Below are 106,390 nucleotides of genomic sequence, written 5' to 3'. Positions count from 1 at the left end.
CCTGCTGCAGGCTGGAGAGAAAAAAAAGAATAAACCCAGGGTGTTGGGCATTTGTTTTGCTGCCCTGGGAGTCCCCAAAATGCAGACACACCCCCCCCCCCCAAGGTAAGCCTGCCCTAGCGATGCTGCCAGTTAAGCAAAGGGCAAACCCCACCAAAATCCATGTCTGGTATGAGCTGCAGAGGCTGAGCTGGCTCCAGAGCAAACTGCCATCTCTTGCATCGCTTTGTGACCGTGGGACAGCCATGGGGACGAGCCAGGTCCCTCTCCTTCCCCTCTCCTTTGGGTTTTCCCCGAATTGTGCTCTGCGAGGGACAGGCTCTGCGTGCAGACCTAAATCTTGCACAACCGCCCCAGCAGACACCAAGGTACCAGCCCCAGCCTGAATTAACCCACCTTTTGTCTGCCTCTCCAGCGGGAAATCCACTGATCCCCATTTTTTAACAGCAGTAAGGAATGCTGGAATGACTAGTAGCCCCCCTGGGTTTTGGGGGTATGCGTAGGCAGCATTTGCTGAGCTTCCCCTGCCCTCCTCCACTCTGCTGGAGCCCCCTCTGGAGTGCTGGCCCTGGGGAAGGGGGTCTTCATGTCAGCCTTTTGCTCTGGACCACTGCATCCATGTACACCATCTCTGCCCAGCTGTGCTCGGTGCGAGCACCCTGCAGACATCATCCGTGGGCTGGAAATCGAGGTGTTCCCTGGCCACAGGCATCCCCTCGCTGCAGCTGGGCGCCTCGCATCCATCTCCCTGCAGCCAGGGAAGGAGGGGAGCAAGGCTGGTCCTCCCGACACCCCCAGGAGAGGCTTTTCCTTCCTTTGGGAGGTTCCTGCAGCCTCTCAGCTCCACACCGGGCTCTGGCCACTTCCCCAGGACATCTTGCCTTGGTAGCCACAGTGCAACAGCACATTGCTTCAGCCCCCTGCCTCCTACTGCCCACCCCCCTTTTCTTTTTTGTTTTATAACCACCCTTCCATGCTTTAAACAAAGCAAAGCCATTGTGGAATGGCATCACCCTGCTGACTGGGGAAAGGCGGCAGGTACTCGGGGGTGAGGGTTGATTTGACACAGGGAGGCTGTACGAGTGGCACACGAGGGGGATGTACTGCTGCTTGGGCCCTGGGTGGTGGTCCCTGCCCGCACCCCAGGGGGGGTTTACAGGAGAGGACTCTATCCTTCTCAAGGTCCTGCTGCAGCCACTGAGACCTGCAAAGCATCCCAGAGCTGGAGAATATGAATTATGGATGTGCTTTCTATATAAGCCTCAGCTAAAAATGATGAGCAGGTGCTATTTATATACGTCGTGGGGCACATCAGGCACTTTAGAGACTGAGGCTCCTCACTGCAAGGGTACCACATCCTAATGAATGGCTCTTCGCCTCCCAAGCGGCTCAGATGCTGCGGAGTGATGCCACCGCTGGCTCAGCCCCTGCCAGCCACCCTCAGGGAAGGGCAAATAGTGATGGGGAGAGGAACAGAAGAAGAAAAAATTAGTGCTGGGAGGCATTTCCTGATGGATCAAAGGAAGCGAGTGATGGAGATGCGACAGCGTGCACAGGGGATGGAGCAGAGCGGGCTCAGGTAGGGGACAGAGCTGAGGGCAGGGAGAAATGGTGAAGAACAGAAAAGGGAAGGAAAGAAAAATCACATGGTACACTTAAATGAGGCCCCAGGTAAATGAAAGCACCAATGTTCCCTGCTATAAAGCAGCCTGGTTGGGTTTTTTTCCCAGTTATGTCTTTTGTAAATCTCTCCTGGCAACTGCTCTATTGCAGCTACAAGGGACAGTGACAGATTTAGGGGACAGAGATGTTGCAGGGCAAAAGGAGGGATTTGTGACCAGTGATCTGAAAATTGGTCGAGGGGCTGTTGTTACCCATGTGGGAGACGTGGCTGGGCACCATGCAGCAGATGAGCGGCCGGGGGGATGCTCACCTCACAGGGCAGCCCTGGCTCCTCGGCCTGCCTTCGGTTTGGGGGTGAGCTGCCTGTCAAACGCAAGCTTCTCCAGCAAACCAAACCTGAAACACATGGGTCCTGCATCTGGAGGGCAGTTTGGGATGCAGCCTGGGCTGGTGGCAGCTGCTAAAGGTACTTACAGCTCAAAGAGAGGTCAGATGCTGCAAGTACCTGCTGGGTGAGAACGAAAAATCCTCTGTTCCCCAGTGCTCTTGCTATTTACTGACTCCATCCGGCCTCCCTGTAGGAGATTCTCAGTGAATTTAATGAGAATTGGCTGTCCAGCCCCAGGGGGTCCAACCCTCCCTGGCCCCGCTGGTAGTACGTCTACCTCACTGTTGGATTGCTGCAGCTCAGAGCTACTTGCAAGATGTAACCCTAGCGCTCTCTGTAACTTGCAAAATATCCTGATCAGCCCATGACAATAACACACGGCTCCAACAGCAGCAATGGGGCATGCTGGGGATGTTGAAATCCTGCTTCAAGATGCTACTGTGCACCTCTCGAGTTAAAATGCATCTATTTAAAATGCATCATACAGGTGACTAAATAGCAACCGATACCACATGGACTGATGCTCCCCCCTCCAGATGCAGGACCTGTGCAAAGGGCTCAGGAGAAGCACTCACACCCCTGCCTGGTTGCAGCCTGTATTTGCAAATAAAAGCATCTGCTCTTCCCTGGCATTGTAACCTCTTTGGTCAAACCTTTGAACAACAAAGTGCTCCCAGTGTCCCCCCCGCAGCAGGGCTGGAGGTACGCCGAGATGGGGACTGCAAAGCTGCACACCCTCGAGATACAGCCGTGAAAAATTTCCATTCTCAGCTGAAATTTCTCACTTTTTATCCTAAATTACCTTCTCCTTAAAGACCACATCCCTATCACTCATGGTCACAGACCATCATGCCACCAGCACTCAGCGCACGCCTGCAGCCCGGCAGGTGGCATCCACAGCTGCGGAGCAAAGCAGGGCTTGTCCTCGTGCTTTCCAGTGCCTTACACTGGAATTCTTTCCTGCATTTTTTTTCCAGCTCCACCTTGCCTCCCTGACCCCACTGCACCTGCCTCACAGGGGCAGGGAGCAGGAAAACCTCCTTTCCTTGAGCTTTTATTATAGTGAGAATACATTCTTGCAGGGTATTCTATGTTTTTCTCACCATGTTCTCTGGCACCAGCGTAGACATATCATTGTGTTCCCAAAACACAAAAGCAGCACTGTATGAAACCTGGAGTCCAAGCTTTGAGTCAAGGCAAAGGAGCAGTAAATCACCTCCCTTGCCCAGCAGCATGCACTGGTCGTGCCTTGTGCCCGACAGACGTTATTCTTCGTCATTAATGAGAGGAAACCAAGTTTCTCAGAGTGGATCTCACTGGCACTGTAGGATCTCCCCCTTGGATGACCCCCTGCTAGAGCTGCTTTGAGGAACACCCTGTCTTTTTCCCATATTGTGGCAAGTTAATTTTCCTTCACCAGCTGCCCCCCCCCCCCCGCAGTATACCAACCACCTGCTCACTGCCAGCAAAGAGGTGGCTGCCCAGCGAACCAGAAAGTGCAAAACGAGTAAAGAAATAAGGCTGTAAGGATGGCACTGGCAAGCGTGGGTGAGGTTATCGTCAGCCGTGGGTGAATTTGCAGCACGTGAAGTGTCATGCAAGGTCCCCAGGTTTGGAAAGAGAGGGTTTCTCCGCAGGGAGGTTACGCACAGCATCATGGGGTATCACACGTGCACAAGGCTGCAGGTGAGGACAGGAGCGGTGGCAGGACAGCAGCTCACCGCACTGGCGAAGGAAATCCTCATGTCTCCATTTACACCTCCAGCATGTCTGCCACCTGCCTGTGCTTGTCCACTGCCACAGACTTCTGTAGGAGAAAATAAACTTGCTCTTTGCTCGGGAAGAAGGTGGTTATCAGTCTGCAGGCAGGTGCCGCACCAAACTTCCATCCTTAACAGAGCTTCACCGCAGGGTTTGTTTGATGGAAGAAGGCTTGAATGTCCTCTTTCTACCTGGACACTGTCAATTCCTGAATAGAAATTTAGCTGGATTTTGAAAACATATTTGTAATTTTATATATATATCTGTATTTTATAGATCGATATAAAATGTATATGCCCACACATCCTGGGAAACACTCCATTTCAGAGGGTTCCCACAGGGTGCCTGATAAACGTGGCTCAGCATGGCTGAAGCAGCTGGAAAGATGAATGTCTTGCTGATGACTTTGGGCAGGAGAAGCAACGTTTGCCTATAAAACGTAGTGAAAAGGACACGTTTATGAGCATGAAGCGCTCCTAGGAAACACCGTCTGGGCCAGTGTGGTGCAGCCCGAGGGGCTGCGGGAGCAGAGGCATCCCGCCTGCGAGCCTGGGCTCACACCCTCCCTGGGGATGCTCCTGCTCTCCTATAAAGCACAGACAGTTTAGCATTTGTTAAGCTCTCTATTACTTCCAAAACGAACACACCGAAACACACACACTGTCTCCACAAAAAAAGCCCAGTTCGTCTGTTTGATTACAAAATCTGCTATTTGCTCCTATCTGCACTGCTGCTCGATCTGTTACATCCCTGCCTGGCTGGAGAGGGAAACAAGCAGCATCCCCGACTCCTTTGAGGTGGGCAATTTAATGGGCAGGTTTTATTTTCTTTCAGCTTTTTGGTACCCTTCAAAAAGGGGGTCCCCACATCCCACAGACATCGCCATCTCCAGTGACCCATCCATGGAAACCCATCTCCTCTGCAGAGCTGCTGGAGGACAGCGCTGCCCAGGCTGGTGAGAGCCCATAAACCCACAAAGAACTTGGCAGGTACCTTTGAGGGCACTGGGAATTCCCCTGCTGAGGGAATGGATAACCCCAGCCTATAAAGGATGCTACCCTTATAATGAACAATATCACTCTATAAACAAGTTATACTATGTCCAGCTATGCAGCCATTGCAAACTGACTCGGATCCAACAGCCCTTGGCTCGCCATCAAAAGGTCCCCAGCTCCTGAGATGACTCATTGCTGTGCAGGTTGCCCAGGGTTGGGGCGTGGGCTGGGTTTGTGTTTGCGTTGCGAAAGATAAAGATTTCTCAACATTTCTAACCCAGCTGCACTCAGAACGTACCATAAAACGCAGGAAATTTCGTTTTGTCCTCAACGATCTATAAAACTCGCTTGGACTGTAACGGCTCATTGGCACGAGAAGGAAGGTGCAAGGATGGAGATGTACAGAGCAGGTTTAATTATTAAATCATCCTGTATTGAACACCTTAAGTCCTACGGAGACCTTCCACGGCTTTTTGGCTGGTGGGATCCTGACAGAAGGCACTGCAGGAGGTGTGGGTGTGCACAAAGCTGCGGGCTCAAAACAAAAAGGAGGGCACAGCACAGCTGCGAGAATGCATGTGAACCCTGACGCTTCTTTAAGAATTACCAAAAAATTTCCAATAGCTTTAGGGGTTGTTTTCATTAGTTGGGGTGAAGGATTTGTTGCCTTGGGGTTGGTTATTTTAGCCACGTCGCAAGCACCAAGCCATGGTACCGAGCCACATGCAGGCAGTGGATTCATGGAGTTTAAAAGCCTCCGAATGGTCCCGTGCTAATCTCGCTGCCATCAAGATTTTACAATTAATTTTCTGTAGGAGGAAACTGGTCAAACTATCATGAGTAACACTTTGCCGGGCTGTAAAACATGCACCTTTAACACCAACACACAGCGTGCAGGGCCTGGGAAAGGCTAAACCCTCCCAAGTGAAAAAATAACCATGTCGCATTTTATGGGGTACATGAACCTTTTGTTTTATGGCAGCTGGTTACAGAAACCCTATTGCATTTTCTGCTGTAAAATCCACTCAGCGTGACACCGGCCACCTCCAGGGGATGGCTTGGCAAGGAGACAGGACAGGAAAGGGGATTTTCCCAAAGGTTGCCACATGAAGGACAGCCAGCCCCGAAATACAGCCCAGAATCAGCCTCAGGCTTCTCCTCGGTGAACCCCAACACCAGCCGTCCCCCAAGCCAGGGAAGTGGCTCCGTCGCCTCGGAGCAGGTTTGAAGCATCTCCCTCCCCCAGGATTGCCCAGGGCTCGCAGCGGGCAATCGTGTCAGGGTTTTTCACTTCAGTGAGTGACAACTTACACTGAACAAACTTAACTCACATGCATGGGGATGCTGGGCTGCTTGAATCTCCCAATTTGGCTCAAGAGATGCTTTCAATAGCTTTTACAAATTTCTAACTTCTTGTCACTTCTTCAGAGGTTGATTTCACCCCCTGGAAGACATTACACGTTTCTCTGGAACGTGTAGTGCCAACCCTTGTGGTAGCTGTACAGGGCTAATAAGTCATGTAAGGCATTTTGTGAATTCATTTGGTATTGCAAGTGTCCCATGCATTTTATTACTGCTTCTGATTATGATTACCTAAAGATGCTGAGGTCCATTCCACTGAACAGACCTATGTAGTTTCTAAGGTAAGAAATATTATCTGCCATAATTCAGATTTCTCACGGGATGCAACACAGCCTTTACTCTTGAAATAGTGCTGCTTCAGTCAATGATTTACCCCCTGTTTTCAAAGCATACCCAGGGACAGACTTCTGCATTGAAGAACACCCCTGGTTTTGGGTGAATTGCCCTGTGGTACCCCAGGAATGGCCTGAGAAAGCCAGAGCTGCCAACTTCCTGTTCTCCCAGTGACCAAAATGAGGGTCCGCCCTGGGCTTTGGTCTATACAATACATGCAATGCATTGCACAGCTGTATTGGAGACCTCAAGCTTGTTAACCTATGTTTGCAGCGAGCACGTCTGCACCCCCTGGCAGGGCGCCCTCGTGGCCCTCAGGATGCAGAACATCTCCCAACGGGCAGGCGATAAAACAGATTTTTTAACAGAAAAGCCAACAACCAGAAGGTAGGGACCAAAACTAAAAGCCCGAGCAGAATTCTTTCTGTTTGCTTGTACTCCTTCCCATCGCCTTAAAGCAAATCCCTTAAAGAAGGGTGAGTCGGAGAGAAGAGCAAAGCAGAACCAAGTGTGAGAAGTTCCTTGATTCAGATCTTTGAACCACAGTTCATATCGCTTGCCACCTTTCTGTGCTTCAGAACTGAGGCCAGAAGCTTGGTCCTCATCCCTTTAGATAAAGTTCAAGCCCATCCTTCCCATGTAAATTCAAAAATTTTATGACTAGAAAAGCTTTTTGAACAGAAGCTGACCAATTGTCCTCTGGGTAAACAGCAAAAAGGCTTTGAAGAGATAAAGGAGACTTTAGAGGAGAGTCTCATCTTTTTAGGAACCAGACCTCACTACATCTTGGTCCTTTCATCCTGGGCCTGTAGTACTGGGGGAGGGGGAATAATCTAGTTAATTCACTAATCAAAGAGAAAGCAAAAGAGGAGAGCATGTCTCATCACTCCCTGAATACATTGCTCTAAAGGGCTGAACGTTATCTGCAAAGCTGTAATATTAATGGCCTGGAATAATCCCAAGAGTCAGAGGGCTGACAGCGGTCCAGCACTGTACAACACAGCAACAGCCATAGATCCTGGCTGACGGAGCTACTCGATAACCTCAGTCGCTCTTCACACCTAACAGTGCATCCTGCTCTTATATACACACGCTCCCAGCTAAGGGAAAAGCACTTCACTCCGCTGGAGGGTCACTCTGCAATTAGTAGACCAAACCTTAGCTTCCCCCCCAAAAAATAAAGTCTGGAAAAACGTGGTATTTAGTAAAAAACAAACCGAACAAAAGCGTTCACAAACATGGACCTGCTTTGGAAGCACGAGGGCATGGCCACTGCAGCTGCCAGGGCCATAAGCCCCACTGCTTCCCAGTCTTAAGGAGCAGTTAGTAGAGCTAATTAAAGCGATGAAGTGTGCTATGGAAATATTTCCCCTGGTTTGCTTATGTAGCACACACTAATCGCACCCTTCTGTGGCCTCACAGAGACCAGCCAGCAAAAATTAGAAATATTTATAATCAGAAGTATTCCACATCACCATCTCCTCTCTGTATATAATTATATACCTATCATATATAATTAGAAATTTAAAATTAGACATTCCAGGCTTTTAATACTTCTCTATTTCTTTAGATATTTATCACCGATACAACCACCCCCTTTTACTGACAGTCACTGTTGTGCTCCACGCTGCCGGTAATAGCATCCACCTGGGTGAAGGACCTGCATCTATCAAGCTCCGTTTGGAAGAGCAGCTTGCGGTCAAACGCAACACAGAATAAAAGCAGCACACCAAACCCGAGAGACATGAGAAAGAGAGACCAAACCTCTCCCACAGTGGGTCACGGATCAAACCCAGCCCCAGGAACCCCCAGCTGAGAACACTGGCTCAAACCAGGCACCGAAACATTTGGTAGGTGCCTACAAGCAACTTCCCACATGATGCCGTGGGACTGCAGGGGTCAGGGGGCCCAGGACAAGAGACATCGCAGCCATCAAGGTAAAAAACCGCAGCTTTCCACCTGCTATTGTGCCACAATATCTGTTATATTGCACAGCAAAGGAACAAGAGAGCTCCCCAGCTCCCCACTGAGCCCCTCCCCTACCTCTGGATGTGCCTCTGGATCCCTAAGGAGGGTCCTTAAACCTTCCTTTTCCCAGCTGCATCGTTTTAAAGCAGAGCCTGGAGCTGATTGAGCCCTGGCACCTGAGGCACCAACCTGTTTCTCTCCTACTGCCTGACAGCACGTAATAACCTAATGACAAGCCCCCGGGGTGCGGTGAGGCTTGGAGGGCTCCTCCAGCCCTGGTGCTGTCTGTGGGGCAGGGGTGGTGGTGACTCATGAGGACATGGCACAGCAGAAATACTGCTCAAACACCAGGCAGGTCCCTCTGGGATGGTGGTGTCTGACCTGGGTCCCTGTGTTGTTTCTGGCCTTTACAACTGCAGCTGGGCTGCAGGTTAATCACAGGGTGGTGCAATCTCTCCTCCTGGACACGCGCGTAGTATCTTTTCCCGAAGGCAATGCCAGGCTTTGGCCCACTGCGGTCCATGGTCTGGCTGTTCCCTGGTGACCAAGAGGCTTTGCACAACCCATGCATGAGGCGGCACGGGCGGCTGGGGCGGGTGTTTGCCGAGGGGGGTTGCACGGCGGCTCCCTCCGCTCTGCAAACAGCTGGGTGGGAAGGGGAGCGCGGCAGCACCTGCAAGTGGGGCACCCCAAGTAACCCAAACTGATAAAGCTGAAGAGGAAGATGACCTTCAGCCGGATTAAAAAGTAGCCAGGGGATTACTGAGAGCCTTGATAAGAAATGAAATGGACTCCCAACTGTGTGTTTCACTGAATCCTTGTTTGTTATGTGTTGATAATAAATCAATAAACCACTTTGATCCTGACTGGATTTAAACCTCATAAACTAAGCAAGTATTTCCTGAGGGAAAAACAAAAAAAAATAATGCCCAAACTCATAGGAAACAGAGAGAGAATTCCTTGCCTCCCCGTTGCAGCCATCCTGTTGGCTGTGATTAAATATTTACACAAGAAGGAATGGGAACCTGAGGGTTGAAAATGTGGCATAGGTGCCAGTCCAGGAAATCATCTCTGCTTCTCTTTGGCCCCTTTTTGGAGCTTATCTCTCCCCGCTTTTCACATGCGAAGAATGGTGCCTACACAGAGCTCATCTGCTACTGAGTCGACATCCTGCTGAGAATCTAGCCTCAATGATTTCTTTCAAAATCAGATAGCAGTTTGTTGGCAAAGTCAGGAAAAGGAGTTAATTGTCTTCAATTCCCGGCCCTACCGAGAGGAGTGCAGTTAGGGGAGGGAGAGCCATTATGAGCTGAATGTCTGACCAGCTCATTCCTGCCATCGCTGTTAGACGCAGGGATGTAACACCCCACCTGGTTTGGGGACAGAGCGAGCAGTGTGAACACGCTGTCTGCGCAGGGACACCGCCAGCTCAGAGCACTGCCCACGCCACAGAAAATCAACGTAACCTTCAGCAGCGTGGGGTAAGAGATATGGTGGGATAATGGGTGTTAAGTAGAGCAAAAGGCAATGGTCATGGTAAAAATGACTTTAATACATGATCTATCAAGTTACATTGTGCTATAAATAAAACCTGAAAAAATATAAAAAGAAAATAAGTTTTTATAATTAATAATCCCAAATTATTCTTCTTCTTTTTTTTTTTTTCTGAACATCTCCTCTGGATAAATATAAACAAGAACGGTACCAAAATGTATTGACAGAAACGTGGTGATGGTGAAAAAATTCTTGATGCCATTAACTGCTAAGAGAGTTTATTTGCCTGGTTTTTTGGCAGCCTTTGGGAACTTCTTAAATTCAGCCTGTTCCTTGAAAAAAAGCTGAGCAAGGATATGATCTGCTGTTGCATGGAAGTAGTCATTCATACGGAGAGTTTCCAGCTGTGAAGAAAAAGACAATATTAAAAAAGAATAGTTATAGCTACCTGATCTATTTCACAATATTGATACTATGCAATATGAAAGTGCACCTTAAGTCCCAGGTGAAAATGAACAAATATAAAAGTATATAAATAATGACAGGTTACATGGGGCTATCAAGATCACTGGAGATGCGTAATCTTAAAGACACCCTTGCTCTGGCTCCCAGGGTACAGATTTGTTCAAGGCCTCTGAAGACCTCTCCCTTTCAGGGGTGCTCAGCTTGTAAAGACCCTCAGCCTGCCCAGTCTGCCCAAGGGCACACTCCCTTTCTTAAACACCAGCAGTGCCTCACACACAAACACGATCCGAATTCCATCTCTCTTACGCACGCATATGCACCAGCATGTCACACCCTACCACAGACCTTTTCTTTGCCTCCCCTAACTCCTGTTTCCACGTACAGAGTTTTGATAGGTGTTGCATGCCAGCTGTTCACACCAGAAGGAAATCTGCACTGCCAGTGTGCTTGACACACTCTTAGAATTTGTTTTGAAAGGTGTGTGTGCCAAAGGACTAAGCTTACATGCATGAGAAAGGCGTAAGGTTATGTACAGCTGAACATTTTTTTGCTTCCCTTGCCCGTATGAATTCTCACCTGGTTTCCTGTACTGTAGGCTAGAATCAAAAACAAATCCTCATCACATAAGCTCTTGATATAATGTTGCGTTCCAACAGGGAAAAATATGACATCTCCAATGCCAATGTTGAAGTTGGTGGTGACTCCAGAGAGAATAACTCCAGCCTGGTGCAAGTAAAGCAGTAATATTCAGCAACAACAATTTTCAGTGTATTGTTAGGGGATAAATACACAGTGACGGTCCCAGCATGGCAATAAAATCACCTCACGTAGCATCAGTGCTTTCACTGAGACCCTAGTGAGAAGGTCCTAGGCAACACCCTGAGCAAGAACCTTCATGCCATCTCAATTATCTTTGCACTTCACATTTGCACTGAGGGAACCATGTATAATAAAATCCCTAAATCTTAATCCTCGCTAAATTTTATCTATTTATCTGTCCCTCATGGAGCTAAATCCAAAGTATTGCTTTTTTATTTTGTACTCCCAGAAATCAGGGGAGTGGCGATTCCTGTAATAAGCATTTTGCTGAACCACCTAACAAGGTGGACAAATTCTGCTCTTTGTACAACGCTACTTTGACTGGACAAGCTTCCACAAATGTAACTGAGATCAAAATTTTGTGTGGAGAAGGAAAATACGGGCCTTGAAAGTTTTATAATACTACTAATTGTAGAATCATTAATCAGGGCTGGGAACCAGTTATTAGGTCTGTAATTGTTTTACAGCCAAAACTCCACTGACTTGCCCCTCACTGCTGTAACAAATTACCTGTCCACAGCCGCTAATGACATAACCCATCTCATTAGCATTGAAGTGGAAATGAGGCTGCCCCAGTCCATTGCTGAATATCCGGAGAGTTGCCAAGGTAAGGGTATTTTCATGCTGAAAAGCAGAACAAAAATGCTCAGAAAACCATCCAAGTTTCTTATATCCCTGTTATACATGACAAAGCAGCGATGAACCCACAGAAACTGCACACTACGCCTTATGTTTAAATAGCTACAGTATCCAATTAAAAGCACATACCTTGTTCAGCGACTCACTAAAAATTTTTTCTGTTTCATTTAGTCCGGTGTTGTTTATGCGGTAGCGAGCCCACTGGAAGATTCCTCCTGGAAAAGGATATTCTGCTGACCCTAAAACAAAGACAGCTATTAAGCATTTCCAGCAAGGTTTGTTTAACATTGCTTGTTAGTGTATTGGCCAAGTTCAAGTCATTGCTATGTACTAAACTTGAGGCCTCGAACCTTATGAGCCTCTGGCACCGAAAAGAAAGTCCATTTTGCTGATCTATCCTTCAGGCACTAGACACTGCAGTCTCCTTGACTGTATTTGTCTGTAGCCAGATAACCACAATGAAAAACTCCAACTAGATTTTTCCATCCTGTATTGCTTAAGCCAACAGGCTTAAAAGAACATGCGAACTGCCAGTATATAAATTAGCCTTTAACCTTTATGGCACTGACCATGTGTCACAATATTTTGTAAAGTACTGCCAATGCAGAAGGACATTTTGCTCCAAGCACAAAGCTTTTTGTCACACACACATCTATTTCTCAGGACCTCCCTCAGCTGCATGTGGAGCTCTGGACCTGTATTTGCTTTTTATAGCTTCTCAAATAGACTATACTACTTGGAATTAAGTTTTATAATCTATCTTTATTAGGTGCTCACTGATGATTGATAGATCCAGGCTGTACAGAGGGTTTAATACAATTGCTGATAAACCGGTGAATATGGTTCAATACTGGTTATGAAGTTGTATTCGTAAAAGAAAAGGGAGGACATGATTAGGTATATGGTAAGGTATTTATTCCCTGACATTTCACGTGCAAATGCAAGATATTCTAAGCAGCTCAGTAGCAGTCACTCTCCAGCTAATCTGCTGCAGGACTTCCTGGCCTATTAGATTTTAATTTCTGAATGAAAACTTTAGGTTTAGGTTATTGCTTAAGTGTAGCAGGGAACAGACCAGTCCTGGTTACATACATCAGCAAAGAATCTTGAGCTGGGCAGTAGTTAGCTCATGCCCTGCTACTTACCTGGCATTCTGCTCTCATACCCACTGTTGCAGATAGAAACACTAAAACCAAAAGGGTAAACTACTCTGAGGTGAGAATCAGGTTATAAGTCTTCAAAGTGCAGTTAATTAGATGTATTATCAATATATTTTTCATCTCCTTAATTTCTTATCATTTCTCTGTATACTTTTTAACTCCTGTTTCAGTGAATCGCTTACAGATCCCCTCCTCTTCCCCTCTAGAGACACAGAGAGCTCTTACACACAGGATTCTCAGCTGTGTACCTTTGAGATTGTAGAAGTACTGCCATACCAGGTTGTCCGGAGACTGCACATAGCTGGCATTTTGCACAAGCTGATCTAAGTTTGATGGGAGGTTAATTGCTTGATCTTCTTTCTGTTTCTTGAAAGTTCTGATGAAGTTAACACCACCTTGTGGCTGTGGGACACACGGCGCATGTTAAATTGACAGATACACACAGCAAACTGCAGAATAAAAATTTTGCTTTGTTGAAGATCCCACCTTAGTACCTGGTGGTAGATAAACTCTGCCTTGTGGACATGCCTCATCTCTTTAATTGCCTTGCCCTGTCAATACTCTGTTTTGCTCCTTTGCTCTGCCCTTCCTCCTCGGTTACTACAGAGATTTGGAGCAGAAGGGAAACTCAATCTGTCTCCCATCAAACTGGTTCAGGGTGGGAAGGGGCCTATCACAATTCTGCGATTTGAACACGCAGATTCCTCAGACTCCACAGAAACTGTGGCCACATTCTTGCTCGTAGGACACTGCCAACTAGCCAGTTCAAATAAGATCCCTTTTAGCAAGGAGATGGACTTATCTATAGTTTCCTATGCAATCTTCTTATGCCACAGAATTCATCATGGGGCTATTGGGAAATTAGCTTTGGGCTTCACTATTTAATTTCCTTTTCCAACCTTGGAAATATGGAGGATCCTCCATGAACCAGAAATAAATATGAAGAGTGGAGGAGAAAAGGTTTCTTGGAGAGAGCATCATCATTTCTTTCTCCTTGCACATAAAGGAACACACAGCACATGGCACAGTGCTACACAAAGGACACGTGTACATCCTTCCACACTGCTGGGACTAAAGACAGCAGCTGAGGTAGGGAGGATCCTCTCTAAGAAACAGAGAACCTGGACTGCCATGTTAATGTATAGAAGACTAGATAAAGGCTGGCTGTTCCATCATACAGACCTTTAATGCTCTAGCTGCTATATCCTCTGGGGTAGAGAAAAAGGCATCATCTACATCCAGGGTCTGAAGCTCTTCATGTGTTGTAAAAAACAGCAAGAACACACAGTCTTCTGATCCTACATTCTTTATCCAATGCACAGTGTTTCTAGGGAAGAAGACCACTTGACCAGCCGTGACACTGTATGTGGTAACCACGCTGTCATCTGCACCAATTACTCCAATCCAGGCAGTACCCTGTCACATAATCACAGTTTAAGAACCGTAATGAAAGTTTCCTCATTTAATCCATATGCAGCAAATCAGTAATTCAAATAACTGGAAGGCTGTTAGGAAAAAAGAGATCCTGATGCACCCTCTAACAAGCCTTTGTGAACTTAAATCCAGAATAGAATTTTAAGTGACAAAATTTTAGAAGGTTTAAGGAATACATGACCAATACACATTACACATACTTAAACCATTTCTTATTAAAGAGGTTGAACACCTATAAAGGAGTCATCTTCTACCTAAAACTGCTGGACAGAGGCCCAGGTGTTTGTGGAATGCCCTAATCCAAGGAGGATTCTCCATCCAGCTGGAGCTATTCAGTTCTGATGCTGGTCAAAATATGAATAATTGTTCTTAGATAGAAATTAAAAATTGAGATCTAAGTACCTATGCTTCCAAAGAAACATAATTTTGTTTTCAAATTAATATGCTATCTTGAATTCCTCATGGTATATAATAAATAAATAAATAAATTCTATTTATTGGTTTTGTTTTCTTTATTTTTACAGATTGGAAATCTGACACTCAGGTGAGACAGAGCAAACCTTTCAAAGAGACTTATTTGGAGGGGAAAGGGGAGAGGTATTTCGTTCAGGAAAGAGAAGACTGTATGGGAATAAGAGTCTTCCACACAGAAGAAGTTGCGAGAAAGAAAGATGATCTGAAGCTCTCCAAAGCCAATACAAAGGGAGAAATTAGGATATGTTTTTTTTCAATTAAAACCCCCATGGTTTGTGTACCAGAACATTCTAATGTTTTGTGTACCAGAACGTTCTAATGGTTTGTGTGACAAAACATGGGAGACAGCTACTTTTTGATTTTGTAATCCTTTTGTTCCTTTGTTGAAAATTTTTAAAAACTGAAGAAAACTGTGAGATATGCTTTAGGTGTTCTTAACATGGATCAGTACAGGGGGTGGAGTCAGAGGCTTTCTTAAGAACCTTAACAGTCCTTCATCTCTCTGATTCTGCAATGGTTCTCTAAATTAATTACTTTAATCTTTGTAAGCACTCGGATAAGTAAAGAAAATTATGTAACTTTCAGGTGTCTAAAGTCTCCTCTGACTTCAGTTTTCATATTTCTTTGAAAGCTACAGGTGTTTGCTACTCAGGCAACAACATTAAACAGCCTATTTCAAGCATCTTCATTTGAAAATGTTATTTCAAGCAAGAAAACTGATGTCATGCATCAATCAATGGTAATTTTGCTTTTATTACCTGTTAACATTTGTTTATAATGTATATGTAATTATTTTTTACATATGTGCATCTTCTATATGTACATGATGCTTTAAACTGCAAAACCAATTGGGAAAGCTCAAATAATCAGATAATACCTGTAGCAGGTAGCCGTGTTCATTGGCATTAAAGTGCCAGTGGGGAGCCCGAAGCCCTTTGCTTTTGATCCGTAAGGTTCCAAAAGTCATTTTGGAGCGATGGTTATTGATACTTTTTCCAAATTCCATTTCTTCATCACTTTGATATTCATTTGCATCCTTCCTGAATCTCGCCCACTGAATTTCGCCACCTGGGTACACATGTACCTGTAAAGTCAGTGAGAGTGGAGAATTGGGTTAATTGTGGACAGTGGTGACCAAACAATCCAAAAATATTTCAGAAAATTATTGGTCCGCGCAATACTGAAAGTACCTATTCCTTTCCTCAGTGAAGATTCTCTCTGTATGTTCTTTAGTCACTTTTCACAATCATTTATATACTTTCTCATGTCATGATGTAATAGTATTGTTTCTACAAGCGAGAGCTAAAGAGTGACATCAAGAACAATATTATCTGCTCCTCCTCTTTTTACATGATTCTGGACATTGATTTGGGAAATCAGTGGCATATATGCTTAAACTTTTAGATTAAAATAGTTTAGAACACTTCCCAAGTAAGGCATTTTCCTGAATTTCCATGGTTGCAAACTATTTGCACCTGAAACTATTCCTTTCCCAGTATTTCTACCGCCTCCAGAACATGTTTTGTACTTGAAAGAATCACTGAGGAAGGTCATATTAAAAGGGTTGCTCTCCTCTTAAACACTTTTGTTTCCATACTTAAAAACATTTTCTGTTTGAAAATTAATGACATAGTTTGATTGAACATGAAAACATGCCAAAATGGCTGTTGTCAGTTTAAACTGCCCTACTACCTAATCGATCCTATTCCCTCTTTTGCTGAAAAGCAGAAATTAATCAGGATTTTTTTTACATATATAAAGACAGATTTAGAACATGGAGTATGTCTTCAGAGTTTGCTCAAAGGATAAGTTTCTGTGACTATCAATACACCTAAACAAAAACTACATAGTTCCTAGGGCTTCATTACATTGCCAATTAATTCAATTTAGCTCACCGAAACAAGATCATGCAATTAATTTTTTTCTTGCAACATCACAATTTGTTTAAATTCAGTCCTAAGAATGAAAAGGTTAGTGTGCTACTCAGCTTACATTAAAATTTGATCTTTCTGGGTTTGTTTCTCAGAATTTCATACTCTGTAATTTCAGAATCACACATAAAATGGTTGCCTTCTCTTGCCAGCCTAATTTGTTGGAGCAATTATTTAGCTCTCCAAGAGGTGCTCCAGAGATCTATAGCACTTCCAACATCTGCTATGAACTGGAGTGAAATGCTGTCAGGAAGTTTGTGTCTCTCTCCATGGATTATAAAAGAAGCCTGAACAACAGATTTAGAGTGATCACCTAATCTTAAAAAATAGTTAGGTGAAATGAATTCACTAAACTTCTATATACAATGCTAGAATATTATTGCACAAGATGAACAATTTACCTTTGATTTCCCCAGGTGATTCATGAACTGGAAACTGATATCCACATTTTTTTCATCTGGTTTGGGGGAAGATGCACCATCATCTTTAACATCTGTCTCTTTCATAAAGACCGGGTTGTTTACATAGACTAAGGACAGGACCAGCACTCCTATTGCAGTGGTGATAACACAGGCCAATAGACAAACTAGAAAGGTTTTCATCAGGGACCAGCTGCCCTTTCTTTCCTGAAATTAATAAAAAAAAAAAACAAACCCACCCCCCCCCCAAAAAAGAAAGCTTTAATGGATTTAACACACAGGAGAAATTTTGTGATAGTTCTTTTGTAATCAAAACTTCAGAAACACAGGTACAACCAAAGTACTAAGCCCAGCACAGGGAAAACTTACAGCGTATGCTATCAGATTGTTGCTGTCCTTTTGTTATTTCATCAAGTAAAAGCACATCTTCATCATCCTGGGGTCTTACAAACTCTTAAACATTTTTTTTCTGTTGCTGTTTCTAATTTATATCACAAAACACTGAAGACCTGCAGTGTCAACTCATGGCAAACTTTCATGTCTGGGGCAGAAATTCTGCCACTGCTTTATGGCACATCTCACATGGCCCCAGCTCCATGACAGTGGAGAAGATGCTCGGGGCATCATTTCTTCACCGAAAATTTCCTTTGTGGACATTCAGACTTCTGGAGGAGGGTGAAGGAGAAGCAGCTGGGCATGCAGAAGCACACAAGCTCTTTATAGAAGGCCAAGGCACTTCTGGCACCATGAACCATCACTTTGATGAGGATTTTCAGTGTTTCCTATCCCTTAACCTTTTTTGCTGCTGGAGTTGCAGCTTCAGATGAATAAAGACTGCATTATCTGCCCCAAAAATCTACTGATTCTGCATGCACAGCTTGATCCACCTTTAAAGGCCTGATTTTTCAGACACTGAGTGCTTGAAAATGAGCTATGAACGTTGATTTCTTAAGCTAGACAATCAGAAATGAAAAAAAAATAGATTACTTGCTAATTTTAACAAAATTACCTTTTTCATAAATCTATTTGGCAAAAGCTCTTTACAAATACATTTCACTTGCCAGCAGAGAAATGCTCAAAATATCACCCTATACTATTTGGTAATAATCTTTTCTTCTGTTTAAATGACTCCCTTTTTAAAGCTTGTGTTCAATCAAATATCACAACAGCAGCACTCAGACCACAGTCTCATCAGAGCTCAAGGCTTTATAGTTAAATGCATTTAAAATCCCCATTTTCCAGATGTGAAGGACCTTTAATTTATAGCATTTTCACAGTAGTGGCACCAATTGAATAATTATTTTTAAAGTCAAAAGAATGCTGTACATATTACATAATAATAACTCACATAGAACACTCAACCTCAGCACAACTGTGGGGAGTGAGTTATGTTGTAAGAAAATCACAAGCCTTGGATTATTTCCAGCCAAGAAGCGGCACTGTGTTGACTGCAAACAAATGTAACAGCTTATGAGCAATGTTCCAGCCCTTATTGCATGAAGTTAATTCAAATCCCAAGAAGAAAACTTTAATGGGAAAATTACAGAGAATTACTTTTCTCAAGGGCAAAAAAAAAAAAAAGAAAATATGAAACAGTACTCTAATGTGTAACTCAGTAGAGATATTAAACATTACCACAAGATGAGCTTTTAAGTAGGTCTTTCTGTTAAAATCAATGGGGAATTCTCCAAAGATAATTACTTTGCCCAGTAGTTAGAGGATAAAGAATTTAGCTATTAACTTAAGCGGGGCCAGGGAATTATGTCTCACAGTTCAGATCCTAGCTAGTGCACATGGAGCTGTGCACTTCAGGACCTCTGAAACTGAAGCCCTTTACAGCTGTTACTTTCTTCAGGACCTTCTGAATAGTATAGGATTAGGTCGTATTACAAAATAAGTGTTTAATCTTCAGACTGACTGCATTAACAATGTTTTGATAGCACTGTAAAAGAAAACTACTGGTACCTCTTTGTTTGGCCACTCTTTTCCTTTTGAAGAACTTTGTATGTTCTCTCCATGCATTTCAAATGCCTGGTTATCCATTTAGTAAAACTGAAATAGATTGGTCCACAGAAGACAAGAAGAACATTAAAACAAAAGGATGTTAATTCCGATATGTGCTCAGTTATGTTACAGAGTCCAGGGAAGTGACTCATCTTCTTCTGCATAGTAACATGAATGGCATTTAGTTCAGTTCATTGTGCAGAAATATGGTGCAATACAAATAACTCTTCTTCACTAAACTAAAACAGAAAGGTCAGACAAGTTCCACATTCAGATTTAACGTTATTCATGTATCACATGAACCCTAAGACACGACATGACAATGAGACAGTCTGAATCATCAAATATTTGGAGGGGAATTAAAAAAAAAGTGAGGCTCATCTACTTCCTTTACCTATGCTAAGGACCTAATACATTTACATTACAGTTTTGCCTGGTTGTGTAATCTACTTTTACAACCACAAAAACGGTTGAGGTTCCAGAACTTCTTTGGCAACCCATTTCCCTGCTTACATATTATTATTTTTAAAAAGGTCTTCCTAAGCCTAAATCACTCCTGCTGCAACAGAACTGTTAAGACTTTACCCACCCACAATGGAACTAAACTACACAGAAAATGTCCCACTAAGTGAGACCGATAGTACATCCAGGCTGGTATTTTCTGTCTGGCAGGACTTTAGAAAATGACAAGGGAGAGCATAGCCTGGCCACTATGTCCAGGTTACACCTTTCATACCTCACACATCCACATAACTGTTGGATGAGAGCTGCTAGAGGGAACAGCTCCTTCCCTTTAGATTTCATTTTATGGAAAATTCCATGATTTTGTCTTTTCTGAACCTGCTGATACTCCCTGACCTCCTAAGTTTACTGCTTGCAGGTCAAACCAAAGAGAACTTTTCAGTCCTAAATAGATCTCCTGCTAGCTCCTTTAAGGCCCCCTATGTTTCTATACCGTAGGATTTGAGCAACATCAAACACACGCTCCCCCCTCCAAGCTGAAGGTCCAAGGCCTTTTAGTCCATCCCTATTAGGCAGCTCTTCTATGTCCACAACTGTTTCAATGTTCTCTAACTCCACAGCCTTAGGAAAATAAACAGCAATAGACTTCATTGTTAACAGCTCTCCAAGCACTGATGTCTACCCATCTTTACAATTCCCTAAAAATAATTTAATATAGACTATTATTCCTCGTTTTGAGGCACACAAGTGTTAAATGTTGCTACCCAGTTGTAAAAAAGAAACTCGGTTTGTGTAATACACAGCATATGTAATGACCTTTCTCTCTCCTGCTTCGCCCACCCTCCATTTCCTTGATATATTTCATGTTTGATATGTGCTACTGAACTTCTAGGAAACTGAGGTGAAGCCGATTCCCCTATAATTCTTTGGTACCATTTGGCTGACTTGTCGTTAAAAAGTAAGACCATTATAGGACTGCACTGAATTCTAAACGTTACTGAAAATGTGAAGATGGCTTCAGTCATTTCTCCAAGAGTTTAGTGTTAATGATGGTAGGTGTAGTCCACTGAACGCGGGTAGCTTGTGTAAGACCTATCAGTCACATGTTCCCTGCCATAATCTGAGCTTTCTCTACCACCCATTGCTGCTGATGTGTGTTTTAAGTAAACACCTTTCCTGACATCATGTATTACCTTGTAGGGAGGTCATGGGCCAAATTTTCCTTGGTCCTCCCTTATATCAATAAGGTTCCTATCATTTACTAGCATTAAACAATAAGGAACTTCAGGGTTATTTTACTGTCTTTGAAAGCTCTTTCTCCTTATTTCTCATTTTTGTGCTTTGGACTTTCCAAAAAGCACAAAAGCCCAAGATGACTCATCTTCAGGGACAAATCTAGCTATTTCCATTATGCTTCCTGGAAGACCATTGAGGGCTGCAAGACTTATTACATTTATTTTCACTGTTCCATATTAGGATATCCTGCAACTATGTCTTCAATATATGTATTTTTATGAACTGCTAAACTCCTGAGCACCTTTTTCCTAGACTTTTTTCATAGGATTTTGCAAACAGATCTTTGAATTTCTTGTAGTTGCTTTTTTTCTGTTCTTCCTCTTTTCTGTCTAAAAATCTTGAAAACCTTTTAAGAAAATTCTTGTATTAATCTTCACCTTCTGTATCAAAACCTGACGTCACCCTAGTCTAAAAATACCCTGGATACTGTGTATTCAGTTGATTTTCCCCAATATATATTTGGTTAACTAATATCTATGCCCTCAAGGCAAATTATTCTGTCACTTGTTTACAAAAATGTTCTTTCCATCTTTATCCTCCTTGGTTTGGTGATCTTGGTGGTAGGTCCTCAACATAACAGTACCCTGGCTTTTTTCTCCTCTATTATCAAAAAGATACTTCTAACAGATTATGTCCCTCTAGATTCTAAGTTTCACTACAAAGGTAACTATTCATAGAGAAACGTGTCTTCCTTCCCTTTTTCTTCAGAAGCCACCTCCACTTTTTTTCTGTATTAATTCATTAACAAATGAAACACTCCACCATGTAAACTTTTACATTGCCTAAATCACAACTTTATATAGAACCTTGTACATTCCTCCATTTAGTTTCCATACAGTCTGAACTAATATAGACATCTTAAAATTAAGCAGACATTCACTATCATGTTTTCTGTATTGCTTCAATCCTTTTTATAAAAAGTCTACACCCATGGTTACTATCCCTCTGGTCATCCTTCCACTGATAACACTTACACTCTTCTGTCATCAGTCCCCATAATTCTAGTTTAAAGCCTTCCTTCCCAAGTTAGCAAGTCTAAACTTAAAGCAGCACTTATTTTTCCTTATGAGATAAAGCCATTTCTACTCAGCAGTCGTTTCTTTTCTGTTCTGGAAAAGCTGTGAAAGCTCAGCCATTTAAATTGGCAACAGCAGGATCAGGTCAATTAAAATTAATGAAAAGTTTTTCTTGTTTCCCTTTCAGCAGCAATTGTCTCTGCACATTAAGAGACCCATCAACTATAAAGTTGAGCAAATATTTTGAGTAACAACACATAAATTAAAAACCATGGTAGATCACAGAATCCATGATCAAGAAAGAAAATACACATCATGATTTTCAAGGGTTTAACAAGTCCACATATTTATATATATGTGAGAATCCATAAGCAGCTCTTGGAAAACAAATACAACTGCTCTGGCAGCATCAGAGTTACATAGGAAAAGAATTGATTGGTTGACAATGAGCAACTGCAGGGTTTGTAGGTTTTCAGATCCTCCTTTTGAGAATAAAACAGGTATAAACTCCAGCCAAATTAACCCTCTGTTGGCAGAGCTGTTAGCCTTCATGCTATCCAGAGCATGAAATTAAGTTTTCTTACATCAGCACTTTTTTGTATCAGTGTGAATACAGTGATGCAGAGAGATTTCCTAATACAAAAGAAATGTTACAAAGGAAAAGATAACTGCAGCATATAGTGATTACATTTCAAGATCAGTATCACAAGGGACTCTGTCATTAAGCCTTTAAAGGGCTAAAATTCCCAAGATAAAAATCCCATCTAATTTCCTCCCACCATGCTAAGTCACAGTCTTACCCCGGACAGGATCTTCACAGGATTCAAGAGCACAATACTCGTCTTCATCAAAGCCTTTACTTCCCTCAACTCCGTTTTACTGATATATATACACTGTAATTCAGGAAGTGCCCTCCTCATAAAAATTTCCTGTATATGCAAATACATAGGATCACAAATACTTGTGTACATCCTTAGCAAACAGCTCTTTCCTATATAGTCTTGCTACTTTATTTATTTCCTCTAAATCCTGGCCTCTCTGGCTGCCCTTTTGTTTTTCCCACTATCACTACAGAAGATTAGATCAATAAAATTCCTTTTCTCTGACCTAGTCTCAAGAGCAAGAACACCACTGACATCTTAAATATGGCAATTACTTTTGTTTAGTACTTGATTTCCATATTCTGTTGTTTTTCCTGAGTGGCAACTTCTTTATCCTAGCTTATAAGCAAACTAAATTCCAGCTATAATTGTAAGAACTGATCGGTGTAGACAACAAAAAAGTTACTTTTTTCTATTGATAAGGATCAAATCCCTCTTTAAAATACTCTTTAATGGCCATAAAAATCTTGATCTCATTAAAAAAAATATTTTTATGTGAAAACAGGTGTCTCCCTTACTGAATAATGGTGGGTTTTTTTAATCATTTGATTCTATTCTTACTGGGATTTCTGTTGTTTACAGTAAGAAATTGTGCCACTTACTTGCATGGTTTCACACACTTAAGGTACTTTTATCTTGTGTAGTACAGCACCTCACACAGTGGACCTTATTCATGATCAAAGCCCTTCATACCTGGCCCACAAAAGTTAGTAAATAGGAATATTTAATATCAACAATACTTTTCATTGTACCTAGGTCTGTGTGCTATGAAAAAAAAAAAAAAAAGTTGATCCTGTGCCAAATTCTCCAAAGTGCATTAAACTGATAAAGCAGAAATATCTGGAGGCTAATAACAACAACAACTCCAAAGAATGAGGAATCTCACAAGTAGGGATAGGTATGAGGATTCTCCAAGCAAGAATTAATAAAAAAGACTTTCTAAATAGCAAACAAACCCTGCCCTACCATCAAGAGAAGCTCTAAGGGAGAAGGGGGTGCTTGACATTTGTCCTATGCACCCTTGCAAGCAGGATACAAAGGGAGTGTGGTATAACCTCTAAGTACTCTCACAGGGCACCAAGCCTTAGCTTTGAGTCCACCTCGCTTGCGCTCCCAGCGCCCCAAGGAGTACCTATACACCTAGATGCATAAATCTGCTTTTCTACTGTGAGCTATAAAGGCACAAACTGCCTTCAGGAACAGGAGAGCTATGATGGCTTTAAGCAGTGTCACACTACTTGTGCTGAGCGTTTGAGGTATGCTCAAAATGATGCAGCTTACATACTACGTGTAAGCACCTACACATAGCATCCAGAGTAGCACAAAAGTAGAGTAAATTCATGATCCATACACAAACATGTATGACATCAGGAAAACCACCTCATCTTTCTTTGCACATCTGAATTCTTTTAATAAAATGACCTTTGGCAAACAGATAGTGGCTTAATGCAGACAACAGTTATACCCACAGTATCAGTGGATTTGTACATTCATGTCTCAGCAATGAAATGTGTTATAAAAAGTTTCTACAAGGAAGTTTTCTAGGAGTGATTTTAATTTCTATACTCTGATCTAACGCAGCATTTAAGAAAGGCCAATAACATCTGCCTGAAATAACACTATTATGTATCACTTATGACCTACGTATATTCTCATGATATCATGACAGCCATAAAATGAAGTCATCTATTACTCTAGCTCTACTTACTAATTCTTAATAGGAAGATGAGAGAAATACATAGGTAATCTTTCTACTTTTTCTTCTGGTTTCATTTCTCAGAATCAGTACATGCTCAGGTACCTGCTTTCTCATGTGTACATACATAAACACGCAGATTAAAAGGAAAGAGTTCACTAGAAAGGCATGTCGCCATATATTTTGTTTACTGACAGCACAAAATGCTAGGCTACATTATGTAAGCCTCAGAAGAGGTGCAAAAGGCTCCTTTCAAAATGTTTGTCAATATATTTCAATTCACAACTCAAGTTACTACTTACAGCTTTTCTCTTTGCCTCTTAATTTGCTGTTGGCAAATGGCATAAGTCCTAGTCCTCTCTCCCATGCACAAGTTCCAGTGCTTATCAGTGGCCTTCATGAGCTAATTCTATTCAATTATGCTGGGGGGCAAAAAAAAATGAAATCTATTACCTCTCTGCCTATTTAGGCCCACTGAAGGATTTGATATGCTCTAAAGCCAAGAACAAAACAAGGAAAATGGAAGGGTGATTAGGACTTCCCAGTAACAGTGACAACTAGCTCTGAATCAGCTCAGCTGAAACTTTCCGTGCCCCTAAACAAGGGCCTTCTCTCCCCAAAGAACCAAGCTTCACTGGGGTGTGAAAGGAGGACAATTCAAAAAGACTTCAGATGCTTTTTGATACAATATATTTGGTAAGTTTGTGGTCATGGAACCAGGAGCATACAATTACATCAACTCCAGTCCTGTTAGAAAGAACAGCACTGAAAATATTATGTAATTATTTTATTGCTAAACCTCACTGCTTAACTTTACACATGATGTTGAGCTTCCCCTGTTTCTAACAGGCCATGTAATAAGTGATGAGTAGAATTGGCCAAATAATTTTTTATAAATTCTTATAAACACACAGATTCTTCCATTAAAATGTTGGCATTATTAATTAAATTGTCCTTAAAAAGTGGTATATCTTGTCACATTGTTAGATCCTGTTGGCAGCACTAATACTCAATTATGCTTTGTAGTAATTACTAAAAAGAACAAATATGTACAGAAATAGTGAATACAACATTTCTGAGAACATGCACTGGTTCAGCCTTCAAAAAAATTCTGACTAGTGGTCAGGCTGACAAGTTATTTAAATTATACAATATTAAAACACTTCTAGGTATCAGCTTCACAGATTTTTATTTTTTTGTTCATCTTCATGATCATCAGTCTTCTCTCAGTGGTTACTGTTATCTTCAACAAGACTTTTCCGATGTGACAAATGGTGTAAAACCCTAGATTAGGAAAAATGAAGACTTCAAGAACAGTGTATACGTTACTATATATGTTTAAGACAAAAGGATAATGATTTCTCATAGTTTAACAGTTTGAATGGTAATATAGACAGTTTACATCTCTAACTGTCCCACTTAATTGGTTGTAGAGATTATAAAATACATCAAAATGTTTTTTAAAAAAGAAAATACTTTTTGCAACTGAAATTTTAAATGTGTCTTCTCAAATACAGGTGCTCAAACACACAGCTACTATTAAATTATTACAAAATGGGTATTTAACACAGGATATGAAACTGCAAAACTTAACGTCATAAAATAGCAGATCAATACTGAAAGTCACTGTATTTTTTTCAATTCAAAAATCCTTTAAAATGTTTTACTTTTACATTATAGAACTATACTCCACAGTTTTGTTGAAACATATGTCCTACATAATAAACTCATTTTCCATTCTGCCTTTTCTCAAACTTATTTCTTTAGTTATTTATAACTGTTTAGTAGGACTCTGCTGATTCCATTAATAAAATCTGTTTTACAGCAATTATTTTCTCACTGTAGTGAAAAACACAATATTTTGTCCCGCATTACATACTACTCCAAGTCTGATTATTTTAAAGTCTATGTGTAGGAATAATTAATCTATTGAGTAGTAGTAATTAATCTATTGATACAAATGAAATACAAATGCTTACTTACAGAGTATGTCTCTGCAACTATCCACTAGCTATTTCTCTGCTCCATGAACTACCATGTTTTTAATTAGTCACTACTGTCTTATTCTTAATAAACTTTTCAGATCACATGACAGCTTTTAGCTAATTGATCATTCCTTTTCTGCACTTTCTGAAAACATTGAAAAGCCAGAAAAAACAATGGTCACTTACTTCTGAATAGAATTAGTAAGAGGGATTATTTCACTGTCACACAGTTTTAATTCAGCCTCTGCTGTTTCAGAAAGCTTAAAAACACACAAAAAAATTGTTAATGGAGGGAAGGAAGAATAGCTGAATATGCCAGAAAACAGGAATCTTTTATAGCACATTCCACTGGAAAGGATTGCCAACAACTTTATAGCATCATAAAGGAAATAAGCTTGGGAGAAATCTCAGGAGGTGGGCTCCTGCTCAAAGCAGGGGAAGCTACGAGGTTACAGCAGGTTGCTCAGGGCTTTTATCCAGTCACATCTCGAAAATCTGCAAGGTCATAGACTGCACAACCTCTCTCTAACAACTTGCTCCACTGCTTGGCTATCTGCAGGGTGAAAAAGTTTCTCCCAATATCCAGTGTGAACCTCCTGTTTCAATTCATCCCCATTCCTCATCCTTCTACTGTGCCCCACTATGAAGACCTGGCTCCATTTTCTTGATACCTTCCTCAAAGGTGCAGGAAGACGCCAATTAGATCCCCCCAAACTTCCTCTCCGCCAGCCTGAACAAGGCCAGCTCCCTCAGCCCCCCACCCCAGACAAGTGTTGTAGCCCCCAACCATCTAGGTACCCCTCTACCAGCTTCCTGACATCTCTCCTAAGAGAGGGGCCTAAACCTGGATGCAGCGTTAGAGATGTGGTTTAGGAAGTGCTGGGGGATACAGAGGGACAGACAAGCATTTCTCTTGATGTGTTGCCTGTGCTCCTTCCTGTCCATATAGCCCGGGCCCTGCTATTCCTCTTCGCTGCCAGGGCACATAGATGGCTCATATTCAGCTTGTACCTACCAAGACCCATTTCATTTCATGAAAATGCCTATTTTATGGGCATTTTCAACAGAACAGTTAGGCAGTGCCCAGCCTGCATTACTGCCATGGTTTCTTTCTTCCCAGGTATGAGTTCTTGCATTTGCCCCTGTGGAATTTTGTAAGGTTCCTGTTGGCCCATTCCCCGAGCCTGCCTGATCCAGGTATATATGGAGCAATTTCATTCACTACCAAGCCTAGGACACAGGGTTTAAGAACCGTATGCAAGCAACACTCCGAAAAAGGTAAACAGTGAGGGTAAAAGTCTATGAAATAATTTTGAAACAAAAGTGCCACAAAAATACCAACTCACTGATGCCAAAGGAGACAAGGATTTTGATGCATTGCCTCTGAAATAATTGACGGGGATACTACCAGAAGGTAACTTTTTCCAAGCACAGCTGTTGCTAGAGCAGCGGAGAGCAAGCCTGCTCTCTCCGGGCAGGACTGCCTGAGATGTCGCCATCTCCTGGTGCTGCTTTCTGCAGCAGGGCCCAGGCCACTGGAGTTACCGCCCTGCCAGGCAGTGCCCCAAAAAAAGCAGCCGCCGCAGCGAGTGGGAGCGCTGAGCCTCCAGCAAGGCCGAGGGGATGCAGGGCACTGCAGTCACGAACATATTCTGATGCAAACTGGATTGAATCTGCTGCCAGTATTCTATGAAGACTGGAAACCAAAGTCTATAAAAGAACTAACAGTTTTTCCCAGAAATTTACACAACCATTGTGACAAGATATGACATAAGGAAACTGACTACTCACTTTCTCAGACTCTTTCTTTTGTTCAGCAGTTTCAATCCGGCTTAAACTTCCCTGAATTGCTTGAAGTTTAAACAACATTAGCTTCAAAGCTTCAAGGGGCCTGTGATGATGATCTCCAGAAAAAGTATTTTCCTAAACCAAAATGCAAAGAGTTTGTTGATCTTGCAGTGCACATAAAATAATAAAGTGTTTCCTTCTACCTGTTCTTCAAAGGTCTATTTATAAATTGTATATGTATGAAGTCTATTTATAAATTGTACATGTATGATGCTACACTGGTCGTCTTAATTTATGCCACAGTACAGTCAGTGAAGTCCCTGTAAATACACAAATGGTTAGGAAGGCCTGAAGCAACACAGAACGGCTTCAGCCCAGGCTTGTGTGAAATAATTCAAGAATATTGACTGTCAGTCCCTGTAATGCTATGACAGCAGTACTGGAACATGTTTCAACATTTCATGACTGACAGAGCAAGTAAGCTTCCTTAATGATAAGCATAGATTTATGCATAAGATTAGCATCTATATGGTATCTGCTCATTCTATAATCAAAAAAGCAAATTAACTCAAGGTGACAAAAATTTGTGGGTAATTTAGAGATGCTTGTGTCCAGAAACGTCTGATGATCTAGCAAAACCAAGAGAACGGGAAGCATGAAGAATGAAATACAGTGAAGTACCATGCATCAGACAGAATAATTTGAATTACTCATGCACAACCTTGGGCTCTGTATCAATGAACTCCTTCGGGAAACAGAAGGATGTACCACAGTGGAAGAACTTAAAGGGTGCTGCTCTGTTTACTAACAAGATAGGAAAACAGAATCTTAGAGCAGTTAAGATTCAAGGACAACAGGGCAGAAAGTAAATATACCAGCACATAAATGAATAGTATGCCTTTTAACTAGAATACTGGGTTCCGTGCTCATGTCCCTAGCTGAGAAAAGGATAAAGGGTTCATATAACCAAAATTAAAGACTGAACAATATTAAGACTGCCAGGAAGGTGTTTAATATGTAAGAATGGGAATAAAATTATGAATAATCAGAAGAGTAAATACAATCCACAATCCAATTCCAGTGCAAGAGCATAAATAAGAAGAAATATATTATTTAACTTACCTCTTGAACTTGACTCATACCTAACAGTACATCAGCCAGGCTATGAAATTAGTAGTATTAATACATCAATAACAAAAGGAATGTCTTCTTTTACTCAAGGCAGGGAAATTATTATTTAAACAAAACATGAAGTGTACAAGCCAACCTATTACTAAACAAAGCATTTTATAGTTAGATTCTTTCTTAATCATAATTGTGACCAAAGGTTAGATTATAGGATTTAACTACTATGAACTCATCATGCTCAAGCATGACTAAACTATTTCAGTTAGACTTTCTACTTCATACATTATAGAAGAAGAAAAACCAGTTTACAGGTACTCCCCCTTCTAATATTTACCAGTCTTATATTTTGGGCATTCAGAAATACATACTCACTTTTACTGACCTTACTTTTGTCATGTAAACAGTCTTCCAAGAATTTGTGTATGATATCTGCCTTGGGGAATGGTAAAGCATCCTCCACATCCTCACAGCACACAGGCACTGATGGTTTGCTAAACCAACATTAAACATGCAATGGAGAATAACAACAGGCTTATAAACTAAAATAATTGGTTTAGGATACAGTCATTATGATGAAACCAGATATACTGCATAACTGCAACACCAAAGGGGCACTGAGTAGTCTTGTCAGCACTTTGGTGTATGTCAGAGAGACTTGTAAATATTTGTTCCAGCTTTGCCAGTATAATCAAAACATGGGTAGCCATAAATATCAACAAAAAATGCAAGGTAAGGACTTCTTAGCTATAATTTATTACACATGGGTGTTCTTCTTACACTTGGTACTCCTCCACTAACACTCTGGTGGCTAGCAGGAGGTTAGATTATATATCTCTCTGAACAGGAGCATGAATAGTACCACTTCTGTTACCACATGCAGGAATGCTACATTTTGACACTCTTGCCTGTTAAATATTGCCAAAATTAACCAATAGTTCAAAATCTTCTGAGGTAAAGGGAAGCCAAGAGATAACACCCAGAACCACATATACCTAAGTCGCTTCTTCAAAACCATAGGAAATACTAGTATATTTTTAGCACTTTTGATCCTGTGAAATAACCTCTCAGCTCTTGGGATAACCAGAATTTCACTCCCAAGACCCCTCCAAAACTTCCCAAGCCCCCACTGCTTTTTTTAAACAAGGGACTTCCCACTATTAACTTGTTTTTCATAAATTATTAATCATAAACTAGTAAATATGTCAATTTAAGTTCCATGAAATAATTTTTCTCTTGAAACAAGTATTTCTTACATATCATCAATATACAAAGATGTTACTAAAAGGCAACAATAAGTAATATTGATAGCACTCCTTGCAAGTCAGTGAAAAAGGGAAAGCAGTGCCCCAATCCCCTGACCTTGAAATATCAAACATTTAGCACTAGCAAGAAATCTAATAGTCAATCTTTTATGTGCATGCCACAGCACAGTTACTTATAATCTATATACAAAAGCAATTAAATACATTATGCATTTTCACAAACAAATTAGTCCAAAATCTTTATTGACTTACAAAGCACCTGGAACATTTTCCCATGTCATCTCTGCTCCTAGTATATCTGTTGTAGGATTACCATCATTTTTCAGAGTATCTGACAAATCTTCAGTTGAACCCTCCAGACCTCTGTTGACCTTCAAGGTAAGTAGATCAAGCTGGTCCTCTAAAAAAAAAAAAAAAACCACCAGGACACAATGTGTCCAACCCTCTTCAAGGGCATTATTTCCCTATTTTAATTTGATGTGATACTCAAAGGAAATTACTACAAATCAGTTAGCAGTAAAAATATTTTACAGAGAGTACAGCATCAATACAACTCCTTTGGTTATCTTGGACTGGCACATAAATCCTCAGTACCAAATGGGACCTGCAAGGTTCTAGCCAGTACATATTTAAAGTAGTCAAACGTTTTTGGTTTTGTTTTTTTTTTTTTTTTTCTAACTTATGCAAACTAAGTATCATATGCAGCATTCAAGATTAATGTTTTTCATGTGCTTTCATACTATAGAAAATATAATCAATATTAATTCGCAATACAATGTTAAATATTGCTTATTAATACTGTAAGTCCTCAGGTTAGTTTTCTTACTATTTTTGTACAGGTTTTTCTAAGAGCTGATTTTACAGGCACTTGGGAGAGAAACCACGCAACATATACATGCAAATCACATACACATACACAATCACATATGGGTCGAACATTTAAAAATAGGTTGAGACAAGCACTCAAAGTGACAGACACATTCTCACATTTTTTTATACCTAGCCTATTCATGATCAGTAAAATTTTCTGTGTGAAGAAAAAAAAGATACAACCCTGGATGTAAAGTTCATCATGCATACACATTAGGAAGGTATTTGCATATCTGACATTTTGTTGCTTTGAATTCACAACATAAACAACATTTTAACTTAGTTTTTATATATAACCTCTTGGAAAATGGGGAGACCAGTATTTATGCTTTGCATAACAAAAAAATTATTTTTCTTTTTAAATGAATGAACTTGGAAATGAAGGTAATTAACACTTTGAAATGTTAATCTTTCATATCAAAGCAAGTCTTGCTGATATTTCATAATACAAAGATGGTGCTTCACCACAGGACAGCCTTCTGGCTTCAGAAGAGCGATGGTCTGCTGCAAATAGTAGCTACATGAGAAAGGAAAGTCTCCACATAAACTGAAGGCACTAGATAACCTAAATATATGGGTTACAAAGACCTCCTGCTGACTGCATAAAGTAGAGAAAAAGATTGCACAATAAATGGTATTTTTTACCAATGTGACAGGTTCATTTACACTATGTTTAGGAATCTCTTTCCCCCAGGGTTACAATTCATGTAATGTAATGCTTGAAATTCTATTAAAAGTATTTATGGAATTAATGTCATTATCTTGCATTAAGATACTAAATATGCCACAGCAACAAATACTTTGCTGTAAAAGTAATGCTTAAATATTGATTTATATATGAAAACTAAACAGTATAAAAGCTGTTTAACTTGGTCAGCTACTAGTAAGTGCTTCAAGGGATTTGTCAGAGATGGAAGTGAATAAATCTAGTGTACAGTGCAGTCAGACCAACATAGCTAGTGTTGATTTAAAAAAAAAAGTACAAGTCTTTATATGCGTACCCTCAAAATTAAAACATAAATATGAAATATAGTTACCTCTAAATGGCTTTTTAGTATGTCTTGAAAATGAGTTATCAGATGGGAAGCATGCATCTGGACTGTCATAGTTGCAACTTCCTTCTACTTTGTTATCACTTCTCAGATCCAGGCAAGCATTTTGTTCAAAAAAATTAGAACAGTCTTTATCTACAGAGTGTCTTTTTCTCAGTATCTCAAAAGCTTGTGGAGAGGAAGCTTTTCCTTGTATATTAGAACTTTGACCATCGCTTTCTTTGGTTGATCCAGAAAAAAGGCTGTAACTCTTAAGCCAGACTGGGTAATGAAAATTGGCAACACTACTTATCTCAGATACACTTAAGTCAGACTTCTGACTGGTAAGCCACCTTGGATAATTCTTAGAAGTGTTAGATTTCTCTGCAAAAGACAAGAGTTTCAAACTTCCTTTAGAGGAGACAGAACTGCACCTATCCGGTTCAGACACATTGTGTTTCTTTTTGCTGAAGTCTTTTTGTGGATTCTGGTGAGCAACAGCTTTCTCATTCTCCTGGAGACTGAAACCACTTGCAGTATCAAGTAACGAGGTTTGACAAGGGCAGAAAGATGTTTTAAGGGACCATCTGTTCCACTCACTACTTTGATGCTCTGATTTAAGAAGATTGTGTTGGACAAAGGGCAGTGATCCATCTGCTGGAAATGCTAACAGATCATCTGTCGCAAGACTAATGGAGTCTGGGTCACACTCACTCTGCCTTCTAGAGGGTGAGGCAAGAAAACCCAATCCCACATGCTGATTAAAATCATCCAATTCTGAAAAACAAAGATATTTTACATGACTTGCTATACTTCAAGCTTACGAGGACACATTTGTAAGATCTAACATGAAGTAATAGTTAAAAGCTGAAATATATTCTTTACCATGGGGTACTGAATTACAGTTCTTACAAGAACAGTTCCATTTCTAATCAGGATCTTGATAGGAACCTTACCTATCAAAAGTTACCCCTCCTTTCATAGTACATTTACAGCTTTGAATATTTTCTTTAACTTTTTGAGAAACAAGAAGTCAACATTATACAGTCCATTTTTAGTTTCACATTCAGAACTATGTATTTTGCAGATACATCCTTAGTATTTCGGACCTAGTAGCGATGCTTCCTCCACACAGTAATGTCAGGGATGGCCTTTCCCATACTGAAACTGAGCATATTTACTAGAGAAAAAAGGTGGCTAAAAGCAGCAGCTTGCAAGGCAAGTAGCCAGATAATGGCCCTACAGATGCATTTTGTGATTCTACAGAAATTTACATGCCTGACAGTTTTTCAGGGAAGAGTTATAGTATTAAATCCCTTTTTTTAACAGAAGCTATGAAGCTCTTTGATTCACAAAAAATAGGTTTGCCTCAACTAGTACCTGGAAGTGAGGGGTTTTTTTCCTCACTTCCACTGTAATATACAGATTTCAGTTACTGATATTAAAGACTACTGTAAGATACAAAACATACAGCTAATAAAAAACCATACAAAATAGACTAGGTAATACATGAACGGAGCTAATAAGACTTCTGCAAAGAACAGGGAAATTTCAGCGTAAAATGTGAGGAGATGACACGTTTCACAGAACAGTTTCTCATTTTTAGTGATAATCAGAATCCTTATTTTTGTTTGGGAGATCAGTTAAACATAACTAGAAGGTGGTTTGTACTGAAAAAATATAATCCAAAAGCTAAACACTGCTAAAAAACTGCAGTCTTGATAAAAGAAAGAAAAGTGTGAAACTAGAGGAAGGTTATAGGTAAAAAAAAAAAAAAAAAAAAAAGTCCTGAATAATACAATATGCTACCATAGCTATCCATGCCAATGCAACCCAAGAAAGCATCCTTTTTCAGGTATGAAGTGTGCCTGTACTTAGGACTTTGTTATTTTAGATGTAACAGCCAAAGCATTTCCATTATAAATTAGCTCAAGCACAGTTATCTACTCAAAAGTTCATATAATCAATTAAGTCTTTATTCAAGCTAACTAATAGTAACAAAAGCCAATTCAAACCCATAAATGTTACCCAGCTGTGTGAGACTTCAGGCCCAAAAGTACATCTCATAAAAATCTATGGATAAGAGGCAAATATTGCTCTAAGACAGAGCCCCATTTAAGGGAACTCCCTCAAATAATTAGATTCTGATGTTACTTACTCTGGAAACTGATTCCCTGCCCCCCAAGATTCAGGTTTAAGCTATGATTTACACTGTCTTTAGTATATATGCACACACAGAAAACACAACTTGTATCCCATACTCTGTAATTTGTTACTGCATGTATGAGCACGGTCATGAAGTCTTACCAATCCACCAAGCACTTACAAAAAAGCATTATACAGAGAATGACAAATATTGCTAGTTATAACGAAGCACCATTTACTGTACCACCATAAAGACTTGCATGCAGTTGTGCAGGGACTATTCCTTCAACAAAACACACCTGGTGCAAGATGAGGAGTTGCAATACCATGGGCAGTGAAAACAAAAGAACAGAATGGCAAACAGCAAAACTTATGAAACAACATATTTGCAGAGACATACCATGTTTTCCTTTGGTACGATGCTTTGAAAACTTAACTTGTTTGGGGGTGTTTTGACATATGCAGATTTTTCCAGTGCTTATTTCTGAAGATGTGAGACTTAAATCAAAATCTTCAATATACGCCTCCAAAGCCTCAGAAGCAGAGCTGTAAAGCTTGCCCTTGTAGTGGATCAAGGTGTTTGAGTACAGAGTATTGCTGTCAGTGCTATAGCTTGTTAAAAGAGAAGATACTGTTGAATCAGGAGAGCAGACGCAGCTTTCTTTCATTGAGCTTGTCATGGCTTTTATCCAGGTTTCTGCTAGCATCTTTACTCATTTTTTTTATGAATCTAAATGGAAAAAGAAACGGAAGTGCAAGTGATCGTCTGCACTAAAATGTCATCTCACAAACCGTAATGTACTAAGGATTTTTTAACTTTTGTTCTGTAATTCTTATTTTCCTGAAAATTACTGTTTAGCTATTCAAATTGCTGTTTTTCAAATAAATTTGTCATACATACATACCACCCCTGGAATCCTCAGCAAACGTGTTCACAGACAAAAAGACAAGTAGCTTAGCATAAAACCCCTAAACAACTCCATGTCACAAGAGCAGGAAGGCATCACCCTTGCTGGTATCTGTATACAAGCAGAACGGGTACATACAGCAAAAAATTTTATGAGCCCTGTGGGAGCACTTACAATTGTCTTGTCTATACAATTTATAGTCAACTGAATCCAAGCTGCCTTTGTAACCCCACAATCTGTAAATTGAAGAGCTGGAAGCACAGACTGGTTCCAAATGCTGTAATCGGGATGGCCAAGATCACTGAAAGAAACCTAACGGTTCACTTCACCCCTGTAGGTAAAATACCATTTGAAAAACTTGTTAAGGTGTTAAAGAAACAGGTGCTGTAACAAGGAATAACGATTAATAACTTTGTTATATCCAGTACCGCACACATACAAGGATCATCATGCAATGGCAGCATAAAGATTTATATGAAAAAGGCACAGTGAGGGTTAACTCTTCCAGGCCGAGCGGTGTTCCCCGGGAAGCCGAGGAGCCGAGCTGGGCACCGGCCCAGGGGCTGGGCGACCGGCCTAGGGGCCTCCCGGGCCCCATTCTCACACAGCACCTGGCGGGCCCTCACGGGCAAGGCCCGGCCGCGGCAGGCACCCCCCAACCCCCTTCCCCTCAGAAGGGCCGCCTAAAGAAGCACGGCCACTTCGCTACGCCAAAAGAGTACACCAACCAAACCCGCCAGCCCTACCCCGGACACCCCCCACCCACACCAGCCACCCCTACAAGCTTCCCCGCGCAGCGTTTTTGAAGAGACCGCGTCCCTGTACAAAATGGCGACGCGCAGGCGCAGTGGCGGCCGGCGCGGCGCGAGCGGGACTACAGCTCCCGGCATGCCCCCGCGGCAGGAAGGCGTGGAAGGCGGGCGGGGACGGTCGGTGCCCGCTCCGCGCCCGCTCCGTGCCTCTGAGGTGAGTGTGAGCCGCTGCCGTGTCCTCTCCCTCCAGCCCTGAGCTCCCGCTGGCAGGGCCGCTTCTCCCGGAGAGCGCCGTGGGGGGCTACCGGGGGGGGCTTCCTCCGCGGGGGGGAGGGTCCCGCCAGGCAGGCCTCCGGCTCCGCCGCGTTTTCGGTGGTGGGCTTGGCCTGTCAGCGCGCCCTGAGCCGGCCGCGGGTCTGGTAGGCCCGGCCAGGCCCCACCTCGCCGGAGGCGCCGTGAATTCGTGCCCGGCGGAGGGTGGGTGATGTGCTGCTCTCTGCCCTGGCCCCCCGCGGGCATCGTGCCTTGGGGGGCGCTGGCTAAATCCCAGGGGATGGCACTGAGGGAGCTCTGGAAGAGTCGGTGCCGCCCCTTACACCACGCAGCCCCGTAAAGGTTTCGGTATGAGGGTAACTTGGTGTGAGAGACTAGCAGACTAGCTAGAGACTAGCGCAGAAGGGTTCGGTGCTGTCGGCCTGAGAACCACAGATGAGCTTCTTATGAGAAGAGCTACAAGAGAGAGGTTGTACTGGGTGGAAGGAGGAAGGCTGGGGAGGTGGGAGCTGCAACACACCGGAGATGCCTGCGTTGGGGAGGGCTGCGTGGAGGATGTCTTGGAAACGCTGGTGTTTGCAACCTGCCGGCTGCTGGAGCCAGGCCTCTCGCTTGCCAAAGAGTTTCCACAGTAGCACAGTTTAACATGATTGTTGCATAAAGTTCTGATATAAGAAAAATCCCTCTTCAGTTGTTTGGGCTTTGTGTGTGTTAACTACACAAGTTGCTATGAATCTAATGACTTTAGCAAATCATAGCAGAACTGGAATCCCAGGTCATAAACTGTATAAAGAGGGGAAGTTTTAATGTGGAGTGAGGATGGATTTAATAGGGAGTGCATGGTGTGTCTCACTGGGTGTTGCTATTCATTCTCTAGATCACACCAACAGCTCTACTTCTCAGTATCCCAGACTGTAAGTCAGTTACAGAGTTTTGTTTTTCAGAAGTCGAGTATGATGAATAAAAAGTTCATTTGATAGAATCACTCAGTTAATATATACTAAAGCCTGTAGAAAGAAAACAGGAATGAGCTCTGTGGTTTTTGCTTTAAGGAATGCCTTTATCATACACCAGCAAATCACTTTTAAATCTTTACAGATAAATGGACTATAAGAAAACTGCAGATGGAGTTGCAGAAAAAATTGTATCATACAGTCAAGATACTTCAGGATGGAGAGTGATAAAAGTTTCAGTAAGAAAATATTGGTTACTATTGTTTATGAAGTTATTTTTATTGAATACATTTTGTTGCAAAAAGTGTTTAAAACTTTTCCTTTAAAAATTAGTTGACAACCCTTTATCAAATGCTAAGTTTTTATTTTTCCTTTTTCTGCTTTGAGAAAAATGTTACAGTTTCTTCAAAGCCTTCAAAAGAGTATGCAGGAAATATGTAAGTATTTATGTTCTGTTTGTCATTGTAATGAATAACAACGTCTTTTTTGAACAGTGACACCCAAGATTGACATGGAAAAGTGTCATGGTTTAACCTCAGCCAGAAACTAAGTATCACACAGCTGCTTGCCCACTCCCTGCCCCCAGAGGGATGGGGAGGAGAATCAGAAAGGAATGTAAATCTCTAGGGTTGAGATAAGAGCAATTTTAATAACTAAAATAAAACAGGAGGGGAAAAAACCCAAAACAACAATAACAACAATAATAAATATAAGAAAAAGGAGGGAGAAGAGGAGAATAAAAAATCCAAAGGGAAGGGGTAAAAAAAAACCCAAGTGGTGCACAATACAGTTGCTCACCACCCACTGACTGATGCTCCAGCAGTGATCCATGGGCCCCAACCAACTCCTGCCAATTTACATATCGAGCATCCTATGGTATGGAATATCCCTTTGGCTAGTTTGGGTCAGCTGTCCTGGCTGTGTCCCCTCCCAGTTTTTTGTGCCCCTGCAGCCTTCCTGATGGCAGGGCATGAGGAACTGAAAAGTCCTCGACTTAGTATACTAGCAACAACTAAAAACATAAGTGTGTTACCAGCATTGTCCTTACACCAAATACAAAACACAGCACTGCACCAGCTGCTAATAAGAAAATTTAACTCGTCCCTGCTGAAACCAGGACATAAAGTTAACCACATTCTGTCCTTTGTGGAAGTGTTAAGTTTGGTTTTGTTATCTGTAGAGAAGTTTTTTGTGCTGTAGTTATGCTGGGTCAGAAGTAGGGCTGGAATACAAAAGGTGGATTTCCCAAGCAGTTTTCAAGTGTGCTATAAAAATGAAATGCTATGTAACACTTGGTGATATGGAAGAAGTAGATATGAAGTCACAGCTTTGGCCTGAAGTCAGTAACTCTGCCTGGTAGAATATTCTATTCAAGGCATTACATTTTACCAGCTGGGCTTTGCTTTTCACTCTTTCATACTTGTGAAATGACTGGTACTCACACATGCAGATAGGCTTATGCTCTCTCTCTACCTTACCTGTCCTTTGTACCTTTTTCTGCCTGGCACCTGAAACTGATCTAACTGTACTGAGAAGAAGAAAGTGGTGTAATCCCTGGAGGAGCAGCTCCTTCTGTCCTTCCTTCTCTTGAGCAGTAAATTCTGTGCTGTTAAAGAGCTAGATTTGGCCTGAAGGGTGGAGTTAAGCAAGGCAGGCTAAGCTGATCTTGCAGCTTGCTGTTGCTGATAGAGTTGGCTCTACTCTCCGTTTCTTCCCTATGCCTCTCCTGGTGCTGCAATCCTGCTTCTCATTTATGGTGGCTGTGGCACTCAGGTGATTGTTCACCAGGCTCATTGAGCTCATTAAACTAAGGGAAAGCAAAAAAAAACCCAACCCCCAACCCCTGCCAAAACAACTCACTGAAGAGAAGTGTGCAAGAGTGGAGGAAAAGAGAACGCTTGCAATATGTTCTTAGCATGTCCCTCTTTTTTTTTTTTTTTTTAATGCCTAATGAGTATTAAATTATACTAAACGCTAATCTAGACAGATAGGCAGTAGAGAAAACTTGCATCTGATTTTTTTTTTTTTGTTCTTGGTATGATGAGATATTTGTGATTAGGGGCACTCTAAATCCAGAAGTCTTGCTTGGTTTCCTAATTATTTCTGAAGGTTTGAGCAAAGAAGGTGTAATTACAGAAGGCAATGCTTTATCACTAATGTTACAGAAGAATTACTCTACAGTATTATAATGGAAAATAGTGTAATATTTCATTGGTATGTGTTAAAAGTACTTTACCTTAATAAGAATTTGCATACTTTGTGTGTGGCATTATTACTGTATTTCAGATCTTATTTCAAGACAGGTGGATGTGAGGGAATGAGAGTCGGGTTGCTTAGAATTCATGAGAATGCACCTGACTTATTTTTGCGAAGGAAAATAAAAAAGCTATTATCTTAATCAGGCACGAAGCCGTTTTCAGTCGTACTCAGACCTGTGTGTAGCAAGTCCTTTGCAGTTAGAAGCATCATTGTATTTTCTGCCATTTCATTCAGGGAGTTAAAATCTTTATTTTTGTACAAATCTTTGTCACATTAATAAGCAGTACTGATCCCTGGTGTGTCTTTTGCGAAGGATATAGCTGTTTCTAGGAGCAAAAGTATAGCTGTTCCCATTTTCAGTGTGACATTGAATATTTATTAACCACATATCACAAATACCAGTTTCTTTTTTTAATTGGCAGGAGTATTAACAGTTTGCTTTACTTGCTAAGTGTGGGATCTGGCAGTGAAAAGCAATAGAGGTCCTTGCTTCAGTCAGGTGAAATATTTTCAGCAGAGTTCAGGGAAGCATTAAGCTGTTTGTTGAAGTCTGAGAAGGATTTCATTTGGGATTATGTCACCTAAGCTCAAGAAAGGCAATGAGGTATGTATTTCAGTTTGCCTAAGATAGTAAAATTAGATTTGGTGATCCAAGTGGCCTTTACCAGGCTTACTTCCTCTTTTTCCGGTGTTCCCCATAATCCACTGTAAAAACTGGAAATGGAGATTTTTCAGAAGTGTGCCCTTTCTTTTATTCTAGCAACTGTGTCTTTCAGAAGCCTTGCCTAGAAGAAGTCTTCCTGATTAACAACTCACTGAGTGTAGGAGAGAAGATATGACAGGATGCAAGCAAGAGCTCCTTAGGAGACTGGTAAACGTAAGTTCACGGGAGTTATTCCAAATATGAATATACTGATATTACCTGGTCCTGCCACAGTTTACTTTCGCTGGTTTTGAGTAGGCATTAAAATGTTTTCTGTTACCATCAGACCTGCTGTAGTTCGTGGAGAAGCAAGTTTCTGGAGCAGTTGTATACGCCCACACTGCACGTGCTCCACCAAGGCAGTAAGTGGTGACAAGGAGTTGCTGCAAAGTGAAGAAACAGACCCACGATTTTACAGGGCCTCTGTGTTTGGGTTTGAACTTGGCTCTCTTTGCTCTTTCTGACTTACACTCGTGCATGATCAGGTTCTGTAAATATGATTTCATGTTTCTTAAACTGTTTGCAAGCATAATCTCCTTTGAGCTCATCTGTTGTCACACGGCATCCTTCACCTTTGTGTTTAATTGCTGTCTGTGAGTGCTTGCTGTAGTGATTCACAGTTTCTCCAGGAACTAGGTGTGAGAACTCGCAGTATTAGTGAGCAGTTCCCAGCATTACAGGAGTTTCCTATTTCCTTGTGAGAGGCCCCTCTTCCCCTCTGTGAACTCTCCCTTGAACTCTTCAGAAGATTATGAACAAAACTGGAGAAATGCCAGTATGTGCTAGTTCATAAATAGATTTGCAATCAGTGTCAAAGTGGATTGAAAGTATACAGAAAAAATCAATTAATACATTAATTGCATATGTTTAAATTTACATGTTCCTCTGTATTAGCTCACAAACAATTCATTTAAAATGTGGGCTGTCAAGAATGTAATGGTCTCAAAAATCAGTTACAGAATAATAATTTTTATTTCTACTTGAATCTTAGTCAATCCACCAAGGGCATTTACGTCCATTTGCTTTACCTCATTATAGCCTGGCATCCCCAAACTGCTAGATGCTTATTATTGTATAACTTACTTTTCCAGTTCATAAATGTGAATTCAGTATCTGTTTTTTTGCACAATCTAGATACCGTGGAGAAGGGATAATTCAGGAAATCTCTAGTAAAATTATTCCTTTTATGTATCTTCCTGAATAACGAAACAAATGGGACAAAGCATTACAATCTTACAAGCTGTTAGAAAGGATTGACGAGGTAATATGATAATTTAATACAAAGATTTTACTTTAACTCTTTCTGCATGAATTATGGTGACTAAAAAGACCTCTACTTGGATGAAGAAACCTCTCAATGCAAAATACATTCTAGCTCAAGTAAAACTTCTAAATGTCCTGCTTATGTGAAATGTGTATGAAATATATCCTTCCCCTTAGGAATTCTAGAGTAATTTAAAAAGTAGGGTAAATTGAAGTATTTCTAATGAAGTAAATGGCCTCAAACATGCCAAGAATTCAGTCAGTGGTGAACAACAGAAGTCCCCATCAAGAGTAAGGTGACATCAATGACAATAAAATGTAGGGAAAGCTCCTCTCTCAGCGAGCATGGTTTACATAAACTAAAAAAATCACCAAAGTTAAAGGCAGTGTGCAAATTGCATTGATGCTGTGCTAGTGTGAAGGACCGTGTCTGCATTCCAGTTGCCTGGGTCCTTTGTTTTCGGCAGTCTGGAAACCCAGAACTCCAATGAAGAATATCAGTTCTGCGTTAGTTGGCTTTGATCTAACCACTTGAGAGAGATGCCCCTTTATGTGGAACATACGACACATGTATGAATGACTCAAGCGTATGAAAGTACTCCCTAAACTGGGGGGGGGGGGGGGGGGGGGGAAATTCCTCCTGTCTTTGTCTTCCCTGAACCTCTATCTTTCTTTCCTCTGCCCAGATCTGCTAGAGTTGGTCAGGTGATAGGATATCTTCTTTGCTGCTTTTGGAACTGATTTAGTTTAACAGATTGTACATCTTTGTCCTGGAACACAGTATGCAATCTAGTACGTGCATTTTAATGCAAATAAGCTTTCTAGCTCCATCAAACATGGATACTAAATGGGTGCATTTTGAGTTTTTCCACATGGAAACCATACTCCTGCTTCAAATCTAGGCCACAAGGGATAGCAGTGAATCCCTGCCCTGTGCTACTGGTAGAATCCTTTCATGGCATGTTACTTCTGCACTAACTAGATGATGATAACTGTTGTCTTAGCTAACAAGTAGGAATCCATTTTTGTCACATCCTTATTATTCAACATGTAATGCTGCTTTGCCAATTAGATGACACTTAGCTTACATACTAATGTAAAAAATTACCTTTCCTTACTTGTAGGACACTGGTATATACCACAGTGTAACACATAGTTATGGTATGGGACTGGTTTCATCAAGAGATTTTGTTGACCAGCTGCACGTTAAACCATACCCTGGTGATATCCTTACAACTAACTAGGTTGCATGTAACTACTGCATGTTTTCCTATTTTGACTGCATTTGGGAAATCCTAAGGCTGTGAAGTCCTGCAGCCTAAATGCAGTACAGAGTACCTTGCTTTGCGTGTGGCCTTAGTAATGTTTACAATCCCCTCCTGTTTATCCCCAGAACAAAGTTGTTTTAGTTAATACTGAAACGATCAAAATTGATCCTCAAAGGAAACACTGCATTCTTGGTTTATTCTCCTATTATGCCTCTCTTTGAGAAATTGAACAAAATGTAGTAGTAGTAGTGTGAAAATGTAGAATTTATTTCACTATGGAAATTTAGTGTTTCTTTAAGAACACCTTTCTGTACTTAGATGGCTTCCTGACCAGGTGCTACTTGCCCAATATTCTGTTCTTAGAGTGAACTGCTAATTTGCCCCATATTTGATTTTCTTTGAGTTTGGCTCTATAAACTTCTACAAAATCTGAAATTACTAATGTTACAACTATATGGCCAACCAGGAAAATACCTCACTGCTACTCCATTTCTGTGCTAATCTTTTTCCTTTGGGTGGATCTTAGTACATGGCATAAAACATTTTTCATCTTGGAACTTTACTGACCTATCTATTTTTCAAGCCATATTATGACAATACTTTACTACGCAAAAGTAATGGATAACTTCACAAAACAACCCCTCCTAACTACTACTGTGCATGTGTACAGCAGTTTCCTCATCATCTCTGCAGTTGTGTTTACTAATTAATGACATCTGCTGACAAACTGACTTCTTTGTCCCGAACTAAGCCACACCTCAACACTTAAGCATGAGTAATCATGTCTCAAGGATAATACTTTTGGGTATGCCTGCCCAAACATCTCTAGAAGTTTTTATATTTGTTGAATTACTTGCATAAATAAGTATTTAATGACCTTTAGGTGTTTCACCTACAGAATGCCATATTGTGAGATCTTGTGCCATCCTATAGCAGTTGGAGTAGTTTGTTTTTAAAAGGTATTTTTGAATCGTATGATTGACATATATAAACATAATTAATTTGGTTTTGTTTTTTGTGTGTGGTGGCATGTAGCCCTCAGCGTGGAATATTCCAGCTGCCCTCCAACTCCCTCTTGTGTCCGAGGCTATAACAATCCCTGTGGCTATGTGTGTTCACCTTTGCCCGAGTAAGTATTTAAAGCCCCCTTCTGTTAGCATCTTCAGTTACTCAGATGTCTTCCTTGTACAAAGCTTGAAATCTACCGAACCGTGCAACTATTTAAAAAAAATTATTTCGACAGTTTTATTCCTGGGAAGTGTTTTGTGCCTCAGACGATCTTTTGAAACAATTGAAACTTTGTACATCCTCCACTTTTCAGTGTTAGTAATTTCAAGGGGGATGGACTACAAATTGTTAACATTTGTACATCTCAAGTAAGTTTCATGGCAGGAGTTACAAGTGTTAACTGACAGATTGTGCTCCTTTCCTCACAGGAATCCAGAGCATTCTATGCTAGTTGTATTTATTCAGCCAGAACTAGGAGGAATGCTTCCAGGTTCTGTAGTGGAGACAGCATTGCCTACTTATCTCATAATCACTGATACAAGGGCTGGACTGAAAGCCTTGAAAGACCATAATTAAATGTAAGTGGAAAATAATAAGCACCTAAGTCACATGCATCTTCTACTTGGATTAATTTTTAAAGTGGATGATGAAGTTTATTTTAATTGTGGTTTATGTGGAAATACATAAAGCTTTAACTGTTAAAATGGTGAGTGCTGGTTTTCTTAGTTCTTGGGAATGATCAAGAATTTACACTGAAGTGCCATCAAAGTATAGGATGTCGCTTTCAATGTAATCAGGTGATGTTTTGTAGTATTTTTGCACTTTATATGCAGAGAATCTATATATACACACACACAAGAATCTGGTGATACAAATTACAGCAATGTGTAAATACCATAGTCAAATATTTTGCCATAGCTTTAAACACACTGATAAATTCTTACCTCAATTATGTACTCTTGACTGAAACAAGGAAACATCTTGTGTACTAGAGACTTTAAACACGTTTATTAACTGTAAGTGTACAAGTGTAATTAGCAACTATTTCACTTGTTTTGGAATGAAATATTTAAAGAAAAGCCTGATTAATTTGTATCTGGCATCTCATTAAAAGCTGCTTTTTATACATAGAGTTTGTAGTCTTCTGAATCCTGAGCACCAAACTTAAACACTTTTTACATGCTGACTAACTTCCAGGAACAAGCTGGTAATACGATTCATCTGCAAGTAATGTTCCCTGTTACCCCTGAGTATTTCTAGTACTTCTAGTTGTGAGTTAACTGCAGGAAATGGCGATGGCCACGCAAATAGCAATTTCCATTACAGATCATAGGAACAGTGGGGCACATTAAAGAATACTGTAAAAATTGCTTTCATCTTCTCTGCTCAATCCCCTCCCACGTTGTTAGAAACAATTAACTGCATATGTAGTATGTAACTCAGTGAAATTAAAGTAAAAATTCCTTTCCCCCCAGTCACCGGATTAAGGTATTAATAGCAAATACTAAATATGTTTACATACTATACTAGTTTTAGGTCAACAACTGAAGATTCCTCAGATAAATGTCAATTTATAGCAAAGAAAAATAAGACAGACTAATTGCTACCTAACAGAGTCACCAGCAGGTTTTATGTCAAAAGTTGCCAAAAACGTATTTTTAATATTCACATCTTCACAATGTATAGTAAACTTTCCATAAATAAAGTGCCTACAAGTGCTGATTCTTTCAGTATTATTAAAAACGATACCAGTTTTACAAGGTGGTATGAATACTTCTGGAAGTCTTGATGATACTTCTATCACTGTGGCTTAAAATATCTTAGTAAACTGTTAGACTGTGATAAACATGATGCTGTATTCCTTCTTCCTTTATTTGTTTTAGGCTTTTCAGGGGGTTTATCCCTAGAAGTTTTGGACACATGTTCCTGACTCTTCCATTCAGCTAGTAGTTCATTTTGCACATCTGCAGGTAGTTCATAAAAAGTCTTTGTGTCAACATTGGGAGGAAATACAGTTCCTGCTGGCCTACTAGACGTTTTACCCTCAGAAGTTGTTTCAAAGGCCTGCTTATCTTCATCCAAGACAGGGACATGCAGTACAGTTTGGCCGGCTCCAGCTTCCAGAGATGATGGTTCTCTCTCTCTGATGGTCATAGAGTCAGTAGGTTGTTTTTCTGTACCACTGCTTGTCTGTGCACTTCTGGGATGCTCAGAAGGACAGCTGGCCCCAGACCTGTGTGCAAGCACAGCTGAAGATTCATGGGCTGACGTGAGAGGTATACTGCACCCTGCAGAGCATGTGTCACTGTTCAGTCCCTTAGAATGTGGGGAAGTGCTGTGTACCTCTTCTGCAAAACATACTGATGGCTCACCCAAAACATTCTCAGTAGGTGTTGCTTCTGTTTTTTCAGAAATAATTTCTTTTTGAATATCTTTTGGAAGTTCCTTGAAGACTTCCTGGTCAATGTCAGAAGGCGGCAAAAAAAAGGGGATGTCAGGAACTCCTACTTTTTTAATACCGCTTTTCTTTTCCTCTGAAAGTTTCCTAGTTTTTGCAGTTCCAGTTCTGTTGCAGTTCTGGTTCCAAGAAACACTTCCCTCACCTTGTGAGACATCTTCCGTTTCCTGTGGCAAAAAAAATTAGTATGTTCTGTGCAGTCTACTAGTGGCCAAGCACTATTTTACTAACAGCAACTTAAAATTATTCCTTAACAGACAGTAATTGGTTTTTTTCCCTTATGATGATCGGTAATGATTTTTGAAATCTTATATTCAAACATAGGCCTTAAAATGTACACACATGTAGGAATCCTTTTTGTATTTTGAACTAGCAAATACTTCAAATTTACATTTTATTGCTTTAAAACTCTGGAGCTTTGGAATACACGGTATGATGTTATATGTCACATTCCTGAGCAGCTGAGAAACAGACAAGCTTATCAATATGCAGAACTGCTATGTCCAGAAGGAAACGGTAAACATTACAAAACATAATTTTGAAGTTACAGAGTTTTTATATTATGTACTGAAAGCATCTTGTGGAAATACTTTGCAGTGTTTCCACATACAGCTAACTCCTATGCTGTCTAGCGTATGCAGCTGGGAGGTAGGAGATTTGCTCAGTTCTGAGCAGGAATTGGAAGTTCACTCGATCAGAAACTAGTGGCCAATACAGAGTTGAATCTTTGAATAATCTGTAGTCTGAACAGGGTGACCTGAGAATGCATAGTAAGGGAAATACTCACTGTGAAAGTATCTTAATAAAAGCAACGAGGTAAGTTATAAGTAACTTTAAGGAGATTTTAGTCTATGGTAAAAGATGCTTCAGTATGATAATACCTGAGTAAGTGGCCTGTTTTTTCACAGATGCTAAATAAAGGGCAGATCTTACTGGAATGAACAGCCAAATTCAGCAGTTATTTTTTAGAAGACATAAGCTCTCCTATGGAATTCTGTTCTCTTCAGTTAAGGGGCTTGATAACCTAGCTGGCTGTCTCATTCAAGATAGTATTAAACCTCTTTTAAGCAAGCTGTCTAATGAAAGAAAGCAAACGAGTAACACCCGCTCAGAAGACTCCAAATAAATCTTCATTTAAGGTTTAAATCTGTATCATAAATACAGAAGTATCTTATGACTTATCTGTAGATAGTTTTCAGTATCTTTCAGCTTACCCAGACACGTTTATGAGAGCCTGATGCTGGTGACATCTGCTTTAGATAGAAACCAATTGATCCTTTCTTGCTGCTAGGAAGATTTTTGAGGTTGGAGAAGCAGACACTGAGAAGGGTAAGATGAAATGGTAGATCTACATCTACCATCTTTCGAAAGAGTTTCATTAGTATATCAACCAATGGGGATAAAATGTTGCTGCTTTCTAAAAGAAAAAAGGTTGGAAAAAAGCAATGTGTATGTAATCAAAAGTGACCAAATAAGATTGATTGAAATAGCAAAGGGCAAAGGCAAACTTACAGCTCCACATTCTGAACTTTCAACATTTTGCATGTGCACAGAAATAAAGAGATCAGTCATATGTAAGAACTGAGTATACAGTACTGTTCTTAGCAATATAAGAATATTTGTAACTCCCACCTTTATACCCTAGGGAAGCCTTTATTCATCTCAAAACATGAATCGAAGTATTAAATTCTGAACACTGCTAGTGGCTTCCAAAATAATCTGTGGATATATAGTTGTTAAGATGTTCATTCTGCCCTGTCAGGTATGTCCTCAACTAAATAACAGGCTTTCCCCCGCCCCCCCCCCCCCCCCCCCAGTAAAAACACTTAATTTCACAGCTGTGATGATTACTTTATAGTATGTACTTAGGTTAGAAAAGAAGAATTACAGAATAGAAGCCAAGCTGAATAGATTTGAAAAATAATCCAATTGTACCAAAAAGGTCCTTTACAGAGCCGTGTCAGTATATACCATTACCCCAACGCTGGTAATAACCGTATGGTTTATTGGAGTTTGTATGACTCTATGAGTTGACAGTAATTATTAGTCTCCTCCAATGTAGAAGTCAGTAGCAATTTTGAAGTGGGAAGCTACACAGAATTTCAACAGCTTCTCTAGGCCATTGAGAAGTAATTTGGGAATTGAGGTCAGGGAACAGTGATTCAGTGTGCTGATACAGCAGTGACTCAGATTTATTTCCTTACCCCAATCTGAATGAAGTGTCAAATGAATTGCAGTTGCTGGTTGGAAAGCTTAAGTCTGAGAAGGGCGAGAGTCTTTATGTTATTAATTTTCAGAAGTACATCAAAAAGATGAATTACATAATGAAACTGAGAATGTAATTCAAATCCGTAACAGAGAAAAGCAGATTACTAATCTGGGAAGCAGCCTCCAGTCACCCTTTCCCACCCCACCAAGAAATTTACTGCAGGGAATCCAGCCAGACTGGGTTAAAACATGGTAGTAACATAGAAGTTATGCCTGCAGTGGATTTCTGTATGGTTTTAGCATATGTCATCAAACAGAAAAGTTTCCAAATACTAAGTGTACGGAATATCACCATGACATTACATGACGGAATTGTACAGAGAAGTTAGGTGGTAGCAGCACAAAGCTGATGCTTTCAAAAATTCTAAGTTTACCTTTTCCAAATTTCTGAACGAGATGAGGTGGAATAGGACACTGACGACTTTCCCGGTTAAACCATTTATCAGTTGAGGAGAACTGACGGATGGTCAATCTTACTGTGTGTGGTTGTCTTCCATCTTTGTATATTCTATGGAGCATTAATGGGCACAAACCAATTAAGTATTTTTCAGAGGGTCTATGGAAACTGTCACAGCATCTAGGTTACCAAGTCAAATTAAGTATTATGGATGTCTCCCACCTTCTGGCTTTGGGTCACTGATTATACGGGCAGCTTTGGGTCCTAGCTGGTTCCCTTAATTACCCGTAAGTTAGAAGTTCCATACAATGTGAATACTGTCTCCCATGAGTCTTAGCTGAAGTGAATGTGAAAATTAAGTGGGTCAGTCTGCAACATTGCCACATTTCAGTATTTAATACATTAGAAGCAGTACAGTCTATGAAGTTAATACCCTGTATAATCCTCAGCTTTTAGCTTTTTGGTTTTCAAGGAAACATCCCCCCGCTTTAGCAGCGAAAGGTTAGCACTTCAAATTTTGTGATTACAGAGCAGTGTCTGAGATGCAGATAAAAGACTGCTTGCCCACAGTGTTAATGCCACTAAAATGGACATATCTATTGTGAGACTTGCATGGATAGGGGGACAGAAAACCTTTAAGAACTGTAGATGATTTTAAGGCTAAAGAGAGCCATAGGATAGAAGGGGGGGATAGGGAAGTCAAAGTAGTCAAGACAGGAGTAAATGCATCCTCTCCTACTATGCTGGTGTTTTTGTAGAGTATCTTGGGCTTGGATACTGCCTGGGTTCACAGGGTAAGGGAAATAGGAAGAAATGAAAACATTCTTTCAGCCTGACAGAAAAAAGACTGCTGTTCTACAGCAGGCGTGCAAAAATGGTGATCACCAAGGGTCTGAAAGTAGAGAAAGACAACCTAGGGTCCCTCACACAGATTAGTGAAGACCACCAGATACTGTGTGACACACAATCAAAGCAATGGAGAAGGATCAGCAGACAGAATACGCAGAGATCCTTATCAGAGAAGCTGCAAAGGGACAGAAGGGCTGGCAGCCATCCTGGGGGCAAGAGAAAAGATGGGGGCAAGAGGAAAGTGAGGCAATACAGCAGGACAGTCCATGAATCCATGAATTGATAAAGACCAAAGGGGAGGTTGGAGAAGCAGGTGCTGTCCCTATAAATGCATTTTGTTGAGAGAAGAAATGTAGATTATGAGACAAACCAAACATAACACTCCAAGTCCCTTCAGGTCACAATTTCAGTCATCAGAGAGTATTGAAGACAGTCACCTGTCTAATAGGTTAGGAAGCAGTTCTTCAATTTTCTCTTTAATTTCCACTTCTGATGAACATTTTTTAAAAGAATCTTCATCACTAAAGGACTGAAAAAAAACCCACATAAGTCCTTTTGATTTTATATTTACTTCAAAATTCTTAAGAGGAAAAAAAGTATCATAATTAAGTGTGTAGAATTAACACCAAGAGATCTTTCACATACAGAGCTCAACTGAACTTCAGGAGAGTTACGCATTGAGTTGTACTGGAGAATACATACAAAAATCCATCATTTTGGTTAGTTCAGCAAAGCTGTATAAAACTAAAAGCAATTTTTTTTCCTCTTTGTAAAGTACTTCAGAACAATACTTGTACCTGAGGAGGGCCTGATGGAGTCACAGGGGAGTCATCTTCTCCGTAACTGAGTTTTTGGATACGCTGAGCAATAGAAACACCCAGTTCTTTCTCTAACATGGCGGATGGAAATGCTTGAAGATCACACACGTTCTTAACACCAAGGGTTTCAAGACGTTTGGTAGTTTTGTAGCCAATGCCTAAATAAAACGTGTAGAAGAATGGCTGCAGAAGCATGGCCTTAGAATCTCTGAAGATCTGCACAATCCAGGCCTGGTAACAGAATAGGCCTGCAATCAGAATTGTGCTGAAGTTGCTGTGCTGAAGGTAACAAGAAAGGTAGCCTTGAGCTACTCTTGAATCCTGAGACCAAGTCGTTATGTTGTGCCAACAGGCCGTGGCTGTAACGAGCTACAGCTGCTGGGAAAGCAGGTGCAGGGCCAAGAGAGATAGGGACCGTATGGGAAAATAGGGAGTAACAAACTACAAGGCTGAAGCACAGCAACACAATTAGCTACATGGATAGAATGCTTATTTCAGTCATGATAATTAGGGGTGTGAGAACCGCGCGCGTTTAGAGACTACTAACCAATTCTATTTCTGCTTTACGAATATGCATGTGTATCGGTTCTATGTGAGTAGTGTTAGAAACTAATAAAGTTGAGCAAGATGCATAACTCATATTGAGCGTCTTCTTGACTCCAGTGAACCCTTCTTCCAACTAAAAATACACAGGAAAGTGAAAATTTATATAAACACATACACATAAAAAATGCCCACCCACGTAGTACTGACAGTTGTTTTCACTCCTGCAACAGAGGCTTTTCAGCAGCATCTTTAGTGAGTTGCCATTTGAATTTTAGAATCTGCCGTTAGAAAAGCTGTACTGGGACCCAGCAAAGGTCTCCACACGTAGCCTATATCAATTATCAATGCTTCCCAGCCAACAGTGCAGTGTGAACATAGAATAATTAGGCAAAGTACTTCCTCAGAGTATTCTGTCAGGCTCTTAACAGGCTGGTTTAGTAACTGTCAGTAGGTTTCCAATCAGTAAGTTTAAAGGAGTTTGTGTTGAAAACCTAGTATCAACCACAATGTGTGGACTTCAATAAAAATAAACTGGTATTTTAGTATTTTTGAAGGCATCCTGTAAAGTGCTGCAACACATTTATATCCCAACCGAAAATTAAGAAAACCAAAGTCCTTTCATTCCTTCTGCTAAACAAAACTCAAACAGCTTTTGAAAAAGAAAAGACAGCACCCTAAACACACACCTGCACAGCCCCGCTGCCTGCTTGCGAGAACTAGAGTTTAAATTTCTTTCAGCTCTAATTTTTTCACTAGTTTTTCTTAGCATCTTAAGAGTTGTCAGTATGCCCTCCATCACTGCTCATAGCACCATACTTACCAGGCACTTTTTGGATGCAATCAAGGCTGCATAGTAGATCTTGACAGCTTTCAGGCAGAAGAACAGTTTGCTGATTTGGTTTAAAGGTCCCAGATACTAGTTTTGACAGTAATTTGTTAGAGGCCACCCCTGCACAGCCTGTGAGGCCCAGTCTCGCATATATGGCTTCCCTGAACTCTCCTGCAATCTGAGATCCAACAACTAGTCCTAAGTGCGTTGTATCATGCAAATTGATAGCTGCAAAGAAAAAGAAAGCAGCATTCAGTATGTAAACTGTTAGCTAATTCTCTAGCTGTAGATATTTTCTTCATTGCATTAAAGCAGTACAAGAAAGTACGGTCTCACGGGTTGAGTGGCAGTGCCATGGTTTCTGTATCCAAGCTGTTGTCTAAAACCAGGGGCATTCTGTCCAGGAAGAATAATATTTAGAGAGTGTTTTAAATATAAAATACAATATATTAAGAGATATCAAAGAAAAGCATTAAATATCACAGATTCTTGTACCAATGTCACCGAAACAGAGATTTACAAATCTTTATAATTTAGAGGGCTGTCGCAGCTAAGCCTTTATAACTCACATGCAAATGTCAAATGAGGCAAAGGACAAATCAGGCTTTTCCCTCCTCTCCAAACCACATTCAAAGTTATCGCAATAGCGTGAAGTCTGGGAAAAAACCCAACTGCTTTCCTTCCTAGTTCATGAAACGAGTATCACAGCTACTGAACGTGCTCTGAGTATCATAATATAGCTACTGTGTTCATGTTTGATGACGTATGAAACAGCTCAGTTAGCTACTTCAGTCTCAGTAAATCTATTCCTGACCTAATGGCTGTAGCAAACATTTAGGTTTTTGTTTGTTAAAAAAATCCGTTAAAAAACCAACTGTTAAAAAACTAATTCCATTTTGCCAATTGACAACAACATTCAAGCTGAAACAAAATTCTATGTCTTACTACAGTAAAAACTTATAAAGGGCAAGGAAAATATCTTCTCCCAAATCGTTGTACGTGCTCATCTACCACAGAGATGTGGTAGATTTTTACTGCCATCTGACTGCAGCACTGATTAACATTTGAGATACACGTACTCTTCTCAAATACAGAAACCAAGCACGGAGCAATACAAGTTTCCAGCTGTTCAGCTCTGGACAGTACTTAGAAGCTGACAGATACTATGTACTGAACTTCACAAATGTTTGCACGCTGATGTTCACAATGTTACATATTTTTCAGTATGAAGAACGCTTAACTCACCTTGGTTGTTGTATACATGGCCAGACACACAGACTCTGGAACATCTGCTTTGCTGTAACTGGTTTACTCTTTCCTTCACAATCTCTGTGATATCCACAAAATTTTCATCAAACCCAAGCCTTTCCACCAGCGGACAAAATTCCCCCAACAGCTCTAAGAAGAAAAGATACCCAAGGATAATATGCACACAGCTAATAATGTGAGGTTTTCAAGTCTGCATCAATCCATAGCTGATTTCCCATGGATTCAAGGAGGATGCTTGCACAAAAAGGAACTGTGTTCTCTTCCAGATAAAATAAGGCACTTGTTTTAGCAAAGGTGAAGAGGAGGAATATTTCTTCATCCCACAACTACCTCTGTCATCTACTTTTCTTCTCCCTGAATCTCTTCCTTCTTTCCTCATTTGTTTTTTAACCTCTGCATACTTTCCCCTAAGGAAATCTGTTTCCCAGCTATGTGGGCTTTCACTTTTACATTATTATTTCCCCTGCTAACACTGCTCATGTGAAAAGCAGTAATCGGTGATAATGCTGGTGTATCATTTAAGAGATGCTGCAGAAGATCCCCCCACCTGAAGGCTGCTTCAGCATTCCATCCTCGTTGCTTCACCTTTACAAAAATATTACTGCAGCCAGTATTTAAGTAAGAAAAAATGTTCCTAAAGAACTACACAGGCATAATCCTAACACAGGGTATAAATCCCATATAACACCAGCAGGATATGTTTAGTGCCAGACCTAGAATGCAACCAAGCTTATTTTATGAAATGCTGACGTTGTAAGTAGTATCACCATGCAATGAGGCTCATTTTAATAAAAACTTTTGGAGCAGGAAAATCCCAAATACTGTTGCACACGTGTGCACCCACACACAGTTTAACAGGAAGCGTTTGGCCTCTACTGGAAAATTGTTAATTTTGTACCTGTAACCTTGTACGACATTTCCCTGTATGGAGTTAGATCTTCCCCATTAACCAGGATCAGCTGAGGACACTTCTCCTTAGCATCCTTGACAGACATCAGTTTCTTAACTCCAAGTTTTCTGGCTGCATAGTTACAGGTAACTACGATGTATTTCTGTTGCACACCTAAAAATATTTTTTTAAAGTTTAGGTTTCTTGGTACTTCACAGAGACTACATTACGTTAATGCCACTGTAAAGCATATGCTTTGATCAGAACTCCATGCCACAGAACAAGCAGACAAAGCAACACAACAGTCTTATTTTACAAAGATCATGAGAAGGACAGATCTCTTGATTTAATTACTGGATGGTAAGAACATTTTAAAACCTTATAGATGTTTTTTTCCCATTGTATGGTTGCTCTCAATTTTGGGCCTTTTTAGGCAACTTACCCATGAAAGTGCTCTTTATGTAATAGTCATTTTTTGGATGTACTTTCTTCACTGATCATAAGACACTACCAACTGCCTTGCATTCCTTCTTAACTCCTGGGTGGAATAAAGTGTGCTTTAAGCATGACTGTGTCAAAAGGCTCTGGCTCATTTGGGGAGCTCAGCCCTCTCTATGCCCATGTTATAAACCAGATTCAATGCCCAGAACTGCTCAGACACGTTGGCAAGTGCCTGTACTTGCGCTCAAGAGGATTTATTAACGTTGTAGTCAGAGCCACACAGAGTCTAGAGTGTACCTTGCTCACTCTGGATGTGGTTACGGGCTCTGGCGTACCTCACCACACAGTCACATCCTCAGTTTACTCACATCCTTAGTTTTTTTTCTGCCTGAATACACATAATCTCCAAATTAACAGCAAAGTAACTCATACCTAAAGGCTTGTCTCTTAATTCAGGATTACGGATAATTTCTACTTGTGCATAAAAGCAGTCCAAGTCAATGTGCACAATCACTCTGCGTGCTGTGCTTCTTGCTGATACGGACTTGCTGTGGCCTGCTGCAGGGAAAGCAAATGAACAGATTAAAAATTACTCGCCACCTAACATGCAATGTTACCATTTTTTAAAATGTTAATCCAGAGTAATAAACATATTACAAGAAAACTATAAAATTTACAAGTTTTATACTAATTCTGCCGTTGCATTAATTCTAGGATTACTTAAAGTGTGTAAATTGTCCATAACAACTCAGCTTACTACTAATCGCTCCCGGTTTTGGGGGGGTCAGTTGTATTTGTTTTTCACATAACTGATTTAGAACATTGCTTTACTGATACAATATTCTTTCACAACGAAACACTGTAACTTTTTTTAATGTATTTCTGTGAAATAATCTGGTTTTGTCTCTACTTCAGACAGCTCTATCAAATATCTGCCTTTCCCAGGGCTGGCCAACGAAGATGGCAAATCGCCATCTGACAAACGGCAAACCCTGCTACAAAAACAAGCCAGCCAAGGTCAAAAAAAAAATATTACGAAAAAAAAGTGTTTCTTTCCCTGAGGTGAAAATAACCCCGTGGGCAGACAGTCCAGCCGCAAGCCCGGTCCGTGTGCCCCTCTGGGGGCGCGGCCCCCGGCTGCGAGCGGCACCACGGCGGTAACGCCAGCCGGAGCGGCCGGGACTGTGGCTGCCCAGGAGAGGCTCTGCCCCGGGACGGCGCCACGGGGAGCTCGCTCCTGCCGTCCCTGCCCCTCCGAGCCCCACGCGTGTCCCCGGCCAGCGAAAGGGGGGGGTGCGGGCACGCCGCCGCCGCCGCTCCCCTCCGCAGCCGGCGCCATTGCTCCCCGCCCCACTGCCGGCCGAGCTCACACGGGGCGGGCGCAGCGGCCTCGCCGCCCGGCTGCGGGCGAAGCCAGTCGTCCTCATCCTCCTCCGTGGGCGGCGCGAAAGGCTCCATGCCGCCGCAAGGCTGACTCAGCCACCGCTCCCGCCGAGCGCCACTGCCAGCGGGGATGGCCGCACTGCTGCGGCCCCTTCGCGTTGCGCCCGCCCCGGGGAGGAGGCGCCCGGCCGTGCCGCGCAGGTCCTAGCGCCGCCGAGGCGGAGGGCCGAGGCCTCCGCAGGCGGTCGGGCCCGGGCGCCCCCAGGGGACGCCCCCGGGTGGCTCTGAGGAGGACGCGGGGGACGCAGCCCTTCGGGGGTGCGCTGTGGGCTTTGCGGCGGGGCCGCCGGGTTCCGTGACGGGGCTGCCTGGGGTTTAGCTCGTGGTGCAAGGCCCAAGCTCGGCAGGGCCGGCGGCCCCCGGCCGGGTGAGGGGAAGGCGGGCGGGGGTGGGGGGGTGGGGGGAGCGGGGCGGGGCGGAGGACACGAATAAACTGAACGTGGGGGCTGCGGGGTGCTTTGTGCTTGGGCACCTCGGCGGAGAACACGGGCAAGGGCGGCCTTATGGCATGCCAGCGTCCCTGCCCCGGTGGGCTCCAGCGCCGCGGCGGCGTCCCCAGACCGGCCCCGGGCGCCCACCGCGCTCCCTCACGCTGCGGGCTAATCGGGACGAGACGCGCCGCACAGTTTCCTCCCGCCCCAGTACCTGCCGGCGCCGTCCCGCTCCGGGCTTCCTCCAGCCTCCGCCGCCGGGGAGCCCGAGCCCTACCGGCCCGGCACAGCTCCCCTCCGGTAACGCGCTCCCTCAGGCGGCCGCAGACGCCCGCGAGGGCCGCTGCGGCAGCGCCGCTGCCGCTCTGTCCCGCCTACGGCGCTCTCTATGGTCGGCGGGGTTGGCCGCTCTGGCCCCTCTAGGCCGCTGACACGGATTCCGGGGCTCGGCCGCGGAAGCGGGCGCCGGGCGAGAGCTCCGCCGGCTGCGCGCGCAGCTCGCGCTCCTGGCGCCGAACAGCGCGCCGCGGCCGCCATCGCCAGGGGGTCCCGGCCCCGGCCGTGTCCGGGAACAATAAAGCTCTTGTTGCGAGTACCGGGGGCCGGGCAAGCCCCTTCCTCGGCCGCCGCCTCGGGCCCAGCGCCCGGTGCATGGAGAAGCAGGGCAGGATGGACTGCCCTGCGCTGCCCCCGGGCTGGAAGAAGGAAGAGGTGATCCGCAAGTCGGGCCTCAGCGCCGGCAAGAGCGATGTCTACTACTTCAGGTACGTGCCGGCCCGTGACAGCCCGCTCCACCAGCGGGACGGGGCCGGCCCAGGTGGGGACCGGCGCCAGCTGCTGCGCCGCCCGGCCCCGCCACCTGCTCCCCGGGTTCCTCCTTGTCAGGGGCGGCGGGGAGGGTCGCGGCCGGTCCCGGTGCCCGCCCGCCTGTCAGAGGGCCGGTCCCCTCCTGCCGCTTGCCTGTCACGGAGCCGCCGCCGCTCGCCTCCCGCCGCGGCTCCGCCGCCGGGGCCGGCAGAGGGGTTCGGTCCGCTCCCGCCTGTCAGGGGCCGGGGGAGGACGGGGCCGGTTCCCGCCCGCCGCCGCCCGCCTGTCAGAGGGCCGGTGCCCCCCCGTCATGGCTCCCCTGTGTCAGCGGGCCGAGACCAGTGCCCCCCGCCATGGCTGTGAGGAGGGTGCCCCCCCGCCACGGCTTCCCCGTCAGGGGCCGCAGGGCGGCCGAGCTCGGTGCCCTCCCGGCGCCGCCCGCCTGGCAGGGGCGGCTGTGGGGAGTGGCTCTCATGGCCGCGCTGAGGCGAGCGGTGCCGGCGGAGGGGGCGGACGGGCGGCTCTCCTCGGGCAGCCCAGCCCCGGCGGCGGCCATGGGGACCGGCTGGGCGAAGCCTGCGGCGGCCGTGCGGCTGGCGGCGGGGGGGGCTCGGGGAGAGGCACCCGCAGAGTGGGCTGGCGGCCAGGCCCGCCCGCCCCCCCCCCGCCCTCCGCTGGGGCTCCTTCTGCCGTGTGGGCAGGAGCCCCGGGCAGCCAGCCGTACCGGCAGTGATGCTCCGTAGTTCCCTGCCAGTGTTGGGCTGGCCGGCTGCGGGGCTGACAGCTGGGCAGCCGGGGAGCTACTGGGGCTTGCAAGGAGCCCCCCTGCCCGGTTTTCCTTTGGAGAGGGGTGCTGGTGGTGCTGCACGCTGGCCTGCCACAATCCACCCAAGCCCCACTTTTCAGTAAGAGCGGGGTCAGCCTAAAGGGAACACCCCCCTGCATTTAAACTAAGAGTTGCCATGGTCTGTACCCAAGAGGTCCAACCAAAATAGTTAGCTTATAGGCGGGATGTGTGCACCCCACCCCCTGCCCCAAATTAATTAGGAAGCTTACCATTAGCATCAACAGCTGAAATTTTAGCAAAGTTAAGGGCATGCAAAAATCGGAGAAGTCTTGCTGCTGCAGAATGCTCTCATTATTACTGCCTAGGTTATAGTAAACCCAAGAGAAGCAACAGCAACCTGATTTTGTTTCGCCCTCCTGCTTGCTTTCAGAAGCTGAAAGTATAGCTCTTTTCTCTAGGGAGAAATCAAAGAAATTCTGAAGTCTTGCTCTTAGGCCATGCTTCTGTAAGTCCAGCCTGCTGCACAGCAGAGGAAGCTGTCTTCTGCAACGGCTAACCTCTTACCCACAGCACCTCTATTTATAGCTCTGTGTGCATCTGATGAACCACACCTGAAACTTCTCCCTAACATCACTGTTTCTGAGCAGGCCTAGCAGTCTCATTTTGTAGCAGCGAATGGATTCAGTCTTTCTGCTGCCTGGCTGGAGGAGTGGGAAGTTGTGCTTGCTCCTTCTCAGATGCCAGCTAATGGAAGAGTCGGTTTCTGTCAGTGCTGAATATGGCATCATTTGACCCATCATGTGCCTGCTGCTAAAGAAAATTCGGTGTCTGACAAAAGGATCGCTAGATGTGGAGGAGGAACATGGCACTTTTTTTGTGAGCTTTTTGAATAAATCTGCTTGAAAACTTTTTTAGACAAGTTCTGTTTTTGTCTTACCGCCTTTGTCTGACTCGCACGCCCAACCATATGCTAATATTGCGGCAGATGATTGGGTAGCATCTGGCATCACCGTCTATCTCTTTGCATCTGCCTTTTCTTTCTTCGATGCTGCCTCGTGAAGCCTGTCTGAAAGATTGCGCTTGAGTCTACAATTTAAATCCTGTTTTCTGGATGGGTCCTGCTTTTCTGCAGATTGCTAAACTGAACTGTCTGCATAGGATTATTGTTTCCAGAATTAAATGCCAGACTTTTCTCAAGCCAGACAGTCACTGCTGACTGTGTTGGAATATATTTAATGTAGAAGGTCCAAGTAACATCAGCTGTTTGCTCAGAATGGCCTGTTTTAAAAACACTTGAGTTTAGCCGCGTGTTTGTCCCATCAGAATGTAGGGGTGTTGGTGTTTTATATAATACAGATCCTTAGTTAAACTATGAAAACATAGGGGAGAATGCAGCAAGTTCTAGTATTTCCAGGTTTTAGTTTTGGCTTTGCAAAGAATGGTATGTAACCTCATTAAATTCATTAAAGTGCCATAGTTAACTGACTAAAACCCTGAGGTTTATGGTTTTTTATGATTTCTTAAGGCTAGAAAAAAATGCCAAAAGGCATTGGACAAAGCTTCATTTACTGTGATGGTCTAAATAATAATAATGGTAATTAAGAACAACTTTTGCAAGATTAATACATGTTGCAATCTACCTTATTTGCATTTTGAAACTCACTTGTTTCAGGACAGCTTTATGGTATTTAAACATATCATGCTTTAGGAAGATGTGATCCAGCATAGTTTCTGGTAGGGTGGTTTTTGCTCCCCTTCACATATATCCATGAGTTTTCTCACCTTTATGATTATCATTAAAAAGCTATTAAAAGAGGGGTGTGGTAGAAATACTTCATGTATACTGTACTAGATCAAAACACAGCTTTTGAGGTTAGCCCCTTCTGTGTAATGATCTGAGCCTTCATCCTTCAGATTTTGCCGCTGCTGTTGCCCGAAACCCTGTTAAGAAACTCTTTAACACAGTTTTTGTTGAAGATGCAAGACTGTAATCTGCTCATCACTGACTCTAGAATTCTGTCTTTTTAATGTGGGAAAGTGGTAGGAATAAACGTTTCAAATTTTAGGACGCCTTCCAGCATGGTTAGCAGTGATGCAGATCATCTGCCAAACAACCGCAAAATTGAAACTCAGAACTTACCAGGCAACTCATAGCTTAGAGTTTGTTGGTTTCACTATGATTACAGGTTTGGAAAAAGTAGTCATTTATATCTAGAGGAATAACTTCTGTTCAGCAACAGGACTACTTCTGCACAACCAAAGTAAAACAAGTAAAAAAAAAATAATTTGTGGCTGCAGGCAGGACTGGCATAGGAAATTTATCTTTCTCCCCCCCCTTTTCATTCTGTTATAGCTATGAGGCAGATTTCAGCACTGCTATATTTAAAACAAATGAAAATCTGTTTTGATCCAGTAAGTAGAGCAGGCCAAATACATTCAAAGGAGTTATGTCACTCTAGTTCTGCTGGAAGAAAAAAAAAAAAAGGGAAAAAATGTTAACAAATGCTATGTTGTTAAAATACGTAGTTGGGTACAAAGCAGGTTTTGGTTTGTGTGCCTTATACAGACTAATATTCCTTAAAAGCCTACAGAGTCAGGGTTTGGCATGACCGTTTAAAGAATAATGCCACACTTTTTTGGCAACTTTAGGACAATGACAAAAAAGTACATTGCATTTTAAGTTTATATGTCTTCAGAATAATTGGCTTAAACTTCTGGTTGCTTAATTTTGTACAGACAGTCAGAAGAAATAGATTTCTGTGTGTGTCTTACTTTGAGGATAGTAGGCTTGCGCAGAGGTCTGGCTCGGCTTGCAGAATCCTTGTTAATTGTGATGGAGAAAAATTAATTATTCTGGAGCTGAGTTTAGGGGAGGAAATAATCACTATCTTTAGTGACATAAACTTGTTTGAACTAGGGAATAGTGCATTAAAAATCATGATACTGAATGTAGGACAAATGCAAATACCAGCACAACATTCTCAGAATAAATACTTGGATGAGACCTTAATCCACACATCAGGTAACTTCCCAGAGGGTTTTACTGGCAATCGGTTTGATGTGCAGTGCCTGTAGCTTGAGTACGTACTGTCGTAAATACATATGTTCTGTCTCAAGAGCAATGGCTATTCAGAGCGACAATGATATGGATTAAAATCAAGAAGATTACAATGGTGCCAAAATGAAACAGTGTTCTTTTGAATCAGTTTGAGATACGTAGCAGCTCCGAGGAATATACGTGACCTTTTCTAGTTTAAAGAAGGCAGGAGTTCTCTTAATGACCATCTTGTCCATACTGTAAATTTAGTGAGCGCTCAACTTACAGCAGAGGCGAGCTGAAAGGCAATTTTTGTTGATCCTCAAGAATAGTAAGTCCTCATTCTGAGTGACTTGTCTGTCTTTGCTGCAAAGTCCAATGTCTTCCCCATATCTGCAGAGTGATAATCTGAGAGTATTCTTTCACTTTGTTTACAGACAGGAGATTACATTTAAAGCTATACATCTGATTTTTCTTTTAAGTCAATATGCTGTGCTTGTGATCCATGTCTCCACTTTGTCCTAACTGTTGTTTCATTGTAATCAAAGTTTTCTGAGAAACTGTACCTGTACAAAGAGCCTCTTTGAAGTGACTCCCCTACTATTTGTGTAAGCCCTAATACTGTACAAAATTGGCATCATAATTTTTTTTAAAGTATTATTTCTTCAGCATATGATGAGGTAGGGGGTGCTGCTGTCCTGCCAAAAGACTGAGTCATGCTTCCAAAGTCCTGCAAAAGTCTGAGTAAACTAGGAACTTTGAACACGGGTATCTCAGCTATTGTTTTCTTTACCCCTTCTTTTTGTTGGTAAAATCCCTTTAGTGTATATAACCCACTAGAGTGTTTACCTGTTGAAAAATGTTTCTTAAACTCTGGCATGAAATTACTTCTTTCACAGCAGCAGCAAGTTAATATTCTGTTTTGATGCATTTGTTCTTCGTGGGAAAAAAGCAAGGGAGAACTAGTCTACTTTTTTTCTAGTCAAGATTAAAAAAGCCAAGTAGTTGACACCTTGTTCACTGGATTCTAGTAGACTGTTAAGTTTAACTACAAAAGCTTTTCCAGTATAGGTCTACCCATAGGGCAAACAGACATCCTTTTGAAGTTTGTTTTGTGGTTTGACAGTAAGATAAATGCAGGAGAGTTTCCAATGACAGTAGGATTAGGTTAATTCTGTGCTGCCTTTTTTTTTTTTTTTGGGTGCCCCCCTTGCTCTTTTTTTTTTTATTTATTTTTTTTTCTGGGAGACCTTTACTTTGCCTTTGAAAGCGAGCAAGTCATGACTTCCTGAGCGATGCTGAGTTGTGCTTATGTTATACATAAGCTTACTGATTTTTTGTTTCCAAAGGTAATTAGAGCATAGAAAAAGTCCTGATAGTGAGGTCTACGTTTTGAGATTGTACTTCACCTTCTGTGCAAGAAAAAAACTGCTGCCATTAGCTGCATGTTAATCTCTTAGTGCTGCTCCTATTCTTTCTTTTTTCTGCAGTGCACCCAGCTCAGGGGCTGGCATTCAGTGAGGAGAATTTGCTGTTGCCATCTTGTTATTCTCATCCCTTCTGAATGGCTGCATCATTTCTCCTTCACTGCTGAAAACTGTACTGTTTTTCTAAATTTAAGTGAAAACCAATACAAGGGTAATGGTAATAACAAACAAGTTAGCCCAGGTTTTCTTGGATGGGTTTTCTCTTACCATCATTTGCTTTTAGTTTGAGTATTTTGGCTGCCTTTTGTTTTGCCTGTTGGAAGGAGAATGTAAAAAGGAAGTTTTAAGTGGAACAGGTGTTATTTTTTATCTCCATGGCTCAATTACCTGCACTGATTCTGAAAAAGCATGGTAACAGTCTCCCCTACTTCAGTTCAGGGCAGCATCCAGCGTGCTGGTTTAACCATGCTGCCTAATAGGGTCTTAGTATGTAAAATAAATCTATTTTCTTTATAGGGTGAATTTGTCCCTGTGCTGAATGATAATAATGATTATTACAAAGTCACAGTAGTAACTGACTTCATTTTACAAGGGCACAATGAATCAGTCCTCTGTCCCAGCAAAGGAGCTGGTCAGGTTGTTTAGGAAACAGAAATAGATTCTGATAAATGAATCCAAAATATTTCCTTAAATGGAAGAGTAAATGACAATCTAGAAATTAACCTTTTATGGTTGGTTGGTGTCAATTGTTGTTGGTGATTTAGTGTGGTAGTATAAACTGCAAGTAGTATTGTGTAAAAATTGTATTTTTGCAAGTGAAATTAGATACCAAATGCTGAACTCCTTTGAACACATGAAAATGTATTATGTTATGCCATTCATGCAGTGATTTCTTCACCGAATCTTCAAACGTCTTAGAGCTTGTGTTTGAGTATTTGCAGAAGAATCTTTGAGGAAAGAGATCTCCAACAACTGCAGAGCAGTTTTGATATCCTGATGAAATCTGTCATGTTCCCTTATAGGTCACCTGCCTAGGAGGTTTTGTCAGCAGCTGTCCAGTGTTAGGTTCCCCTGAACATAAGATCAAACAACTAATTTTATTGTGGAATTTCTGTGGTTGTATTTACTATTACACTGTGAAATGCTCAAATATATTTTCAACCTCCCTGCCTTCCTGGGCTTCATTCCCAACCTATGGAGGGGATTGACTGGTAGAAATCCTTTGCCTAGGTAGCCAAATGAAGATGTCTTTAATCTGCTCTGCCTTTTCAAAAGTGTTCAGCATTTTTGTTCCCGTTCATGGGGGTGTGGCAGTTCAGCCCTCCCCTAGGTCAGACTACAGCCTGCCAGGTGCGATCCGAGAAACCAGGATCTGTGCAACTGTTGGCCACCTTGGGGTAGGTGGCACAACTGATTTGTTTAGACTGACCCTGCAGTGCTGAAGTAGAGGTGTAAACACTAACTTAAGTGAATGAATTGTAGTTTTAATAACCATGAAATCACACTTTCTCTTTCTTCAGTTTCTTATCATTTTAGCCACTGCTGCAAAACTGTAAAGCTAGAGCTGCTTTGAAAAGCAAGACATTTTAAACTTGGGTGGAGACAGCATGTTTTCCCTGTTATCATCTGCTGTTGGAGCATCTAGCTTGCTATGGTTGAAATTTTCCTCTAAAATCTGTTTGATGGGGAAGGCCAGCAAGCAAAAGCTCAACATAAACAAAGAAAAAGAAGATAGCTTGCCAGCGTTTTTTTGAAAGCAACCAAACCCAGAAATGTCTGCCAACAAGGTTATTGTTTTAATAAGCCACACTACTATTTTGCCTGTAAACTTGCTGCGCGTTTTGAACTGGGGAGGGGGCCAGATAGGCTAGTATCAAGTAGGTTTTACTGTATGATAAAATTCAAGGTAACTTCCTTGTATGTTAATTAGCTTGCTCTGCTGCTTCACAGGAAAGATCTGGAAAGTGTCTTTTTTAATAACGTTCCTTGCAAGTTCATTACATGACATAATCATCCTCAGCCTACTACGAACTTCATTTTGTATATATGTGAATTTGCACAAGCACATAGCTAGAGGTGAAGGGTTGTGTTCTTCATTTAATCTTGTATAAAGCGATTTAAGCCTTGATAGTGTCATTGAAATAATAGTTTTCAGAGGTTGTTGCGCATCACCTCTTTTGAGGAGTGCTGGTTTTTGTTAATTGGTTATGTTAATAAACATCGTACAGTGTTTAATTTGACAGGATAAAGTTTTAAGTGCTGGTACACACGTAGAACTAAGTCTCTCAGGTGCACTAAATATAATATCTCTGATGGATCCCCCCACCCTGAAACTTCTACTGAAAGCTAATAAAAATTTTAAAAGCCTATAGAAAGTTTACTGTCTTTAGATAAGACTAAATATTTGTAACTTTTTTGGTTAGTTGCTTATAAAAATAAAAATCTTACAACAATCTTATTGTTGAAAATCTATGTGGAGATCTTGCTGTGTAATCTCACATTGATCTTGCAATTCTAAATTCTCTCAATGTTGGGGCACGCTGCAATTTAGTTGGACCAGAGGCTTTGCTCTGTCACATCATCCAGAGAACCTTCTCAGAGAGAAGAAAGCTTCATACCTCTCCTTCTGCCTTTCTGTTCTACTCAAAACTAAGTTTGAACTTAATCTTGGTTTTAACAACTTTAGGGGGGGGAAAAAATATGCTGTTTCTTAGTTTCAACCAAGATATGTAAGTAGCAGGCTTTTAGGTAGACATAGTGTTTTAAATAGGTTCTATAACCTCACTCTTTTCCATTAGTGCATACTAATTATTTAATAGATGCTCAAATAAAGCCTCTGCAAATAGGCCTTTTATTTGACTTTTACCTCGTGGAGCTTTCTCTGCAGGTAAGAGAAAGCTTTGCAGCAGGAGCACCTTGGAGACCGAAGATAATCTGGGAATAATTCAGAAATGAAGGCATTACTTTAGTGGTTTGACAGCCTGCACTTTCAAAGTAGAAAATGGTAACAGCTACAAGAGTGTTAGTGAAAAAATGAATATATGTGAAAACTAATATAAGTGGGGTGGAAATACAGTTCTGAGTTTATTCAAATCCTTCCAGCTCATGTATTCATCCCCCTTTTAGAACAGGATGAAGGTCTGACATACGAAACGAGTCTGGATGACATTAGAAAAAATTGCAGCCTTGAAACTGAACAGAAGGCTGGTGGGTATTTTGTTTGCCAGCTACCAAGGCTGAACCAGAAGGCTTACAAAGCATGTACTTTCTCCAGTGTTTTGACATCATATGAACTTGTTGAAACTCTGAAATGAAGAACAATTAAGGATAGGGGCTTTTGTGAAATATGGAATCAAATGAAATGTAGTTTCATAGCAGAATTGACTAGGTTTTAGAGTTTGTGCTGAAATAATGTTTTGCAGTAAGCAGAAGGAATGCTACTCAGTCTGTTGGACTTCAGTGAACTTCACTTTCAATAATTTGTCATTAGATTTCCTTGAAGCTGGAGAACGGAGAATACTACAGGTTTTGTATAATGGTTAAGGTATGGGGTGAAGAGGAGACAACAGTACCTTATGGTAAAACAAGGGCTTCTTGGGTGTTGTAAGCTACTAGTGGAGTTCTTGGAACCAGTCTGTTCTTAGTATCTTGGATGCACAAATGATGTGTGCTGTGTATACATCGTGAGCAAATTTCATACCTGGGACATCATCAGAACAAGTGAGAATCAGAAAATAATCAGGAGAAATTGAATGACTTTAAAGATAAGGGCATGATTTAGGATGAAAATAATAAGGAACAGAAAACTATGCATTTAAGGACTAAGAAAAACAATTCCTGTTTTTTCTCCGAGAGCGCAGCTGGGTGGTTCTCAACTTGGAAAAGATGGATTGACAATATGAATGTAGTGGGATGCAAAGGAGTAACATACTTCTGCAGAGACAGGGAGCTGCTGTGGTCACCGATTGCTGACTGGAGGCAGCAACATCTGGGGAAGGAGTAGGACAATGAGAATGAATGGTGGAATATGGGAAATGTAAAAAAAGTCTACAATAAGTACTTGACTGAAGTGGCAACCAAAGCTAAGGCGGGCAGATTGCTCTCTGCCTGCCTTTTTGTTTGCTCTTGTTATGTCAGGTCAAGGACAGACAGAACAAGTCTATCATCCCTCACACTGGTGTGGGAAAACACAGAACCAAAAGCTATAGGACAGGATAAAAAAAATGCCCATTTTCAGTTGCTTCTTTTTTGTCTTGGATTATTTTTTAATTGGCATATTTTTGTTTTTTAATCTCAGCACAAAAAGGCAGTTTTTCTTAACACTGAGATTAAAGTGAATCTAGATATTTTGCTAATGGATTGCAGTCTGTCCCTGCTAAGAGTTTCACTGTTAACTTAGGTGGTAGATTTTGTGCTGTGGTTTGGAATAGCCTTTAATACCGCCTTACTGATGATCTGTGCAGATGCCAGTATGGAATATTGGATCATATACTTTGATTTGCTTTTGGATGACTGAACAAACCAACCAACCAACCAAGACCTGTGAAACGTTAGATTTGTAAATAAGAGTGTTGGATGCATTTATAAAATTTGCTTTTATTTGTGAAATCTGTTTTCAGAGTTCTACAGGAAGAATTTTTAGTGAAGCTAGGCTGATAACAGCTCACTGCTGAAATTCTGAATTTCTTTGAGGTGTATGTGAAGCATTTATGTCCAAGGAATCTGAAGAGGAAAGCTAGTAAAAAGAGTGCTGTATTGATGACAGAGTCTGTTAGCTTCTTACACAACAACAGAAGGTGGTGATATGGGAAAAATGAAAGCATGTTTCATCTTTGGTACCAAAATTAGGATATAATAGAAGAAGATGTAGGATGGCAAATTTCTATGTGCTTTTAGTAGTTACTTAGTTATGAGCTAAAATGACTGTGTGTACAGGTTTTAATTACAAAAAAAAAAAAAAAGAACACTAACACCAGCTTCAGGGTTTGCTTATAGTCATTGTTTTCTCCTTTTCATTCAGTGTTTTATGTTCATTGGGAAAGCAATTCGTAACAGGAGGCTTTATTCAGTAAATTCAGCCCTTCCAGTCTGTTGGGAAACCGGGATGTTTAGCTAGGCAGCCAGCAATTCTTGTCAGGGTTTTATCCTGATCTTTTCTTATAGGTGCCTGAATAGGAGTGAAAGGCAATGGGTCAGATTATTTTAATAGCAAACTTCCTTGCCCCACAAAAACCTTTCTCTGTCTCTGACCTTCAGCACAGAATTTTTTCTACTGTTAACAAGCCAGGGTGTTAATCTGCACTATCTGAAATAAAACTGGTGTTTTGTTTAGTTTGGTTTATAGCATAGCTTCAATTCTTGGTTTATGAGAAGTAGAAAAGAGGTTTGTCGTGGGGTGTGGGTGTCCATATGTGTGGTGGGGTGTTTTGTTTTTTTTTCCCTCCCACACCCATCCTCGAGGAGGTTAGCTTCAGATTGTGATCTGTTTTAAGTCTTTTTCTCCCACTCTTTACCGCTTGTTAATTATGTCTTTCCATATTTCTGGATTCATTTTAATGACTTTGAAAAATGTTTGGCTTCATTAGCTATTTTTTCCCAGAATTCAGTACATATTTTTCAGTGGGGAAGTTCTTGCCTCAAGGCATTTTGAAGTTTAAAAAACAAAACAAAACAAAACAAAAAAACCCAAAAGACCCAAAACCCCCCAACCCCCCCCCCCCCCCCCCCCCTTTGAAAAGTGAAGAAGACAAAAAAAATCTTGTAGTTTTCTGCAGAAAGGAAGTAGTGTGAAAATTCTCTGAGCTCGGTTAAGCTTTTTGGTTTCAGTAGTTGGGAGGATTTTGACACTTGGCTTGATTCATTGGGTCGAGATTTGCATTAGACCAAGGGACTGTTGACATCACATGAGGGGTGTTAAGCCATTTTCACAGCTCTCTCTACTGAGTCGCTATTGCAAACTGGTGTTGTAGTTTGAGTTTTACAGAGCAGTTCTTGATGGTTGATTTTCTGCTGAGCTTGTAAGTCTGGGGACAGCACACCGTTGGCCCTTACCGTGAAATGAATTATGTAGTGTCTTGTCAGTAAGGTGCTTCTTAGCAATGCCTTGCAGACAGGGCATGCAGACTAGTTAGCAAGTGTCCAGTGAAGTCGGTGAAAATACGCATGGATAAAATGTGTATTTAGCGCAGGCAGTGTGCATGATGTATGTGACTGTGTTCGGAATGCTTGAAAATGAGATAGAGTTGAGAGGATAGAAGGTTCTGTGATTTAAAGACTGGTAGATTTAGCACTTCCTTATGGGAAATGGGATGTTTGTTGATGTTACTCAGAAACATCAGCTGGGACTTTGGGGTAGAAATAATTCCGTAATTCCAAATGAAGATGATTTAAATAACTTCCCTACCACTTCCATATGATTTCATTGTTATGGTGAGATCTATATGCACAATGGCAGCTTTGGACCTGTTTCATATTCTGCATCATCTTGCTTGCTGCTTGCTTGCTTGTCGCTCGGTTACTTCCCTGGCTTTGCTCACCAGCCGTAGTGACTGAATAGCAATAAGATGTCACATCACCTCCGCTCCTAGTCCTGCGCAGCTGTTTAACGCCTTGCTGTTTGATAGCTGGGAAGGGTTGCTGTTGAGTCGAGGTTGGCCTTAGCTAGCCATCCATTGGAACCTCGCATATGGGCTTTACATTTATGCAGAGAGGGTCCTGCACTTGGCCACAGTCTGACATTTGTGCTGCTTAGGCTGGAGTTTGGTTTAGCTGTACTGCTAAGCCAGCTTCCCAAGGTGTAGTGTATCCTAGTGTCCCACAGCCTGACATATAAATCAAACCCTGTGCCAAGGATGGGAGCGGATACGCAGAGGTTGGACAGGTATGCTGTCACTAACCGACACAGCAATGAATGTGCCACATGGAATAAAGATAATGGAAACTTTTTAGATATTTAACAAGGCATAGAACCTGTTATAAGAAGTCAAGGTTGTATCCTCTTGTACAACAAAACATACTAAAGTGTTTTCTTCTTTTTAGTCCAAGTGGTAAGAAGTTCAGAAGCAAGCCTCAGTTGGCAAGATACCTGGGAAACACTGTTGATCTCAGCAGTTTTGACTTCAGAACGGGAAAGATGATGCCCAGTAAATTGCAGAAGAACAAACAGAGACTAAGGAATGATTCTCTCAATCAAAATAAGGTTTGTTAGTAAATACTGTGTTTAAGGATATCCTAAGAATTTCCTTTCCTGTAGTTCATTTAGCAATTTATTTTTTTTTCTGCTTAAAGCAGTCTGCTTCTAAGATGTACATGTATGTTTAATTTTTAGTAGTGGTAGAGATGTAACTGTAAATAGAAGGAATACTCTGCTACTACCAAGAAAAATACCAAGGTGAGGTTAAGTATGAATCAAAAGTTCGAGTAATTCAGGAGTTGGCTTGGGACTAAGAACCTCAGTGCTAGTCATCTACCTGAATGATGTTCTTCTAAATGGGAAAAGTTAGGACTGTTGACGCCAAGAGATTCTCCTGTGCAAGGCTTCAAATTGTTATGTTCATCTTCCTGTTCTGAGATGAAATAGTTCACATTTTTAATGTGTGCAGTATGTGCCAGGAAGCTTGTTTCTGAGGCAGATGCGTTTATCTGTACAAGTCTGGATGGCTGTGTACAGCTATGTGGCTTAACGAGGCCGGGTGTTTTTCTGTTTAAGATTAGGCCTTTCTCAATTGATCTGTTTGTTCTCTTATTGTCTATTTATTTTTAAACAACAATGTATCCTTTTGAATACTGAAGAAAATGTGTATAACAGATTAAAAATAAAAGGCTGAAGCATGCAGGAGTGAAATAAGTGATGTAGCACATAGGAGGATGACCAGTTTAGCTGACTCTCAGATATAATATGTTTCTGGGCAAACTTTAGAAACCTTATATGACAGTTTGAAAGGACTTCTGTAACAACCTGCAATGTTTTCTTTTTAAAGTATTCTATTTTTCAGGATTTCTTAACTTACAGTAGTGTATGAAATGACCCAATAAGTTATAGGTATGTCTTGTGCACTGATGTGTTTTTGTCATCTGCCATTTGTAATGCGTGAACCACACATTTCATGCTGGTTTCTTTTTATTTAAAGCATGTGTTCAAATTATTTACTATTTTCTTACCACAGACATGAGGCTTTCAAATAATTTAACAATTAGGGGTAGTCCAAGGAAAGGTTTTGATTATGCTTTTTGCATGAACAGAAACTAGAAGATTTGGTATATAAAATCTAGATGAGTCCGTGCTTACTTTGTATTTCTATGATCTGAGATTACTTGAATGTTGCTGACAGTAGCTCTGTTACATACAAAATTAGGAAAGGTTTTTTTTTGGGGGGTGGGGTTTTTTTTTGCGGGTAAATAACATTTATTATTTCTTAAGTGACTGAATCTGTAACTCATGAGCTTTCAGGAATTTCTGCAATATTCCTGTGATAGTTAAAAATGAAGATAAACATTTTCCTGGAGTTTGGTTTTTTTTTTTCCACAAGACACTGAAAGAGTTTGGTTGGAGTTGTCTTCCAGTCCACCTTGCAGCTGTGCTGCTGGGGGGCCATAAAAGACAGACTTGCATAGGCAAGTTTGTGTATAAACTTGCTCCTGTTTTATAGGTTGTTTGGTTTTGTGCAAACAATTTACCACAAATGTTTCTAAATCCTTTGGCTTCTCATATGTTTCAAGAGGGAACATCAAAATACACTTGAGTCTTCTTACTGGGACGTGTCTAGGCAGTTAGATTTATGTAGCTGGTGGATGGAATTGCTGTCTTGCCATACTTGTAACTTTTGAGATTCTCATGTAATTGGAGCAGATTACAACTCAATGTCAAGATTGACATACTAATGCTACCTGGCTTCAAGTGGAACTGCGGATAATATATGCTAATGAATGCTTTCCATTTTGTGATGTTAAATGTACAGCAGTGTAAATGACACAGAAATACTCTTCTAGCAAAATACTTCTCTCCAATCTTAGCACTGCGCATTCATACTGACCGTTCAGTATTGGCAATAAAGGCATATGTTTGATAGGTTTGTTTATGGTAAAGCTGCAGGAGGAGTTTTGCTTCAACCTATACTAATCTTGCCATTGTTTTCTGTGTATCCATTTTTACATTTCACTTGCAAATTAAGTTACTTTATTTATTTGCAGTGCTTTTGAAGAGACAGTGAAGTAAGGAATACAATTGAATATGAATCCAGTAGACACAGCATACTGCAGTGCTTATAAAAATATGCTTATCAATTCTTCATTTTGTAAAGAAAACATAATAGTACTGGTTAAACATGCTGTCTGGTTATAAGTGACTTCTTAGATTAAAGGATTTGAAAGGCTTGAAAATCCTCTGCTGAGTTTTTAAAATGTTTTTATGTCCGGGGCATGTTGATGCTTCTGCAAAGACATGTCTTTGGAAAGGTAGTGGGCTGAAATTCTTTTGGAAATCCTTGTTGGACCATAAAATACTCCTACTGAATAAAAATGAGCAGGGAATTGATTTTTCTGCTAGCTAGTACATTACTATAGTTCCCAGAGTAGGAAGAGGTTTTTGTTCTGTGATAGTAGTCAAGCAGCATAGAAGCCCACAGTACAGCTGTGTTTCTGAAGGCCAAAGTGTGCCTAAAACTGAATATTGTGAGCTTAATTGCCATCTCAAGTGAAGTAATCGCTGTCTGACCATTTGAAACATGTAGGTGGAAAGCTCAAAAGAACTTTCTGTTCTCCAGGAGAGGTGTCGGTTGTAGGGATCTTTGTTACAGTGAAGATGTAGGGATGTGCTGGAAGCTTTTCCTTTGTCACGGATAAATCTTATGTGTGGCTGACTTACGATTTCTTGTGAAAAAGTTTCTCTGAGTATCAGTTGCTTTTTTTCCCTGTATATCCCAAGATCTGCAGGTGCCGGAGATGGGTGAGCTTAGCAAGTTTCTGTGCTAGAGTTTTCTGTTGTTCAAAACTCAGTGACACAAATGAGAGACTGTTTATATAGGATGAGATCAGAAAGCCCAGATGTGACTATGATGAGAGAGGAAATAAAACAGGAAAGTAGTAAGATTATAATTACAGTACTTAGGAATTGCTCTGTTCTTTGTTTAAACAGTTTATCCTGATGACCGTTTTCTAGTATGTAGCCTTGATAAAAAGTATATGGGCCATCTAGCTCTTGAACCTGTATTTCCTGCATCGTTTATAGCTCATCAGGGTTTTGCTTTAATTCTGGGCGCCATATCATTAATGTAGCTGAATTGTCTTGATTTTTCAGACTGCCTGAAGAAATCTCCTTTTTATTTTCTGAGTTTAATGGATTTAATTTTTAACTTCTCTTTAAGGCCCATCACTGGCCATAAGGAGCCTGTAAATATTTTTCTGAACTTGAAATGAAGACCTTGGTTCTAGAAATGTTCGCTTTTCCAGATTTAACCCCCATATGGCAGCTGGCTCTGTAATATTATTGGTTTTGTCAGTTTTAATAGCTATTTTACCACTTATACCGATGCTACTGTGCAGAATGCCCTGGGGCCATGGACTTCAAAGCTACAAATACTTCTTTGAACTTGATGTCACAAGATAAGGGAATGCAAAGCTTGTAGGATAGGCAAGGTCTGTCAGGGTTCTGGTGTGAATTAAATTACGTGGTGTGAGGAAAGTTAATTGTCAAAATACTTTGTGCAAATTGAAGTATGTGTGATTACTGTCTAGCTCTGGTTGGTGATGCTGTGCTCATCAGAGATGCTTTAACTATATATGAAAAAATGTATTATATATGAGAAAGTCTAACATTAGACTTACTATTGTCATCGTCAGGGAGGAAAAAAAATGGAGCCCATAACCAGTATCCACCATGCAAAGCGATGACCACAGTATCGCAAGGATTTTTCTAGCGGACCTGGACTACCTGGGTGAAACATTAGGTGAAGACTGATGTCTAGATTTACTTATAAGTTTAGATTCTCGCTTTTGCTTCGTATAAAAAGATCTTAGGACTTCCGTGCTGATTGAATGGCAATTTCTCTGGTTGGTTAAAACTGTTAAGTGTAATGAGGCAGAACTACTCATGCTCTGTTGCTGTTTGCTCTGGCCACGGAAACCCTGGTTCCAGTTAAACAAAATTCAACAGCGTGTTAGGGATGGAGATCTCTGAAGATACGCTGCTTTTCCCATTCAAAAGCCGTAATGTTGCAAGACACAGAGATTGGTTAGTTTCTGGCTGTAAGTTTATAAACTAGAAATGATAGATGTCTGAATTTCTGAGGAAAACTTCCATTGGTTTAGCCTTATTATATTTTAATGAGTTAACTGCACTACCTGGAAATTGTGAAGAAAGGGGGCCTATTCTCAAAGCTCTTTTGCAACATAAATGATTCTGTGATTCTGTGATTTAAAGGAGTGGTAAGAATAGAGAGCTGTGATCAGAACTGCTTCCATTGAAAATAATAGATTTCTAGAACTCTTTCAGAATTCACCTGTCTGTTGTTGAATATTCTGGCATATTTCTTCTGTTGATCTGGAAAAGTGTTCTGGCTCTTGTGAGAGGATGAATAAATCAATATTAAGCCAGGATTCCAACATGCTACAGTGTTAACTATAAATGAGTGTCTGAATGGAGTCATACTGTTGAATACCTAAGAATACGCATAGTACTCTTGATAAATCACCACCTTTGCCATCTGCATGAAAAATCGAGGCCTGAAGTTTTAAAACTGTCCCTTCATTTAGATTATATTGAGGTGCCTGGATAAATGTGAAGTGTTTCTATATTGTTTCTTCCTGTCAATTACATTCCTTAGAAATACATGGAGGAATTCCTTATTTTTTTCTGCCAGGCAGGATCTAATAGCACTGTGTCATCCTGGAGAGGCTATAACAAGAGACCTCTCCCTTGCCTGTCCCCCCACCCAGCACATGAATCGAATAGCTGTATAGAAGCACCCAATATAATAACTATTGTAGTGTCTAAGGATGTATTTTGGGATTAAGTGGCTTGCCTACAGAATGGTCTTCATGATGAAAATAACTTTCTGTGGAGTGCAGAGATTATACTCTCATTATTGCTAGTTTATAGATTGTGCACTGTACACATATAGAAAGAATGACTTCATGATCTCTTTCTCATCAGCCATCCGCCTTGCAATTACAGAGGTATGCTAAAATCAGAGTGTTCTGATGGTGAAGGAACTACCTTATCAGATTGCTTTAGCAAAGCTCTAAAAGAGGGATGTGTACTTTTAAAATAAGAATTTAATCTGCAACAGATGCAGTGAAGAGAAGTCTTACTGCTTAACAAACCTAAGCCTGTCGCCATATTTTTAATTTAATTTTGATACAGATCATTACAGAATATCTATAGTCAGTGTTCTAACTTTTGTTGTCAGGAATTCCAGAGTGTTGATCTTAGAAATGAATGCTTTTTGAACAAGCATGTGCTCTTTGGTTCTTAACGTTGTCTGTTTTATGAAGTTGTGTAGTCCAAATTGTATAATCTATATATGGAGGATATGAATATTGAGATTTAATGCCCATTTCTAAGATCAAGTGGTTGCTTTCTCTCACAAAATTAGGAGTGTAAGTAAATCCTAATGAAAAACTTCTAACATGGATGGAGTCTAATACCAGTGTTCACTGTGTAACTTTTGACCTGTGATCTCACAGCCAATTATGAAATTTCTGAGGTGTGAAATACTGCATAATAACTTACTACTTTTCCTTTTGAATGACTAGCAGTAAACTTATAAAACGCAAAAACTTAACCATTTTTCTATGTCAGAAACTAGATATGGCTATGAATTGTTTTGAAGTGCTTAAGACTGTCCTGCAAAATAGTGAACTTGCTTTTTGGTACACATTAATTAGGAGAGTATTTATCATGGGATATTTATTTTCAGTGTCTCTCTGGTGTCAATATAGTGACATGTCTTCTCAGTCACATTCTTGTATCCTTTGGGGGGAAAAAAAAAAAAAATTATTTCAGTTAAGGAAAATATCAGACAAAATTCACAAGCAGAAAAGTCTGGTATTATGTGTTCAAGACTTGGAGGAAATGGGATTACAAACAAAAAGCTGTGAGGTGCTGTTCCTGGGCACAGCACTTCAAACTGGCAGTCTGCTTTTGGATAGAGACAGGTTTAGAAAAGCTGGAATGGTGTAAGGTGATGATCTATCTTCTTTCTTCATCAGTTTTGGGGGTTATGGGAGAATTCTATTCCCCCCCCCAAATAATTCTGGGGTTGTTGCTACAAAGAGGGTTTCAGGCACTAGTTTCTCCAAAGGCCTAAGGGTTTGATGTGTGACCAGATATTATTGGTAAAGTTAAGGCAGATGCCTGGGAATCATCAGTTCTCAAACCTGATAAAAACTAGCTTTGTCAAAATGTTTGTTGAAGTTGATACAGTTTTGGTTTTTTTTCCAGAATAAATTGCTGCACTTAATGAGGATTTGTTTGGTGTAGGAATTGCTTAGGAAATTTGTGACCAGGGTTATGTAGGAAGATGCTGTCCTTTAAGACTTGGAACTCTATAAACTGTTAGCTACAAACATATTTGCATGAAGCTTTGGAGATCTCATTTTGACATCTGATTGTGAAGCTGTCTCTTTTCAGAATGTAAGTCAGTTGAACAATTAACATATATATTTTAACAAAAGATGAACTTCCAAGCAGTTTGATTCTTCCCAAGAAGGTGGAAAAGTGTGGAACCAGTTAAGTGTTACTTTTTTTGTTTGTTTTTTTTGTTCTCTTTAAAATGGAGGACTGCAAAGAGTAGTTAAGTGCAGCATTTAAGGGAAATCTTTACTTCAGAAAAAAGCCTCAGTAGAGGAGGGTGAATCCAACATTAGTTAGTGTACTTTTTATGTATAATTTTTCCTAATTCTCTTTTTTTCTTCTTTTTTTTTTTTAACAGGGAAAACCAGACTTAAATACAACTTTACCAATCAGACAAACTGCATCAATTTTCAAACAACCAGTCACCAAAGTTACAAATCATCCTAGTAACAAAGTACGATCTGATCCACAACGAGTGACGGAGCAGCCACGACAGGTAAGAATCATCTATTTCCATTGTTGCTGCTCAGCAAGTTGTGAAACAAGCTGAAAATATGCTTGTTTTTGGCTGTGCTTCAATTACAGATGAGAATTCCAGTCTTGAAGGTTACTTATAGGAGTGTATTTCAAAAAATACAGAAATAACAGTCACATCATATGGAGATTCATACTTCTTAATCCAAAACTTCATTCTTATCTATTTACCACATTCCTCTTGAAATTCAGATCTGTGCTCTATTGTCACAACTGGACATCAATTATTAAAAAAAAAAATTGTTCAGGTGCAGCTTCTTAATAGAAGTTTCAATAAAATACACAGTTCTCATCAAGGCATAATATCTCTTATGTAGAAGAACTTTGCGCAAAATCAATAAAATATTGTATTTTAAATCCCTCTTTTTCACTCTACGACTACTATAAATTCAAACTACGGTAACATCAACTCATCTTACACAAATTCTCCTTTTTAGCTGCTTTTCTTATGTCAATGACAGGTCACCTGTTCACACAGTGCTTTTTTGGTTTTGTATTTTATGGGGAGGAGGGAGCTGAGAAGAAATGAGAATCTAGTTAATGAATGAATAATTGGGTAGATAACATAGTGTATATTGGACTGAAGTATTCTAAGTCTGACTTATGTCTTTTGAGGCATAGCATGATTACCATCAAATTGAAACACCTTATTCTGTCTTAGGAGTGCAGGGATGAGAAGAAAATGCAGAGGCATGTTCAAATTTTTGTACACTCATATGTCACTAACTTTTAACAACATTTCTTTTGAAACTCAAGCTGTCTCTAATATTGCACTTTCAAACATCTTGAATGCTGTTCTTGTAAGAAATAACATGAGCAATTTAGACTGCATCCTGTAAATTCAGGTGAGAAAGAAAAAGAAGAAATTTCGAGCCGTATTGTATCATCTTGTTGAGATGTCTTTTAGCAAGATTTGAAGGCCTCAGCTAACCTCACTGTTGGTCCCATGAAGTTCAGCAGGGGCCATGTAAGTGTATCACATTCAGATCTAAAAGATGCATAATTGCATGTGTCTGTTGATTCTCTTCACATTCTTCGGGTTTTCCTGTTGAAGTACTACACTTTGTGTGTCAGGAATTTCCTTTTGGTCATGTCTGCTGAACCAGTAATAATCACCAAAGCATATGAAAATTATGGCACCTTTGTGGCAAGAGAAATGGATGCCTTAGCAATTTATGTCTTGGTGGATTCGAAACCATTTCATGCTTGCCTATTTCCTCCCTGATTTCTTTCTTCCAGAATCTTTTCTTCAAATACGTAGTGACTGAAGTCTTTGGGAATGCATCCCGTATCTTTTGAGAAAGCCTATTCTGCAAATCCTTACCAGATAGTCAATTTTCAAACCTACCCAAGTTAAATCTTTGCTGCCTTAAGATAGGTTCTAATGGATTAAAGTTTAGCAAGATCTTCAAGAAATCATTGTCTGCTGATCACTGTGTCAGCATTCTTTTTCAATCAAACTCCTTTCTCCAAGCTTGCAACAGTGCATCTTCGGAAGAGGACACTTTAATTATTCCACAATCAGTGTGATCAGAGCTAGCATTTCTTCCAAATGAAGTATGGCAATACAGAGTAAGACTATTGTTTAATCTTATATATCCAATAGGAATGCAAATCTTGGTGTGCCTTACTCTTGCTTTTCTTCAAGCTAGATTGCTGCCTTGAGCTGTTTTCTAGTTTGTCATCATTCTGCGTAGTGATGATTGACATAGGTGGGAGATTTGGGAAAGGAGAGAACAGATTGTTACATTTGTTTTTACATAAAATTTGAGTTGAGTTTTCAGTAAAGTTTTCATTAAAAAATCTGGAACAAAGCAATTTGCCGTAGGTAGTATGCAGTCAGTTACTGGAGAATCTTAAGCAAATTGACAGCTTTCCTAAATAATTTCCATTGATCTGGTTGGTTTCTTTATGCACTGATTTCCGTCATACAATGAACAATATTGGTTTGGTATTAGTAATAACCAAAAGTATGGAGGAACTGCAGATGCTGATCATGTGTGCACCCTTCGTGTATGCATACATAGATGTGCACACATGCCCATTGTTTGAATATAGCATGCAGTTCATTCCAACGTTGTACTCGCTAGCTGGAGCGTAAATATTAATAATTACGATCTTTGCTCGGTTTTCAAAAAGCAGTGATTTTTTTTCTTGATAGGATCTGTTGAGATAAAGTAGAGAAGCCAGGGTGAGGACAGAAGTTGCTGGATAACTTTGTTCTTAATAAAGTCTGCACCATGTGGAGCACCTGTCGCTTGAGATACAACTGTGGGACAAATGCGACCTTGCAAATGTATTTGAATTCTTTTCCCCTCCAGATAAAGCCTCTGTTTTGCTTACATAAATAACCCCTACGTGTGACACTGTCTTCTCCTTCTCTCATACTCAGGTGTGCAAACTTTTCCAAACACAGACTGTAAATATATCAGGGTTGGATATTTGAGTGCTGAAACACCGACTACATGGTCTATTTGTATATAAAGCTTACTCAATTACCACTTCCTCCAGTGTTATTCCTCTCTATTTTCTTTAATCCTTGGCCCAGATCCCGTAAGGGATTCTTGCTTCTGTAGATATCCATCTCTGAAAGCTTTATCTGCTTATATCTATTGTATCTCCCTCTTCAAAAGACAGTCTAACCAGAATTCCCTGAAAATTCTCTTTGGCCTGCCTGCTTCTGTGAAGATCAAAATAAATGAGTACTGTAGTTCCTTTGGCAGTCAGTAGTTTTTTACATGACCTGAGAGTGAGAAGACATGCCTGTTGGTGTTGGCAGGGAACATATTTGGCAGCAGCTCTTCTTTAAGCAGTAAACCATGTTGGAGTTCTTGGAAAGACAAACTAATTGCAGCTTGCTTATGGTCTTCGTATAGGTAAATCTGTCATTCAAAGCAACAGGTTGTTGTGGCAGCTGCTGGTTCCGTATATTCAGCATGCTAGTTTGTGGCACATAAGAAGTGTCATGAAGTTGTCCAGGCCTTTTTAAAGCAACAGTTCTGCAAGACAGCATCTTAAAGCTTTCAAAGCCATTCTTAAAGGTTTTGTAGGTTACTGGTTATCAATCAGAGTGGAGAAATTTACCCAAGAAAAAATGGAAACGTTCTGTGAATCCTGGAAGTAGGCTGTGTCAGAGCTTGAGCTGTGAGTGTATGCATGCATGTTCTGAAGAGTCAAGTGGTACTCACTAGACTTCTCTTCACTATCAGCCTTCTTCCTCTGTGTGGCTTTTGTTCAAATACCAGCACCGGTCAATCCACTGAGATTTCACAAAGTCTTCCTGCCTAATCAAATGTTAGGAGTATCTGTAAGTTCCTAAATAGCAAATCTAATAGCCTAAATTGCTGTTTTCTTCAGAGTGCTTTAACATCTCTTTTTGAAGTATCAACATGCACAAAATATTTTGATAAAAAAGTTTTGATAAACCAGTGTAAGAAAAGGAATCCTGAAAGATTGGTAGTGGGCCCTGCAAAGAAAGGAAAACAAAAAGCAACCGAAACCCAACAAACTCCTGTTTCAGCCTCCTCTCCACTGTATATAAGATTTCGATAAGACATGATACATTCTTGATGAATTTCAGGGCGATGGTTTACATTTAAAAAGTCAGATTAGCATTGCTGAAAATGAAACTGGATTTAATGATGACATAATAAGTCATGTAACTATATCTGTCATCTTCCTCTTAGGTCGTGTTGAGTACTGTCTTAAAATCAGATTGTTTTCTCCTTCCTTCTTATTTCACAAAAAGGCCACTAGATGTAGCAGTTCTTCAGGGCACGTTAATGCTCCACTTGTGCATCTGGATTTGAGTATTCTACTCTCAAGTGTGAAGTGGGTGAATGTGAAGCAGTGGAAGTCCAGAAACTATTATAAGCAGTAAATCTTTTATGTAATCACTTAAACTTGAGTTACTTGCCTGTCAGGTGTTCTTGACAGTATCTAACTGGATGAAATTGAATGGTGCTGCAAATCAGACTTTCTTATGGGTCACTGCCCTTTGTACCCCCACTCATGCGGTGCCTGCAGAGGGTCCAGGTCCCTGTGTCCTATGTAGAGCACTTACCCTCTTCTTCGTCTGTTAGAGCTTCTTGGTTCACACTGTTCCACGCTGATTGATCTTTTTCCAGGGTAAATACAAGACTCATTCATTTTCCCCCATGCCCCAAATGTGTAGTACCTGAGACACTGCTTTGGGAGAGCTCTGACTCCTGAGGACCCACTGATCACTAGTTAAATCTGGTTTACACTGTTGGTTGTGGTGGTAGGGATATTTGAAACCATACTAGTAAAACTGACGTTTATGTGAGTGGTAATCTGGTTAAACGGGTGAATTTTCAAAGCACTGACCTCAGTATCTTTGATCCATTTGCCTAAAAACACCCCACAAACATACCTCAAGTGTTTAAAAGGACATCCTTCCCTTCAAAGCTCATTTTGAGAAAATCAGATAGTCAGTATTATGTGATCCATTTCCTCTAGTTCTGTGACAGACAACCACCTTTAAAAACCACCTTAGGATAAATCTGAGGGTATTTTCTTTTTTAAAATGCATTAGGATACAGCTGATATATTTACTTATAGTATCATCTATCTGTAGGCCAGAAGGACTCTTTAAAATTGATTTGAAAGTCTCTTTTATAAATTTACCATCATATGTATTTGCAGTGGCTTGTATTGTAGTGGGTTATTGAATAGGATTATATATGACAAATTAAATCTGACCATAGTCATTTCATAGTATATATGCAGTCTAAAAAGCCTACTTTATGAGAAAAACTGCAGGATGTCATTTTATGTATGTCTTCTTGTGAACAGTTCTTAACAAGAAAGGCATATTTAGCTCTTAGCACTTTGTATTTTGTCAAATAGATGTGATTTTATTTCCTGTGGATCAACTTAAAGGATTAGAATCTAGAATTCAAATAGGGTTGGAAAACTTAAGCTTCTTGGTTAATATCTATTAGAATTATTAAAAAGAGGGATGGAAGCAACCCAATGAGATTAAGTTTCATCTCCCTCTCCCAGGCAGCTAAGGGAACACTGAAATTTTGATTGGCTATTATGGATGCTGCAGAGCTGAGCAGCTCAGCAACTGGATATAAAGAGGAAAGAAGTTTTCTGGTTTTCTGCAGAAATTCTCATTCCTTTTAAATTCTTTCATGGAGAATTTGAAAAGACCTCTCTTTAATCATATCTCCTTACTTAACTGCCTGCAATGTCATTCATTTGAGCAGTTTCCCAAATGGTAACTGGCATTCTGGTCTCACTTAGCCTTTAAAACACATTTTAAAACGTTACAAAATTGCAGGCTGGCTGTGTCTGCAGTACAGTATAGATATGTTGACTGTGTTTTGTGTAGACATGACTAACTTTTCATCAGCTTGGAGACCAGTGTATAATGCACTTGCAAGCAGCATGGAAATACACGTGGTTGCAGAGAGCTAGGAAGATGCCAAGGCAGCTCCTGGAGCTGTGACTGTACTGCTAAACTTGCTGTGTCAATCCTACTTCTGAATTAGATGGTAGCTTTTTCTGACTGCTGCTTCAAGTTAAGAGTGGATATCTGTAGCTGTCTAAATAGAAGAAACCACCTCGGTAAACAAATCTGTGAACTCACCAACACTAGAATCATTGTCCTTTCTTCTGTATGTCCAGTCAAGTACATCAGTCTGCTGACATCTACAGTATTTTCAATACTCTCTAAATAGTAAATGGCAGAAGAAATTTGAGGTTCTTGTTTTATTTATGTAGAAACCCTCCAGGAATGTTTGAATGTTAAGAACACATGTGCTTTTCTTTTAAAAATAATAGAACTGGAATGGATTTCTTTCTAGCAAAAATTTCCTGTAGGCTTCCTTGAGCTTGAGCAACTGCAAATAGACTTTTATTTATCTAAGGAAAAGGAGCAGCTCATAATATGTTTGTAATGGTGGTTCTTGCAATAGAAAGGCTAATCCATCATTTCTTTGTTGTCTGAATGAGAAATAATAGTTGCTTAGGGGATTGTGTTTTTGCAGAGATTATGGGTTAGATTATAGTTCACCATTAGTCACAAATAGCTTTTTTTGGACAAGAAACAATTATGGAGGAAGCAATATTTTATAATTCTCCAAACAAAGAACCTCAGAAGCACAGCTGTAGTACAGCTCTGCCATTATGGAGTTTCAGAACAAGGAAGTGAAAATTCTGCTACACCCTGGGGACCTTGGCATTGCATTCCTATGAGGCCTCCTTGTCACAGGAAAAAAACAGGCTTGCCCTTCGGAGAGTAAGTTTGAGAGATAAGGGATACATTTCTTGCTCAGCAGGAGATTATTGCATAAGAGGTCACTTTTGGCATAATGCACACTGATTAATTTCCTAGGAAATGGAGCACTTGGCTGATGGGTCTTTCTTAATCTAGAATGCTCCAAACATTAGTAAATGAAGGACCTGGGCTGTAGTTTCTTTTTGATGTGTGTTCCTTAACCCCTGCTTCAAGCAAAAGTGAAATAAAGCCATTTTTCATTGTCCAGCAGGATGAATACCCATAACTGACTGATGAATCCTCAGAACGATTATTCATTTTGCATTAGTAGTGAAATACCACATCAAAACAAAGACAAGTCTTGAAATCCAGTTCTTCTCCCATTCCTTCCTCTGCTGGTTCCATCAGGATTCTCATTACTGCATAACAGGGTCTCATGTCTGCTAATGCTTCTTTCCTGGAGGCATGTATCTTGCTTTTCTGGCTGTACCAGTGCATCTTCAAGCTGAGAAAAGCACAGGCTGGAGAGCTCAGTCCATTTTACGAGGAAACCTCTGATGGTGAGATGCTGTAAGGTTATTATGCAGAAGGTGGCCTCTGTGGCTGGCAGTCATTTGTTGAGTTTGGCTGGCTGTATCTGCAGGCGCTTGTGTTGTGTGAGGGGCTGTTCCTTGTTTTACAAAGTCCAGCCACGCTCTATGGCTGCTGATGCAACCAAACTAGATGGGATTTGTATGAATTGCTCCTAATTTAGGAGCCTGTTTCTCTGCTTAGCGGGGCACATAGCTAAGCTTTGAACCCGAGCTTTATTTTCTCTTTTTCTATTCCCTGTCTCACTAATGATGAGAGAGTTGTAAGTTAAATAATGTAAGCTGTGTTTAGGGCTGTACCTCAGAGGCAGATATTCTGCACATCAAGACTTGCATGATCTATTTCAGTTACTTCTGCTGCTGTGGAAAGGTTGCATCTTCATCATGTAAGTGAAGTAACAGAAAAGCTGTGTCTGAATTTATATTTAGTAGTTTTCCTTCCCTCTTGTCTCCGTCCCTTAATAGCTATTCCTGGCGCAGCTGATAGGGAAATACTTGTCCAGGTCTGGTCCAGCTCAGAATCTTCAGTAAAATCCAAGAAAAGACACAGGGCTTCAGAGAGAACTTGTAAGAACCCAGAGGGTTGGAAAACAAATTTCATAATAAAATTCTAGGAATGCAGTTCATTTCTGGGCAGAAAATTAGTAGGAGTGACGTGTGCAGTCTTGGTGGCGATCTGGGGAGATGAGAATTTGAAGCACAATCATTGTGATTTGCAAATAATTATACATAATGGTGCTGGAAGCTTTGTGCTAGGAAAATGCTTTGCTTCAATCTTGTTTCAACAAGTGTGTCAAAGTGCCAGGTGCTTTCTTCTACCTGACGCTGACCTCAAAAGTCATCTGAGGTGTTGCTAGTTGTACAGACGTTTCCCTGCCTTAGCATTCAGTGCTTAAAGAGCTGAGCGAGTCCTGGTCTTGGAAGCTACACTCAATCAATACTGCACTACACTTCCCAAATCTTCTAAGCTTTCATATGCGCTGGTTGTCCTTCTTCAGGCCCTCTCTCCCACACGGGGATCTGCATTCCTAATACACCCTCTATAACCAAACCATTCTCCTGATTCCTTGTCCCTCTGCCATGTGTGCTGTTTCCCAGTAGGGACCTGAAGAATCAAACCCCAGTAATGTTTGATTGTATTTGGTGATGCATTTGCTGCTGTAGACCAGTTCATTTTATCCCAAATGAACAGACCTGTTCTTATGTTTACCTGTAGCATATAAAAACATGGCTTGGATTTGGGGTTGGTGGGCCTTTTGCTTGTCTCTAAAAGTTGATGAAACGCAGAAGGAAAGGAGAATGCAGGGTGAATTCTTTGAACAGTGGAAAACATAAGTAAGCTTTCTAGAGACTTTGTCAAGATGGGAAGCTAACCCAGTGACAAAATACTGAATTGATAGGATTTTACTTTGACTTCATTTATCTGAATCCTGATACTGCTTTTAGAGTTCGGCTAGCGAGTTGCTGGTTTTGCCTCTGTAACAAAGGATTTCTTTAGCCTTCTAGACAGCTTTAAGGCACTGCCACTTTATCCACGGAACTGTAAGGGCAACTGTAAGACACCTTGAGTGCTTTCTTGGGGTGGGGGCTTAGCAATAGTGGTAAACAGCAGGAGGGAGTGGCTGGAGGTACTAAATATTTAACATTCAACAAGGTAACGGGGGTTCCTTGATACTCAGCTAACAATGTAGCTCAAACCTGGGTTGGAACGTTGAAAATTAATACTAGTTAAGACTGAGGAGTCAGTTTACAGGAAGCATTTGAAGTTTAAGTGGCTCTAGTAAAATGAGATGCAAGTAGCAACAGGTATTTTCAAAAAGCTGTCAAATCACGGAGATCTCAAGAAGGTGTGAAATGTAGTCAGAGTTTGTAAAAGAGTTGAAGAGCTTACTTAGGTGAACGTGTGTGGGCTTTTTAAACCACTTAGATCTAAACTCCATTATAAATGCGTCCTGTTGTCCGGAGAGGAATGCTTAAATAACTAGATCTCTATAAAATGACATAGTAATCTTCAGGCAACACAAGTGTCATTCAACTGATTTATGAAGCTGTACGGACATGTCGTGGAGAGTATTGCATTTTTCTTAGCGTAACTGTATGTTTTATTTTCAGTCAGTAGTATGCTTTTAATGCTAAGGTAGATGTTCTTTGTTGTGCTTTTCTTTGCCTTTACTACCTCTGTAACTGAAAAAATGTGATTTTTTTCTGAATAAGAATCACTGATGTACAGTGATACAGTTACGATGTTGTGTGACTGGCACTATAGGTTCCACAGAAGATGAAAGATGTGCTAGTGGTTTCACTTTGGGTTTTAGAGCAGAGTGTGACATTCAAAAGCCTCCTCTTAAACTACAGCTTCTGGTTACACAGCTGCAACAAAGAATTTCCTAGGAATGAGAATAACTGCCTGTCTAGTTTTATGTCTCAGATTTTGCAGCCATGAAAAGAAACGGGTATTTTTTTTCTTCTCCAGAAAAATAAGAAAAAGTGCAGAAAAATCAAACTATTTCTGAATGCCCTTTCCACAGGAAAGTGCAGAGCTACGATCTTGCTTACCTTCTTACTAAGATTTTTTGTTCAAGGTAGCTTCCCATGGAATGGAAATCAACTTTTTAACTAGCTTTCATCACTATCTTGTTAAATAGAAAGGCCATTTTAAAAAGCAGGTGTGGCTAATCTCCAGCCCAGAACTTCAGGATGAATCTTCAGACCAGTAAGATAGGAGTGAGTAGGGAAATCTGTATCACTGGACAAAAATCTCTTAGGTCAAGAAAAAGGTTTGTGTGTGAAATGGAAGCATACTCCCAGCTAATAAACAAAGCAATAAAAAGTAAAATGAATGTGAATTTAATTCACGTATCTTACAAAAAGTGGAAAGATTTGATTCTGTTTCCAGATAAGTCAAGAGATCTACGCAGCGTCAGGAAGGGCTGGGTCATCAGGCCAGTGTAAGTCTGAAGTGGCGTAGCTGCTGACCGGCATTGGTGTTGGTGCAGCTGGACTGCTCCGGCGTGCAGAGCTGTCTCCAGGGTCTCAACACACGCTGCATAATTCTGTACAAGCAGGTTCTCCATGGCCGAAACTCCATCAGCAGATAGGATATTACCTTTCTGGTAGCTTACGTGACTGCCAGGTTGCTTGTTTTGTAAGCAGCTAGGCACTGTCTTTTATTGTTCGAATGCTATTTATTTCCATGAGCTGATTTAGTTGTTATTTTTTTCTATTCTTCTAATTATTTCTCTTGAGCAGTCTTGCTTTCTCTTTTTCAGCTTTTCTGGGAGAAGAGGCTACAAGGCCTCAGTGCATCGGACGTCAGTGAACAAATCATAAAATCCATGGAGCTACCTAAAGGTCTTCAAGGTATTGTGGTCACTTGCTGCTGTTGCTTCAGATCCACAAAGTCGTTTGTGCTTAAAAAGGATGGAGTTTTTGATGCTCTTAAGTTTTCATTTTATAGTCAGATGAAGTAAACTTGAAATTATAAGTGTTCTTTGCTGACAAAATACCTCAGTCTCCGAAACTGTGTTTATTTTTAGTTAATTTATGTAGTTAATATAAACCACACTTCAGAACTGCACTGTTATTGGTGAAAGTTGATCTAAAATATGTTCAAGTTATAGTTCAAAACTAGCAACTTTGTTACACTGCTTGGGAGATTTTCTTGGGTATGTTAGTGTTGTAAAAATCTCCAGTGTTCATTTTCCGGAATTGATTTAATACCTTGTCATGTTAAAGCAAAGGCTGTGCTGGTGTGGATTAATACCATGAAGCTGCAAAGAAACTGTTTCAGTATGTGACTGATAAGTTTGTGATGTGATCATCTTGATTAAAAAATTGATGATCTTGTAAGTGTTACTGTAAACAAAAAACCTAGCCAATTTTAGAAATGAGATGCTTTTTGCAATGCTGACTTAAATTTAAATGAGAACTGTGCTATTACAAAGCCATTGTTAAGAACTTGCATTTAACTATTTTGATTATACAATCATGTATCCAGTGGCAGTTACATTATGAGTACACATAGCCTTTACAAACTGAGAAGAGCTCTGGCACTGGAAGTTACGGAGGAAATGTGAATGGTAACTCTTCGGTTATCTTTGTTTTAGGAGTTGGCCCAGGTAACAATGATGATACCCTGTTATCAGCTGTTGCCAGTGCTTTGCACACCAGTTCTGCACCTATCACGGGGCAGCTCTCTGCAGCTGTTGAGAAGAACCCAGCTGTCTGGCTTAATACATCTCAACCCCTCTGCAAAGCTTTCATAGTCACAGATGATGACATTAGGTAAGTTTCTGGAAGTCTTCAGTAAAACAAAAAGCAAGTTCCATTAAAGTAGATTCCTTCCTGGCTCAGTGCAGTCCTGGAGATAAGGGAAACGTGAACATTTTTCTTGTACCTGTTGATTAGGTCACCTGCTTGGAAAAATGAAAACGTGGTTTTTTTGAGGCCAAAATAGTGATAGAAAATATTCCCCAAGGTATGAGTCATAATTCACGTTTTCTTTCCCAAGAGAGAGCCCTACACGTTAAGCTATAGTCATAATCAGTATTGGCTTTCTTCCTTCCCTTTTCTGGTTAGGTCAAGTAAATTTATTGTTCTGGGTTAAAAAGTAAGTACTTCAACAAAGGAGAATAAGAATATCCCCCTATAGCACATAGCTTTGCAGCTAACACACCCTCTTGAAGTGGGAGATTAGGATATGGTATGAAGAGCACGGATAGATCTGTTCACATAGGGGCAAAGGTTTTGTTTTTTAATAGCTGTACTGTTAACTTTCTTTTCAAAGAAAGATTAATCATTTTTGGGGGTGCTAAAAGCAGGGGCTTCAGCACTGAATTTCAAAGTTAGGACTGAGTGAAGAGAGAGATTTCTTGTTGCACTGACTAATTGCCAGAGTGTGGCAAGACATGGGACATAAGCCTGTCATCCGATATATTTCTTTTTAGCGTTGCTTAGCATGAATCAGCATATGGGATGAACACTGCCTTTAGTATCACATTTTTAGTTAATTCTGGATTGCATAGGGAATTTGAAGACCAAAGTTGGATCTTACAACTTGGTGCACTCAGCACCAAAGTATACTACTAACACAGTCTTTTCTAAGCCCTAGATGGCTAGCTGAAGCTTCTGCAAATCTAATGTTAAGGTATAAAATTATCCAATTCCCAGTGCTTTGCTTAGGGATTTACTTTGCTTTATTTTCTTAAACATTAACTTGAAATGCTTTCAAAAGGTAAGCTTTCTTGCTTTGTTACGAAAAGTTACAGGGCAACATGAGAAAATTTCTTAGCACATTTGACAACATTTTTTATTTATTTGAAATAAAATTCCTTTTTTGTCTTATCAGTCATTCAGCTGTTTCTAAAAAAAGTAAATAATGAATTAGAAGTCAGTGCTGGCAGCTCAGGAAGAACATGGATTCTGAACTGGAGCAGCAATACCTCTGTGAATATGCTGCCAGTTCAGTGTCTGTTCTGATTCATGACTTCTTAGGCAGCTCACCACCACCAAAACATTCTTGGAAGTTACTTTTTTCTACTGTTTGTATGAAGCTGACTTTCATTTTAAGACCATCCGGAAAACACGAAGTAGTAGTATCAGGATACTCTTTGTATTGTTGTTATCACTAAGGAAAGCGGTACAGTTGCTTTCTGAACTTACATAATGGTAAGGAAAGGGTTGCCATTGGGGATATCTGGTCAGGTGCCAGCATATATTCTTTTGTACTACAGATTCTTCAGGGAGATTGTTGCAGTTGTTTATATCTACTAAAATAGCTGTCAGCTTAACTCATGTTTAACTTGAAGTATTCCTGGTCATGTAATGATGGTAAATCTCTTTCATAGTCAGGGTAAAATGCAAAATTTCCTCTTCTGGTTTAGCACATTCAGTGGGAAAACATTAAATAACCTGCTATAAATGCATGGTTAAGAAACAGCCGTGCTTCCTGATCACTAGGGACAAACGCCTACTTTTTTCTCAAGTTGTGGCATACACCTGAATAGTTCTGCACTTCTTAGTGCTAGTCCTGTGGAGGGTAAGTAGTAAAATGAGTGTGGTGTGGTTCTCCGTGGTCTTTACATCCAAATCTTAACCTCCCGAGGCAGGCTTTTAGAATTCCTTGTTAACTGTCTTCTCCCATACTGCGTCTGTGAGATCATTTCTCTTGAGACTGTGCTTTGCAGCTTCTTTCCTGACCAGCATCTGGTTATGTTCTTTGCAACTGCACTATTGAGTTGCCTTCATTTCCATGAAGGGCTAAGACTGACAACCTTTACGTCTCTGCCAGATAAATGCTTTAACCAGTTTCTCTCTTTTGGGATGAACTGGGGAATGGTATCTTCTGCAAATAACAAATAGGTGGATTGTTTCTTCCAGTTATGCTTAGGTGAATGAAATTTTGCAATATATTATAAAATTCATTTTTGACTACAGCTCTGTTCTGCTTCATAGTCTAGTCTGTCATTCTTTTCAAGTGTCTCTCTCTTGAGTGGGATTTTCTAAAGCTTACAGTTTTCAGGGGATTTCTTTTCCTAAAGCATGTAAGTAATTTCTGAAAATCCCATCTTGCAGTTTTCAACAGCCATTTGTCTTGCTCAGTCTAGGTCCTTTGCTGAGCAGCACCCAGTAAGTTTTGTTCCTGGGCTTTCTCAGCTATCTTGACATTTCAAATAGCATGGTAGTGGTACTTCTGCTTTTTCTTATGGGTAATCATAACCTGTTAAATTTACCAAAGCATAACAATTAATGTAGTACTGGTTGTAATCTGGCTGTGTCATGCTCTGCACAGTAGTGGGTAAGACAAAATAGCTGTTAATCTGTCAAAAAAGCCTGAAGTTGTGTTTACCATGAGACAGCAATGGAGAGTAATTCAAGTCTAATGCTCTCTAAGTTTTTTTGGAATGGGTTTGATAAAGTCTGAATCTTAACCTGTATGCTTGATCCAAGCTAGTCAGCTGTAGCTTAGTTCCTCACCAGATTCCTCAATACCCTATACAAATCTCAATTTCCATGTGGCAGACCAAAGCCACAAGAACTATAATGTGCCAGAGAAAGAAAATGAGATCGAGAGTGTTTCCACAGTCTGAGCTTTCCTCAGGAATAAAAAAATTGTAAGGTAAAGTGATGCGTGTTGCAGAGAGACAAAACCCTAAATAATCCTTATCAGTCTTTGCTATGAGATAAACTTTCTGCCCCCAGATCTAAAGACAAATTTAATACAGTGTATGTCAGGAAAGCACAGTAACGAGGCATGTGAGGATTTCTGTAATTACCATTTAGAATAGGCTGTCTTAACAGTGGTTAATTTCTGCTGAGATGGGAGGAGGAGATGGGAAAGATGTGTTGGAGAGGTGTGTGTGTGTGAGGGAGTTAGCAGATGCCCCTAAACCTGAGTTCAATATAATACAACAAATAACAGTCAACATAATTCTCCTTTCAGCAGTGCATCTCAGACCTGGTTGGTGGAAGACTTCTGTAATGCCTGCTGCTGAGAAGCTCTAGAGTATTTTTTTCATAAAAACAGAGTACATGTTACTATAAGCACTTATGGTGATGGTTCTTGATTAGAGTGTGTCCAAAAAATACTTTATTTGAATGTGCTGGAAGAGCAGGAAAAGGAATATTACCTCCCCCCTGACACAAAGGGAGGTAGAGCTGATGTTCAGACAAGCACAAGTTGGTTCTGTGGATTTTTCCCATCTAATCTGAACCCATTTTTTATGTTGATGACAGAGTAGATATTGCTGTGCCAGCACATAAGGACCTAAATCAAATGGAGCCTAAATAGATTTAGCAATATAAAAAAATGGTGGGAGAAGCCAGAGGGGCGGTTGGCACAGTATTGTAGTGAGATTTCATACAGTAGTGTGGAATCACACGTCTTTAAAGCATGCACACATCGGTTAGTTCTGTGGGCTGAGAAGAGTACAAGTAGTGAGGACAAATAAAATCATGCTAAGCAGAAGGAAATCATCTGAATGCAGAGCTAGACACAATCCTGTTGTGTCAAGCAGTTCTCCCCTGAAAATATGGTTGGAATTGGAATTAGAGGCTTTGTGAATTTCTGTGTTAGGAATAGTGTCTTTAATTTTAGCTTGCTTTCGAAGACGGTAGTTCTTAAACTAAAGGATGAGGCTTGTGTCTTGCTGGGAGGAAGGCTGAAAAGCGCATGTGGCCGGGGAGCTGCTTAGCAGCAAGTGATGCAGCTGAGGAGGTGAGAAGGATCAGCACAGGCTGCAGGATGGTGCCAGGGAGCTATGGAGCTGAAGGGCTGAGGGCTAGTAGGAAAAAGTGGGCACTTGTGTGTGGCTGCCTTCCCTGGCAGTGTTGCTAACCCTGCTGACTTAATGGGCTAAAGTATTTTTACTTAATACTATCGTGATAAACTAGCATAAGAAGTCACATGAATCAAATTGAGTGGAGCTACTCCCAAGCCCTAGAGTTTTATTTAGTGTTAAAGATGAGCACTTCTTATTAGTAGTGTTTTCTTGCTGTTAGTTCTTAAACATTTGCTCTTGGTAGTTCCTGTGCTTTAAAAATCGTATTACTTGTATAAAGAGCTATGTTTTTAATACTTAAAAACTGTTTGCTAGAAGACCAGACTCTTCAGGACCGGGAGTGTTGTGAATTATTTTTTGGTTACTGCTCCCTGGGAGATCAATTAGCTGGCTGAAAATCTGGAAATGAGATAACTGGTGAAAGCTATGTCTTCCCCTGAGTTTGGGAAGCAAGACCTAGGAGTAACCTCTGGAGAAGGTCACGTATACCATGAATAGGGAACTTGGGCCCGTAGTAACAGAAGCTGGTCCAAGATAGAGAAAACTGGCTGTCACTTCTGTGTATTGTGAGAGTTAAATACTCTGGTTCTATGTCCGAGGTGCTAGGAAGGGGCTTGTCACATCAGGATAATGATTTTGAAATTGAAGACAGGCTGAGGTTATGCATGTGTTTTTCAAAACTTCATCAGTATAGTGAAGTGCATTTAAAAGAAGATCTCAAATAAGGAGCCTAATGAGGTGATAAAGCTTATGATTGTTTTGTGCCCAGCTCCTCCAAGTTGATATATAAGGTACTTTGCTGGCCTTTATGTCAGATTCCATGCCTGAACACCAGACCCATTGAAGAGCAAAGCAGGGAATGACCTTGTAGCCACAAGGAAGAAGGAAAAGGTGTTCCAGAATAACTTCTTGTGTGCTTTCTGTGAAGTGCATTCTGTGATACACATTTAGGTTATGAAATATTCACAGCCTGGAAGGGGCCTCCTTTCTCTCCCACCTCAGCTGTTCGTGGCTCAATTCAGGTTACTGAGTGGGCAAGGTTACCAAAATGCCCTGTGACTTTTTTGACAAAGGGAGGATTGCTGATTTCCCATATCTTCACTGGCTATGTGACACTTCAGGGCTTTTCCAGGAGATACACTTAAAACTCCCAGTGACCAGAACCGTGTTCAAGGAAAATTTACCTTTCATTCTTAATGCATTCTGTGTAAGAGTAGGGAAGTGTCCTTCCTGTGTTTTAATTTACTGGAATTTTCTTTGCACTCTAATGGAAAGCTTTATAAAGATACTCCAGCAGCTTTCTTCTTCTGATGTGATCATTTAGGCACTTTTTAAAAAATGCTGTTGTTACGTGCTCGTAGTTACCATCATAGCTCAAATTAGCCCTGAGTAAGGAACCACCAGGAATCAAGGGAAGGGATCTGCTGGTGTCAGTGGCTGTAGTCTGAAGCCTGTTGCAATGGAGTTTGTAGGTTGGGGATTGTGGAAAGATCCCACTGTCGTGAAGCCAAAAAGGGGGCAAATAAATTATACTTCAACTATTTATTTTCCAGTGTGCAGTGTATTCCAACAGTGTGATGGTGACAAGTTTTTAGTACTGATTTTTTTTTTTAAATTGTATTTCAGTTCATGTGTGTTCTTGAAATCACTTTCATTCAATTAAGAAGTACTGAATTTGCTTCCCTAAACTTTTATTTCTCCTTTGTCACAGGTTCTGCAAAAGATAAGGTGTCTTTGGTTTTGTTCAGTTCTCTGCCCCAGGGTTTGAAAGATCACTCTAGGCATTGAAAGTTAACAGCTCTGGGACAGTAAGCTGTATACTGAAGATAGAAAACAAGGATAGAAAACACCTGGAAGATAGAAGACATGTTCTGTACTGAGCTGCTACCTTGTTTTGTTGGTGTTTTTTGTTTTTTTTTTAATTCTTTTTGCTATCTCTTGTAAGCAGACAGCCTCCTCTGAAGTACTTAGGGAGGGCTGGTAGTGGTTGCAGCTGTAGAACTGAATAGCCTCAGAGGCTGGTGCTCCTCAGAGGCTTCGGGCTTCTGTGGAGGTCATGGGATATCACTCCTGCTCTTCTAGGATTTGATGTTCTTTGTATCTGTCCTGCCGTCCTGAATAGCCACAGGGAGTTTGTGGCACTAATGAATGTTTTCCTGTGCCTGCTTCTGATGAGTTCTTGCCATTTGTAAGTGTGTATTTTGTTTAAAGGTTTTCTTTTTCGGAAAACATAAATTGATAGAACAAGTGGATTGTCATGTAAAAAACACCCTGGGTCTGATGCAAAATTTGTGTTCTCTGGGGAAAACCTGGAAAGAGGACTTCTTGTAACATTTGAAAGCTAGATACTACCTTCTAAACTAAACAATGATTCAAAATATCTTAAATTTGTGTTGATATTGAGGTAGTATTTTTGAATTAACTTTCCCCAGGGAAACAAACCTTTGTTTCAGCAGAAGCTGCTGCCATCTTAAATGCATCACTGACTAGCAGATAAGACTGAATAGATAGGTAGGAGTAATTAAATAGATAAACGGAAAGAGTAAATAAATGGAATCAGTGAAGGTCCTTGAGGTTCTTCCTCTGCACACAGGATGCTCCACGCCTGTCAGTGTTTAAGAGGCATTTGTACAATACCCTTAATAAGATGCTTTAACTTTTGGTCAGCCCTGGAGGGGTCAGGTACTTGCATTAGACAATCATTGTAGGTCCCTTCTGACTAGAACTATTTTTTTGTATTCTGTTCCAAGTTAAAATAAAAGTTGAAAAGCCAATCCTGAGTCATTTATGCAAGTATTATGCTCCCAGCCTAATAGTATACTTGAAGGAGTGACGTTTCTGTGCCTTCTTCCCTTTTCTCCTTTCAGAAAACAAGAAGAGCGGGTGCAACAAGTGCGTAAAAAACTGGAGGAAGCACTAATGGCAGACATTTTGTCACGAGCAGCTGATACAACGAAAGATATAGATGTAGAAATGGATAATGGAGATGAAGCATAAAAAGAAATCAGGTGAGTCAGCTCTCCTGGGGGCACGAGGACATTTACCTGCTTCAGCTGCTGGCAGTGCCTGGGCAGTCAGTCAGTGGACAGTAGTGTATCACACACCAGCAGTCCTGCTTTCTCCTCCCAAGGCGATAGCTGCCTTGCTGGTGATAGCAGCAGGTATCTGTTAGCAGCAGAGCGCTAGGGTGATTTTGCATCTGTAGACATGAACATCCTCACAGCAAATGCTACACAGATCACCTGGGAGGAAAAAACCAGTGTTTTTCATCCTCCACAGCAAAGACCCAGTCTTTAGAAATGATTGCAGGTGTGTTTTCTGGCACTTAATACTTGTTGTGAAACTGGGGTAAACCAGTCAAAGTAACCGGCCTTTTTCTGTTTGGCAAAATTTAATTTCATAAAATTGCATAACAAGTTCCTGAAACTTTCCTATTTATTTTTAAATGGATAATAGCACTACCAATTAATTTTCCAAGGCATATTCTTGTGTCTTATACCTGTTTTCAATAGTGATCTGTGGGTTTGCCAAACTTTCTCTAAAAAATGTTATTTTTTTGTAATCATCTGCAGAAGAATGGTAATTCATCCTCTTGTTTCCATTGAGTGCCTAGTGCTCGTTTATGAAAGTGCACAGCTTTAAGATCTGACCTTTTCATAAGCAGTTAGCTGAAGTTTTAACAACTAAGAATTCTGTCTGGAGATGGTTGTGTGATTTTAAAGGACTTAATTTCATTTTTTTGTTATGAAGTTACTACCCACAAGGGGAAAGAATATATGTATTTCCTATTTGGCAGGTACAAAGGAGTTCACTTTTATACAGCTGTGAATATTGTGGTAACCTGTAGATGTAGGATGGAAGTTTCCAGACTGTGACCTGCTTTAGCAAGGCTGCAGAGCATTCATACTGGTATTTGACCCATAGCACAGAACGGTAATTACAAAAGAAGGGTGTATGCCGATAAGATTCGCAACCATCAGCCAGGTATTATTTTGCACTTGGTATCTGGACTGGACACCAGGTTACTGTTTCAGATACACGGGTGTGTTGCTTGAGTAAATTCTTATAATTAGAAACAAAAAGTATTTATAATGTACCCACCAGCCCCTGAATACTCGTGTTTCTAATGCACAGTCATTTTTATTACTTACAATGTCCATGCAACATAATTTTGATCTTTAAGTTGTGGACAAGAGCTATTTGCCAGTGTTGTTTACCAGCCAGTTAACAGGCTGGTAATCTTGATGTTTTCCAGGCTACTAGAATCTTTTAATTACTCTAAATTATAGCTATTTACTCTTAAAGTCTTAATCCTTGAGTGTTTCTCCTATAAAACTCTAGTTATGGATAACTTTAAAGGAAGGCAAGAAAGAACGTTGTTTGAAGATGTGACATTTAAAACCTTTGCCATTTTAGAATTGAACTGTTGTTTTGAATTTTTTAAATTTAGCATAAAATACTTTTTTTCCAATGGAATCATAAAGCCGTTTGTAGAAGTGAATCATAAAGCTGTTTGTAGAAGTGATTCTTTTTGCACTGGTACTGTGGTTCTCTGCAGAAATCAGGTGGAGCAGTAGACCTTGAGTTTCATCAACTTGTGAACTCATCACCTATTTACGTGTACATAGCTAGTGTCCATGCAAATGAACACGTGTTGGCTATGTTCTATAAAACTGCTTTTTTTTCTGCCTTACTGGGTTTAATTAGAGACTTCAGCAAGATTTTTGGGTAAGTTTTAATGTACAATAGCTTGAAAGATGCAAGTTGGTGTTGGTTTTCTTTCTTTAGACATACTAATGTTCCAATATGATCTTTTTGTATTGAGAAACTTCTCCTGTACACGTTATGCTGTATTTAAAAAGAAGAATTCAGAAAGTGATGTAAGGCTGTGGGTAATGTGCCAGGAGGCTGTGTGGTGCAAGAGACTGGATGTTAAAAGCACGTTATGTATGCGAGTTGTGCTTAATGAAAAACTAACCAGGCATCTGCGGGACTCTTAACAATTGAGCAGCTACCTACCTGGTATTAATCTTTTGTTACCCACTTATGAATTATTTGTGGTGCGATCTTAATATGGAGCTGAAACAGAGCTGTAGCTGCTCCAACAAAGTCGTTCTAATTGCTGCAACCATCAGCCTGTACTTTTCCAAAAGGGGTTATTTCTTTCTCTTTTACAGGTACTTCTAACTGACTTATCCTAGGAGGAACTTCCGAAAAGACAGAGGCACTTTCTCCTTCGGTCTTTCATTACAAGAAGAAATGGACCCATGCACATTTATATAGCTTTCTAATAGCATTAAAACCAATGCCTTTTTTAGACTCCTATTTTTGATGTATATATCTTATTTGAAAAGCAACTTTATTTTGTGTCCTATGACTCTAAAGTCCTTTTTTAAGTATCAAATGTTACCCTTAATCTAAAGCTGAGCTTTTGATGCCAGGTTGCAAACCTACTGGAATTATATTGCCTGTACTAAAAATTTGTTTTTCCTGTGGTTTTGGGTAAGAATGGATCAGGAGAACAGAATGATTTCCCAATTAAAGATTATTGTGACTCTGTATATAAACAGATTTTTATACCTATGGGTGAAAACACCTGTACATTCTTCCGTCATCACTGTAAAGATAAATAAATGATTATATTCCAAGCAGTTGAAAAGCTGTTGTGTTGTGGATAGAGTCGGTGTCCCTGCTTTATATTTCAGTGTTCCCTGGGCCAGACAGCGGGTCAGCTGGGAGAGGCGTTTATCCACAAGTACTATCTTTGCCCAGAGCACTGCCTCAGGAAATCTGTCAGAACTCGGTAGCAGGCATGGATTTTTCAGCCAAGGTGAAGTACAATTGTGTATTTCCTCTGAGAAAGATGACTGCTAAAAATAAGTAGCCAGCATGACTCGACAGAGTTCTGCTTTGAGGTCGAAGGGAGACTGTTGAGAAAAAAGTGTCTTCAGCGCAGTTTGCGGCAGGTGCCCAAACTTGGGCTTGTTTCTGTCTACCTAGACAAAGCAGGGAGGACATCAGGGTGGCCTAGGGCACTGCAAGGGTTGTTGTGAAGTGAGTTGGGGCTTGCACAGTTAATCAGAAAACTGAGAAATAATCAAAAAAGCCAAGCAGGTTTGCTTCACTTCCCTAAAGCCTTAAAAATTAAATTGCCTGGCAGGTCAGAGTGGTTCCAAGATTAGGAGAACATCTGTTTTTCCAGGACGTGCAGGCAGAGCGTTACACCTCCTGCTGTATGCGCATTGCAACATTCCATTCTGATTTTCCTTCCAGCGGGGATGTGTTCACACGCTGCTTTATGTTGAACTGTTTGGTAACAAATACAATTTACAACCATGCATGTTGTTTAGTTGCTACAGTTCCCTTCCTCAGTCACTGGGATTCCTCCTCCTGTCTCTTGCCTGGTCCTCATCGAGGACGTAAAGCAAACCCTTAAAGGTGTCCACATGAAATAACTAGTATTTAACGTGAGATCAGCAGTTTTGGTCAGGGTCCTCAAATGAAGGAAGATCCAAACAGGTTCCACCATCTTCTGTTTGTAGTTCTTCCCTGGAGACGCTGGAGGCTGCTGAGCAGAGAGTTGCCTGCGACCACCGCTCACCCAGGTCTCACCCCCGTGGTTGGTTGGATTTTGCTTACATTACCTGCCTTAACATTTTGTCCTTGGAGAAACTCAAATAGGCTCTAAATTAGGCCTTGTAGCTGTTGAATACCATATTTATAGTGCATTTTGTGCCTGGAAGTGGCTGCATTCCATCTGTATGGGTAGCTGCAGACCTGGGTACTGTGCGTACTATGGGTACTTGCGTACTATGGGTATGCACATACTCTGCTTGCAGGAGCAGACCAGCGTGATTCACTGGGCACATTTAAAGAGAAATTAAGATGATCTTTAAATCTGAAGCAGCCTCTTTAATACAACCGAAACAACATCAGATACTCTCTATAAAGCAGTTCGATTATATAACTTGTTCTGTGCGTTCTCAGGGAGGTGGAATTATTTCTCGGGCAGCAGAATGCGCAGCTCACCCTTCTTCTTCTTTTGTGCTTTTGCTGGAGGTTAAGTCCAAAAGCCAGCTTGAGAAAAGCCTTGGTGCAGAATACATCGCTACCTTCTAGAAAAAAGCGTAAGCCGTGTAATGGAGCGAATGTCACTGACACTGTGTGCCCTCCAGAGAACCCTCAGAACAGCATCTTTGCAAAGGACTGGGTGTTAGGGATGCACGAGAGGTGTTGGTGCGTGAGTACGCTTCGCCTTTCCCATCATGTCTTTTTTGAGGCAGCTGTTGCTTAAAAATAATGCAATAATCTTGTGGGGGTGCTAAAATTCTCTGCTAAAATACACCTCAGTGAAATGAGCATCTGCTTTTTCATTGACTTTAGAAGAACCTAGGGACAAGGTTTCCTTTTTATATCTGTACTGGAAGGACTGGCTTTTTCCTAGCTTTTCTGTCAAAAGTTTAATGACTTCTCCATTAAAGCTGAGCTGGCTTTGTCGCTGCGTGACTGGTTGCATCCTCCATGAGCTTCCAGCGCTAGCAGCTTGGTTCAGGTGCGTCACGCAGCTTTGGATGAGAGGTCCACATCCCATGTTCAAACCTGCAGTCATGTGCTGGTCCTGCAATTGATTGAATGCTTACAACCACGTAGACTAAACTGGAAATCTGCTTTAAAAAGGGATGTGTGGCAACAGATTGTCTGGGAGTGGGTAGGGGTGGTACCTATTTTTTCCAATGAGATACCAGTACGTTGTCTGGACAAGAAGTCCGGGCACCTGCAGCATCTCAGGTGGCTGCTTGTCCCCAGGTTTCCCTAGGGGAACCTTAGATATTCCCCAATTTGTGCAACAAAGTCATAGTGAAATAGAATCATCATCGAATGGTAGAAGGGTTTGGGTCAGGAGGGACCTTAAAGCCCACCCAGTCCCACCCCATGCCACCAGCCCAGGTGGCTCCAAGCCCCAGCCTGGCCTTGGGTGCTGCTGGGGATGGAGCACCCACAGCTCCGGGCGTTCCGCTCCTGCTGCACCCACCCCGACCTGCCTCCCCGAGCCCTGCAGGAGCCAGACTGGGCAGCAGGTGGGAGAAAAAGCAGGAAAATGGTGGAAGGGGCACTTTTCCCTCTCCATCCCCTGCAATCCCTTTCCCACCACCGGTAAAACGCCGCTGCGATGGAGGCAATTGGGGCCGAAGCCTCTAGAGGTCGGTGCAGCTCAACCCATGCCCGCACCCCCGGCAGCGCGGGCAGCGCGGGCAGCGCGGGCAGCACTCATCTCAGGCTTCCAACGGGCAGCGCTTCTGCCAGCCCTGCCTGCAGCACTGCCAGTACCCCCCCCCACCGGCATGGAATCCACTTAAGACGAGCCTGTGGATCGGGAGAGAGATCTGGGGAGTAAAATACTCTTTTTTCCCCTTCTGTCCCCCTTCTTTCCTCCTTCTTTTTTCCCCTTTTTTCCCCCCTTCTTTCCCCCCTCCCTTTTCTCCCCTCCCTTTTCCCCCCCTCCCTTTCCCCCCCCTCCCTTATTCCCCCTCCCTTTTCCCCCCTCCCTTTTTTCTTCTTTTTTTTTTTTATCCTGTCCACAGGCAGGCAGAGCACCTGGAGAAACAGGGCAGGGATAGCTGCTCCCAGGGGTGGCCCGTGGAGAAGTACCTGCAGCGATACCTGCAGACAGATGTGTTGACCACCCCCTATTTTCCAGTATTTTCCAGTATTACGGCTGTCTGATTGTTGTGACCTGTGTATTGACTATTCTGGGACATGCCGCCTAAATCCAGCTGTGGAAATGAAGTCATAAGCCCACTCTAGCATCACCCTGTGGGCTGTGGTCTTGAGTCCGAGGTGAGAAAGCTGGCAAGCGGTTCCCTACACAAGCATCCATGGAGGAGGGAGGACGGTAGGTAGGTGGTCAGATATGCCAAAGGCTTCAGCTCTGGGCTTAAATGTCCCCCATTCCACTGAAATTCCACTGAAGGACCTTGGCCCTTTGGTGAATTTGATGCAAAGTACCTTGAAGTCTAAAAATAAAGGCATTTGGAGAAATAGAAGGCTTTACCGTTTCCATTATATTTACTGCGGTGCACAGGGAGGCTGATTCACAGCCCTTTGAAACCAGGGAGAAAAAAAATAAATCTGTTGCCTCTAAACAAGCTCAGCTGAGGTTATTTCTGAAGTCGTTGCAAAGCGAAGCAGTTCTGATTTAAATGAAGCCAACCTGTGCTCTCCGGCATCCCCCTTCCCAGCCTTCCCACGGCTCCCAGGGCCGTAGAAGCTCCCGGGGCAGGGGTGAGAGGGTGATGAAACCAGCCACAAACACTTTAATTTGTTACATTAACAATTAAAAAAAATTAATTGCACATTAAATCCGAACCAGAATAAGAATAAAATGTAACAACATTTAAAACCTGCTCCGGCAACTGCCCTTCTTTGCACTGTGACTGTGTAACAGGATGGGTGGCCGGGATCTAGGCGGATTTTGATCATTTCATTGACACGTCCAGTTGGAAGGAGCCCCTGCAACGCATCTGTGCTGCTGCAGGAGGTGTATTTCATTTGTTTTTTGAGTTTGCAGGGAGCTGCAGAAATCGGAATGTCCTGGCAGCCGGTATTCCACGGTCTGCTGAGGTTCTCAGGAATTCAGCTGCAGCCAAGCCAAGGCCACCAAAGGAACTGATGCACTGTCTTATGCTCGCTGTATTTTAAAGGGTAAGTGCTTAATATTTTCTGACAACCAAAGTCTTTGCTGAGCCTCTGCAAACAGATTTAACTGCTTGGTAAGTAAAGTGAAACGTTAGGGAAAAATCACGTGGAGCAGACCCACAATGAAAATATATTTTTCTTGCTTGAGAAATAGGCGTTCTGCTCCAAAACATTTTGTTTCCAGGTGGCTTTGCCCTTTAAAAAGTTTAACCCACCTAAATTAAAAGATGACTTTTCTGCTGAACAAAGAATATTTGGTTAAAAATACCCAAATGAATTGTGTGGTACCTCCAAATCTCTCCTCTCTTTTACTCAATGCTGTTTATCCAACTCTAAGCAAATTCACGGACTCAGTCATCCTAAACCTACATGTGAAAGGCTCTCCTGCTTTGGGCTGCGTTTGTTTTCGTACCCATACAGCTTTCCATGCTTCTGCTGATAGATTGTCATAAACAAAACAGGTAAAGATTTTTCGTCTATAAATGTTGGGAGCTTTTTTTCTGTTTAAAAGTATTTTTTTTTCCTGTTCAGTTATTCTTCTGTAATTTTATGGTACTTACCTTCCCTAAAACTTCCAGCAATCACCGCAGCTTAGCCAGAGAGACTGTGCACCTTCTTACAACGACCTAAGGACCAAGGAATTGGTTCTGTGATTTACAAATATTAGAGGAAAATAAGCCCCTGGGGAGCAAGCACACCTTTGTGGATCAGACCTCTTGCCTGACCCTGTCAGCGGTTCCGGGTCCCACCCTCTGCTGCAGCCCCACAGCTCCCTTCCAGGTACCCTGTAGTGATGTGGGTCATTTTTTACTTGATAGCTGCTCATGCAGCTGAATTAGAACTGGGGTAGTAACCAAAGCAGGGAATGGCATTAGCATGAGGCTGAAGAAGGTGTGATTCCCACACGTTTCCCTCTGGCACTGCCCCGCCTGCATGCCGAAATGCCCTCAGAAAAGTTTCAGGCTAAGGGACAAGTTCGAGCCTACCCACACCGTCTCCTGCAGATGGAATAATGTTTATTGCAGCATGAAATGATATAAAACAAATTTCTGAGCGCATGCGCAGCTCAGCAGATAACCTTTACCAGTCTAGGTTTGCTTCATCTCTTTTGTAAATAAATAATAAAAAAAAATAAAACGAGTCTTCTCATACTTATATAATGAACAGCCATCTCATACATATCCTTGTACAGGGTGTGAAAGAAATATTTCTGAAATCATGTGCTGACAGATGACAAACTGCCAGCACCCAAGCTGTTATGAACTGTTTTAGCACGTACTCATTCTCTGTGAATGAGGCTTAAAACAGAAGTATTGATTCGTGTCTCCAGACAGATTTTAGTCTCTGAATGATTACATTGACATTTGTCTCAGGGGGAATTTGTAGTAAAAAATATTAGCATAAGATACTCCCTATCATCTCTTCCCCAGTCTCATGTCCCTGCCGTGGCCCTTAACTGTCTTTCCTGGTAAGTTAATTGTTGTGTAGAGAGAAAGTTGATCACCTTTCAGCCAGACCACCTTGCTGGAGGTTGGAGAAGGTGAGTGGGGTGGGCTGGTGGGTCACTGGTTGGTTCGGGGTCACCTGCTGTCTGCAGAAGGTGGTACTGTGGATGGTGAGGTGGAGTGCCCCCTCGTATTCCCCATGTACTGCCAGCTCTCAACTGTCGCGACAGAGGGAAGACACAGTCCCTCAATATGAGTGATCAGCAGACTTCGTTTATTGTCCCTTACAGTCACCTTTTATACCTTGTTATAATTAGCTCATACATATTACAAAAGTTAAGCTCACAAAAGTTGCCTAAATACCAAGCCCGCCCCTAGTTTCTCTTCTGTAGTTATCTGTTCCCACCTGCAACATTCTTTTCCCACCGAAATCTTCCTGTTACTGTGTAACAAGAACAGCCAAAGACAGTGTATTTTTGCTTTACTTCAGATAAGCTGAGAGCGATGTGCATTTTTGTCCAGCCAGCTGGACTATGTCTATGTGAACTTTTTCAGCTAGCCAGTTATCCACACTCAACAACCAGCGTGAGCCAAGAGGTGCCTCTTATTTCTCAAATTTCTGTCTCTCATCGCAGGGGGCATTCCTTTCCCTGTCTGACCAGCTGTGATGTTGTAGAGCTGCACATTTTTTTATTGGAGCAGAGAAATCCACGGAAGATATTAAGTACTTCACAGAGGCATTCATGTGGTGGGAGTCCAAAAGTAGTAGCATTTGGCTTTTACAATTAAAATCATGGGGGATAGTGTGCATCCTTAAAGCACTTTGGAGAACATCTGCCTGGCTGGGCTGGGAGTCCCAGACACTGGGCTGAGGCGGGTGGGCATGATGCTGCTTGGTGCTGGGCTAATCCCAGGGTGGTCGGGGTGGGCAGTGGTGAGTCCCCTCCGGCTCCTGCAGCTGCTGCAGAAAATTAAGCTCTTGTGGGTGATGCAGAAGGGCAGGAACCAACTAAAACTGCTTGGGATTCTCTTGGGGGGGGGGGGGGGGGGGGGGGGGCTATGGCTCTGGGGGGCTTGTGGGTGCTGCCCCAGGCAGGGAGCTGCTGTGCCACCTGGGCAAACCTGACACCCCTTTGGGTGCCAGCAACCCCGGGGTGCTGCTCTGGTGGGGTACTGGGCATGGAGGATAAATAAGCCCCCCTGAAATCTCACCTGCACCTGGAAGTTTGCCAGCAGAACAGTGATGGACTAATTATTCCCCAAAAGTTATTCCAACGGAGGCCCCCTGTGGAAATTTATTCCAGATTGGAATGATTATTTTTTTTCATCTTTAGCTCCTTCCACCTCCAGATGAGGGGAAAATGAATGATTTCAGATTATGAGGGTTCGTGCGGGGATACACCGAAATAACTCTCAGGGAACAATTATTCCACCAGTGATTCCAGCAGATCTATTTTGGGAAATTTCCCAGTGCTGGAGCACACCCAAACCTCGCTGCCTTCACAGGGATCATTCAAGAAACCAGCTCTGCCTTGTCCCAGTAAGGGACAATGTGAAGGCAACTGACCTTTTTTGGCTTTTAATAGAGGGAACAAATTAAAATGAAAAGATTCAAATCAGAAGGTGAAAAAGGCAAGGGGATAGAAAAAGAGAAGGAAGCAGAACAAATTTCTGGGGCCAGAAGAATTTTTATCACCATGCTTAAAATTAGTCAATATTGCCAATGTTTTACAATTCAAAGGAAAATAACTTTTACCAATATCTTGTGTTCTATGAGTTTCAAGCAAGGTGTAATTAATAAAATTTATTATCTTTGGTGTGAACCTGATGTTTGTTCAGTTGATGCTCACAGTCATGCTCATGTCATTAGAAACTCTTTGTTCCCAGCACGGAATAACTTGAGGCATTTATTTGTATGGGAAAATCCTGTAGAGTTTTTATAATATATAGTTGGTTTTATAGCTGGTTAATCAATAACCAGTGTGAATACAGGTTTTGCAATACTATGATGTAAAATCTAATTTTTAAAATGAGGCTTTTATGGGTGTCCAAAAATATTTTTTTCAATGAAACACCTGGCAACCTTTCAGAGGTGTTTTTCACGGGCAGTTTTTTAAACCCCAAATTCAAAATTTGGTAGAGGTCTTCAACCCTTTGGCTTTATTCTAGACAGTTGCTTATGGAGTTTCAAAAGGGAGTCTCAGATGTTACAGATCATCCATTCTGGAGCCTCATTTTATGGTGGGAAGGGCATGGAACAGAACGGCACAGGAATGCAGCTGCCGGTGCCGTTGCGCTGCTGCTGCTGCTGTTCGCACTGCATGCCTTGACAAAGACGGCTCTTCTGCATGACTTTGAATCCCAGCACCAGGTCATATAGACTTCTTTCTGTATTTAAAGCGACATAAAATGCTCTTTTCTTCCCCCCGCCCCCCCCCCCCCCCCCCCCCCCCCGACAATGACAATATCTTACTCCTTTCGCAGGCATAGCCTGATTTTACTCTTTGATGCATTTTCAAGAGCAGGTCTGTGCATGTGTGATGCATCAACAACCTTACGTCCTCTTAAAAGTGACAGCAGGGAGGACATTTTACTGCAAAACCATCTCATCTTGAGTTTTCTGAGGTCAAATCCAGTGGCAGTGCCCACGGTGCCAGTCGCTGGCAGGGTCCCTTCACATCCATCCAAGGGGGGAATCTGTCCCTAAATTAGGGAGCGTGAAGAAATGGTGTGAGAGCATTTTATTAATGAGTCTTCAGATTTCCTCTTCTTTTCAATTTTATGCCTGGAGTTCATGACCAGGAAAGTTATGGGGCAATAACGATAGAATTATTAAAAATGAAACGAGCTTGTGCAGTGGACTTATTTTACAGTACAGCTTAGGGACAGGAGAACCTTATAACTTTATAAGGTTACAGGCTTTAAAGTGCTTTAGAACTTTTCTGAAAGTTTTACCATTTCATAAAAGGAAAGAAGGGAATGGGAAAAGTTTCTTTACGGAAACCTGAGTGTCTAACTTAAAGAGAAAAGAAAAGAGAAGGAAAAAAAAGCCCCAAAAAGAAGGTGGTGTCCAGACTGGGAAAAAGATGAATCCCTTTCTCATCTCATTTGGCTGTG

At 41.2% G+C, this 106,390-nt stretch overlaps 5 protein-coding genes across 14 annotated transcripts; 2 read left to right on the top strand and 3 right to left on the bottom strand.

The window, feature by feature from the left end:
- Positions 1–9,229: 9,229 nt before the first annotated feature.
- On the bottom strand, positions 9,230–25,160 carry LOC106112826 (uncharacterized). Of its 2 annotated transcripts, XM_013303601.3 has the most exons (10): positions 22,844–25,160; positions 19,231–19,317; positions 17,248–17,472; positions 15,793–15,999; positions 14,190–14,423; positions 13,256–13,409; positions 11,977–12,086; positions 11,719–11,832; positions 10,966–11,112; positions 9,230–10,328 (listed from the first exon to the last, which is right to left on the bottom strand). In XM_013303601.3, exons 2-10 carry the CDS (start codon positions 19,306–19,308, stop codon positions 10,203–10,205), a joined length of 1,395 nt encoding a protein of 464 aa, XP_013159055.2. In that variant the 5' UTR covers positions 19,309–19,317; positions 22,844–25,160; the 3' UTR covers positions 9,230–10,202. The 2 variants fall into 2 exon arrangements, with proteins under 2 accessions (XP_013159055.2, XP_027650323.1); XM_027794522.2 differs by lacking the exon at positions 11,719–11,832.
- Positions 25,161–25,293: 133 nt separating this feature from the next.
- CZH18orf54 (chromosome Z C18orf54 homolog) lies at positions 25,294–36,571 on the bottom strand. Of its 5 annotated transcripts, none has more exons than XM_013303612.3 (9): positions 36,519–36,571; positions 35,912–36,068; positions 35,230–35,559; positions 32,691–33,461; positions 31,036–31,183; positions 29,904–30,012; positions 28,397–28,528; positions 26,792–26,865; positions 25,294–25,904 (listed from the first exon to the last, which is right to left on the bottom strand). In XM_013303612.3, exons 3-9 carry the CDS (start codon positions 35,534–35,536, stop codon positions 25,847–25,849), a joined length of 1,599 nt encoding a protein of 532 aa, XP_013159066.2. In that variant the 5' UTR covers positions 35,537–35,559; positions 35,912–36,068; positions 36,519–36,571; the 3' UTR covers positions 25,294–25,846. The 5 variants fall into 5 exon arrangements, with proteins under 5 accessions (XP_013159066.2, XP_027650317.2, XP_055647381.1 ...); XM_027794516.2 differs by having other exon boundaries at positions 36,484–36,556; XM_055791406.1 differs by having other exon boundaries at positions 25,294–25,925; positions 36,506–36,524.
- A 264-nt stretch (positions 36,572–36,835) lies between these two features.
- On the top strand, positions 36,836–45,342 carry STARD6 (StAR related lipid transfer domain containing 6). The gene is given in 6 exon segments (XM_005242910.4): positions 36,836–37,954; positions 38,103–38,152; positions 41,812–41,938; positions 43,065–43,191; positions 44,244–44,337; positions 44,645–45,342. Coding segments are annotated over 6 exon segments (636 nt in total). The 5' UTR covers positions 36,836–37,864; the 3' UTR covers positions 44,793–45,342.
- On the bottom strand, positions 45,078–57,216 carry POLI (DNA polymerase iota). Of its 5 annotated transcripts, none has more exons than XM_055790444.1 (10): positions 57,069–57,216; positions 55,413–55,538; positions 54,549–54,713; positions 53,627–53,779; positions 52,373–52,609; positions 50,986–51,254; positions 50,626–50,717; positions 49,317–49,450; positions 47,889–48,091; positions 45,078–46,841 (listed from the first exon to the last, which is right to left on the bottom strand). In XM_055790444.1, the coding sequence occupies exons 3-10, from the start codon at positions 54,643–54,645 to the stop codon at positions 46,017–46,019; spliced, it is 2,010 nt and encodes a 669-aa protein (XP_055646419.1). In that variant the 5' UTR covers positions 54,646–54,713; positions 55,413–55,538; positions 57,069–57,216; the 3' UTR covers positions 45,078–46,016. The 5 variants fall into 5 exon arrangements, with proteins under 5 accessions (XP_055646419.1, XP_055646420.1, XP_055646416.1 ...); XM_055790445.1 differs by having other exon boundaries at positions 55,413–55,535; positions 57,069–57,194; XM_055790441.1 differs by lacking the exon at positions 57,069–57,216 and adding an exon at positions 56,351–56,544.
- Positions 57,217–57,227: 11 nt separating this feature from the next.
- Positions 57,228–97,783, top strand: MBD2 (methyl-CpG binding domain protein 2). Its single transcript, XM_055790446.1, has 7 exons — positions 57,228–57,618; positions 69,951–70,110; positions 76,841–76,978; positions 87,123–87,213; positions 87,960–88,137; positions 95,000–95,140; positions 97,310–97,783. The coding sequence occupies exons 1-6, from the start codon at positions 57,506–57,508 to the stop codon at positions 95,127–95,129; spliced, it is 810 nt and encodes a 269-aa protein (XP_055646421.1). The 5' UTR covers positions 57,228–57,505; the 3' UTR covers positions 95,130–95,140; positions 97,310–97,783.
- Positions 97,784–106,390: the final 8,607 nt, after the last annotated feature.

Source organism: Falco peregrinus, chromosome Z, assembly GCF_023634155.1.
Source record: "Falco peregrinus isolate bFalPer1 chromosome Z, bFalPer1.pri, whole genome shotgun sequence".
Taxonomy (NCBI): Eukaryota; Metazoa; Chordata; class Aves; order Falconiformes; family Falconidae; genus Falco; species Falco peregrinus.
This window is presented reverse-complemented; position numbering and strand designations above follow the sequence as displayed.

What these genes read in the sequence shown, in the direction of transcription:
- LOC106112826 (XM_013303601.3), bottom strand. Translation starts at nt 19,308, where the DNA reads ATGGATAACCAGGCATTTGAAATGCATGGAGAGAACATACAAAGTTCT. An exon ending in GTACTTCTACAATCTCAAAG is followed by an intron (nt 12,087 to 13,255) that starts GTACACAGCTGA and finishes TCTTTGTTTTAG; the next exon opens with GGTCAGCAGAATATCCTTTT. An exon ending in TTAGTGAGTCGCTGAACAAG is followed by an intron (nt 11,833 to 11,976) that starts GTATGTGCTTTT and finishes TCTGCTTTTCAG; the next exon opens with CATGAAAATACCCTTACCTT.
- CZH18orf54 (XM_013303612.3), bottom strand. Translation starts at nt 35,536, where the DNA reads ATGCTAGCAGAAACCTGGATAAAAGCCATGACAAGCTCAATGAAAGAA. An exon ending in TCGTACCAAAGGAAAACATG is followed by an intron (nt 33,462 to 35,229) that starts GTATGTCTCTGC and finishes TTTGTTTTTCAG; the next exon opens with AATTGGATGATTTTAATCAG. An exon ending in CTTACTAATTCTATTCAGAA is followed by an intron (nt 25,905 to 26,791) that starts GTAAGTGACCAT and finishes TTCCTAATCTAG; the next exon opens with GGTTTTACACCATTTGTCAC.
- POLI (XM_055790441.1), bottom strand. Translation starts at nt 56,438, where the DNA reads ATGGAGCCTTTCGCGCCGCCCACGGAGGAGGATGAGGACGACTGGCTT. An exon ending in CCATGTATACAACAACCAAG is followed by an intron (nt 52,610 to 53,626) that starts GTGAGTTAAGCG and finishes TTTTCTTTGCAG; the next exon opens with CTATCAATTTGCATGATACA. An exon ending in CGTTCAGAAATTTGGAAAAG is followed by an intron (nt 48,092 to 49,316) that starts GTAAACTTAGAA and finishes TTTTTCTTTTAG; the next exon opens with AAAGCAGCAACATTTTATCC.
- MBD2 (XM_055790446.1), top strand. Translation starts at nt 57,506, where the DNA reads ATGGAGAAGCAGGGCAGGATGGACTGCCCTGCGCTGCCCCCGGGCTGG. An exon ending in TGACGGAGCAGCCACGACAG is followed by an intron (nt 76,979 to 87,122) that starts GTAAGAATCATC and finishes TCTCTTTTTCAG; the next exon opens with CTTTTCTGGGAGAAGAGGCT. An exon ending in GCTACCTAAAGGTCTTCAAG is followed by an intron (nt 87,214 to 87,959) that starts GTATTGTGGTCA and finishes TCTTTGTTTTAG; the next exon opens with GAGTTGGCCCAGGTAACAAT.